The sequence below is a fragment of the Saccoglossus kowalevskii genome, chromosome 18, assembly GCF_978046115.1.
Source record: "Saccoglossus kowalevskii chromosome 18, keSacKowa6.1, whole genome shotgun sequence".
NCBI classification, from domain to species: Eukaryota; Metazoa; Hemichordata; class Enteropneusta; family Harrimaniidae; genus Saccoglossus; species Saccoglossus kowalevskii.
Window position 1 is genome coordinate 25917375 of NC_140658.1, and position 144179 is coordinate 26061553.

Here is a 144179-nt window from a genome sequence, read left to right on the forward strand (position 1 = left end):
TGTGGGATGTGCAAGCCAGGGTATGGGATATGTAAGCTGGGGTGTGGGATGTGTAAGCCGGGTTATGGGATGTGTAAGCCGGGGTACGGGATGTGTAAACCGGGTGTTGGATGTGTAAGCCGGGGTGTTGGACATGTAAGCCTGGGTGTGGAATGTGTAAGCCAGGTGTGGGATGTGTAAGCCGGGGTGTTGGATATGTAAGCCGGGTGTTGGATATGTAAGCCAGGGTATGGGATGTGTAAACCGGGTGTGGGATGTGTAAGCCGGGTGTGGGATGTGTAAGCCGAGGTATGGGATGTGTAAGCCGGGGTATAGGATGTGTAAGCCGGGGTGTGGGATATGTAAGCCGGGTGTGGGATGTGTAAGCCGGGGTGTTGGATATGTAAGCCGGGTGTTGGATATGTAAGCCGGGTGTGGGATGTGTAAGCCAGGGTGTGGGATGTGCAAGCCAGGGTATGGGATATGTAAGCCGGGGTGTGGGATGTATAAGCTGGGGTGTGGGATGTGTAAGCCAGGGTGTGGGATGTGTAAGCCAGGGTACGGGATGTGTAAACCGGGGTGTTAGATGTGTAAGCCGGGGTGTGGGATATGTAAGCCGGGGTGTGGGATCTACAAGAAGGGGTGTGAGATGTGTAAGCCGGGGTGTGGGATGTGTAAGCCGAGGTATGGGATGTGTAAGTCGGGGTGTGGGATGTGTAAGCCGGGGTACAGGATGTGTAAACTGGGTGTTGGATATGTAAGCCGGGTGTGGGATGTGTAAGCTGGGATGTTGGGTATGTAAGCCGGGTGTGGGATGTGTAAGCCATGGTGTGGGATATGTAAGCTGGGTGTGGGATGTGTAAGCCAGGGTGTGGGATGTGCAAGCCAGGGTATGGGATATGTAAGCCGGGGTGTGGGATGTATAAGCCAGGGTGTGTGATGTGTTAGCCAGGGTGTGGGATGTGTAAGCCGGGGTATGGGATGTGTAAACCGGGGTGTGGGATGTGTAAGCCAGGGTACAGGATATGTAAGCCTGGGTGTGGGATGTGTAAGCCGGGTTGTGGGATGTGTAAGCCGGGGTATGGGATGTGTAAGCCGGGGTGTAGGATGTGTAAGCCAGGGTGTGGGATGTGTAAGCCAGGGTGTGGGATGTGTAAGCCAGGGTGTGGGATGTGTAAACCGGGTTGTGGGATGTGTAAGCCGGGGTACAGGATATGTAAGCTGGGGTATGGGATGTGTAAGCCGGGGTGTAGGATGTGTAAGCCGGGGTGTAGGATGTGTAAACCAGGGTGTGGGATGTGTAAGCCAGGGTATGGGATGTGTAAACCAGGGTGTGGGACGTGTAAGCCGGGGTACAGGATATGTAAGCCTGGGTGTGGGATGTGTAAGCCGGGTTGTGGGATGTGTAAGCTGGGGTATGGGATATGTAAGCCTGGGTGTGGGATGTGTAAGCCGGGTTGTGGGATGTGTAAGCCGGGGTATGGGATGTGTAAGCCGGGGTGTAGGATGTGTAAGCCAGGGTATGGGATGTGTAAGCCCAACATCGCTAAAAGTGATGTGTCACCTCATAAAGTATCATCGATTTGGTAGGTGCGTAGGCAATAGGTAAGTAGAGAAATGCAAGTTCGCTGATTCCCTGAGCCCCGCCCATCACTCTAACTACTAAAACCAGGTTCTTCAAGTTGATTGTTACATGAATTTTTCACTAACTTCATTGTCGGATCCGCCAAAAAATATTTTACGCGGCACTGAAATCGAAGAAATTATTGTAATCTAGATGGGGCAATGGTAATACAGTCGTAATACAATACGACAGACGCTGGTGTAGCTACTCAAAGTCGTTGCGGCGACATAGACAAGCTTTACAGTGAGATGTAATGTTTCTGGTGTACGTATAATTGCATCTCTCTGATATCAAGTTGCTATTAGTATCAAATCATCGGCTTATCTAAACATTTCTCGAGGTTCTTTCCTGTGAAGACAATAGTATCATTGACTGGAACGTCCCAAACCACGTACCGTTCTGCAACCATAGATGAGATAATTAGTTTATCTTTGAACTGGGTTATTCAGTGTGTGGTGATGCGTTGAATGTGGAAGGAGGGTGAAAGCGCGCCTGTGTTGACGGAGTAACAGCGTGTGTATATGTGTGCTCAGTACGCGTGCCCCGACCACGATATGCACTACGGATGGCCTTTGTTTTGTACTGCACAGCCCGTACGTTTTTTTTTTTTAAATCCAGAACGATCCTTGGGGATCGCATCACTATTCTTAACGGGTCTGTCTGACGCCTGCATTCAAACCATCACCTGCAGTTTTCCGCAGGGAGCTTAGTTCCAAAATATCTATTGCCAAAATGTTACCTACTCCGCTCTATTGGGGGTGACCAAAAACAAAACAAAACAACGCTGACAGTTTCTCCCACCCATGCAGAGCCCCGACCCTCCGCAATACTGAGCAATGTAGAATAGAATAGAATATATGAGGTTGATGAAAATACAATAAAGTAATTAATTCAGAAAAAATAAAAGGTAATGAACAAAAAGAACCCAAATAAGAAACAAAAGTTAGTTTGTCTTTTCTAAAGTTGCAGGTTCAAGCATTTCACTTTTAATTGAATGCTCTCATGCATAAAAAAACAGTTATAAATGCTGTTTCGCCACGATATTGATGTTTTCATTTTAATAACACTTCATTGTTTTGTTGTCTTGAGTAATATTTTCTTAACAAACTTTCTCTTTCCTTAGCGTATAACAGCAACACGCGGCATGGCATGGTATAACAGCAAAAACGTTGCTCATTTTCACGAACTAAATATTTTCTATAAGATATTGGTACATTATTTCCCATTTCAATCTTATTTGTAAGCGACAGGCACTTATCATCAGTTTGGACATTGCAATGCCTTCTTATCAACACCACTCGTGCAGCTATTACCGACTATTACCATGGTAACATGTCAGTGTCACCTTGGTAACTTAGTAACAATACAGTATTCTAATTAATCCCCCCCCCCCCGAAATAAAGTTAAGTGCTAGAACGTGGTCACAGACTTTACCGACTTTATTGGGAACATAATGTTTGGTGCTTTCTCGTGGCCTTCATGGCTCGGTACAGCGGTTATCTAGACGTTCCCCAAAACCAAAACCCCGTGAAAGAGGCCAACGAACCAACTATAGCTGCTTCCAGACGGACATGTTCCGATATTTCTCATGAAAATGTCATTTTAGGGACCTCGAACTACATTTCTTTGATAGTGACGTTCCCTACGCAGGAAGTTTATGTTTATATGAAAGCTTTGAAGCAGAAAATTCAGTTTCCGCGTGTGAATACAATGTACGTGTCCAGCGATCGCTGATTTCCGCTGCGAAACGCACCCAAACGCTTTCACAGGCAGTATATTTCTTTTAAAAGAAAACCCTGTTCCACGTTATTGGTTTTTAGTATTACCCAACGGGAGTACGTAAAACCGTTATTCTACGACTGGGAGTGGCAGTCCCACGTTACCATAACTAACGGACTTCTTGGTTGTAAGGTTTCTCGGTTTTAATAGCAAGTTTTTGTTCACCGGTTGGCAGTCTTACATAGAAAACAAAAACTCATAAAGCACCTAGCCAAATTCCGTCCATGCTTGATGGAATTGGTTAAAAAATATATTGTACCGTGTTTGTTTTACGTCAGAATCACGTTTTATCTTGTCCCTTTGTCTGCCCAAGAGGTACTTCATCAACTACCTGTGAGTGAACATTTATGGCGTTTGGCAATCCTTTCACACGAACCGTTGTCCTTCAATAAATGAGGTGATCCGCGGGACAAGATCATACAAGGTGAACTTGCATCGAAACCCCACGAATAAGAAGTTCAAAACAGAAGAAGTTCATATCATTACCAGACTCCTAATGATTGTAAAAGCAGATACTACAATTCTGCGACGCGATGCCGTTGAAGTTTCAAGAATGCGAAGCATTTCAAACCCATGATCGATGTACAAACGGGCTCGCTTGAATGATCCCTTGGTTGGTTTCATTTTAGACATTCCGATTTTAAACAAGAGCATGGGGGTCATATCCCGCCCGTAAAGCATGTATTCGAAGGGGGAAATATCAAACACATAAACCGGACACTTCGGAGAATGCTCCGTTAAAATAAGTGCTGAAATAAGTGTCGTCCGTTCCACCCCATAACGTAAACGTACAAACGAGTTTGTTGTTCAGACATGTATACGTTGCTGGGTGGACAGAAAACTATAAACGCCAGTCTATTCTCCCCAAAGAGAGATCACACCTTGCCAAGAATTGAATTATCGTGTAGTTAAAATCACTGGAACATAAAACACTTTGAAGTGCTTTTAAGTACTATAACGGTAAACAAGACATTTTTGTCCCGTACAAAACATACACGGATACCGTCTCAGTCTGCACATGCATACTCCACTATTTGATGTTTTTTTTATCTCCATATAAAATTATACGATGACAAGTAAAGTTCTTTACTAGTAAACTATTAGCTTCTATCATCACTGGCTACTAGTAAATGTGTACTTTCTAACATGTCAAATACAAGTATTTTATAGTTGCGGTTTTTTATGTTCATTTAATATCAGATGTTAAATCGGATACGTCCCTTGCCACTGTGTTACGAACCAACAAGTTCCTGTTCGCATGTGTCTATCGTATGTGAGGAAATAAAACTCACATTCGACGCGCCACATCATGTTCAATACGGGCCACATGCCGCGCCTGTATAAAAATACATTGTTTGTTTACACGAAATTCGAACGAGCGCTTCGCGACTGTTGCGCAGTAAGACATGGCGGAATATAGAAGCTTATCGCCGCTAATATAACAGTGGATCGTGCTATATTATGTATGTGATGCACTCTTAATGGGCTGCTGAACATTCAAATACCATGTTCAGATACCGTTGTCACAATGGCATTTCCAACTTAAGGTATGTCGACAGGTGTCACACTGCTTGGCTGACGTAGAACATCGTTCGGCGACACCTGATCCACTCATCGACCGTACTTCCCCCCCCCCCCTACTAGATAGGCGGGAATAACCTTCACGAGATACCGAGATGGAATTTGTTTCTTTAATTATAGGGCGAAAAGAGTCGGAATAACTTAACAGTAAGTGATAAGTACAAGGGTCATTAAAAATGTGTACGCAAACTATGGTAATTTGCATGTACATCATGTAGTCATGAGTTGATTGCAGCTAAGATACGTTCTGATAGGATTGTTTTTTGTAGAAGGCACAATAAGACTGGCCGGGAGGGTAAGATTATGGGAGAAGCGAACATTTGAAAAATATAATTCACATTAGTTAGTCTAGCCCATACAAATTGAATCAGAACGCAGAGGCATGTTCCACGGGTCACACTCTACATCGCCGTCCCGTCAATGTGATATCACAGTTTCCCGGGCCCTGTCCGCTGTGGTGATATCGTCAGAGGGTCATCAAATTAGACCTCTAGCGCATCGTCTTCAACCCCTGGACGAACCTTGCATTTTAGTCAATCGAGTCGAATTTAGAAAAACTGTAAAGCAGTGTCATATATTTGGGGAGGAGCAGACGCTCCTCCCTTCTCCTCCTCAAATTGTGCGATCGGTTATTGAACTGAAAGTTCTTGGCGGTGCTATGCAAGTCTAAATGCCAGGATTTCACACCCACTCACAGTAACTTGAAGACAAATACCAGCGACGAACAGAGAGGTCAGTAGCCTTTCTGTCCGTAACTACCGATAGAGGGCATCTTTCCATTTCGGACCACAGAGAGGGAAGAAGTTGACATCTTCTTGTATCTTAGCAACCAACGTTATAGTGGGCGTCTCTGTTTTTTACCAGACATTGAATAATTTCGCTGAAAGCAGCATGTGTACTTCACTGACATCAATAATAATAATAATGATAATAATGATAATGATAATAATAATAATATTAATATTAATATTAATAATAATAATAATAATAATAATAATAATAATAATAATAATAATAATAATAATAATAATAATAATAATAATAATAATAATAATAATAATAATAATAATAATAATAATAATAATAATGAACAAGATGATGAACAACAACAACGTCGACGATAATAAAAATATTGTTCCAGCTGGATGCTGTTCACATGTTCACAGCCTTACCTCACATAGTTTCGTTTCCAATTCATTTCGTTTTCAGCTTTGATGAGTATTTGACTAAATATTAGTTACAAATGTAAAGCTTTCAATCTACAAAATAACATCTGATTCAACTATACAGTGAAGAGACGTGAGTTATTGTCATGAGTCATCGTTAATTTCGATTACACATATTAACTAAAGCTATGTCATCAGAGTGATTTTGTAGCTATATAAAGACGTATTTTATTACTGTAAACTCTGATTCCACGTTAACCGAGGTTGAATCCGAGTACAGACGCCGCGCCGCGTCGTGTTCGATGTCAGTCATACGCGCTGTTTTTAACGCGTGTTGTGCACACAAATTGAACGCTCTACGTGACGATTGTGATCGCGCTTTCACGTTGTTTTGCCTGTTGGAAACAACATTTTGAAGCCTTTGACATCATTTCAAGTATTATGAGTACTGTGATGAACGCAACGGCTGCGGTAATCACAAAATAACCGTATCAGAAGTTTCTTTTCTAATAGGCGAACAACACCGAGCAGTTCCGTGGTGCAGCGAATCATTCTCTATTCGACGATTGAAGATGGCATATTTTACACAATTAATATTCGCATTTTTCATTATCAGTCTAAAAGTTGAACTGTTTCCTAAATAACCAATAGGTTTCTAATTTATAGGGCTATTTTATTCATTGATTACATAGCGTACTACCTGCCAGTGGGTTAGTTGTGTAAAGCGCGCACCCAGAAGCAGAATTCAAACAACAATGCATGACAGGTTTATTCAAAGACATTAGAAAGAGATTGTCTTTGGTTTATTGTTTCAGCAACATATTGAGTGTCTGTCCGAAGCTACTTACAAGATTGTGCCTGATTGGCTACCTAACCCTAACACCCAACATTCACACCAATCAGAGAGCAGCTTATTTGTAAACAAGCTTTTTCAACGTACCGAATTCTGCCCTGTATGCTTTGACTTTAATTCAATATTCACGCATTTCGTCCTAAGGACTACGGTTTAAATAAATCTCTGAATCAACTCGTATATCATAACTAATCGTTTCTCTCGCATTGACTTAAAGAGAACTATCTTTATGCTCTTTTCCGCACCCGAATAAATATGCATACTAATAAAAACCGGACAATGGAGACTGACTGATAGGGAGAACATATTCCAAAACTACAAAAATGATAAGACAAACCATTTTTAAAAAGATAAATAAAATAAAATAAACTAAAATAAAATAACATAAAAAAGGAATAAAATACAGTAACAAACCTGGATGAGTCAAAATACAAACTCAATTACACATTTAATACCGCAATAATTCATGCGACTTTAAATTAAAAGAACACGATTATTTACGACAGTGTCGAAATGGGATCAGACTAGAACGAGCATAGAGACCCGTCCATTATACCACGGGATGGGGGCGGCTGGCCCTGCGACAAGAACAAATCGTATTAGAACGCGTCAGTTGTCGCCAAAAAACATCACCACATCTTATACATGTTTAAAACGTAGAATAATTTTGAATGGTACAGTTTTGACGTCATAGATCTGAAATGACGATCGACCAGTACGTAATATTCATTCAACTTTATAGTGCAATAATAAGTCATTCATTGCGCACTCGAGAGGGCGTAGCTTACAACGGATGAATGGCAATCAATCAAACTGAGCGACTAGACATACATCGTGCGTAGTGCTTGAATTATTAATCACTTTTATTTTTAACGCCATCGCTCTTTATTGTTATCAGTCACGAAAAATCTGTTTCTCGATATTTGTAGTAAAATAATCCACAGTTGTGTTGCTGAAGTCTGATTTTTCCTTGATCTTGCTGCTCGCCATGCGCTATACAGACCTGGTCAGTAAATTAATTGCATGATTACTGCGAATTTTACCTCTGGCTGACTTTACTCGCAAAAAACGTTGGGAATGTAAAATCCACCACCACATGCGGTTGTCTTAATCCCTGACTACTATAACTGCAGGGCACACCTCTAATCCACACTTCTTTTTATTTAGTATGAATCGCGAAAACGTAAATTTTCGTATGCCGTAGGATTAGAGCCGAGCACACGGTCCGTAAAGGCTTTTGTGATTCTACGCCAAATTGTATCACTAAAAATTGACAAAATGAAATGATATTATGCATCAATTACATCTGAAATGAGCAAGCACGATTAATATTCACGGAAAACGATGAAATGAAAATATTTTCTTATAGCGTTTGAAATGCACAACAAACTGTCGTGTTCGTACGCGCTTGAAATATCAATGAACCGCTTGTTGCAAACAGATGGCCCCGCTCCAGTCATGGACGGCGAGTGCATCAGTCAGCTTTACCCAAAAAACGTATTTCCAGTGACTATATATTTCTAGCGACGACTATAATTATTTTAAACAAAGATCAGTCTCCAATTTCCGCTCCCAATGGCCTACCCGATAATTGCCACCATTTTTCGAATCAAGCGTGCATTTATTTAGTTCTACACACATTGTACTCACTTGTACAGTTTCCGATGAATTCAAATAATTAATAGTAAGCCGCCCCCATATTTCCTAATTACAATCGATAACTATTAGGATCGTTGGTGTTCAAGTGCTACTGCATTTCCGCCTAACACGTGGTCGGGTATAATTAATTTCATTTTTAGCGGACGTATTGCTCTATTCTCCCGCCAATACTAAACCAATTACAGTATAATTACATTCTATATTCGCATTATTATACGTTCCAAATGCTTTCTCGTCACAGCTTTCCCCGGTGAGAGCATTGGACTGCCAGAGAGAGAGAGAGATATATTTAAAACGGTGAAAAACGCATGAAAATTCCTACAAATTCCAAATATATGATATGAATACTTGCCCTGGAAGAACCATTGTCAAATGATGGTATTTTTTGACAATAATTATCTTTCCATTATCTGAACATCGGGTGGTAAACTTGAAAGTAATTGCAATCTGATGAGGGCACGTGACTGAATAACTATAGCACCAATTCGTATGATGGCCTGTGCTAATCACGTGACCGTCACCGGTGTCACAAGTTTAATAAAACTTGTAGTAGTATTTTCCGCTGGTGAACGAGGCCGATTTCCGTTTTTCGAAATTTATATATTTCACTCTATCATTGAAACTTACGTCAAAATTAAAACAATTTTCTTTACTTTCAAACAAAGCGATACAATGCTTATGTTTCAAACTGTTTTTTTTTAAAGCACCACAGTAGTCGCACAGCGCGTGTTCTAATTTCATGTAAACAAACAATCTATTTTACACGCGTTGTATACGTCACTATGAGTCCCATATCGAACAGGACACAGTGCGACGACGTGATACTACAATAACCAAAGCTCAGATTTGCGATTGAGATTTAAGTGGAAACCAATTGCGAGCCTAACCATATAGAGTGAATACTCAGCGAGACCATCATCTCAAGTGCAGTTGATTAACTGCTGTAATTAAAGCGGGAGTCGTCACCTGCGCATGCGTTAGATGACCATAGCTTGTCATTGTTTACAAACATGCGTCTACCCAAGTGCCTTTGCGTTTTTAGTGTGTGTTGTTATCATCGCTTGGGACTCAATTCCCGCGCGTGCGCAGGTGACGACCCTCCCGCTTTAAGCTGTTCAAATTTAATCAAACTTTGATACAGAGTTGATCGTTCAATATAAACAAAAACTCCCTTTTAAGTGTTATACTATGAGATAATTGTAATATGAGACCTACTGAGAATTTCAACTTGAATCTGCCAGTGTGAACGCCATATTTAATAAGTCACGCCCTCTATTGACGAAGTGATTCTATGACGTCACAATGGTGATTTAGATGGAGTAAAAGCAAATACTAGTAGTGTAGTAAGTAGTGTTTCAAAATTGTACAGGGAATCTCTCAAAAACCTACCATTGGCAGTGCACTACAAAACAACATCGATGATGTGACGGCATCGAATTACTTGTCGTCAGAGGGCATGACTTGAACTGAAGAAAGACGTATACAGGGTATGTTTTTGGATGCAAACTCACAGCGATCAATTTGAATTAAAATTAATTTAAATAAGATGCCCTACTGATATGTCCAGTTTTTATGTTATGATTGGTCATCGCGTGATCACGTGAGATTAAATAGAATTATTCACGATATATGACATTTCGGGGTAGTTCGATTGGTTCGCCGTATATTCAGAATCATGATGTCACCAGGCTTCGAAGTGGACATACTCTGTTCAATTGAGTTGGCAATATGTAGAGGAAAGACGAAAGTATTGATATGTGCGTGTTTCTAGGCAATTTGCACCGTGTTTAATACTTGTAAAGCAGGGGGTAATGTTTGTGTTGGGCATACTGAGTTGCCTTGTTTGTGTTCCGCTGTTGTAAGTTCTGTTGAATTTTGGGAAAATTCGTTTTGGAATAGTAATAATATACTGAATTCAATTCATATCATATGTATCGTTATTTGATTTAAAGTTGTCATTCATATCATAAATACGAGATGGGTTAAACTACTGTTTCTATGTAGGAATAGAAATGAATTTGTATAGCTTCAATATCAACGTGGTCAAATTGAAGATTTATTCGATCTTGAATATAATGGACTGATTTACAGAAACCTTTTCAGACCCGATAGAATACGTTTGGATAAAGGTTTGGCCGATGGGGGCCATCATGTATCCCAAAGCATGCGCCTGGTGTCGCCCAGGCAACTAAGTAATTTTGATCTGGTAAACTGTGGGGATGATAGTAGATTTACCTGTGTTGCATGCAGATATTAGTCGCCAAAGGCCCGGATGTGAACGTCCAATATACAATCACCCCAGAGAGTTTCACTCTCAGCATACTCACACTATGGGTAAGGAAATTTCTGCTAAACACCTGGAATACTTCAAGCCTTCTACACCAGCATCAACCCAATATTCATCTAATACCACAACTGTCCTCGTCACTGGGTTTGAGTCAACAGTTTCAATGGCTTCCAGTTAATTATGTCTACTGAATAATCCATTTCTAAGTCTAAACTGTCCAACGACAAATGTTCACAAGAGTTAATTGAACATACCCACACTACCATCGAGAGTAGCACCATCTTCAAATATATAAGCACCAACAAGATCTCGCCAAATCAAGAAACGCACTGAAACTATTGATGTGCTATTTCTCTGGTCACAAGTATGTGATGCGGTGAATGGTCTTCAGATTGTTGATGGATGGATGGTTCTAACATTTGCTAACAATGACACTAGCAAATGCAAGCACTTTATATATAAGATGGCCACCATACCTCCATCTCTTACTTTGAAAGAAAGATGTATGCCAGTTGCCAGAGATGTTGTTATGGGTTTCATATTAAACGAAGAATTGTGAAAAGAATCAGCTGTATTGAATCTTATCAGTTTCGCAATGCATTGCGAGTAGATTTCCCATGCCCATTCCTTCCCACAGGGAAGTTCCCAATAAACATCAGCAATAATAATAATGGTCAAATAATACCTTTATAATAGGTGATTTTCCGTACAATTGCGAGATCTCGCGAGATGCATGAAAGACGCGCGTCGAACGTCTGCTGTAAAAATCGAACGATTTGATTTTTAACTCGAATTTCTTTATTTCGTAGCTCACATCGACCGGCCGATCTTCGACAGAGGAATATTGCTTCCGAATACCCTCACTTAATCGAAATTGTCTATCATCAAATGTGGACAGCACATTATAAAGCATGGAATGTCCCCCAAAATACTTTCGCGTTTGTCGAATCCCACGCGATGTTTGACGCCACTACGACGCTATGACCTTTGTTTGTCCTGTTTTTACGTTCGATTTCACGCATAACGCGTGATTCTCGCAGTGAACGGAAAATGGTCTATTGGGCTGACTGATCTGCATTTTGTGAGCAGCATTTATCCAAGGTCAACAACCCTTGGTTTACAAATCAAAAACTTTCTGGCAGGATCATGCATCCTAAGAAATGTTTGCCATGCTATGTGATCAGGAAAACCCTACAAAAAAAGGTGAAAGAACAAAGTCACCATGTAGGTGACACATGCCTTGTTCTAGCTCCAGCTTGATGTTTTATCAAAATGTTGCTCCTTTTTAATATTCCTTCTATCCATTTGACTTTTTTGTGGAGTCAATTTGCTGAATATTGCTTTTGATTTTTGCAGATTTTGTTTTCCTGCCAGGAGTGGTTGGCAAGACGGCCACTATTCGCTCGCTTGCTCATGTCTAAGATATTTTTTGCAGAGGGCGTATGTATAACAGGCACATTTGTTGTCGTTGAGTCGCTTTTGTGCCCAAAAGTCAATCCTTTTCATTCCTTCTGGTGAATCTTCAAAAAGCCGTATTGTGTGTGGGGTTCAAAAAATCCCCTTGGTTGCGAAAAGTATGTGTTGTAATCATTCAGATAACAGGTGTTTGGCATTCTTACTAATCGGCAAATCAATGGCTTTTTGCAACTACTTAGAGAGTATGTATACTATTTATATTTCTACTGGTGATTTGAAGTGTTTGTGTGCGGTTGAAATGGTCATATTCATAGAAACACTCCAAGTAGCAAATTATTCATGGTGGACAAAACGTTTACAATAGTTCCATCATTGATAACATCAGCACGGGACATCATATCGTATTGTTGATTGCACACAAATCACTGACCAATACATGCAAATACCGAGAATATTGGACAGTAAGAAAACTAACTTAAAGTTAGGTTTGAAAACTCTATCAGTCCAGTTGCATAATACTAACACATGCACATACCCGACAACTAAATCCGACTACTCCAATCTCTAACTCTTAACCTCTAACCGTAACACTATTTCAGTGTTCTCTGTTTAAGAGTCTCAGATTGAGAGGATTGATGTACCAATGCAGATGACAGAGATGTTGAGAGTAGGAATGAAGAATCTGATGCTTCACAAAGAAACATGGGAATTACTAATATCAAGAACCCATCGATACGGACGAGATAACCAACTTTTAACAATCTCTCTAATTTGGTCCATCAATATTTACTTAAGAAGTTTGAATATATGAAATTACATCCCAAACTTGAGAACTTTGTGATTTATTGTACGTTTAACTACTTATTATATTCGCTATCATAAGACAATGATCTAAAACTCTACGTTACCATCATCGTCATCGTCAACGTCATCATCATGATCATCATCACAATAATGAGTGATTTTTAGTGGTCTTACGTTGTGGAGGAACCACTCAGACCGCCGTCAATCGCATTCACTCCTGACTCGTGGGATGGGGTGGGTGGATTCGTGTTGTATTGTATGTTAGAGTCAATGGGATGTAGCAGACCCACACAAACAGATGTTTGTGAGCGAACGAAAGAGTGAAAGTTCTGAATCACCACAGTAGGTTCCGTAAATGTGTATTTTTAGTGTTTGCGTGATGTCACGTAAAAGAAAAAAAAAATCAAAAAAAAAGCTACCGTCGCGGAAAAAAAGCTGGATCGATTTGATGTAATAAAACATGAACAAGGCAAAAATTTACACAAATATTTCTTAAAATAGTATTTTTATGCAGTCTATCACGAACAGTACAGTATCGATGGACACAGATGCCAAGCAACGTGAGTTGACGACGATTATACGGCTTAGTTTCAATTGTAAGGATTTATAGTATGTGACATTTCAGCATATGTTACCTATGATTCATTTCAAAATAGTATTGAATTGTACATTTCGCCGCGAGAAAAAAAAACGACTTAGTGAGAGAACTCGTGTGTTTCTTTCGCATATTCTCGTGGATGGGAGATTATTACGAGTAGACCAGGGGACGCCCCCGGGACGCCATCACGTGCCTATATCATCGGGAAAATCAGTTACAATCAGGTTGACCATCGTAGATATTTATATCAGTATGTTTTTCATAGTAGTTTGTTTTTGTCATGATTATCGTAGGCGCTTCGGCCATGATATATGTCATACCGTGTCCTTGAGATCCGCAGACAGCTCATCAATCCCCAGGTACGTTTGCAGAAGCGATAGCATTACGCCTAGTCTGCCTGGTTTCGTTAAAAATTCTGAGCGCGTCCCGACGAAAGCTGCACACTGACGTTTAGTAAAAGCTTTCAGCATGACGACGACCCCGGGACGACGACTCTGTTGTGCAACCATTCTTTCGGTGTAATGATGCGACCGCGATGCGACTCATTTAAATTAGTCGATGCAAACATGTAGATGTACGACGCGCGATTTCGCTACGAATTATGTTTCACGATGATATTTACGGACGCGGCCCAGTATCGCCATCGTATCTTGTGCTATTCGTTGCTCAGACCACAGCAATTCCAAACCGATAAAATAATGATTAAATAAACACAATATTGCGTACAATCATGTTTGACAATCCGGGCAAACATTTGCCCTCCGTCATCGGTCGTGTGACACAACTGGAGACATTCCCACCGCGCACAATAATCGCGAATTCATCGTTTACTTTACCAATTATCTCTCCTTTGTGACGTAGAATCATCGGAACAAAAAGATAACCCAGAAATAGTGGAAAGCTCCCACACGATCCCAGCAAAGGTGAGACGACACCGGCTGTGACGGATGTCTTGATGATGTACCGATCGGGGGTCAGCGTGCGTGGTTCACAGCTGTGTCGGGGACATTGCAGCGACAGCGAACAGGACACTGAACAGGTGTGCTTTTCTGATATACGGTATCAGGTTCATTTTTGGCAGCTTTTTCCAGTTCGACTGTCTGGAGACTAGAGCGTTAATATTGCGTAATACACCAAGCGATGGCCACCTGCTTCAAATCCAATATAATCAAAAATTAATGATTAAAAATTACGCGTTGTGCTTGCGGGATACACGATTACAATAAGTCGCGCCCCCTAGAGACGAAGAGCGACTATGACGTGTGTGGGTGTAAGTGACGCCGTTCACATGGTGAATGTTGTTTTGATCTGTGGTAGTCCGTCAATAAAAAAAAATATACGGTGGAAAAAATCGATGCTACACAAAATGTATTCCACATCGACCCACACAGTGAATCACAGCACACGCGATGTTGCGGTTATGAACATCAATTCATGCCGTAGCTTTATTTTCAGAAATAAAATAAGTTTTTTGTGTGCTTGTTTGGCGTCTAAAACTGTGGATGGTACTTGTGAATATATTAATGCGCGTGCTGGTAGACATAGTCGAGCGTTGAGTCATTAAATATATTATACGTAATGAGGGGGATGTAACAACGGTGTCTGTCGTCTGACTGTTGGCATCGGGCCAACATATCGTTTTGGAATTATTGGTGCGATGATGTCATTTTTCTTTTGTTGGAAATGCAAATAACAATGAAAACTGAATGTCAAAATGATTTGACCGACGAATGGAGAGTTTTGGATGAATCAGACATGTTTAAAATAGGCACCAACACCGAGATATGTAACATTGTGCATACATAGTGTATTTTATTCACAGCAGCTGTTGGCCAATATCATAATTTCGAGGGGCGCCCGACTATCGCGCGAATCCTTTCATATGTTAATTGTTATTAGGAAGCGAAACCTTGATTTCAGCGACCCTGAACCAACATTATCAACTGTTCCAGCCGTCGCCTCATACATTTTTGGCACAAATCCAATAGTTTGTTGGGATATATTGAAATGAAATCAACATAATACATTTTTATATGCACGTATGTGAACAATTCGAAATCAATCTGTTATTATTATGCATTGTCATGACAACGTAGTAAACACAAAATGAACATGTAACACTAAACACTGAGATACCCTGTGCAGTTACTAAAAGGATTTCCCTCCCGCGTTCGTTCTTTACAACTGACAAAGAACACAATTACAATAGCGCCCTCGGCGGTAGAACACGTACTAGTATTACGTAATGGGGAGCAGCGTACGTAATGATGTCACCAGACAGCTCGCGTAATTGACAGATTGTCCTCTGTATTGACTTGAAATTAACTCAATGGGCGGGTCATTGCAAAAGAACAACCCGAGAACCTAAACACCTTTATCCAGGGAAGTTGTGAATTTTTACTATTTCTATTATATTTTTTTAAATTTTTAGTTCATACGAATAAAATGGACGACACTTGACAGGAGAGAAAAACATGGGGGGTGCAAATACTACACGAATGTAATTGTTATGCTTTTGACGTTTAATCCTATCACACTCTTGAACTCGGACGACTGTCATCCTTTTAAGTTCGTCCTCGCTTTACCATTTTCATTGATAATAAATCATGAAGCGATGCGGAGTAAACGACGCATCAATAATAACTATCGAGTATATGGAGACATTCTAACAATAATGACGAGCGTTTTTGTATCAACAACAGAAAACAACATTATAATTTCCTGGAATGATTTTTTTTGGTGTCGATTAAGAAATTTGAACAATCCAACGACCCCCGGCCGACAAGGCAGGTTACATCGTAAGTACCCGGCACTTGTGCTAACATGATGCCCCAAGATGGTAGCCCTTTCCCATTTGCCGCGATAGAGAATGTTAAATGCTCGCTCTAAGCGTCGAAATAATAATAATAATAATACGTGCTTAGAATATTCAAAGTTTAAAGACGTCGTAACATAAGATAACTGGCAGTCATTGTTAACGTTTTTGTTGCCAATGTATAGCGTCTAAGACATTATTAGTAGACGAGGTTAGATGCGCCCCCGTTCCCGGGAATTAATTTGTAACCGGTTCTTTGTGCACGGATCAAAAATTTGACAATAGCTCGTCTGACATTAAACGTCATTCAGACAGCCGGAAAATATATAGTTGTAATAAACCCCGCCAATGGAAGTGGGAGGCCAGCGTCGCTTTTGTATGAGTTGAACGGCGCACTGGGTATTGTAATTAGCTACGAAATAGACATCTACGTTGATGTGAATTGTAACAATGATCACGTTCAGCGCCAGTTTTATTGTAACATTGTTACAACTCATGCAATATTTCTTCTCCCCAATTGATTGAATTTAGGGACGTATTGTGCCGCAGAGACAGTATCGGATGAGTTCCTCCCATTTATGCATTCTACCAAAAAACAACAAAAAAAACTGCATCGTCATGTTAGCTAAATACACCCACGGGGGAAAAAGACTGTGAAGAGACAAACAACGGAAATCGGACGGTAATAGAAGGACTCACTAAAGGAATATATTTCAGATATAAGAACCCTGTTTTGTGAAATATTGACACTGTTTTGTTCGTTTGTTTGCACGTTTACCAGAGCCTTCTCACTTATGAACAAAGGTGAAATATTAAAGGGACGTTTAAAAGGATAAAAACACGTACGCAAATAGACATCGGCAACAAAGAAGGAAAAACGAATTTTGCGCTTTAAAAGCGCGGGAAATTATCCGAGCTTTTTATCAGTGTCTTTCCGACCTCCTGTAAAGCGATCAATATGTCCTCATTGTTAGAAATAAAATCATTAATCCCCAGTCCAGTACTGAATGGAAACATTCCAGGAAAGTGATTACGTCTGCTATATTATTAACGACATGTGATTGTGCCAAGAGGACATCACCTAACCATACGTACGCGTACTGATGAAGCGAGGAAAAGCTAGAATATACATATACTAGTCTTATCGATAAGCGCTCTCTTCTCATTTTGTATCCACACGACTACATGCAACGTGAAGGGTTCGACAGATTGTATATTTTATCATCGTACAGAAGACGACTCAAATGGGTTTGTTCATAATCTGTTCATAGCCGGGGATGTCGTGTTTTGTTGGCCCCTAACCGTGCTACGGTTATTTCCCAAAGACGCAATATAAATACATACAATGTTCTATTCCATCAACCGCAAAAACCAAGCCGCAAATTGAAAATCGAAACCACCACAGAAATAACATGTGTGTGTACATAGGCAGCATACGTCGCCGTCATCGTAAAAGTACACATCTGAGTTGCGATATGATAATAATATATTTTGATCGCTTGAAGGGGATGACTGTCAACTCAGCTGTCTGACGGTGGCTAAATGATGTCACCAAACGTGCTGTTATTGTTCCCTTATCAAAAGTGACGTAACCTAATACGACGTTTGCGCAGATTCTCAATCTGCGTATCAACCACTCGTTTGCGAAGAATTCCAATCGCAGCCCTGTTAACGACTCGAACAAATCTTTATTTAATTTGTGAGAAAACGCATTATATCAAGAATACAAGAATTCATAAAAGAACATCGAAAAATACCTTCGATATACATCAGTGGACCCCGATTATCCCTATTATCGGTTTCTGTACACAACATGCAAAATCCGTCGCTGAAGAAACGTACCACCATAGACCCTCCTGGAGTCTATGGTACCACACTGCTTTTGATTGGCGTCATGTATGTCGACCTGACACACCACTACACCCAATGCGACGAAAACATCGTATACTACGTAATTCACATGATAGCAAGCCAAGGGGTAGTGAGATATTACGACATTACGTCGACACATTTCTCTCTCGTATTGCCCTCAGCAAAACCGTGTAGCTGCGAAACCACAGATAAGCCGACAAGCCCAAAAAATGCGTCTTCAAACTGAAAAAAAAAACAGATCGAAACGTTCTTGGTTTATTATGCGGGTTGAACTGGAGTTTGAAACAATAATACATTAAACATAACTGTTTGTGAAAAACAGATAAAAAATAACAAAAAAACCCTAAAACCAAGTAAATATATTGACGCATTTGTTCATCACATATTATTATTACAATTATGAGTCACCGGTTACTCAATACATAACTGAATTTTAAGTTGGTTGTTGTTGTGGTGGGGTGGTTATCGGTTTGCCCGTGGCGCGGTACCGGTCAATGACCTTGTCAAGGTGAAGGTGAAGGACGCGACTTACTACTCCAGTGGTGAAACAAACGAGATCAATTTCCGTAGCTGACTGTCATCAACAAATAAATGAATTTTAAAACATCGTGACCCGTATCATTCTATAATTTCTTACTAAGCAGGATGTCGGAGAAATTGATATAAAAATAACACACTTACTGACGAATCGGTTGAAAAATGGTGGTAGAGAGTCTCGTAAATTGTACTACATGTACTATAAATATATCATACAGGTTGGACCGGGTCAGCGATTCACGGGCCAACACGTGTACCCAGTCATTGGCAAAGGCCAATCTATATTCAGCATTCAATCATGTTTCCGCGCAGGACAGGTGCCTGATCATGACAGTGGCGATCGTGACATTTATGCATACATCTCTGCGGATGCGGCTGAAGCTCGGGTGGTTGCATTCACTCAAAGAATAGAATCCTTAGAAATTTCAAGATGATGAGCATCCCAAATTCACTGTAAGTGGATACCATACTTGTCAGGTATGCTACACTGGTCATCCAGAACTGATGGAGAACGCCGCGTCGGTAAATAAGAATCTCTGACTAATGAACACATAACTAAGAAAAACAGACTATCATCCCACGCGATATGATAATCACCTAAATCAGAAAAATATCATGTAAACCATCTGGTTCGGGTGGGACCAAGGCGTGAAAGTCGGGTGACCGAGACTATCATGTCATGGTTTAATAGAGAAAGGTTGCGTTGTACCCCGTGCCAGATGTTGTTACGGCTCAATGCAACTTAGCTTCACTTTATATTTTGGTCAGTCGAGCGTCAACTCAGCAAGATGCGAATAAAGGTGGAAAATTGACTTCCAACCCGTCCACGCTGATCGTGACCAGGCGGCTATGGTCATCACTTCAGGATACCAAGATCATTGTTTTCGAATGTTCTTAAAAGTTCATTGGCCTCCGCCGCAGTTGTTTGTAAACATGAACGCGTGGCGTTTGTTTACATATATCCATCAGTGCTTCACCCGTTAAAACAATGCGTTTTGTACGACATTAGGGTATCGTAAGACGGGTGGCGTTGCTTCGTACTGATTGAATTTGTGGGGCTCATTTAAACTATCGAAGATTTTGACAAAGTTATTTTCTCACTTTTTCTTTCTCTTTCGAGAAGTTCATACCACCCTCGGCAGATGGCAAGTAGTTTAAATACCAAACCGGATATGGGGGTAATTGTTCCCGACTGAGTGGCTCGTCTATTGAATGACAAATATGCGATATAACGAGGGGGCTCGGCAACGGACAAAGACTTCTTACAGTTTACACGAAACCCGAAACAAACGTAGATGGGGGTGAATAAAGCGTTGTGGTTGCTTTGACAGCATCGGACAATAGAACGATTGTCCCGGACGGTGGGCACTCAATAGTAGTGTTTTGCATACAGGTGCGACCGTGTGTTCCTCGGCCCCAGTAATTGTCTTCGTATGCACTTACCGATGAAATCGACGTGTCTCTTACAATAAGCCACGCGACGGTCTCGCTGCACTGATCCAAGGAATTTAACGATTTTTTGAGGTTTTTAATCAGGCATACAATTAAAATTTTCTTTGCTTCACTGAGAAAATGTTACGAAAAAAGGTAAAATTATCATTTACATAGTTATGAAAGACATGCTCAGCCACGGGGTTAGGCACTTTTTTCCCGGTGTAAACAAAATCGGCAAATATTGAAAAAATGCCTAACTTCGCTAAACCTAAATGGTTACTTGCGACAGTGACTCGCGCTAACCGTTGGTGCGCCATCTACGTCGAAATACAAAACCAGTATACTCTTGTTTGTAACTGAAAACTGGCTGTACACACATTACTACTTCGAGTTGAAACTGTCATTCATTTAGCACGACTAATGATATGAAAACATACACACATTCAAACCTGGTTTATTTCAGACTATGAACCAGAAATTGTTAAAAGGTTACAAAGACTATGCACATGTACAAATCAACAAACAAATCTTCCCCTCAGATTTGGCTTACAATTCTGTTATATTTTTTTAAACATTTCTATCAAAATTTAGATTATCATATTCTGTATGTTACATAATAGATTAACCAGTGTTTTAGTTATGAACATTTGAAAAATTAAAAAAACAAAACAATTCTCAATCTTGCCACTTGGTGGCGCTAACACCAAACTGCATGCTTGTAAAAAAGACATTCTCTGCACTTCTTCAAAACACTTAATACAATTTTAAAATCTTGTTTTTTCACATGATTGCAGCAAGCATTGATAAGTGTTGAACATGCTGATATTTCTTAGCACTCTCATCAAAATACTATTTGACAAATTAGTTTATATGGGACAACTAAACGTGGATATATATATATATATATATACCATACTTGCTCCAATAGAAGCACACTGCATACTGGGTCAATAACTAGGACCTAATTTGGTCATAGGCATAATGGTGTTATTTAGGCAAGTGCTAATAATAGAGCAAATACAGTATATGTAACATCTAAAATGCACGACTGCTTTACATGTTAATACGGTGGTCACAGCATGCATTCAATGTGGGTCCCATACATTGCATAGCAAAACATATGCACTGTTTATTCTCATATAATTCTAATGTAATTTAAATAGACAAAGCCGCGACTACCATCGTTTGATAGATCACTATCGTTAGTCTCTTTGGATGGTCATCAGATTTTACATTGCCGAGATACTGATAGTTAATTCCACATTAGTTAATTTCTCCCCCAAAAAATGACATATCAACAGAAGTAAACCTTCCTTAGGATTGACGTCAAAAAGATCGATGTCGAATAAAAAACTTTTGCTTTAGTTTGGGGGTTGAGGGGTTTTGACCTCAAAAAGTCACCATCCTACAAAAACAATTTTATTTTTCAATGAAGTCCCAAAAATCTTGGAAGTATTTGTAGTTAATTTTTTTCTATCCAATCATGGACCAAAATAACAGAAAATGAAAAAACAACAAAACAATCTATCAAACTTTTGAATTGACATTTTTTGACAAAAGAAAAAATATATAATGTATTCAATGATTGGCGACAACAGTAAGGGAGGACTTAGGCCAAGCATGAACTCAGCAATTTTAAGCAATGCTACAAATTAGAATATCAAATTAAACAGATAAAGAAATATCAGCAAGAAACACTTTTAAGAAATAGCAGATAGGACGTCGCATCAGAACTCACATAGCCACAACTTCAAAATGGCAGCCTCCATAGCGATTGTATTTGCATATAAAATTTGTGGGAGACAAGACGTTTGGAAATACAAATACTTATATTGACATACAGATGTGACAATTTTGTAACATACAGAAAAATGTCTTCATGCATTGATTTACCTTTGGCACTAGTTGTTCGTGTAACGAAATTACACACACTGCACTATAAGAAGAAGTGCTACCATACTCATGTACACTGTATCTAGCAAAACTACATTTACAAATCAACCTGTATACAAAATTATTATCTCAAACTGCTACAGTAAGTTTAAAAATTTCAACAAAGTATGATACAAATTATTCAATATTTATATAAAAAAATAAGATATGAGAGGTATACCAACTAGATTTGTAATGCTGTCCCTGATTGGTTGAATTATTACCAGGAAGCAAGCAGCTAATCCCAATCAAAAGTATCATAAAGGAAGTGCACAATGCTAATGATACAACAGCCAATCAGTACTATTGGACATTACACATGGGCATATTGTCTTAGTCGATCAGATTACAGACATACTTGATCTTAGCCAATCAGACTACAGATACACATGGTCATAGCCAATCAGATTACAGAGACACATGGTCACAGCCAATCAGATTACAGAGACACATGGTCACAGCCAATCAGATTACGGGGACACATGGTCACTGCCAATCAGATTACAGGGACACATGGTCACTGCCAATCAGATTGCAAAGTAGCATGTTCACAGCAAATCAGATTACAGAGACACATGTTCACAGCCAATCAGATTACAGATACACATGATCATAGCCAATGAGATTACAGAGACATATGATCACAGCCAATCAGATTACAGAGACACATGATCATAGCCAATCAGATTACAGAGACACATGATCATAACCAATCAGATTACAAAGACGTAACTACTACTGATATCCAACAAATTCAACCAAAAAATATCAGAACAGAAATATCAATGTTGTATTAAAATAAAATGTACAGATCACATTCTGTCTTATATTTGGAAGCAAGAGTGTGAAGACTACTGAGGTAAACGCCTAACAACCCAAGATTATTTTGTGAACATCACGACCCCAAAAAATGACACCTCACTGCATCACTCATATTCCAACAAGAAATAATCCCCCTTAAAATTTATATCATGATTTTTAGATAATTCATAATATGACAATTACAGAATAGCTTCTAAAAGGTGAGAATTATCATTTATAGAAAGTTGAAGTTGAAAAGACTGGAAGATTAGAATAGGATTTCGCTGAGAGAATCTTCAAACCATCTTGTTACATATTTATAAACTTGATATTCGCAAACATTGAAATTCACATTACCCATTTATGAAAAACAAGCACATTGATTTTCAAATCTGTAAGTGTGATGACTGTGGGTCATTCTGAATATATATCAAAGCGTGTTTAGTATAACATTTTTGCTCAATTTTGCCACTCATGAATATTTTCCGAGAATCAAAAAATAGAACCATGTTTTGGTCATCAAAATATGGCCAAGAATAAAATGTTATATTTGTTAAGAAACACAATACCCTTTCATAACAAATGAAACCAAAAAAACACAGGTGTTAATTTTTGACAATTTTGAATAATTATACGGCTACACGTGTTCTAAGATCCGCTCAGAAACAATCTGAATGTAGAAGAACATGTTATGCAAGTTGTGCTGGGAATATTGATTTGAAAAGTGTTCAGATTAATTTGGTACAGCCCATGTATCAATTTAATATGAATAGGAACATTAAGTACATACATTATGTTCATGAGAAAAACTCAGTAATTGTTTTTTACACTAATTAATGAGCCACAAAAATTTGCTACATATTTGGAATAAAAAAAAAAATTGTACAAAAAAATGAAAATATTTGACAATTTGGCAACATTTCTCAACATTTTCACACAGATCCAGATATCCTTACCAAAGTGAATATCATTGTTATATGATTTGTACTTTATATTAAAGTGAAGTATTAAGTACTTGCCACGGAGAAACTGTTTAAAATATCAAATATCACTGATCATTAATTCCTATACAAGATTCTTGTTTGACAGTCATGTCTGAATATCACTCTTAACATTAATATAACATTTATGTTCACTTTTGACTCAATGCCTGCCATGATAGATTTGAGATTCATGCATGCAACTCTCAAGAGTCACCTCTGACCCAACGGCAGCCATGATGGATCTATTTTTTTTGGAGGATTTTCCAATCATTAAGTATTTGTTACTACACATTTCAGAAGTCTTAATATTTTTATTGGAATGTGGATTCACTTATTCTATAACAACACAGGCAGTCTTCAGTTCTGCTTCAATAAAACACGATACCACGACAGGCATGTCAAGTTAGTTTGTGAAGCAGTACCAGTTATAAAATCAAGAATGTTGACTAAAATGAGAGTTGAATAGTTTTTCAGAAACTGAAGAGTGATGAACTTGGCTTTTAGTGAAATAGAGTAAATTCCGCGACAAAAACAAACTAATGTATCATTGATTCCAATTTTGTGTTTGAATCTTGTCACTGTTTTGCCCTAATAAAAAATATATCTCATGCTAATAATACTAATGCATTCTGGGTGAATGCTTGATGTAATTCCTGTCTCAACTTAGTCTCAACCTATGATGTCATTTCCTGTCAACCAATTAATATTCTCTGATAGCACAGAAAAACAAGTTTGACACAAGACACAAAATAAAAACAATTAAATGGAGCAAGTTCACTTTGTTAATGTTAAAATATTAAAATAAAATAATTAACCATTATTAGTACTCAGTACCAGATTGGATAATTTGTCCATACAATATTTGCAACTTTATGTTGGTGTAACAAAACTTTCACATTCATGATCTTTTGAACAAAAAACAAGCATCGTTCAAACTATAAAATTGTTTTCAATATTTCCCTTTGAACTATGCTTGACATGTGTTCCAAGCATACCAAAATATATTAAAATAATTTGAGGAGAAAGTTTCCATGGAAACATGCAACACTGAAAAATTGTTTACGTCTATACGATGGTTACTTTTTACATTTAAAAAAACCTAAGCATGCAGGCACTCTAAATACATCTCATTACCATGACAACAACATTGCTGGCATGATGATAGAACTATTTGTTTAATTTATACATTCTCTGAGAAGGTAGTGTACAAAGTTTTAGTGAGAATGATTATATCACCATGGCTGCTACATCATATCACCATGGCAACAATCTCTATGATAACATGGCTTTGATATTTTTCGGCGTGCTGTCATCGTTGAAATGTTTTGATGTGTATCTGAGAGCATTGAGAAGACCTTCAACTTTGGTTGGGTGCTGCACTTTCAAAACCTTTATACAACCTTTTATCTACAAAACAAAAGAAAACTTGACAAATATCTTACACAAGAACATACAACTGCATGATGTCACCCTCATGTGGCAGTTTTGGAAAATACTTTCCTTTAAATTAAAGGCTAGATGGGGTTAAACATTTTTTCTTAATTAAAACAATATTTTGGATTGTCATTTTCTTATCACAATGCTCTTCTCTACAGATTTTGGTTGGCACATTTGGCAATTCTGGGCCACGAAAAATGTCATAACTATATACAAACATATATACCTGTTAGAACATGTAGCTAATCTTTTGTCAGCTCTATGTTCGAACAAATTGGCATATTTTGAATTTAACAATTCATACCAATTCAATCATGAAGTAGTACGCCCAAGTTACATATATAGAGTTAGGGTTTTTTTCAAGAAGAAGTCATTTAAAGGAAAAGACAACAATTATGGAAAATCACATATACATTGTACCAACAGCTCCACTCATCTTCAAATGACAACGGAGCTAATAAAAAGTAACAACTTGACAGATTCTCCCTGCCAAAATTATGATACTTACATCTATGGAGGACTTCTTATCAAATGCGCCTACTGGATGTACATGATCATAGAGTATAATCACCCCAACCATCACCCGTAGACAGAACAATACTGTATCTTCATTTTTGAATCGAGTGTAGTGAGCACTGAAACCAATCAAATTAAGAATGTTGAAATAATTCAATAATCACAAAATGTGTGCATCTGAGGAGGTTGTGATGATGTCTCTATGGACAATCTAATCCATTTTGTAAAACTCTGTCAAACTCAGTTATACAACAAATGTGCATTAGTTCTGAGCTAGCTTTTCATACTTGGCTGCATGTGTAAATTGTATCTAACTACATCCCATCTCATTGAATGTATGCTAATCATGATCAGACAGCAGGTCTCTGATGAAATTCATCAACCAATGAGATTACGTCTTACAGGAAAGGGGACTTGAGAAACTATCCCAAAATACACTATGATTTGGAATTGTGATATGGTCTATGGCTGCCACTCAGTCATCTTTGATTCTCTGAACTATGTTGCCTGTTTACAAAGTTTGAAATTAATATGAATATTTGAATGCTGCTCATCTATGACAAAAATAGAAGATTTTGGGCAAATAAAATGGTTGCCAGTCAATCATCTTGGATTGACTGTTGTTAATATAGTAGAACATAATTCTCTGTGAACCAATTTCGGCATAAGTGGACAGTTTGAATTTGAGATACATATAAGCAGAAATGAACAAAAAATTTTGTCAAACAAAATGGCTGACAGTTGCCCATTGGATTAAAACACAAATAAACATTTGTTGACATACTTGAAGACAATCGTCTGTAGACCAAGTTTGGACATAAATGGACAGCATGAATTTGAGATATAATAAGCAGAATTGTGCAAAGAAAAGACAAAATTGATGATTTTCATCAGACAAAATTGATGATTTTCATCAAACAAAATGGTTGCATCTTCAGGAAATAATATACTGCCAGGTTTGGGGTAAAGTGGATCATGAACTTCTAAGATAATGCAATGGATGAACAGATGGGCAAACGGAACCCAATCCATAAGCCCCCAGACTGTGTGCAGTTGGGGGCTAACAAATGGACAGTCTTCCAGTTACACATGTCACCCATCAGAATTATGAGTACCAAAGAGCCCAGTGTTTCTAGAATAGAAAGAATCATGACATATACTTACTCATGTTCTAGCATAGTTTTACAAACTGCTGCCATAGTACTTAATAAATCTGTTGTGTTTTCTATGGGAAGATTCTTATTCTGAAAATTGTAAATAAATTATAAACATTAATTTTGTTTTTCTATGCATATTTTATTTGGTCCATCAGAATCTAAACTTGAGTTTCTACTGACCTCTGAAACAAATCGCGTTGTAGCATCACTTAGCATTTTCAACATAGGTGTGGCTTGAGCATAAAATAAGGACATTCGATTGGCCATTTCATTATTTACATCACTACCATCATCACCATTCTGAAAGAAAATAATATAAATTGACTGAAATGTACAGACACTTTTAAAACTGGTTGGTCGTTATTGTTTACATAAAACGATTGCAGTGAGTTTGGTGGGTAACTTTATCTGATTGGCCATTACAGTAAGTTTGGTGGGTAACTTTATCTGATTGGCCATTACAGTGAGTGTGGTGGATAACTTTACCTGATTGGCCATTACAGTAAGTTTGGTGGTAACTTTACCTGATTGGTCATTGCAGTGAGTTTGGTGGGTAACTATATCTGATTGGCCATTACAGTAAGTTTGGTGGGTAACTTTATCTGATTGGCCATTACAGTGAGTGTGGTGGATAACTTTACCTGATTGGCCATTACAGTAAGTTTGGTGGTAACTTTACCTGATTGGTCATTGCAGTGAGTTTGGTGGGTAACTTTATCTGATTGGCCATTACAGTGAGTTTGGTAGGTAACTTTATCTGATTAGCCATTACAGTGAGTTTGGTGGGTAACTTTATCTGATTGGCCATTACAGTAAGTTTGGTGGTAACTTTATCTGATTGTTCATTACAGTGAGTTTGGTAGGTAACTTTATCTGATTGGCCATTACAGTAAGTTTGGTGGTAACTTTATCTGATTGTTCATTACAGTGAGTTTGGTAGGTAACTTTATCTGATTCGCCATTACAGTGAGTTTGGTCGGTAACTTTATCCGATTGGTCATTACAGTGAGTTTGGTTGGTAACTTTATCTGATTGTTCATTACAGTGAGTTTGGTAGGTAACTTTATCTGATTCGCCATTACAGTGAGTTTGGTCGGTAACTTTATCTGATTGGTCATTACATTGAGTTTGGTCGGTAACTTTATCTGATTGGCCATTACAGTGAGTTTGGTAGGTAACTTTATCTGATTGTCATTACAGTGAGTTTGGTGGGTAACTTTATCTGATTGGTCATTACAGTGAGTTTGGTAGGTAACTTCACCTGATTGGTCATTACAGTGAGATTGGTAGGTAACTTCACCTGATTCGCCATTACAGTGAGTTTGGTCGGTAACTTTATCTGATTGGTCATTACAGTGAGTTTGGTAGGTAACTTTATCTGATTGGCCATTACAGTGAGTTTGGTAGGTAACTTTATCTGATTTGCCATTACAGTGAGTTTGGTGGGTAAATTTATCTGATTAGCCATTACAGTGAGTTTGGTCAGTAATTTATCTGATTGGCCATTACAGTGAGTTTGGTAGGTAACTTTATCTGATTGGCCATTACAGTGAGTTTGGTAGGTAACTTTATCTGATTGGCCATTACAGTGAGTTTGGTAGGTAACTTTTCTGATTGGCCATTACAGTGAGTTTGGTGGGTAACTTTAACTGATTGGCCATTACAGTGAGTTTGGTAGGTAACTTTATCTGATTGGCCATTACAGTGAGTTTGGTAGGTAACTTTTCTGATTGGTCATTACAGTGAGTTTGGTAGGTAACTTTACCTGATTGGCCATTACAGTGAGTTTGGTAGGTAACTTTATCTGATTGGCCATTACAGCGAGTTTGGTAGGTAACTTTATCTGAATAGCCATTACAGTGAGTTTGGTCGGTAACTTTATCTGATTGGCCATTACAGTGAGTTTGGTAGGTAACTTTAATTGATTGGTCATTACAGTGAGTTTGGTAGGTAACTTTATCTGATTGGCCATTACAGCGAGTTTGGTAGGTAACTTTATCTGATTAGCCATTACAGTGAGTTTGGTCGGTAACTTTATCTGATTGGCCATTACAGTGAGTTTGGTAGGTAACTATATCTGATTGGCCATTACAGTGAGTTTGGTAGGTAACTTTATCTGATTGGCCATTACAGTGAGTTTGGTAGGTAACTTTATCTGATTAGCCATTACAGTGAGTTTGGTAGGTAACTTTATCTGATTAGCCATTACAGTGAGTTTGGTAGGTAACTTTATCTGATTGGTCATTACAGTGAGTTTGGTAGATAACTTTATCTGATTGGCCATTACAGTGAGTTTGGTAGGTAACTTTATCTGATTGGCCATTACAGTGAGTTTGGTCAGTAACTTTACCTGATTGGTCATTACAGTGAGTATGGTAGGTAACTTTATCTGATTAGCCATTACAGTGAGTTTGGTCGGCAACTTTACCTTATTGGCCATTACAGTGAGTTTGGTAGGTAACTTTACCTGATTGGTCATTACAGTGAGTTTGGTAGGTAACTTTATCTGATTGGCCATTACAGTGAGTTTGGTCGGTAACTTTACCTGATTGGTCATTACATTGAGTTTGGTCGGTAACTTTACCTGATTGGCCATTACAGTGAGTTTGGTAGGTAACTTTATCTGATTGGCCATTACAGCGAGTTTGGTAGGTAACTTTATCTGATTGGCCATTACAGTGAGTTTGGTCGGTAACTTTATCTGATTGGTCATTACAGTGAGTTTGGTAGGTAACTTTATCTGATTGGCCATTACAGTGAGTTTGGTAGGTAACTTTATCTGATTGGCCATTACAGTGAGTTTGGTAGGTAACTTTATCTGATTGGCCATTACAGTGAGTTTGGTAGGTAAATTTATCTGATTGGCCATTACAGTGAGTTTGGTAGGTAACTTCACCTGATTGGTCATTACAGTGAGTTTGGTAGGTAACTTTATCTGATTGGTCATTACAGTGAGTTTGGTAGGTAACTTTATCTGATTGGCCATTACAGTGAGTTTGGTAGGTAACTTTATCTGATTGGTCATTACAGTGAGTTTGGTGGGTAACTTTACCTGATTGGTCATTACAGTGAGTTTGGTGGGTAACTTTACCTGATTGGTCATTACAGTGAGTTTGGTAGGTAACTTCACCTGATTGGTCATTACAGTGAGTTTGGTAGGTAACTTTATCTGATTGGTCATTACAGTGAGTTTGGTAGGTAACTTTATCTGATTGGCCATTACAGTGAGTTTGGTAGGTAACTTTATCTGATTGGCCATTACAGTGAGTTTGGTAGGTAACTTTACCTTATTGGTCATTACATTGAGTTTGGTCGGTAACTTTACCTGATTGGCCATTACAGTGAGTTTGGTAGGTATCTTTATTATCTGATTGGCCATTACAGTGAGTTTGGTCGGTAACTTTACCTTATTGGTCATTACATTGAGTTTGGTAGGTATCTTTATTATCTGATTGGCCATTACAGTGAGTTTGGTAGGTAACTTTATCTGATTGGCCATTACAGTGAGTTTGGTAGGTAACTTTATCTGATTGGCCATTACAGTGAGTGTAGTGGGTATCTTTACCTGATTGGCCATTGCAGTGAGTGTAGTGGGTATCTTTACCTGATTGGCCATTACAGTGAGTTTGGTAGGTAACTTTATCTGATTGGCCATTACAGTGAGTTTGGTAGGTAACTTTATCTGATTGGCCATTACAATGAGTTTGGTCGGTAACTTTATCTGATTGGCCATTACAGCGAGTTTGGTAGGTATCTTTACCTGATTGGCCATTACAGTGAGTTTGGTAGGTAACTTTACCTGATTGGCCATTGCAGTGAGTGTAGTGGGTATCTTTACCTGATTGGCCATTACAGTGAGAGTAGTGGGTATCTTTACCTGATTGGCCATTACAGTGAGTGTAGTGGGTATCTTTACCTGATTGGCCATTGCAGTGAGTGTAGTGGGTTTCTTTACCTGATTGGCCATTACAGTTAGAGTAGTGGGTATCTTTACCTGATTGGCCAGTGCAGTGAGTGTAGTGGGTATCTTTACCTGATTGGCCAGTGCAGTGAGTGTAGTGGGTATCTTTACCTGATTGGCCATTGCAGTGAGTGTAGTGGGTATCTTTACCTGATTGGCCATTGCAGTGAGTGTAGTGGGTATCTTTACCTGATTGGCCATTACAGTGAGAGTAGTGGGTATCTTTACCTGATTGGCCAGTGCAGTGAGTGTAGTGGGTATCTTTACCTGATTGGCCAGTGCAGTGAGTGTAGTGGGTATCTTTACCTGATTGGCCAGTGCAGTGAGTGTAGTGGGTATCTTTACCTGATTGGCCATTGCAGTGAGTGTAGTGGGTATCTTTACCTGATTGGCTATTGCAGTGAGTGTAGTGGGTATCTTTACCTGATTGGCCATTACAGTGAGAGTAGTGGGTATCTTTACCTGATTGGCCAGTGCAGTGAGTGTAGTGGGTATCTTTACCTGATTGGTCATTTTCATCCGACTTAGCGTTCTTCTGTAATAACTGAAATCATTCTGTATCGCTGGATTGATCATCTGATAAGGGGATTAGAAAACAAGGTAAGTTGGCATGATCACTTAAAATCTGAGTTGTTAATATCAAACATTTTGTTTTTATTCCTTTATATATTTTATACATAATATATGTAATATAGTGGGGTATACACATTAGTTTGTCACCATAGCAATATCGCCATGGCAATACCATTAATTTTTGTCCAATGTAGGATAAGATTCTCACCTTTAACTCGTCAAATTTGAGTGTGAAGTGAATAATTTCTGCGAACTGTTTTGCTAGTGCTTGTTGAGTTTCCAAGTGTTGTGTTGGTGTCATAGGCGGACTACACAGCGTGTGAAGTAACTGTGGAACTACAGCTTCTGCAGAACAAAATAAATTCACATATGACTTATAATGATGACATTTAATTTGACTATATCTTTATTTGCATATTTTGGACCACGTCATCGGCTGAGATAGCTCCGCTGTTAGAAATGCACATTTCAATTAAAGAACTGAAGGCATCATCAGAAAATGAACAATATGTATAGTATCAAAGCAATCGGACTTACAGTTTTTAACAAGAAGTCGAAAATATAACTTTCTACCAAAAATGACTAAAATATTCACCAAAATTAGAGAATTGAAGATATCATCACAAAATGAACAAATCTGAGAAAGGTCTACATGTAGTATCTATATATGTAATATCAAAGCAATTGAACTTTTGGTTTTTAACAAGAAGTCGAAAATATCACTTTTTACCAAATATGACAAAAATATTCACCAAAATTATAGAATCCAAGATATCATCACGAAATGAACAAATCTGAGAAAGGTCTACATGTAGTATCTAAATATGTAATATCAAAGCAATTGAACTATTGGTTTTTAACAAGAAGTCGAAAATATCACTTTTTACCAAAAATTACAAAAATATTCACCAAAATTAGAGAATTAAAGATATCATTACAAAATGAACAAATCTGAGAGAGGTCCACATGTAGTACCTATATATGTAATATCAAAGCAATTGCACTTGCGGTTTTTAACAAGAAGTCGAAAATATCACTTTTTACCAAAAATGACAAAAATATTCACCAAAATTAGAGAATTAAAGATATCATTACAAAATGAACAAATCTGAGAGAGGTCCACATGTAGTACCTATATATGTAATATCAAAGCAATTGCACTTGCGGTTTTTAACAAGAAGTCGAAAATATCACTTTTTACCAAAAATGACAAAAATATTCACCAAAATTAGAGAATTGAAGATATCAACATGAAATGAACAAACCTAAGAGAGGTCTACCCAAGGTACATATACACCAAGTATCAAAGCATTCAGGCTTGTAGTTTTCAAGAAGAAGTCGAAAAAGTAAAACATTGACACGGACGACGGACAATCACTCATATGATAAGCTCTGCTCGACAAAGTCGACAGCGGAGCTAAAAATCATTTAAAATAAATATCTTTGAATGACAGCATCATATTATTACATAATGTTGTGTTTCAAAACATGAAAGTGAAATTTTGGTCAAAAAAACAAAGATGCACAAGAAAAAGTGACCAAATATGGTCAAGCCAATATATGGCCTGCAACATTATGCATGTTAAGTAACATGATGCATAAACTGGCAATGTTACATAAAAGTACCAGGATGTGTGACCTTTCAAAGTCATGCAAAACAATTTTTTTATAATACTTGTACTTACCTAAATTAAGAGAATAATCATAGTATCCTTTAAGTTTTGCTACCAATGGAACAACTGCATTCCAAGCTATCTGTTGTAACTGATCATGACTTGGATTTGATATAGCCTATGTAAAACAGTATAATATTAGTGAGAGGTGAACCAATTCAAAGCAGTAACCACTTTCATACTTGGGAGAAAAAAATCACAACTACTAACACTAGAGGGCGCTAGTCAACAAAGAAGCAAAATGCTTTATAGTAATGACTGGTTACAGTTTTCAATGGATGTCACAGAAAACACTTTGTTTACAATACAAATAATAAATAAAAAAAAATAAAAACAGTTTTCGTGTATCAGATTATTGAAGGGGTAAATGCATTGCAAGCTATTTTCCAAATCTTATCTTTTTTTTACAGTTCTACAGAAATAGTGTTCACCAGGACCAGGCAAGCATCTGCAGACCTAAACCAAGGTTCCTCAAAAGTTAAACATATATCAGTCGGTGGTGTTGACTTCCACACTGTCTGTGATATACATGTACCTACCCTGAGTAGTCAACATGTTTTTTGGCATTCAACCCCCAGTACATGTCAAACATGTGACCTTCTCATCAAGGGTTTGGTAGCAAAATCATTCATACCTGTCTTATTTCTTCACCAGCGCCTCTGTATTTCTGTAAATCTTCCAATACCCTATCGGAGTGTACTAGTACACTGTTGACAATCTGCCATACTTCAAATTCGGGATGAGTTGGCTGTGCATCTACAACACGGCAACACACAAACAAGTAAGAATAATGTAACCTATTTATTTTATGCCAGGCAACAACTGCTGATCTTAAATAGTCATGACTGTCTCTATCAAGATTCTGACTTTTGTGTGCACAATGGTAAAAGCACAAACTTTACAACACAATATTTGAGACTCATTTACATGAAAAGGGATGTGTGACACCACACTGACATATATACGCTATCATAGCTTCAAAGAGAGCCAATTAAAACACCAGAGAATATTAAAGCGAGATGGTCGTCACCTGCGCATGTGTGGGAATTGACTCTTAAGTGACCATAACACACACTAAAACGCAAAGGCTCATGGGTAGACGCTTTTTTGTAAATGACACGCTATGGCCATGTGATGTATGCGCAGGTGATGACTCCCCTGCTTTAACTAAGGTTCCCCCAAAGTTGCATCTACTTGTACATAGATCATACTCTTTTTTGCTCTTCAGCCTAAAATGATTTTGAACGCCTAATATAAAGCCTCATGCAATATATTGACCCCCTAAATTATATTAAACTCAAAGATTTGTTGACAGTGATTTGAAATGGTAAGATTTCATCTAAATTTGACCTGCAACCAAGTGAAATACTGTAGAATACTTTATTTTCGCTTGGAATTTTCGCCGTGAAAATAAAATCCAGCGAATATACTTTTGTTCCTATATTTCACATTAAACTCATCAAAAATCAGTGAAAATTAATTCCAGCGAAAATAAAGTATTCCACAGTATCTTTGTTTATCACAAAATGGTTTGTTTGGGTGGCCCACAAGCAAACTGTGCTGCTTACTTTTCACAAGTGTGCAATTTGCATGGTTTTACAAGCTCGATGCAAACATACCCCCCAACGAGCCTGCATGTGATTCTACCCGATACATGCATACAATATTTAGATCTGATTTGATGTACTGCTAAAACAATTGCCCAATCAGAGCTGAAATAGCCTATGAAAATTGGAAATAAAACAAAATGGCTGCAATGTCAAATTACCATAGAGAGCGCACTTTAAAACATCTTTATATAACAGGTTTTACCAAGTTATGGAGGCTAGGTAATGGCCAGATAAATGAACCTTGATTGGTGAGGATGACTTTCTAAAAATCATGTCATGTTGATTGTATGCAGGTAAGAGCATGAATAAATTTCATAACAAGGTAGTTGGTGGATTAAAAACACGTGAATGGATGCAGACAGCCAGCACAACGTACAGTTGGCGATATGCATATTTACTAAGAACAAAAACCAATTCTGCCTATATGACAAACTGTTAAAACTAATAATAATCACAGACACATGATTAACCCAACCCTGAGAGAAAACAAAATGTACCCAATATTCATGAACAATTTGACCTTTGACCCATCTGACATTGCTGAACAGCGATTATAGACTTCATTAACAAGAATATAACCAGCTCATTATTAACTGAGTGAGTGAAATGGACAACCAGTCCCGATGGAAATGTACACACAACTGAATAATCTCAGCCTGCTCAGTTTCAGTTTACCCTTATTATTAAGCAGCATTTCATTACTCCATTCAAACACCTTTAACTTTATAATAATACTTTTTTCCCAAATAAATGTATTTGCATCTGAACTTGACTTAGGAGGATGGTGTAATTAAAGTTTGGTTTGATGCTGAATACTTATACATACACAACAACAAAGTATAAAAGCCATAGCACTACAAACAATACTGGGTAGTTCATCAGGGTCTTTATGAAGCCAAGCCATGCACACAATTGTGAACATAAAAAAAAAAACTTACTGTGTTGGACAACCCGTACTTTGTTTTTTTGGTGTAATAGTGGAGACATATTTATCATTTTTTTGAAAACTTCTTGTATTCCTGTTGCTAATTTTGGAAACTGGTGGTTTCTGTGCCTTGTGTTATTGCCAATTTCAGGCCCTGATACTGTTTGATACAAATATCTTCTTCCAATGTATGATTGATGAACAATTTAGCAGTTTTTGACTATTTTAGTTTTTGCTTGCAAGTTTTTTGGATAAACAATGTTTAAATCAATCTAAATATACACAAATTTTTGACAGTCAGTTTTTTTTTTTAGGAAATAAACAAATAAAATGAATGTTTTTAATGACTGATTTTACTAGTAACCTCAAAATGACCTTTTAAAGACACATTTCTCATTATGCCTTAGAGGGCATAATTTTCTTGATTTAAAATGCAAATGAAAGGTTTGAAAACACTACGATTTTAACACAATTATGTTCTGTCTCGATGCGGAAGAAAAAAAAGCAGTATTATTTCAGTATTTTCATCATAACATTTACAGCATTATAAAAACTTTATCTGTGAATAGTTTCCTGCATACACTTTTATGGTGATATATTTCCTCGTAAAATTTGTCACTGTGGTTTGACCTCACTTGACACAAGCCACTAAGTAGCGTTTGTTTTCCATGTAGCTTTCTAATCAATCACACATACGTCAGCAGACTGTCACTAATCATAGTTAATACACCTTATAACAATGTTTTCAAAAAAAACTTCTTCTAATGACAATGTTATCAATGTATGGAACAGGAGGTGGGATGGAAGATATTTTTCATAAATTAATTAAAATGACAGTCCTTATTTAGAGTGTGTTAGAATTCCCTGCTTTCAATATATCCTCATACGGGATCTATATCGAACATAATACAGTGTAACAAGTGAGCTGCTTTTAATATTATCTTGTAATATTTTCGTGTCGTTCTCAGGGGTCAAAACAATTAAAATATAATACAAACAAAAACAAAACATTAGCATGAAGGGCCCTGGCATTACTTCATTTGAGAAATACCAAGCATCAGCGTAAACTATATTCTGCATTTGAAGAGTCAAAATCACAACCATTTTAAAACTTTATTTTAGGTTATTATAATCAAAGTATTCAAATCTATTGCCAAAAACATTCTACCGGTATATATCGCCCATTTTCATGAAAGTCAATCTTTGGTTGATGGCAAAGTAATTACTATAAACATTGACATTCCTTTTAACTTTTCAAACTTCAATAACCTTTGTATTTTGTTTTCCCAGTATTTTCAGGATAAAACAACATTTATATCTAATTAAACCAGTAGCCTTTAATCAAACAAATTAAGAAAGAAAAGTTCTTGGTTCAGATTGGTACATATTTTCTCAATTTTTCGACCTAATTTCTATGAAACATGATCTGTAAATATTACTTACTCTCAAAATCTAAAAAGATGTCAATTTTGGAAGCACTTTCATCCTTGGCTAAAATCTTCAACAGGTTGCCCATGGCAACAGATTGTCTGCAAGAGAGAACACAGATGAACACAATTAATTACAGATACATAAAGACGAATAAACGGATGGACAGATAAGGTTTGATATGGACACAGCAACTGAAATGAGCAGCCACAGATGTAGGCAGACAGATATACGGATGTGGAAATATTAACATACTTTGATGAAAATACAGCAATTGAATGTGCACAAGCCACAGAAGAGCAAAGAAGTTCAAAACAGGTTTATTTTACAAGTGTAAAAATCATGTCACGTCATGAGATTAAGTCAGTGATTTCCCAGTGTTATTAATAGGAATACCAACAGGAAAACGCCTTCTACATATAGCAGGTGTATCCAAGACAACACACGACTTTTTAGAGAAGTAAGTCCACTCATGTGTGATGGAGAAGATCACATGACCTTCTTGGTGAGTCATGACAATATAGGTGTTCACAGTGCAATTACACATACAACTTGTATCGAGGCACTTGGTTACACCCAGGAATTTCCTGACTTATTATTAAAAGGGATGTTATGTGCTTGTATTTTAATTGTTTTATTGACTATATGATATGATAAGATAAGATTTCCTATGAAGCCCACAAAAGTCCACCTTTTAAGTTCTATGACACATGGCAACTGTAGGGCGGTCTGGTACAATGTACACAATGGTTTTTTTTTCTACCAGTCAGGGATTCTGTTTCGTTTTATCATCTTCTTTTGAGTTGCTTAGATCACGCTGTGCATCAATCAGCGAGTGGGTTTTAAAACCAGGAAATGAATAGATCATAGCACATAGACTACATTTATTTAACAAAGCAGAAATTCATATTACTAATTTGGCAACCAGTAGTGAGAGTGATAAATTTATTCCTATTATGAGCAACAAAAATAAGTTACTTTCATAGCTCAGTTCACCAAACAGTAAGTGTGTTTATTTTATTTTATTTTGTTTTGTTATGTAAGGCCTTATTATATTAAGTGTTAATGAATCTTATTATACATCTGTCACCGTAACGCCACATGTTACTGCGTGCCGTAATTTTGCAGTATTTTAGGGGGTATTGTCATTCTGCCATATTAGGAAATGCGAATTCCAAATATGGAATGACTACATGAGTAAGCATCCTCTAATAATAAAAACAAACATGGCTACCACCAGGGTTGACCGGACTCCACACAAAGAAGTTTGCTGATTCTGTTCTAAACTTTTTGGATCTCGGCAATCCCATGATGTATCCTTGGAAGGAAAAGATGTATATTAATAAGGTTATTACGAGGATACCTCAAAGTATGCACTCAGATAGTACGCTGTCACATTGACCTCCGCTGTGTGTTGGTCAATACTCCCGCTGTACTGTCTTCGTGCATACTTTGAGGTATCCTTGTAATAACCTCATATTATTACTACATGTACCATCCTGCGTGTGTGGCAGTATGCCAGTCTGCACTCTTAGTCATGAGTTGTGGTAATTTTACCATGATTTTGACAGTCAGGTCTCGTTATAGAGGAAGGTCTGTGATGGGTTTCAGACATTGTCAGTTAATTCTCGACTGACTAAAATAAAATTTAAACCTCAAGAAGCCACATTAAAACATTTTGACAGGCCTGCATGTAAAAGAACGCTGTGCATTTAATTGTTTACATGTAGTTTCTAAGGGAAGTTTAGTGGTAGACGACAAAAGGTCATCCTTTATAATACGCATGTCAAAGATTGTAACCTTTCATCATCAAGTAGACCTGCTTGACATTATGTTAACATCAAAGAATTATTTAGAAACTAATTCTTGATACGAAATGATACGATGAAGAGAGAGAGAGAACATTCTATTTATACTCGTAACAACAGTACAGTGAATTTCACAAAAGCATGATTATTTTTTTTACAAAATTTATAAAATATTTAAATATTTACGGAAGACACTCATGTTCCTTTCAAATCCAAAAGAGACACTTCTATTGGTAATGTCCATTACCCATGAGTCTTTGTGGGTTTCCTTCAATTAGCAAATGATTTACTGCCAAGCATCCATTAAGCTGTTGTGATTGGTCAAGTTGTTTTCAACCGTCATTTGGAAACTATAAACATTTATAAATATTTTATATAAAAATTCATGCCTTCATGAAATTCACTGTATATGGAAACAGGTTATGGAAACAAGTTACATTTAACATTAGATTATATTCATAGAGGGTAGTATTAAAGTTAAGATGTTGGCTTATATTTGATAGGGCCGCCTTCGAAGGTAAGTTCGTGTTATCCTAGGGATAAGTTTCTACTCGCTGGGACAAGGATGCTGTGCACACTGAACCGACAATTTTACATCTCCTTCAGCTAAACAAAATTCTTCCAACTAACTATGTCATAAGCCTGACAAATATAGGTTATGTACTCTTGTTTTTACTGCTGAATGTGTAGCCGACCACGGGATTCAAACCTGCAATCTCCCGGCAGAAAATTTAGCCAAAGTACATCAATGCATAGAGAATGTAACACACTACGATTGGCATAGGCTACATGTATACAAACTTATTGAATTACTAATCCTCGGGGGTGGAGCTACGTCACAAGACGTTCCACGTTGCTAAGACGCGCACCACTGTACATGCATTTCTATGGGCTCTTTTCGCGCTGCTGTGGAACGCCGGTCGAGCCGGTGAAAATTCGAGAAAACAACACAAACTCAACTTTGAAGTAATCCTGAACAACCAAATTTATATATGTTACACACGTAGGGCTAATCTGGTTACACTGTTCAGGGGAGTCTCAACAACCATCCCGAAGTACCGTTTTCTGCGAGTCTTAGGCCTTTGTTTTCACCACCAGGGTTGCCAAGCAGTGAAAATGCCCGGATGTCCGCGCCCGAGGATAAAGCACAAGTTTGGATTCTCCATATTATTTATTATAATTTATTTATTACTATTAATTTATGTGAAGTTCAACATTAGATGCGTTATATTAAAATAATAATATAGATGTTAGCTAACCGATATCTGCCGCTACACTGCATTATTCCCATTCAGCCAGGGTCAATAAGCTTTTATTTGAGTCATCAAATAAGATTGTTCAATTTGGTATACGAGTCACGATTTAAATAATGGGATTTCATGAGAAAAAAAAATGCTTAGATAAATGACATCATGTTTAAAACTGTACTACCAAATCGTACTCTGCATTTCCACTGTACTTGTGTTGATAGCAGCAATGTGACAATTGCATTTGTGAAAGAATCATAACCAGCTAAAATCTGTTTATAAGCCAATTACCTCTCCTCTTACCTACTACAGTGTATTAAAGTGAGCCCTCTTTAGCAATTCAACATTCTGTTTTACGGCCACAAGGCAAACCAAATTTACTTTGGGTACTTCTAAACAGATCTCTGTACTTTACCACTGCTGAATACAGTCTCTCGGTAAAATTGCACACCATGCGAGAATACAAGATAGTGAAACTGCGATTCGGATGATGTCATACAACCACCATACTAGTATTTACATATCTCTCTGTCAAACTCGGGCGATAATTACTTATGAGGAAAACAACGATTACCTTTTTAAAAGCGCTCGACATACGTACATTTAATGAATACAACAAATAGATCTTATTTTAGACATGAATTAAAAGTCATGGTGGCAAAAAGAGATGCGAAAAATGTATGCGATGATAAAAAAAAGTGCTTTTGTTGTCACAAACAAATTGATCTACAATAAATAGGGGTTAACACACTCGCTGATTTTAATACCGAAATCATCTACGAATACACGCAGATGACGGCATTACAGCTGTCGATGTGTGACTAAATACAATATCACTAACATCCATACGTAGTGATAGGGTCTCAGTGTTTTGTTACGGCTTTCATTAAACACGAAATGACAAGTCACGACACAGAATTTACTTTTTGGAGCACCAATCAATATGTGTCACCTTCCACAAACCAAAACAGCACAATTGAAAAAATTCAAGGATTTGTTATCATCGAGATCTGTGAGAAATAGAAAACTAACGGTATGTTCAATTGGTCCAAAATTACAAACAATTATAGAGATATAATGTCACGTTTTTTTATGACTATCAACAATAGTGCCAAATAATAATTTGCATGCTGTGTGTCAATTCTGCTTGTTCATTTGCTCCAATTAGGTTTGTTTTTGATTTAAATTTCAGCCAATTTTTTGGAGCGACTGACAGATATTCACACATGAGCTTGCCAGAATAGTAAATTTGTTACCATAATTCATAGTTATCGACTATTTACAGTAGAATTTATATTCACTATTTTCATGTTTTTAGCATATTCACTGTGTTTTATTTTCATGAATTTGTCAAAGAAATACCGGGTAATTACAATGTTATTTTAATGTTATTTTACATGTTCACATAATTTTTTTTTAATTTAGTGGATTTTACGTATCAGCGAAAACAGCAAAATTATATCCCAGTGAATAATTAATGTATTTACAGTATAAAATTGGTAGTTGTGAACAACTTTAGAAATAGCCTGACAAGGTTGTGTGAGTTGCGCCCTCAACGGTGCTCCAAACCCAACACATGCCTGACAGAACAATGTAGTTTTTCACTTCCCCAAAGATTTTTTGTCGGTGCCAATCAAATTGCAGGAACATCAGATAGTGACAGCAATCAAAGAGTTTATTTGTTTGTTGACATAATGTGTGATAAGGTGCTGGCAAATTTCCGCCTAATCTTTATCATCTTGTTGAAAACAGTCTGTGATTTTTGCCATCAATGCAAAAACGGCTTTGATTGACTTTATTACCATGACTACCAAAATGAATATTTATTGAACTCATTGCAAGAAGGCGTGAACTCGCAGACGAGACATACATTATTCTGTCAGGTGTTAGTGAGATTTATGCCGTTCGGCCGGCGAGGGCCTACCGGTACTCTCGCCAACATGTCAGGCTAAATTAGGAAGTGTGTGTATAATGAAAAAAAATTTGGCAGTACGTGACGAAATATCATGCATTATGCTGTGAAGAAACGTAAAGTGTTTTTAACAAAAAAATTTGCCACCAATTTTACATTCAATGTTTGTTTTGTTGTTTTGGCAGTAGTAAGCGCATTTTAACATTACCCAATGTATGAACATTTTTGAAAAGTTGTTTGTATTCGAGATTCTGAACATTAGTGACTGATAAACCAAAATGAACAGATAATGACAATATTACTATCAACGATCAGTAGTGAGATGTAATAAAGAAAGACTTCATATACTCCACACAATATTTGCATAAGCCATACTTCCACATGGCATCAACAAATTAAAAAAAAAAAAAAAAAAATTCTCAATGTAATTTTTAAATTACTCATTCACTCCAGACACTAATGCATGCAGGCAACAAAACAACTCACTGAGTAGGCACAGTTTTGGAGAAGGAGTGAGAACTACCGGTAGTTGTTATGGCAACAGATGTAGATGAATCATCAGCATGGCAACGGCAACGACAACGACCAAAATATCCTGCAGAGCTGAAACATTGCCTTAAATTGGATAAAAGTAATTTAATTTTGTAAGAGGAGATTGAATTACCATTCATTCCCCGACAGAGATATATCAAGTAAGAGTAGTGAAATAATCTACATTTGAATGCAGAATCTCATTTTATCAGAAGTAAAGTTGTGTAATTCATTCATGTTTCAAATGGCAGTGATTCATAGTAATTTGAAACATAGATGAGATGTTGTGAATGTACATGTTTCTAAATTATGCATTAATACTCAATTCAAATACATAATTCAAACAAAAAATTAGGACAGCCAGAAATAATGGTCATCAATCAGACTTGCTAAAAATATACCTTTAGTACAAATTTCCTGTAAATAGAGCAAATTCAGACATATTTCACATATTTGTTTTATGATGACATCCCCTCGCACACAATACAGCTTCAGAATAAATCTTAGAGTGCATAACAGACATTGTGAGAAATAATGTTAGGGTGGGATTGGGAGTGTCTGCCAACTCATTTTATAGAGGCACCTCCAGTTATAAGCCTAATCACAGAGCAAATTAACTTTTTTGGTCAAAAAACACAAATTAACAGAGTAAAGAAAATAAATAATTGTGTCCATTGATTCCCCTATGAAATTGACAGGTTTCTATTCAGACCTAGTGTAATTGACGATGTAAACAAATATTTTAATATACTTAGATCCATGGCTGACATGTTTGAAAAGTTTGCAAACAAATTTAAAATCTCAACAACCAGAGAACCCTTTAATAGTAAATTGCTGGAAAAACCAGAAACCTAGGCAGCGTAAATAAATAAATTTCAACAATTTCGAGCAGTGCTGTAAAATACATAAACACAGCTATGTGTGTGCACACCTGTTCAGTTAATGAGAAAAGTTCATATGGCTGGGGGTTCTGAGCATTATTTTTCATAATCTGTTGCTCAGCAACCACAAAGGGTGGATTTAGGAGCAATGGACTTCCTTCTTTCAAAGTTTCACTTCGCTGCACTTTGAGAAGCCGTTCACACAAAACACAGCATGAAAATCAATGAAGACAACACGTCCTTTTATTTCTTAATTTCTTATTTCTCTATTTAATCAACTATTAAAAAATGATGAAGGTTTTTCTTTTATATTACCAGGGTTTGCGCTAGTGTCTCGGCAAGATGAGTCCCACTTACAAAATTTTAAGAAATTGAAATTTGACCCTGGATAACTTTATCAGAGATTGGACCCCAGCTTGCCTGAAAAACTGGGTCCCTCTTCAATAATTGGAGTCCGGGAAGCAAAATATGGGGTTAACGCAATCCCTGTAAATAATTACAGACATCATATTGGCCAACAATACATTTCTAACCGGTCTAACATTTCATTTTACCCGATGAGTGTACCACAAGGGTAGCTTTAGCTCGTGTGTGTAATGTACCAATTAAAAAAAAATGATGATGATGATGATGATGAAAAATAAAACTGATGGCCCTTTATAACATTTGCCTTCTGGATCTGTTTCATCCTACTTAAATTTCTGATTCGCATCAACTTAAACTAGCGTAAAAGATCCTCTCAAAATAAAGAATTAACATTAGCTTGTATGCAGAACAGATATACTGTAAAATATGTTGAAAAAGCGGGTCCTACTAATTGACGCGCGGACACGCGTAGGGCTAGGCTCCTATTACTTTCTTCTTTCTATTTACACGTTATACTTGCGCACATGAATGCAGCACCGGAAGCATGTGTGTGAATAGAAGTCATTGCCGTGGCGTTGTGCTGTGCTTTTATAGTAGCTCACACAGAATGTAGCGTAGGTCCATGCTCGGAGATTGTGGTCCGTGTTACGAGCCCTGGCCGCTACAAACTGGTTTGGGATTAATGTTATCAGCTTGTAAATAATCTACTGTATATCGCACAAACAAACTACGAGGGTTCCGTATATAGAAATACAAGGTGACGTATATCACGCCATTAATTTATTCAGGACCTTTTGTTATCTGCTACAGCTCCAAACAGAAACAATAAATGTATTGTCTATAGACGCAACTCGCCCTGGTTATGTAAATGTTTTCCTTTACCTTCAGGCTCAAGCCAGAACAAATGACAAAATTTTTTCCGAATTACTTAGTACACAAGTTTATCATATTTGGTATGTCAAGTTTATTTGAAAAAACGTGCCTTGCTTGGGTTGAATCACGGTTACTAAAAAATAGTGACCATGGTTGAACTGAGTTATGGACAGCGTATTTTCCTCCTTTGTCATATTTGTGTAATAGAGTGTCAATCACAGCTGAATATGTGTCGCGGAGTCAACACTTTGAAATATGTGGACGAAACGTAATATACCGTACGCTATATTGTGCACAAGATTGACCAAACTCTGTGCTTTCGACAAGAGGTATAAACCAAATTTACCTTAAACTGCGTGTACAATAAGAAATTACAGCATGCTGTATGAGTGGGGGAGGGGTAACTGGTACAGGATGCAGGAAATAAAAATGGCATTTTTACAGGAAGTAAAATGAAAGTACCATTTACAGTAAAAAAAAAAATATATTTGATATTTTGTGTTCAAGAATCAATATTGGAAGCTTAATGTGGAAAATGCTTTATACACTTACAAAATACATGATCTTTGTACAAATCATGGACGAATAAAAACGTTGATCACATTTTAAATCTTCCAAGGCTACGAATATACGTTTTTTATTCGTTTGAATTACATTGGATCACAGCCTACAAAATGTCCCCTCTGAACCGTACACGAGATTTACCATACTCTGTACCATACACGAGATTTACCGTATACAAACTTGCACTGCGACAGAAAACACAAAGACTTTATGATATTCTTAGGATACGGATTTCATTGCACGTGTGCGTAGCATTGTCACCCCCATGGATCGAATGGTATAGTCCTATTGTTAAACGCTAACCAACATTAGTGAACATCATGGCTGACTTGACTCGTGGGAATGCCCGAGCGTCGATCATAAAAAGTGTGGATATCTGCTCGAATTCGCCACTCTGTTTCAAATTTTGAGCATAAATGAATATTATATAGTACAAGGATTGCTGCCGCTGCCCCGCGCATTAGGTATTTCTCCCCGTTCGCCCCTGCACGTGCCAGGACAGTCCCACGCGTGTATGCACGTCAATTAGTAGGACCGGAAAAAGCGACATGCAATTTTAACGAATTGTGGTAAATGGCGTAATAGCGAAATGTTGATTAAGCAAATCTCTCTTGTGATTGTTGATTTCCTTTTTCACAATACTTGTCTGTCACGTGCCAAAACAAATGCGCAGTTATCACCTCGATAAAAACAAAGAAAAACTGTCAAGTGTAATTAGGAAGCGCCCCAGATTTTTATGTCCTGGATTACTGTATACAAATCCCTAAGCCTTGGCCATTTTCAAATCATAATAAAGTCATTAGCAACATCTTGAATTAGCGAATCTGTTCTCTCACTAAATTTGCTAAAAAGACATGCTTGTCAAAAAGACATGTTTAACAGTAAGTGAAACACCTGGAGAGGGCAGACAATTCAATTAAAGGTAGATTCTATGACTCACTGAGACAGCCCTGAAACAGTTGATCGAATTCCCAAGCGTCTCAGTGACAGGTCACATGACAAAGGGTCATCTTGAAGTCACCTGATATCATCACATTGTTATATTCGGTGTGATAAATTATATTTATAATTATTCATTGCTTAATATATCTTTATAAATCAAGCATCACATCTCTATTGTTATGTTCAGACAGCTGCTGTATAGATACAAAAATAAGTCTATAAATCTCCAGGATCTCTGCACATGCCTAATATTTTTAATCTTTCATGTTTGTAGAGGGACTACATTAATCAGGACCAGCATCAGGACCTACTTGCGACCCAATCGGCTTCAGCTGAAATCACGCCCTCATACATGTAAACGTTTTTTGTTCTTTGTTGAGCTGTCAACTTGGTACAAAATGTCATCATCCTTCCATTTACTAATAAGTGCTCTTTGACATCCAAACATATCTTTCTTGACATGTTAGCTGCACTACGCTCCATTGCTATACCATATGAATTATTTTCGCTATTTTTCGCTGAAGGGATGCTTCAGAGAAACTAGATTCCAGCGAATATACTTTTTTCCCCAATATTTCACATTCAACTCATCAAAAATCAGTAAAATAAATTCCATACAAAACACCCAAAAAGCCTTTTCAGCGAAAATTAATTCCACCTAAAATTAAGTATTTCACAGTAGTATGTTCTCCTAAGCTTTCTAGATACGTTTATATCAATATAGGAACTACCGTACGTCTAAACACAACGTACATATATGTTACTATGACTGGTCAACCACTGAAAGAAAGAAAACATATTTCAGCTTTCAAAATGTATGAGACATTATCATAGTCATAACCAGAATATTAATAAGTCATTAATAACTTAGCAGACAAATTATGATAATATACAATGAACAAACTGATTATAGATTAAATCAGTTTGCATAAATTATAATACCAAATGTATTGTGCATTTCACGTTCACAATACACATGCTGCGTATATGATGTGAAAACTATGGATACGAAAACTGTGTCACTTCAATAGAACACTTGGTTTTCACAAAACCACAAAATATATATTTTTTAAAAATAATTAAGTTTTAATGTTATAAACAAACAAAAAGAAATAGCAAGCCATAACCAATACTTCACTATATTTTGATTAATTGTGTTTCATTCTCCACGCGATTCAGATATTAAGTACTCACATTAATTTAAATATGTAATTTATAAATTCATATTCAATAGCAAGTACAAATTAAAATATAGCTGCATAGCAGCGATGACGGGTTTCGAGCCTGCGTGGCTCATGACAAATTGCACTTGCTCGATGTGATTATTTGACGAACGTTTCATGTCTAGAATGCAAGATAGCAGACAAACTACACAACATATGGATTTGATTTCACAGGAATATGATAAACTTAATGCAAGGACAAATAGTTCATGAGTTATAGAACTTTTTCTCTTTTACTAAATCCAAGATGGCTGCCAAAGGAAGCCATTTTTAAAAATCTACTTCAGTAACTTTGTAGAGCTATCAACAGAGATACTATAAGCTAAATTGCTTTTCAAACAAGCAAGCAGTTTTTAACAAGATATTTTTTTGAGGTTTTTTGAATTTTTGTGATAAATTCAACATGGCCGCCAAAACCACTTGAATCATGGGAAATATTTCCATGAACACATAATCATCTCATTGAGCGGATGTTGTATGCCAAGTTTTGTTTAAATCTGGCAAATTGTTCACAAGTTATAGCGTGCTTTCACTTTTTACTAAATCCAAGATGGCTGCCAAAGGAAGCCATTTTTCGAAAATCTGCTTCAGTAACTTTGTAGAGCTATCGACAGAGATACTATATGCTGAATTTCTTTTCAAACAAGGAAGCAGTTTTTAACAAGATAATTTTTTGAGGTTTTTTGAATTTTTGTGATAAATTCAACATGGCCGCCAAAACCACTTGAATCATGGGAAATATTTCCATGAACGCATAATCATCTCATTGAGCGGATGTTGTATGCCAAGTTTTGTTTAAATCTGGCAAATCGTTCATAAGTTATAGTGTACTTTCACTTTTTACTAAATCCAAGATGGCTGCCAAAAGAAGCCATTTTTCGAAAATCTGCTACAGTTACTTTGTAGAGCTATCAACAGAGATACTATATGCTAAATTGATTGTCAAACAAACAAGCAGTTTTTAAGAAGATAATTTTTTGAGGTTTTTTGCAATTTTTTGATAAATTCAATATGGCCGCCAAAACCATTTGAATCATGGGAAATATTTTTATGAACACATAATCATCTTATTGAAGGGATGTTGTATGCCAACTTTGGTTTAAATCTGGCAAATTGTTCATGAGTTATAGCGTACTTTCACTTTTTATTAAATCCAAGATGGCTGCCAAAGGAAGCCATTTTTCGAAAATCTGCTTCAGTCACTTTGTAGGGCTAAGCCCATAGGTGCTGCAAAGCAAATGTATAATCACATGAATGAGCCATTTTTGAGAAGAAGATTTTAAAATTTTTTTGTCAATTTTCGGAAAATCCAATATGGCGGCCAAGGTCACATGACCGCTAAAGATTTTATTGCTGATATTTGCTAGACATGAGCTAATGATGCCACACAAAAAAACCGGAAGTTCCTAGACCCTCAGAAAGTGGTGCAATTGAGCACTTCCGGTTTGTGTTCTACCCAAGATGGCGGCCAGGTCATGTGACCTACATGGCTGGTTTTGGGGTATGAACCACAACTCATGGCCCTTTATCAGCATGCAAAATAGCAAATCAATCGCAGCATTATTTTTCAAGTTACAGCGGTTACAAAAAACGGCGGAAAAATAATAATAATAAATATAGCTGCATAGCAGCGATGACGGGTTTCGAGCCTGCGTGGCTCATGGCAAATTGCACTTGCTCGATGTGATTATTTGACGAATGTTTCGTGTCTAGAATGAAAGATAGCAGACAAACTACACAACATATGGATTTGATTTCACAGGAATATGATAAACTTAATGCAAGGACAAATAGTTCATGAGTTATAGAACTTTTTCTCTTTTACTAAATCCAAGATGGCTGGCAAAGGAAGCCATTTTTCGATAATCTACTTTAGTAACTTTGTAGAGCTATCAACAGAGATACTATATGCTAAATTGCTTTTCAAACAAGGAAGCAGTTTTTAACAAGATAATTTTTTGAGGTTTTTTGAATTTTTGTGATAAATTCAACATGGCCGCCAAAACCACTTGAATCATGGGAAATATTTTCATGAACACATAATCATCTCATTGAGCGGATGTTGTATGCCAAGTTTTGTTTAAATCTGGCAAATCGTTCATAAGTTATAGCATACTTTCACTTTTTTACTAAATCCAAGATGGCTGCCAAAGCAAGCCATTTTTCGAAAATCGGCTTCAGTAACTTTGTAGAGCTATCAACAGAGATACTATATGCTAAATAGATTGTCAAACAAGCAAGCAGTTTTTAAGATAATAATTTCTTGAGGTTTTTGGCATTTTTGTGATAAATTCACGATGGCCGCCAAAACCACTTGAGTCATGGGAAATATTTTTATGAACACATAATCATCTTATTGAGTGGATGTTGTATGCCAAGTTTTGTCGAAATCTGGATAATTGTTCATAATTTATAGCGTAATTTCACTTTTCACTAAATCCAAGATGGCTGCCAAAGGAAGCCATTTTTCAAAAATCTGCTTCAGTACCTTTGTAGAGCTATCAACAGAGATACTATATGCTAAATTGATTGTCAACCAAGCAAGCAGTTTTTAAGAAGATAATTTTTTGAGGTTTTTTGCAATTTTTTGATAAATTCAATATGGCCGCCAATACCACTTGAATCATGGGAAATATTTTTATGAACACATAATCATCTTATCGAAGGGATGTTGTATGCCAAATTTGGTTTAAATCTGGCAAATTGTTCATGAGTTATAGCGTACTTTCACTTTTTACTAAATCCAAGATGGCTGCCAAAGGAAGCCATTTTTCAAAAATCTGCTTCAGTCACTTTGTAGAGCTATGGCCATAGGTGCTGCAAAGCAAATGTCTAATCACATGAACGAGCCATTTTTGAGAAGAAGATTTTAAAAAATTTTTGTCAATTTTCACAAAATCCAATATGGCGGCCAAGGTCACATGACCGCTAAAGATTTTATTGCTGATATTTGCTAGACATGAGCCAGTGATGCCACACAAAAAAACCGGAAGTTCCTAGACCCTCAGAAAGTGGTGCAATTGAGCACTTCCGGTTTGTGTTCTACCTAAGATGGCGGCCAGGTCATGTGACCTACATGGCTGGTTTTTGGGTATGCACCACAACTCATGGCCCTTCATCAGCATGCAAAATGCCTAATCAATCGCAGCATTATTTTTCAAGTTACAGTGATTTATAAAAACGGCGGAAAAATAATAATAATAATAATAAATATAGCTGCATAGCAGCGATGACGGGTTTCGAACCTGCGTGGCTCATGGCAAATTGCACTTGCTCGATGTGATTATTTGACGAATGTTTCATGTCTAGAATGAAAGATAGCAGACAAACTACACAACATATGGATTTGATTTCACAGGAATATGATAAACTTAATGCAAGGACAAATAGTTCATGAGTTATAGAACTTTTTCTCTTTTACTAAATCCAAGATGGCTGCCAAAGGAAGCCATTTTTCGATAATCTACTTTAGTAACTTTGTAGAGCTATCAACAGAGATACTATATGCTAAATTGCTTTTCAAACAAGGAAGCAGTTTTTAACAAGATAATTTTTTGAGGTTTTTTGAATTTTTGTGATAAATTCAACATGGCCGCCAAAACCACTTAAATCATGGGAAATATTTTCATGAACACATAATCATCTCATTGAGCGGTTGTTGTATGCCAAGTTTTGTTTAAATCTGGCAAATCGTTCATAAGTTATAGCGTACTTTCACTTTTTTACTAAATCCAAGATGGCTGCCAAAGGAAGCCATTTTTCGAAAATCGGCTTCAGTAACTTTGTAGAGCTATCAACAGAGATACTATATGCTAAATAGATTGTCAAACAAGCAAGCAGTTTTTAAGATAATAATTTCTTGAGGTTTTTGGCATTTTTGTGATAAATTCAAGATGGCCGCCAAAGCCACTTGAGTCATGGGAAATATTTTTATGAACACATAATCATCTTATTCAGTGGATGTTGTATGCCAAGTTTTGTCGAAATCTGGAAAATTGTTCATAATTTATAGCGTAATTTCACTTTTCACTAAATCCAAGATGGCTGCCAAAGGAAGCCATTTTTCTAAAATCTGCTTTAGTACCTTTGTAGAGCTATCAACAGAGATACTATATGCTAAATTGATTGTCAACCAAGCAAGCAGTTTTTAAGAAGATAATTTTTTGAGGTTTTTTGCATTTTTTGATAAATTCAATATGGCCGCCAAAACCACTTGAATCATGGGAAATATTTTTATGAACATATAATCATCTTATCGAAGGGATGTTGTATGCCAACTTTGGTTTAAATCTGGCAAATTGTTCATGAGTTATAGCGTACTTTCACTTTTTACTAAATCCAAGATGGCTGCCAAAGGAAGCCATTTTTCAAAAATCTGCTTCAGTCACTTTGTAGAGCTATGGCCATAGGTGCTGCAAAGCAAATGTCTAATCACATGAACGAGCCATTTTTGAGAAGAAGATTTTAAAATTTTTTTGTCAATTTTCACAAAATCCAATATGGCGGCCAAGGTCACATGACCGCTAAAGATTTTATTGCTGATATTTGCTAGACATGAGCCAATGATGCCACACAAAAAAACCGGAAGTTCCTAGACCCTCAGAAAGTGGTGCAATTGAGCACTTCCGGTTTGTGTTCTACCTAAGATGGCGGCCAGGTCATGTGACCTACATGGCTGATTTTGGGGTATGCACCACAACTCATGGCCCTTCATCAGCATGCAAAATGCCTAATCAATCGCAGCATTATTTTTCAAGTTACAGTGCTTTAAAAAACGGTGGAAAAATAATAAGAATAAATATAGCTGCATAGCAGCGATGACGGGTTTCGAGCCTGCGTGGCTCATGACAAATTGCACTTGCTCGATGTGATTATTTGACGAACGTTTCATGTCTAGAATGCAAGATAGCAGACAAACTACACAACATATGGATTTGATTTCACAGGAATATGATAAACTTAATGCAAGGACAAATAGTTCATGAGTTATAGAACTTTTTCTCTTTTACTAAATCCAAGATGGCTGCCAAAGGAAGCCATTTTTAAAAATCTACTTCAGTAACTTTGTAGAGCTATCAACAGAGATACTATAAGCTAAATTGCTTTTCAAACAAGCAAGCAGTTTTTAACAAGATATTTTTTTGAGGTTTTTTGAATTTTTGTGATAAATTCAACATGGCCGCCAAAACCACTTGAATCATGGGAAATATTTCCATGAACACATAATCAGCTCATTGAGCGGATGTTGTATGCCAAGTTTAGTTTAAATCTGGCAAATTGTTCATAAGTTATAGCGTGCTTTCACTTTTTACTAAATCCAAGATGGCTGCCAAAGGAAGCCATTTTTCGAAAATCTGCTTCAGTAACTTTGTAGAGCTATCGACAGAGATACTATATGCTGAATTGCTTTTCAAACAAGGAAGCAGTTTTTAACAAGATAATTTTTTGAGGTTTTTTGAATTTTTGTGATAAATTCAACATGGCCGCCAAAACCACTTGAATCATGGGAAATATTTCCATGAACACATAATCATCTCATTGAGCGGATGTTGTATGCCAAGTTTTGTTTAAATCTGGCAAATGGTTCATAAGTTATAGAGTACTTTCACTTTTTACTAAATCCAAGATGGCTGCCAAAAGAAGCCATTTTTCGAAAATCTTCTACAGTAACTTTGTAGAGCTATCAACAGAGATACTATATGCTAAATTGATTGTCAAACAAACAAGCAGTTTTTAAGAAGATAATTTTTTGAGGTTTTTTGCAATTTTTTGATAAATTCAATATGGCCGCCAAAACCACTTGAATCATGGGAAATATTTTTATGAACACATAATCATCTTATTGAACTGATGTTGTATGCCAAGTTTTGTTTAAATCTGGCAAATTGTTCATGAGTTATAGCGTACTTTCACTTTTTACTAAATCCAAGATGGCTGCCAAAGGAAGCCATTTTTCAAAAATCTGCTTCAGTCACTTTGTGAAGCTATCAACAGAGATACTATATGCCGAATTGTTTTTCAAACAAGCAAGAAGTTTTTAAGAAGATAATTTTTTGAGTTTTTTGGCATTTTTGTGATAAATTCAAAATGGCCGCCAAAACCACTTGAATCATGGGAAATATTTTCATGAACACATAATCATCTTATTGAACGGATGTTGTATGCCAAGTTTTGTTTAAATCTGGCAAATTGTTCATAAGTTATAGCGTAATTTCACTTTTCACTAAATCCAAGATGGCTGCCAAAGAAAGCCATTTTTCAAAAATCTGCTTCAGTCACTTTGTAGAGCTATGGCCATAGGTGCTGCAAAGCAAATGTATAATCACATGAATGAGCCATTTTTGAGAAGAAGATTTTAAAAGTTTTTTGTCAATTTTCGGAAAATCCAATATGGCGGCCAAGATCACATGACCGCTAAAGATTTTATTGCTGATATTTGCTAGACATGAGCCAATGATGCCACACAAAAAAACCGGAAGTTCCTAGACCCTCAGAAAGTGGTGCAATTGAGCACTTCCGGTTTGTGTTCTACCTAAGATGGCGGCCAGGTCATGTGATCTACATAGCTGGTTTTGGGATATGAACCACAACTCATTGCCCTTTATCAGCATGCAAAATAGCAAATCAATCGCAGCATTATTTTTCAAGTTACAGCGGTTACAAAAAACGGCGGAAAAATAATAATAATAATAAATATAGCTGCAGAGCAGCTATTAACGGCTTTCAAGAAAAAGGAGTCATAACACCATTAAATTTGGGGAAAAAAAGTTTGAAGATTTGATTTGTGCAATGTATATACGTGTAGGTTACACGACGTTCTGGCCCAATGCCTTCATTATAGTGCTATTTCCATGTCTCTAACTTCAATAGTGCTCGAGATATTATGTATATGATATCTAATGAGTTCTATGACCATGTATGGTCAACGGATATGTTGGCCAATTCTCTTTTCCATTGCCTTCAATGTAGCGATGGTACCCTGTCTGTACATGCAATACTGCTTGAAATATTAGAGACATGCATATTTAATGAGATCTATGACCATATATGGTCAACAGATATGTTGGCCAATTCTCTTTTCTATTTCCTTCAATATAGTGTTTGTTCCATGTTTGTACATGGAATAGCGCTTGAGATATTAGAGACATGCACATTAAATGAGTTATATGACCATATATGGTCAACGGATATGTTGGCCAATTTTCTTTCCCAGTGCCTTCAATATAGCATTGGTACCATGTTTATACATGCAATAGTGCTTGAGATATTGGAGACATGCATATTTAATGAGTTATATGACCATATCTGGTCATTGAAGATGTTGACGATTTCTCTTGTCCAAAGCCTTCAATATAGCAATTGTTCCATGTCTGTATGTGCAATAGTGCCTGAGATATTATAGGTATGCATATTTAATGAGGTATATGACCTTATATGGTCAACGAATATGTTGGCTCATTCTCTTGACCATTTCCTTCAATATAGTGTCAGTTTCACGTTTGTACATGCAATAGTGCTTGAGATATAAGAGACATGCATATTTAATGAGTTCTATGACCATATATGGTCAACGAATATTTTGGCCAATTCTCTTGTCCGTTGCCTTCAATATATCATTGGTACCATGTTTATACTTGCAATGGTGCTTGAGATATTGGAGACATGTATATTTAATGAGTTCTATGACCATATTTGGTCAACGAATATGTTGGTCAATTTTCTTGTCCATTGCCTTCGGTATACCATTAGTTCCATGTTTATACTTGCAATGGTGCTTGAGATATTGGAGACATGCATATTTAATGAGTTCTATGACCATATATGGTCAATGAATATGTTGGTCAATTTTCTTGTCCAAAGCCTTCAATATAGCAATTGTTCCATGTCTGTATGTGCAATAGTGCCTGAGATATTATAGGTATGCATATTTAATGAGGTATATGACCTTATATGGTCAACGAATATGTTGGCTCATTCTCTTGACCATTTCCTTCAATATAGTGTCAGTTTCACGTTTGTACATGCAATAGTGCTTGAGATATAAGAGACATGCATATTTAATGAGTTCTATGACCATATATGGTCAACGAATATTTTGGCCAATTCTCTTGTCCGTTGCCTTCAATATATCATTGGTACCATGTTTATACTTGCAATGGTGCTTGAGATATTGGAGACATGTATATTTAATGAGTTCTATGACCATATTTGGTCAACGAATATGTTGGTCAATTTTCTTGTCCATTGCCTTCGGTATACCGTTAGTTCCATGTTTGTACATGCAATAGTGCTTAAGATATTGGAGACATGCATATTTAATGAGTTATATGACCATATATGGTCATTGAAGATGTTGACGATTTCTCTTGTCCAAAGCCTTCAATATAGCAATGGTTCCATGTCTGTATGTGCAATAGTGCCTGAGATATTATAGGTATGCATATTTAATGAGGTATATGACCTTATATGGTCAACGAATATGTTGGCTCATTCTCTTGACCATTTCCTTCAATATAGCGTCAGTTTCACGTTTGTACATGCAATAGTGCTTGAGATATAAAGACATGCATATTTAATGAGTTCTATGACCATATATGGTCAACGAATATTTTGGCCAATTCTCTTGTCAGTTGCCTTCAATATACCGCTAGTTCCATGTTTGTACATGCAATAGTTTTTGAGATACAAGGGACATGCATATTTAATGAGTTCCAAGATGGCGGCCGAACCACGTGACTAATCGAAAATCTGTTTCAGTCACTTTTAATGGCATGACATGTAGAAGGTATATACAAATTTTCAGGCAAAACGGTCCAGCCGTTTCAGAGAAGAAGTCGTTTGAAGTTGGCGGAAGAATAATAATAATAATAATAATAATAAATATAGCTGCAGAGCAGCTATTAACGGCTTTCAAGCCTGAAGGGCCATAACACCATTACATTTGGAAAAAAAAGTTTGAAGATTTGATTTGTGCAATGTATATACGTGTAGGTTACACGACGTTCTGGCCCAATGTCTTCATTATAGCGCTATTTCCATGTCTCTAACTTCAATAGTGCTCGATATATTATATATATGCATATTTAATGAGTTCTATGACCATATATGGTCAACGGATATGTTGGCCACTTCTCTTTCCATTGCCTTTAATATAGCGTTGGTACCCTGTCTGTACATGCAATACTGCTTGAAATATTAGAGACATGCATATTTAATGAGTTCCATGACCATATATGGTCAACGGATATGTTGGCCAATTCTCTTTTCTATTGCCTTCAATATAGTATTTGTTCCATGTTTGTACATGGAATAGCGCTTGAGAAATTAGAGACATGCATATTAAATGAGTTCTATGACCATATATGGTCAACAGATATGTTGGCCAATTTTCTTGTCCATTGCCTTCAATATATCATTGGTACCATGTTTATACTTGCAATGGTGCTTGAGATATTGGAGACATGCATATTTAATGAGTTCTATGACCATATATGGTCAACGAATATGTTGGTCAATTTTCTTGTCCATTGCCTTCGGTATACCGTTAGTTCCATGTTTGTACATGCAATAGTGCTTGAGATATTGGAGACATGCATATTTAATGAATTATATGACCATATATGGTCATTGAAGATGTTGACAATTTCTCTTGTCCAAAGCCTTCAATATAGCAATGGTTCCATGTCTGTATGTGCAATAGTGCCTGAGATATTATAGGTATGCATATTTAATGAGGTATATGACCTTATATGGTCAACGAATATGTTGGCTCATTCTCTTGACCATTTCCTTCAATATAGCGTCAGTTTCACGTTTGTACATGCAATAGTGCTTGAGATATAAGAGAAATGCATATTTAATGAGTTCTATGACCATATATGGTCAACGAATATTTTGGCCAATTCTCTTTTCCGTTGCCTTCAATATACCGTTAGTTCCATGTTTGTACATGCAATAGTTTTTGAGATACAAGAGACATGCATATTTAATGAGTTCCAAGATGGCGGCCGAACCACGTGACTAATCGAAAATCTGTTTCAGTCACTTTTAATGGCATGACATGTAGAAGGTATATATAAATTTTCAGGCAAAACGGTCCAGCCGTTTCAGAGAAGAAGTCGTTTGAAGTTGGCGGAAGAATAATAATAATAATAATAATAAACATAACAAAAACAATAGGCTTTCAAGCCTGAAGGGACTTGAAAGCCTAATAATAATAAATATAGCTGCAGAGCAGCTATTAACGGCTTTCAAGAAAAAGGAGCCATAACACCATTAAATTTGGGGGGAAAAAGTTTGAAGATTTGATTTCTGCAATGTATATACGTGTAGGTTACACGACGTTTTGGCCCAATGCCTTCATTATAGCACTATTTCCATGTCTCTAACTTCAATAGTGCTTGAGGTATTATATATATATATGCATATTTAATGAGTTCTATGACCATATATGGTCAACGAATATGTTGACAATTTCTCTTGTCCAAAGCCTTCAGTATACTGTTAGTTCCATGTTTGTACATGCAATAGTACATGAGATATTGGAGACATGCATATTTAATTAGTTATATGACCATATATAGTCATTGAACATGTTGACAATTTCTCTTGTCCAAAGCCTTCAATATAGCAGTGGTTCCATGCCTGTATGTGCAATAGAGCCTGAGATATTATAGATATGCATATTTAATGAGGTATATGACCTTATATGGTCAACGAATAAGGTGCCTCATTCTCTTGACCATTACCTTCAATATAGCGTAAGTTTCACGTTTGTACATGCAATAGTGCTTGAGATATAAGAGACATGCATATTTAATAAGTTCTATGACCATATATGGTCAACGAATTTTTTGGCCAATTCTCTTGTCCGTTGCCTTTAATATACCGTTAGTTTCACGTTTGTACATGCAATAGTGCTTGAGATATAAGAGACATGCATATTTAATGAGTTCTATGACCAAATATGGACAACGAATATTTTGGCCAATTCTCTTGTCCGTTGCCTTTAATATACCGTTAGTTTCACGTTTGTACATGCAATAGTGATTGAGATATAAGAGACATGCATATTTAATGAGTTCTATGACCATATATGGTCAACGAATATTTTGGCCAATTCTCTTGTCCGTTGCCTTTAATATACCGTTAGTTTCATGTTTGTACATGCAATAGTTTTTGAGTTACAAGAGACATGCATATTTAATGAGTTCCAACATGGCGGCCGAACCACGTGACTAATCGAAAATCTGCTTCAGTCACTTTTAATGGCATGACATGTAGAAGGTATATACAAATTTTCAGGCAAAATGGTGCAGCCGTTTCAGAGAAGAAGTCGTTTGAAGTTGGCGGAAGAATAATAATAATAAATATAGCTGCAGAGCAGCTATTAACGGCTTTCAAGCCTGAAGGGCCATAACACCATTAAATTTGAAAAAAAAAGTTTGAAGATTTGATTTGTGCAATGTATATACATGTAGGTTACACGACGTCTGGCCCAATGCCTTCATTATAGTGCTATTTCCATGTCTCTAACTTCAATAGTGCTCGAGATATTATATATATGCCTATTTAATGAGTTCTATGACCATATATGGTCAACGGATATGTTGGCCAATTATCTTTTCCATTGCCTTCAATATAGCGTTGGTACCCTGTCTGTACATGCAATAGTGCTTGAGATATAAGAGACATGCATATTTAATGAGTTCTATGACCATATATGGTCAACGGATATGTTGGCCAATTCTCTTTTCCATTGCCTTCAATATAGCATCGGTACCCTGCCTGTACATGCAATACTGCTTGAAATATTAGATACATGCATATTTAATGAGTTCTATGACCATATATGGTCAACGGATATGTTGGCAAATTCTCTTTTCTATTGCCTTCAATATAGTGTTTGTTCAATGTTTGTACATGGAATAGCGCTTGAGATATTAAAGACATGCATATTAAATGAGTTCTATGACCATATATGGTCAACGAATATGTTGGTCAATTTTCTTGTCCATTGCCTTCAGTATACCATTATTTCCATGTTTGTACATGCAATAGTACTTGAGATATTGAAGACATGCATATTTAATGAGTTATATGACCATATATGGTCATTGAACATGTTGACAATTTCTCTTCTCCAAAACCTTCAATATAGCAATGTTTCCATGTCTGTATGTGCAATAGTGCCTGAGATAATATAGATATGCATATTTAATGAGGTATATGACCTTATATGGTCAACGAATATGTTGGCTCATTCTCTTGACCATTACCTTCAATATAGCGTCAGTTTCACGTTTGTACATGCAATAGTGCTTGAGATATAAGAGACATGCATATTTAATGAGTTCTATGACCATATATGGTCAACTAATATTTTGGCCAATTCTCTTGTCCGTTGCCTTTAATATACCGTTAGTTCCATGTTTGTACATGTAATAGTTTTTGAGGTACAAGAGACATGCATATTTAATGAGTTTCAAGATGGCTGCCGAACCACGTGACTAATCGAAAATCTGTTTCAGTCACTTTTAATGGCATGACATGTAGAAGGTATATAAAAATTTTCAGGCAAAACGGTCCAGCCGTTTCAGAGAAGAAGTCGTTTGAAGTTGGCGGAAGAATAATAATAATAATAATAATAAACATAACAAAAACAATAGGCTTTCAAGCCTGAAGGGACTTGAAAGCCTAAATATAGCTGCGTTGCAGCAATGTCGGGTTTCGAGCCCACTGACTTATTAGCAGCGTTCCAAAACCAGCATCATCGACAAGAATATATTAATGGATTTGCATGGCCTTCATACTAAACATGTTACATGTTCCTGTCTGTAACAGTGCTTAATGTTTTACAATCATACATATTTAATGATGTCACATGACCATATATGGACATCGGATGTGTCGGTCACTTCTGTTGTGCAATAACTTCAATATTGCACTGGTTGCATGTTCCTATCTGTATCAGTGCTTGACATATAACATTTATGCATATTTGATGAGGTCACATGACCATATATGGTCATCACATTAGTTAGTCACATCTATTGTTCCATAGATTCGATATTGCACAGGTTGCATGTTCCCGTCTGTAATAGTGCTTGAGTTATTACATTTATGCTTATTTGATGAGGTCACATGACCATATATGATCATCGGATATGTTAGTCACTTCTGTTGTGCAATAGCTTCAATATTGCACTGGTTGCATGTTCCTATCTGTAACAGTGATTGAGATATAACATTTATGCATATTTGATGAGGTCACATGACCATATATGGTCATCAGATGTGTTAGTCACTTCTGTTGTGCAATAGCTTCAATATTGCACTGGTTGCATGTTCCTATCTGTAACAGTGCTTGAGTTACTACATTTATGCATATTTGATGAAGTTACATGACCATATATGGTCATCACATTAGTTAGTCACATCTCTTGTCTCATAGCTTCGATATTGCATATGTTGCATGTCTCTATTTGTGATTCTGCTTGAGATATTACAATTATGCATATTTAATGACGTCACATGACCATATACGGTCATCTCTTTAGTTACTCACATCTCATGTCCCATAGCTTCGATTTTGCACAGGTTGCATGTTCATGTCTGTAACAGTGCTTGAGTTATTTCATGTATGCATATTTGATGAAATTACATGACCATATATGGTCATCACATTAGTTAGTCACATCTCTTGTCTCACAGCTTCGATATTGCACAGGTTGCATGTTTCTAACTGTAACAGTGCTTGAGATAATTCAATTATGCATATTTAATGAAGTCACATGACCATATATGGTCATCACATTAGTTAGTCACATCTCTTGACCCATACCTTCGATATTGCACAGGATGCATGTCCCTAACTCTTACAGTGCTTGATATATTACATTTAATCATATTCAATGAGGTCACATGACCATATATGGTCATCTTGTTTGTTAGTAAAATTTCATGTACCATCACTTCAATATTGCACTGGTTGCATGTTCCCGTCTGTAACTGTGCTTGAGATAATTCAATTATGCATATTTAATGAAGTCACATGACCATATATGGTCATCACATTAGTTAGTCACATCTCTTGACCCATACCTTCGATATTGCACAGGATGCATGTCCCTAACTCTTACAGTGCTTGATATATTACATTTATGCATATTTAATGAGATCACATGACCATATATGGTCATCTTGTTTGTTAGTAGAATTTCATGTACCATCACTTCAATATTGCACTGGTTGCATGTTCCTATCTGTAGCAGTGCTTGAGATATTGCAATTATGTCTATAAAATGAGGTCACGTGACCATATAAAAGAACAAAAAAAAATATGAAAAAACATTCTAAAATCTTCTTCTAAAAAACGGCTTATCGCCTGGACTTCATATTTTGGAATTAAATACTATGTCATATGATCTTTCAAAGTTATTCAGGGATAGTTGATTAGTCGAAAATTATGCAAATGAGATGCAAAAGAAAATTAAAAAAATTCTAGAAAAAAATTAGTCACGTGACCGCTAAAGTTTTTTTTGATGAAATTTGTAGCCCTTGTCGCACTGCTACTATCATAAAAAAATTGGAGCACTCAGACCCTCAGAAAGGTGCGCAATTCGGCATTGAAAATTTCGCCTTTAATCCAAGATGGCGGCCTGGTCATGTGACCTATGTGTCTGAACTTAGGATATGCACCAGATCTCATACAGCTTTACCATTGTGGCAAGTATGGAACTGATCGGTCCAACGGTGTTGACATAAAGCGTGACCAAAAATTTAGGCGGAAGAATAATAATAATAAATATAGCTGCGTTGCAGCAATGGCGGGTTTCGAGCCCACTGACTTATTAGCAGCATTCCAAAATCAGCATCATCGACAAGAATATATTAAAGGATTTGCATGGCCTTCATACTAAACATGTTACATGTTCCTGTCTGTGACAGTGCTTGAGATGTAACATTTATGCATATTTGATGAGGTCACATGACCATATGTGGTCATCACATTAGTTAGTCACATCTCTTGTTCCATAGATTCGATATTGCACAGGTTGCATGTTCCCGTCTGTAACAGTGCTTGAGTTATTACATTTATGCATATTTAATGAAATTACATGACCATATATGGTCATCATATTAGTTAGTCACATCTCTTGTCCCATAGCTTCGATATTGCATAGGTTGCATGTTCCCATCTGTAACAGTGCTTGAGTTATTACATTTATGCATATTTGATGAGGTCACATGACCATATATGGTCATCGCATTAGTTAGTCACTTCTGTTGTGCAATAGCTTCAATATTGCACTGGTTGCATGTTCCTATCTGTAACAGTGCTTGAGATATAACATTTATGCATATTTGATGAGGTTACATGACCATATATGGTCATCGGGTGTGTTAGTCACTTTTGTTGTGCAATAGCTTCAATATTGCACTGGATGCGTGTTTCTATCTGTTACTGTGTTTCGAATATAACATTTATGCATATTTGATGAGGTCACATGACCATATATGGTCATCACATTAGTTAGTCACATCTCTTGACCCATAGCTTCGATATTGCACAGGTTGCATGTCCCGAACTGTAACAGTGCTTGATATATTACATTTATGCTTATTTGATGAGGTCACATGACCATATATGGTCATCCGATATGTTAGTCACTTCTGTTGTGCAATAGCTTCAATATTGCACTGGTTGCATGTTCCTATCTGTAACACTGCTTGAGATATAACATTTATGCATATTTGATGAGGTCACATGACCATATATGGTCATCAGGTGTGTTAGTCACTTCTATTGTGCAATAGCTTCAATATTGCACTGGTTGCATGTTCCTATCTGTAACAGTGCTTGAGTTATTACATTTATGCATATTTGATGAAGTTACATGACCATATATGGTCATCACATTAGTTAGTCACATCTCTTGTCCCATAGCTTCGATATTGCATAGGTTGCATGTCTCTATCTGTGATTCTGCTTGAGATATTACAATTATGCATATGTAATAACGTCACATGACCATATACGGTCATCACATTAGTTACTCACATCTCATGTCCCATAGCTTCGATTTTGCACAGGTTGCATGTTCATGTCTGTAACAGTGCTTGAGTTATTACATGTATGCATATTTGATTAAGTTACATAACCATATATGGTCATCACATTAGTTAGTCACATCTCTTGTCTCATAGCTTCGATATTGCACAGATTGCATGTTTCTATCTGTAACAGTGCTTGAGATAATTCAATTATGCATATTTAATGAAGTCACATGACCATATATGGTCATCACATTAGTTAGTCACATCTCTTGACCCATACCTTCGATATTGCACAGGTTGCATGTCCCTAACTCTTGCAGTGATTGATATATTACATTTATGCATATTCAATGAGGTCACATGACCATATATGGTCATCTTGTTTGTTAGTAAAATTTCATGTACCATCACTTCAATATTGCACTGGTTGCATGTTCCCGTCTGTAACTGTGCTTGAGTTAATACATTTATGCATATTTGATGAAGTCACATGACCATATATGGTCATCACATTAGTTAGTAACATCTCGTGTCTTATAGCTTCGATATTGCACAGGTTGCATGTCCCTATCTGTAACAGTGCTTGATATATTACATTTATGCATATTTAATGAGATCACATGACCATATATGGTCATCTTGTTTGTTAGTAGAATTTCATGTACCATCACTTCAATATTGCACTGGTTGCATGTTCCTAACTGTAACAGTGCTTAAGATATTGCAATTATGTCTATAAAATGAGGTCACGTGACCATATAAAAGAACAAAAAAATATGAAAAAACATTCTAAAATCTTCTTATAAAAAACGGCTTTTCGCCTGGACTTCCATATTTTCGAATTAAATACTATGTCATATGATCTTTCAAAGTTATTCAGGGTTAGTTGATTTGTCGAAAATTATGCAAATGAGATGCAAAACAAAATTTAAAAAAATTCTAAAAAAAAAAGTCACGTGACCGCTAAAGTTTTTTTTGATGAAATGTGTAGCCCTTGTCGCACTGCTACTATCATAAAAAAATTGGAGCACTCAGACCCTCAGAAAGGTGCGCAATTCGGCATTGAAAATTTCGCCTTTAATCCAAGATGGCGGCCTGGTCATGTGACCTATGTGTCTGAACTTAGGATATGCACCAGATCTCATACAGCTTTACCATTGTGGCAAGTATGGAACTGATCGGTCCAACGGTGTTGACATAAAGCGTGACCAAAAATTTAGGCGGAAGAATAATAATAATAATAATAATAATAATAATAATAAACGGAACAATTACAATAGGGTTTCGACCAAATGGGCTCGAAACCCTAATAATAATAATAATAATAATAAACGGAACAATTACAATAGGGTTTCGACCAAATGGGCTCGAAACCCTAAATATAGCTGCAGAGCAGCTATTAACGGCTTTCAAGAAAAAAGGATTCATAACACTATTAAATTTGGAAAAAAAGGTTTGAAGATTTGACTTGTGTAATGTATATACATGTAGGTTACACGACGTTCTGGCCCAATGCCTGCATTATAGCGATATTTCCATGTCTCTAACTTCAATAGTGCTCGAGATATTATATATACGCATATCTAATGAGTTCTATGACCATATATGGTCAACGGATATGTTGGCCAATTCTCTTTTCCATTGCCTTCAATATAGCGTTGGTACCCTGTCTGTACATGCAATACTGCTAGAAATATTAGAGACATGTATATTTAATGAGATCTATGACCATATATGGTCAACGGACATGTTGGCCAATTGTCTTGTCCATTGCCTTTGGTATACCGTTAGTCCCATGTTTGTACATGCAATAGGGCTTGAGATATTGGAGACATGCATATTTAATGAGTTATATGACCTTATATGGTCAACAAATATGTTGGCCAATTCCCTTGTCCATTGTCTTCAATATAGCATTAGTTCCATGTTTGTACGTGCAATAGCGCTTGAGATATTAGAGAAATGCATACTTAATGAGTTCTATGACCATATATGGTCAACGAATATGTTGGCCAATTCTCTTGTCCATTGCCTTCAGTATACCGTTTGTTGCATGTTTGTACATGTAATAGTGCTTGAGATATTGGAGACATGCATATTTAATGAGTTATATGACCATATATGGGCATTGAACATGTTGACAGTTTCTCTTGTCCAAAGCCTTCAATATAGCAATGGTTCCATGTCTGTATGTGCAATAGTGCCTGAGATATTATAGGTATGCATATTTAATGAGGTATATGACCTTATATGGTCAACGAATATGTTGGCTCATTCTCTTGACCATTTCCTTCAATATTGCGTCAGTTTCACGTTTGTACATGCAATAGTGCTTGAGATATAAGAGACATGCATATTTAATGAGTTCTATGACCATATATGGTCAACGAATATTTTGGCCAATTCTCTTGTTCGTTGCCTTCAATATACCGTTAGTTCCATGTTTGTACATGCAATAGTTTTTGAGATACAAGAGACATGCATATTTAATGAGTTCCAAGATGGCGGCCGAACCACGTGACTAATCGAAAATCTGTTTCAGTCACTTTTAATGGCATGACATGTAGAAGGTATATACAAATTTTCAGGCAAAACGGTCCAGCCGTTTCAGAGAAGAAGTCGTTTGAAGTTGGCGGAAGAATAATAATAATAATAATAATAATAATAATAATAATAATAATAATAATAATAATAAACATAACAAAAACAATAGGCTTTCAAGCCTGAAGGGACTTGAAAGCCTAATAATAATAATAAATATAGCTGCAGAGCAGCTATTAACGGCTTTCAAGCCTGAAGGGCCATAACACCATTAAATTTGAAAAAAAAAGTTTGAAGATTTGATTTGTGCAATGTATATACGTATAGGTTACACGATGTTCTGGCCCAATGTCTTCATTATAATGCTATTTCCATGTCTCTAACTTCAATAGTGCTCGAGATATTATATATGCATATTTAATGAGTTCTATGACCATATATGGTCAACAGATATTTTGGCCAATTCTCTTTTCCATTGCCTTCAATATAGCGTTGGTACCCTGTCTGTACATGCAATACTGCTTGAAATACTAGAGACATGCATATTTAATGAGTTATATGACCATATATGGTCAACGGATGTGTTGGCCAATTCTCTTTTCTATTGCCTTCAATATAGTGTTTGTTCCATGTTTGTCAATGGAATAGCGCTTGAGATATTAGAGACATGCATATTAAATGAGTTCTATGACCATATATAGTCAACGGATATGTTGGCCAATTTTTTTGTCCATTGCCTTCAATATATCATTGGTACCATGTTTATACTTGCAATGGTGCTTGAGATATTGGAGACATGTATATTTAATGAGTTCTATGACCATATATGGTCAACGAATATGTTGGTCAATTTTCTTGTCCATTGCCTTCGGTATACCGTTAGTTCTATGTTTATACTTGCAATGGTGCATGAGATATTGGAGACATGCATATTTAATGACTTCTATGACCATATATGGTCAACGAATATGTTGGTCAATTTTCTTGTCCATTGCCTTCGGTATACCGTTAGTTCCATTTTTGTACATGCAATAGTGCTTGAGATATTGGAGACATGCATATTTAATGAGTTATATGACCATATATGGTCATTGAAGATGTTGACAATTTCTCTTGTCCAAAGCCTTCAATATAGCAATGGTTCCATGTCTGTATGTGCAATAGTGCCTGAGATATTATAGGTATGCATATTTAATGAGGTATATGACCTTATATGGTCAACACATATGTTGGCTCATTCTCTTGACCATTTCCTTCAATATAGCGTCAGTTTCACGTTTGTACATGCAATAGTGCTTGAGATATAAGAGACATGCATATTTAATGAGTTCTATGACCATATATGGTCAACGAATATTTTGGCCAATTCTCTTGTCCGTTGCCTTCAACATACCGTTAGTTCCATGTTTGTACATGCAATAGTTTTGGAGATACAAGAGACATGCATATTTAATGAGTTCCAAGATGGCGGCCGAACCACGTGACTAATCAAAAATCTGTTTCAGTCACTTTTAATGGCATGACATGTAGAAGGTATATACAAATTTTCAGGCAAAACGGTCCAGCCATTTCAGAGAAGAAGTCGTTTGAAGTTGGCGGAAGAATAATAATAATAATAATAATAATAATAATAATAATAATAATAAATATAGCTGCAGAGCAGCTATTAACGGCTTTCAAGAAAAAGGACCATAACACTATTAAATTTGGAAAAAAAAGTTTGAAGATTTGATTTGTGCAATGTATATACGTGTAGGTTACATGACGTTCTGGCCCAATGCCTTCATTATAGCGCTATTTCCATGTCTCTAACTTCAATAGTGCTCGAGATATTGTATATATGCATATTGAATGAGTTCTATGACCATATATGGTCAACGGATATGTTGGCCAATTCTCTTTCCATTGCCTTCAATATAGCGTTGGTACCCTGTCTGTACATGCAGTACTGCTTGAAATATTAGAGACATGCTTATTTAATGAGATCTATGACCATATATGGTCAACGGATATGTTTGCCAATTCTCTTTTCGATTTCCTTCAATATAGTGTTTGTTCCATGTTTGTACATGGAATAGCGCTTGAGATATTCGAGACATGCATATTTAATGAGTTCTATGACCATATATGGTCAACGGATATGTTGGCCAATTTTCTTGTCCATTGCCTTCAATATATCATTGGTACCATGTTTATACTTGCAATGGTGCTTGAGACACTGGAGACATGCATATTTAATGAGTTCTATGACCATATATGGTCAACGAATATGTTGGTCAATTTTCTTGTCCATTGCCTTCGGTATACTGTTAGTTCCATGTTTGTACATGCAATAGTGCTTGAGATATTGGAGACATGCATATTTAATGAGTTATATGACCATATATGGTCATGAAACACGTTGACAATTTCTCTTGTCCAAAGCCTTCAATATAGCAATGGTTCCATGTCTGTATGTGTAATAGTGCCTGAGATATTATAGGTATGCATATTTAATGAGGTATATGACCTTATATGGTCAACGAATATGTTGGCTCATTCTCTTGACCATTTCCTTCAATATAGCGTCAGTTTCACGTTTGTACATGCAATAGTGCTTGAGATATAAGAGACATGCATATTTAATGAGTTCTATGACCATATATGGTCAACGAATATTTTGGCCAATTCTCTTGTCCGTCGCCTTCAATATACCGTTAGTTCCATGTTTGTACATGCAATAGTTTTTGAGATACAAGAGACATGCATATTTAATGAGTTTCAAGATGGCGGCCGAACCACGTGACTAATCGAAAATCTGTTTCAGTCACTTTTAATGGCATGACATGTAGAAGGCATATACACATTTTCAGGCAAAACGGTCCAGCCGTTTCAGAGAAGAAGTCGTTTGAAGTTGGCGGAAGAATAATAATAATAATAATAATAATAATAATAATAATAATAATAATAAATATAGCTGCAGAGCAGCTATTAACGGCTTTCAAGAAAAAAGGGCCATAACACCATTAAATTTGGAAAAAAAAGTTTGAAGATTTGATTTGTGCAATGTATATAAGTGTAGGTTACTCGACGTTCTGGCCCAATGCCTTCATTATAGCGCTATTTCCATGTCTCTAACTTCAATACTGCTTGAAATATTAGAGACATGCATATTTAATGAGATCTATGACCATATATGGTCAACGGATATGTTGGCCAATTCTCTTTTCTATTTCCTTCAATATAATGTTTGTTCCATGTTTGTACATGGAATAGCGATTGAGATATTAGAGACATGCATATTAAATGAGTTCTATGACCATATATGGTCAACGGATATGTTGGCCAATTTTCTTTCCCAGTGCCTTCAAAATAGCATTGGTACCATGTTTATATATGCAATAGTGCTTGAGATATTGGAGACATGCATATTTAATGAGTTATATGACCATATATGGGCATTGAACATGTTGACAATTTCTCTTGTCCAAAGCCTTCAATATAGCAATGGTTCCATGTCTGTATGTGCAATAGTGCCTGATATATTATAGATATGCATATTTAATGAGTTCTATGACCATATATGGTCAACGGATATGTTGGCCAATTCTCTTTTCTATTGCCTTCAATATTGTGTTTGTTCCATGTTTGTACATGGAATAGCACTTGAGATATAGGAGACATCCATATTTAATGAGTTCTATGACCATATATGGTCAACGGATATGTTGGCCAATTTTCTTTCCCAGTGCCTTCAATATAGCATTTGTACCGTGTTTATACATGCAATAGTGCTTGAGATATTGGAGACATGCATATTTAATGAGTTATATGACCATATATGGTCTTTGAACATGTTGACAATTTCTCTTGTCCAAAGCCTTCAAAATAGCAATGGTTCCATTTCTGTATGTGCAATAGTGCCTGAGATATTATAGATATGCATATTTAATGAGGTATATGACCTTATATGGTCAACGAATATGTTGGATCATTCTCTTGACCATTACCTTCAATATAGCGTTAGTTTCATGTTTGTACATGTAATAGTGCTTGAGATATAAGAGACATGCATATTTAATGAGTTCTATGACCATATATAGTCAACGAATAATTTGGCCAATTCGCTTGTCCGTTGCCTTTAATATACCGTTAGTTCCATGTTTGTACATGCAATAGTTTTTGAGATACAAGGGACATGCATATTTAATGAGTTCCAAGATGGCGGCCGAACCACGTGACTAATCGAAAATCTGTTTCAGTCACTTTTAATGGCATGACATGTAGAAGGTATATACAAATTTTCAGGCAAAATGGTTCAGCCGTTTCAGAGAAGAAGTCGTTTGAAGTTGGCGGAAGAATAATAATAATAATAATAAACATAACAAAAACAATAGGCTTTCAAGCCTGAAGGGACTTGAAAGCCTAATAATAATAAACATAACAAAAACAATAGGCTTTCAAGCCTGAAGGGACTTGAAAGCCTAATAATAATAATAAACATAACAAAAACAATAGGCTTTCAAGCCTGAAGGGACTTGAAAGCCTAATAAACATAACAAAAACAATAGGCTTTCAAGCCTGAAGGGACTTGAAAGCCTAATAATCAAAGCAATTACAATAGGGTTTCGCCCCATAGGGCTCGAAACCCTAATAATAATAATAATAATAAACATAGCAATTACAAAAGGGTTTCCGACCCATAGGGCTCGAAACCCTAATTAAATTAAAAAAAAAGAATGTGCATCATTTTAGTGAATTTCACAATAGATGAGAGTTTAGTGACCCTAGAATGTTAACGGAAGGAATTAGTTTGGTATGGTGTGATGTGATGTCTTGACAGGAAATTACACAATTAGTTGAATATCAGAGATACAGCTAAGCATGGAATCACAAGGAGAACAAAATTTTTATGAAATGTATCACAGATTTAAGGATTTGTGTGAAAAGGAATTTTGTTTCACTAGAGTCTGAAAGAAATTTTTAACTCCACAATCATCATTAACCTTTTCAGCACCAGTCTTACTCAACTAAATTTTTCTTACAAATATTCTTCAATATTTCTGGAAATGAACCCTAATTTTGGAGCTAACAGACACAATTTGAGTAAATTTTCAATTTTTACTCAAAAAATTTGGCTATTTTTGTCCCTATCTTTTGAAGGAAAGTGCAGACTATAAATGGGACCATTTTGTGAATTTGTGATGAAAAGAGGACACTGGTGGCAAAAAGGTTAAATCAACAAATTGCTAGCAGCAAAGATTTGATGGTTAATTTAAATAATATGAAGTCACTAGTCTTTAAGAATTTTGCCCTCAGTATTTGTTGATGATATCAGAAAGCAAGCCTAAGACAGGCTGCACTATTAGACATGTAAATTTGCACTCGCCGGTAACCATATGGGAGGAATTTCCAGTGCCACAATAGACATAACTCTGATAATATCCTGACAATTTTCAAGTGCAATCAACAAAACTGATAATATCTGTTTGTTTTTAACTGCCACCATAGCAACACCAATTATAAGAATAGCATTAAACATTACTCGTTCCGGACTTTGATTGTTTTAACAAGTATACCATTTAGTTTATAATGGGAATTCCAGCAATTTGCACAATTACTGTATTTGCTCTATTAAGGTAGCGAGAAGGTTTTGTGACGTTTTTAAATAAAACATTCCCTGTCTGTTGTCTCATTCAGAACAGTAATTTAGGTTATATATATCAAAAGACTAAGTATAGAGGTGCAAGTTTGCACAAACTGGACAGACATTGTTTACATAATTATCACGTGACATCAAAAATGGCGAGCCTTGTAAAAATGACTAAGTCCGCGATTGCGAGAGCACACTGCGGAATTTCCTGGTGAAATTTACGTCATGCATTGTCCGTAATCAAGTCCATTGAAATGCGTCTCCGATAATCAAAAGACCTATTATTCCGATTTCTATGCAGGTTTGTTTTTTTGTCCCCAAATTATTTCATACTTGACACCTTTAACAGACTATTATTCTGTGACAAAGCATTTTCTTTTAAAACCCAGACATATTTCGCACCATTATTATCTTTTGAACGATAACTGCGATTTTGAATGTCCTAGTCCGAACGCACCTGATTTGGCGGCGGTCCCAATGAGTCGTACTCGATCAAAACTTCAACTCGAGAAAAATGCGAAAAACAGTTTTGGTTAATAAAACACTGTAGATTTGCTGCATTATTATAAATATACACTAAAAATGGCCAAACATATTAACCACTGATATCATAGAACTCATAAAGAGTGTCAGATAATGAATAATTTCAAGCTCGAGCGTGAAAAATGAAGAAAACTGCTGGCATTTGAGTCCGTACTCCAGGAACGTTCGGGTTTTCCATTGTTATGCAAACGAACAACGAGGGATAATCCTCTGACAAACATTACTGTCCCACTGTACAAGCTGACAGTTTACAAACAAGCTAATCCTTCAAGTGTCTCTGATAAGACATCTAATAAAACGGTTTTCATGGTGAAACAAAATGGCCGATGTTTGAAAAAAAATTGCTGTGTCAGAGTGCGACACTGAGTGGCAGATTTTTCTTTGCCTCGTCTGTCAACGCTTTCTTTCTTTTCTTCACCATTGTGTTAGAAAAAAATGTATTAGTAAAATAGAATATTGTCTTTGAAAATAAAACGATTTAAAAGAAAGTTGTGCAAAGTTACAGTACTCCTTTCGCACAACCTCCCGCCCGCTTCCGCTTTCCAATCACCTTTTTCTCTCGCTTTTGCGACCGGTTGTTGAATTCGACCGGACAATTTCCGCTTTATTTTCGACCACGCAAACCCCGAAATATCACCGCCCACCTGCTCGCTCACGCGCATTTAAAATTCGGACTAACAGAGTAATTTCCGAGGTTCACATTGTCTTATAATTGTTTTTATAGATGTTGAACAGCTGACAAAAGTTCAAATACTTTTTGTTTTAACTATATATAATTATATGCACGCAACCTGACCCTTTGACCTCGATTTGGCTTGGACTGAATATTTTATTTTAAACAATATTCTGACGTGAAATACAAAATGTATTGCAACACAAGTACGACATGGTTGTCTGGGGTTTCTTTCCTGATTGTTGAGTCTTCGCAATGTGTTTTGTATAATTATTGTTTTCCCCCGATGCTGAAGGACCCTAAAGCTGAGTGAAAGAAAATATTTCTAAGCCTAAAATAAAACCTAATATTACACCTCTTTGTGTATTTGTTAATTTTACATATGTTTGTCATGACAGTATGTTTGTAAATATCTAGAAAAATCTCGTCTTTCGTTGATAATTTTGATTGTTTGTTTGGAATGTCGATCCCCGTTGGTTTCTCCATACTGAGTTTCGGAAGGGAGTCGATCAACACCGTGACAATCAGCCGAGAGAAGACAAACATTGACCGTAATTCATGGAGATCATGTCCGTAATTTGTGGGCTGAAACCCCAAATAATTAATCAAGTATTATTATTTTAATATATATTTTATTTTACATCGTAAAACTAAGCCATGCCCAAAACAGAGCTAGAGTTGTTCGCGGTGAAACAACCGCATTGAAGACGATGCAACTTCAACTAGCCATTTCTTACCTTAAAATAAAAAAAATAAAAATTCGAAGAGCATCGGGGAAAATATTAATAATCATCCTTATCAATCGCTTGCTTTATTTTATTCGATTCCATGAAATTCACGATTTTTTTTTTTTACATTTGTTGGCAACTTCCGCGCTAAAAAAGATTGAAAATGTGGGTGTGGTTATTTTGCAAAGTCCTGTTGATAATACGGACAAATATGGTTCTGTGACCCAGGTCGTGCTCCGATCAGGTGACTCTCAGCCAATCAATGATGTTGTAACAAAGCATATTTGACGCTAATTGAAGGGTCGTCGTACAATCCAATCGCCGGTGTCGATTCACATAGTTTTTTGTGCTGTGACAGGCTTCAAAATTATTCGCTGAAAAACATATATTTTGACAAACTGATGGAATTTGACCTTAGTTCAAAAAGAAAATACTAGGCTAAGATACATTAGAGTTCACGCGAATCAGTTTTCTCTGCAAGTTGTGAAATAAAGTAAACCAGATAGGGTCGGTGATTTTCAGCCTTGAAGGACTTCCATGTGAATCCTGAGTTTCGAATTGTTCATCGACTGGCCACCAAATAGTTATGGCTATAATACTAAATTTGACACATTTTTCTTTTAAGCCCAATAAATTATTCATACATGTCAAGATCTGTTCGATTTTTTCAGGGCATGTGGCCGTTTTTAGTCGAAAATATTTTTTGTGGGAACACTTTTGCGGTACGTATACAGTATAGACCGAGCTCATTCAATGATCGAGACTTAATTTAAAAAATTTAATGTCAAATTTTACCAGACGAGGACCGATGTGGATTCGGTATCGTTATTTTTGGAATTAATCACTAACATTTCCTCGTTTCTCTGCTCTGTCAAAAGGAGTTACCTAGGCTTTTTTCACGTAACTGTCTCATTAAAATAAAAAAAAAATATTACATCTAGAACAAGCACCAAAAACACGTAACAAGAGGTCCCAGTTCAGTTGCTTTCACGATACAAGTGTAATACAATTATTAGATTTGAAGTGTCGTTCAGAATGTAATAATAGTTAATACTAGTTGTATGTTCACACTTTACTATCAAAACCACCATTTCGACCACCCATGTGCCAGTTTTCAGTGTTTGGGCGAGCGGTCAATGTTTTCAATGAGCGAGCAAGCGAAAAAAAAAACGATTAAAATGCGGTCGGTTTCCGGTCGGACAAGACCGCGTGGTCGGAAATTAAGCGATAAGCGGTTGATGTAAAAGCGGAAGGTTGGATGAAATGAGTACTGCATACTGTATGACCATGTTTCTCCGACGAAGTCTCGACTGACAATAATGCTGACAATGGACGTTAGATAAACACGCATTGTTTGCAACTGGAAGCTTATCACCCGTTATATCAGAATCGTCAACAACAGAGTATACAGATAAGATGTTATCATTTAAACACTTTCGAAGATAAACATTATGCAAATATCCACGAAACGCCAGTTGTAGTCTTTTCTGCTATTATTTTAAAACACTAATTTGAGCAACGTTATTTCGCAATTTCGATCTTTTGTAAACCTGGGATGATGTATCAAGGTCTAAAGTAACCGTTTTATCAATTTTTGAAAAATCAAGAAAAAAGTGAAAGTTTCCCTTCTCGCTACCTTAAAAATACATTTCTGACAGAAACACATATAAACCAAATTTAAACTTTATTGTAAATTAGACCACATTTGATGATAGACTATTATATACGTATATATATAAACATAAATAAAAGTTATTAACATTATCCAAAAAACAGTGCCACCTGGAGGTAAGAATGGCGCCAACTGCAGGTAAGAATAGCATCATTTAGGGGTGAGAACAGCGCCACCTGCAGGTAAGAATGGCGCCAACTGCAGGTAAGAATAGTACCATTCAGGGGTTAGAACAGCGCCACATACAGGTAAAAATGGCACCATTATGGGCAGGAACAGCAAAATCGGCACTCGGGATGAGAATAGCACCACCTGCAGCTAAGAACAGTGCCACCTATGAGTAAAAACAGTGCCATCTGCAGGTAAGAACAGTGCCATCTGCATGTGAGAACAGCGTCACCTGCAGGTGAGAACAGCACTATCTGCAGGTAAGAACAATGCCACCTGCAGGTAAAAACAGCATCCCCTACGAGTAGAAAGTGTCATCTGCAGGTTACAGGCACTGACTGTCTGCACGCTGCTTCATGCAGGTAGCAGCTGAAGTGATCAAATTTAACATAGTCTGTTTTCTAATTTGTCTTTATTTTAAAGCCAGGACGTCCATCATTAAAAGCGACACTGGTGACTTGAAATATTAGAGCAACTATCATCAAAGATATAACAATTACGGAGAGAAAAAAAAAAACCTGCCTGCAGCTATTCATCTATTAATAACTGTTTGAACTATCAATAAATGAAACCTTAATTGAAATGGAAATATAATTAGCTAGACATGCGTAGGCATCGTAAATCAAACTGTCAAATTAAGTCGAGCTGGCGGCTAGCCCTTGGCATTTGTCCTAGTTTACAACTTGGAGAAGATATGGAATAATTGATTAATCACAATTTTTTGAACAAATTCATGAAAAATAAGGAAAGCTAATTTGTTTCTCGTTTTATTTTCAACATGAAGTAGAGTTTCCCAATCTGGACACTAGAGGGCACTAGTTACAGAATGGAATTCTTCCCATATTTTATATGTGTGCTTTTAACAACCCTTTTACTGTACAATAAATGAATCATTATTAATGAGAAAATTATTTGTGTTTTTCCAGATGCAATTAATATAGACACCTTGCAACAAATCCTAAGGCTCCATTAAATGCACACCGTATTACAAATAGCGAACTTAATCTTATAACCAGGGTTGACTTCTGTGAATAGTAGATACTTCTTCGCAAAATGAGCGTATTGATTTCAACCCTGAAATACTGCTGGGACATAAAAGGATCATTTAAATGAAATCAAACACTCAATATGATGGAGAAAATGAAAAAGCAGCAGTAATCTGGGATTTTATTTAACGATATCTTCAGCAACGATAATATTATTATTAATTGTCAGATTAAGATCTTAGTAATGTAAATTATACAAGTTATTTGCATAACAATAGGCTTTTGTGATGGTTAATATGTGATGATCCCCTATAATGAGGAGGCTGGACATTTAATGAGAAACAAAATTACATTATAGTCAAAATAATGATCTTTTGACAAAGAGTAATTAAAATTCCATTGTGTTTGATGACAGCGGTTCAGCAGGCCTTGTTTCGTTTAATTTAAATTTAAATTATATTGAATTAATTTGGCAGAACTTGATTAATAATTGAGAGACTGAGAAACAGGAATATCGAAAGTAAACAATTACTATTTACTTAGAAAAATAGATAAATATGTGAAAAATGTAGCACCATAATAAATACGTTGAATATAGATGGAATATTATCAACAGCGCACATGACTGGGACATTGTATAATGTGAAGTTGTCAAGGAGATAAGGTTCACGGTACGATAATAGCGCTAATGGAGTGACGAACACATGCTTGCCGGAAATTCGCTTCATATGAAAGTAGCAATGTACTACACTGAAATTCAACTGCGACTGAAATTTGAGGTATAAATTCAACCCATAATTTCTACACACGAATACAACCAGCGTTGATCGAAGAGTGTTTATTGTATTCAAATATTGCAATGTCACTTGGCTTGGTTACAGTTAACCTGTTTTTAAGAGACGTAACAATGGTGCTCTCCATCACAGTGATGGCAAGATGAAATGGCCATGAATTATTAACGAGGGCATTCAAGCTGCTAATTACTACGGCAATTTTGGTAAATTCTGTTCAATAAATGAAATTACATTATGTCTAGCGCATCAAAGGTTGCAAATTGCACCGTAAATTAACCTACTCAAAGGAATAGTATCATTTTCACTGAACTTGACGACATCAATACCACCAGTACATGCACATACATCATTTTTAACCAGGTTTTGCAATACGTGAATAACTTCTTCCGTTTTTTTTTATATCTATTTGAGCAGTATAATTTTTCCAATTTTGCACATATTGTTATTGTAATTTTTTTTACATAATTTGACCAAAATATCTTATTGATTGAAGGGTTTGATCAACATTAAAAATAAATTATGATTAAATGTTTTTAAATCATATGAACAACATTTTATATTTGCAACATGTACTGAAAAAATATAGAAACAATTATGTGGATTTATTTTGTGAAACATGACAAAAGATAAATTTAGTGCTCAAAAAATAAATAAATTTAATATTTTTGTGCCAAATATTCATGTAAAATATATACAAAGTCATTTTTTGTCAACTTTCAGATTACATTACATTAAATTGTTACAGAAAAATTCATGAAATTAGTTGGAATATTAATGATGATCAAATAGTTAATTAGGGTTTGAACACAGACCTTAGAAATTTCACTCTTTTCATCAGTAGGGTAAAACTAACCTGTTTCACGACGGTCTAATCCTACCCACGTTAAATAACTGCATTTTTTTGGTCAACTTTTTCACAATTTTTTAAATCAGGTCATACAGAACCAAAATTTTAGCATGCAAATAGCTGAAAATTTTTGTTGGTAGGCTGAAAATTAATTTTTCAGCTGTCTAGGTACTGTATGCATATACAAAACATGAAATTTTCACATTCTTAATATCGTGTTCATTTAGTACAACAAACCACCCTTTGGCTCTGTATTAAATAATATGAAAAATCAATAAAAAATGCATTTAATTAAATTTTTGAAGATAAGTCTCTCGGTTTTTAGTAAATTTTAGTGTTTTAGATTGAAATGAATTTTGTTCTGGTTGAGGGATCTGATACTTAATAAAGGATCATTTACCATGGAATGTTTGGAATTTCTATTCTGCAATCTTAATCTGTCTTGTTCACCCTTTTTTGAGTGCCATCATTTATCCCCCACCATTTTTTAAAGTATTTTTCTATTTTTAAGATATTTTTGAAACAACCGGACATTAATATTTTCTTAGTTAAATGTCTTGGTCAAAATTGAGAAGAAATTATGAAACAAATTTATATAAATATAAATGTATTTTTTTAAGAGTGAGAAAATTAACAAAAGTGTTAATTATTCCATTAAAAAAATATTCACTGACTATAAGACTATGAGATTTCAGGTTTCACAGCAATATCATTTATCATTTCTGTTCCAAGTAATCAGAAATATTGGAACAAATTTTAATAACCACATAAAATTGATTTTTATAATAATTATTATTTTTACATGAACATCACAGACAAGTACAAGTCAGTACATGTATTTTGAAAATACACTGATTATTGAATATGGAAACCTTTCAGTTTGCTGTGTCATATTTGACCGAGCTGACATTAAGATCTAGGTTAGCTCAATAATGATTTTCCGACTGTCACTCATTTTTCCACCTGTGCCGACATGACTTCTGTTAAGCTTTGCTGAACACAGATTGATAACATTTATTTTGCAGTGAATGTCAGAGCATCAATATTAATTTGCATGTGGTTAATTATATAAGCCAATAAATTGGAATTTCAATGACTTCTAATGTTTGAATATTAAAAATACAATAGATTATTTGTTTGTAATTTCTCGCAAAAATAATTGTGCAAAGTTTTTTTCCCCCGTAGATTTCATTTTTTTTTTAGTAGTTTTTATTTTATTTTAGGCATTGTTTGAGGATATGAAATTTAGATCAAAGGTTTGAAGAACTTTATTGACTTGTAATTACCGGTAATAGCGAGAGTTCGAGAGATACAGGTCAAATTTGTTAGACATCACGTTTTATAATAGTAGTAGTGTTTTTATCAGGTCGTTTCCATGACAATGGTCGATCCAAATCAACACAAAATGTGAAGAAACGTTGTTGTTGCTGCTACTTAACTTTTTATGTTCTGCAGGTTCTGGACACATTCCAAATCATTTTTACATGTAGCAGCCACGCAGGCATGTTTTCAACAATTCTAAATTGAAACTAAAATGAAAATAAAGACTGTAAAGTCTAATGTGCAATTGTTGTCAAGCAGCACGTGTTTGAATTTAACGGTAGATGCATTGTGTACGATACATCACTAAGTGTCCCATATCGAACAGGATGCAGCCGATGACCAATGACCTTTGAAACAAAGTGGCAGTCATTGTTCTGCATCATGTTAAATGTGGGTCCCATGCGACAGAAATAACATGCATACATTGTTTTCATGAAATTTGAAAGATCAATATATGTTTGACTATGACTTTAAGGGTAAGGTCAATTACAAATAGTAACAAATTTTGCATGACTTAATATCTTGGAAAAACAGCTCTGCTGCTGTCACTGCACATTCCTGTACGTAAGAGAGTTCAAAGTGCAAGTGATAACATTTCACACTGAATGCCAAACCATAAGGTTTGGATACATGTATGAAAATTCTGGTAGTTTCAGTTTAAATTTCATGAAAAATTATTATGGGGCATTCCATTATTTCTGGGAAGGGTAAAGTAGAAAATCAGATTCATAAATTTTTTTTGTACAGGTAAAATTTTTTTCTTTTTAAAAATGGATTGTATGTAGATACTGTATCACCATCCTATGAAGTTTCTTTTTTAAATATTTTTTTCTGATTTTAGACTGACCACCCCAGCATGAATCATAATATTTAAAAGATTTCCCACTCGCTATTAATTTTTGACACATCTATTACTACATATGTACATCCTTGGACAGCATAATAAATTTAATAATTTATTAAATAAATATATAATATTCAGAATATTTTATCTGACAGAAAAATCATTTGTATCAACAGTCTGATTAAACATTACTTTCTAATAAAAAAATATTAACACAAAATAGGTCAGTATAAGGTTAAAAATGATTTATATTATGAAATAATTTATTAACTTTGTTAACCCACTAAAGACTGACACAACGTAATTCATATTATAAAAACTGACAAAAGCACTTTCGAATTACTACTTGCTATACTATTTTCTGGAAGCTGTTTAAATAATTCAACAAATTCAAAGAATCTCTATAAAAACAGAGACTGTAATTGTAATGATACACTGCCAGAAGCAGAAGTCTACGACAGACAGTAACATTACACCGTACTGTCAGCTTGACTAGTTGCCTGCGGTAACAGAGCAGTACTCGGGTTAATTTAGAGTGTTTCTATTATTCCTTGCCATGATAGACTGCAAATGCATCTGAGAATAATGACAAAAATTACCGATATTGCATCAACATACCAAAGCAAAAATTTGAGCCTCGTAGACCGTTAAATTTCTGTTGCTAGATACATGTATGTTCATAATATGGACATTTATGACGACACAATTATAACATGATGTTACATTCTGTCAAACTATGATACAATTTTACGTTTTTATCACGAAATTCACACATAATTATTAGGTTTACAGACTAATTAATAGTTTGAATCAACAGTTTATTAATTATCAATAACGTCAGTAACACATAATTTTAATTTATAAAGTACAAATATCATGGATGATGAAAAGACTTCTGTAAAGTAAGCATGAAATAATTACACTGATCGTAACCGATCGTAACACATATTGAATATTAATTCTATCCCAATGTGAAGTGTTTTAAGCAATTCGTGTCTGTGCATTTCTTTGCACTCAATGACGGGATTCTGTTTTCTCTACATGCTATATATGTCGATGCGTCTGATGTAAACAAAAGAAAGCCTACAAATGTGACGTAAATGTGATGCACATTTTTCAAATAAGGTCGAACGATGGTAATACATTCCAAAAAACATTTTCCAACACGTTGATACTGGTTTTTAAAGCGAAAGGGTCTCCTGAGAATTGAGTTCCAAGTGATAATAACAACACACTAAAAACGCAAAGGCTCATTGGTCATCGCTTGTTTGTAAACAATGACACGCTATGGTCATCTGACACATGCGCAGGTGACGACTCCATCGCTGTAACTACAGTTAAATACCATTGATTTGTATATACATGTACCTTCATATAAATTATGTATTTGTTAATATTACCATAATTTATTTATTATTGTATGAAATACAATATTCTATGTCAAAAAAAGCAACATAGTGAAAGAGACCGGATGCGAGCAGGACTGGGCATGACCAGACGAGTAAACACTTCAACTGAAAATCAAAGAAATTGTACTCCTGTCAACGCCTGACTTTAAATTACTTAGACTTCCTCTTTGATAAGAATGGCAAAATAGAAAAAAGCGCCAGTCATTGCAATTTCGTGTGAATAAATAATATTGTACATACATCCTATTGTATACTGCATGTTGTTGCATGGGACCCCTGTATTGAACATGCCGTGTTTGGATGACCGTGGTGCTTCAATGGAATATTTTATAAACTCAAAATTACAATTGGACAAATTAATGGACAAAGTGACAGACAAATGTGAATAATAATTTCAGTTTTTTCAAGATAAATTATAATTGTCTATTGATGACTTAACAATTATTTAAAATACAATAAACCACTATACTTTGTGAAAGAAAACCCCAAAATTTTTCCTCGTAAGTGTTTCGAAATTACAAAATAGTAAACATCTAGCAGCGACAATTTAACAGTGATTTGTCTACATATATCAAACTGAGTATTCTCGGAAGCGAACATCCAGGCATTTTCACCGCCTTGCAACTACAACCAGTGAAGACAACATTTGAAAACTCTCAAAAAATGTGCCTCTACATGTACATGTGCAAAATATATAAATTGGGTTGTTCTGGATTGTCACAAAGCTGAGTTGGTGATGTTTTCTCGACTTTAGCTGAACTCATAGAAATATGTGGTACAGTGGTTCCTGTGTTAAATAGCAGCATAGAGCGTTCTGTGACATAACTCCACCCCAAAGAATAAGAGTAAAATATGATGTTTGAAACAGCTAGAAAAAACTAAGAAACAGCTTGATGATTGGAACGTGACCTATATTTTTTTTGTAAGCCAATATATGTTTAATTGTGGATGAGTGGATGCACGCTTGTAAAAAACAAACAGCCATTCAATGCCTGCAAATACAGCGTGAAGGAAACCATGTACACCTGGGAGACATTAGCAGGGAAATATATCACCCAACATTACGTGCAGGCCAGTAAACACATGTATGATAGGAGAGTCCGCAGCAAACATCCATTAATACGACACTCCCTGGGGAGGCTACGCTCTACCTGATCAATTTCAAAATGCTAGCAGATATTTACATACGACCTCTGTATCAACTTTTCGCATCTCTTGTTTTCATTGTGAATAGTCTCCCATATGCGTTAATGATAGCATTGATGGTATTTCATTTTTTCAGTCCGCAGTATAGCTGTGTGTAGCACAGATAGCGATATAATGGACAGTACAAGGAATATGATTTATGTCATATGCACAGACAAGCTCTTTCAAAATATGATACCATAATAAATGATTTGATAATACATATACATTGTATTCCATATATGGATAATGTTTGGATCAGATATTTATATACATTCTATAAATGGATAATGTTTGGATCAAATATTTACATATATTCCATATATGGATAATAATATTTGGATTAGATATTTACATATATTCCATATATGAATAATAATATTTGGATTAGATATTTACATATATTCCATATATGAATAATAATATTTGGATTAGATATTTACATATATTCCATATATGGATAATGTTTGGATCAGATATTTACATATATTCCATTTATGAATAATAATATTTGGATCAGATATTTACATATATTTCATTTATGAATAATAATATTTGGATCAGATATTTACATATATTCCATATATGAATAATAATATTTGGATCAGATATTTACATATATTCCATATTCGAATAATATTTGGATTACATATTTACATATATTCCATATATGAATAATATTTGGATTAGATATTTACATATATTCCATATATTGATAATATTTGGATCATATATATTACATTTATTTCCTATATTATATTGACAAATTAAGCAAATAACATCCATAATGGCATTTATGCAAATACATGTAAACATAGGCACAATGACTTTATGCAAATAACATGTGCACAAAGACATTTATGCAAATAACACAATAAATAAATAAATTAAAATCCTGAGTTGTTAAGTACCTAATATTCAGAGAGTTATTTTACTCTCATTTTTAGAAAAGGGAACTTTATTACTGAAGTCTAAAATATATATAGCTTCTGTAATCATATATTGGAGTCCTTGTAGTGGAAATAAAAAGACAAGACAAATGTCTAAATAGATTTCATCTGTGAGTAGCTGTGGAATACACTGTATTTGTTCCATTAGTAACAAATATGCTTACATGAATGTCAAGTGTATCTATTGTCATAATAAATTATAATTCAATGATTCATTTTTTGGTTTTATGTGCTACTATTGGTGATGCCCACCTCTAATAGAGCAAATACACAGTCAGCTGGCACACACGTGATAATAAAAATATGCGATATTTACTACTGGTGTATATGGCCGCCAACTTGAATGCGGCATAAAACAAAATAAAGAGAAAACTTTAGATTCCGACAAATCGTGGAGGAAAAAAAAATTGTTCACGGCCAAACGGTCCGTTCGGGTAATATTAAGCCATTTGTTAACAAAATTCGGCTGAATTCGTCTTTTTTGTTAGGAAAAAATCCCTTTCATACGAACACCTAATTGCACGAAGAACATAGAGCACTTTCCTGGGGTATCTGAAACAAAACATGTCATTTAACTGTAAGCTGATTGGCTGCCGAGTCTGATTGACAATTTTATTATCACGTGTGCGCGAGCTGACTGTGAGCAAATACATAGCATGCTACATTAGTTCTCTGTCCGAAATTTAAACCAAAGAAAATGTTTGTTTGTTACTTGAATTTGACATACATTGGTTTCAAAATATATAATTTATGTATATATTTATGTATAATTATATGAGGTTATTACAAGGATGCACAAAGACAGTATAGTGTCGGTCGATGAGACGGCGTACTGTACTGAGTGTATACTTTGAGGTATCCTCGTAATAACCTCATTATTGTACACTTTTCCTTCCAAGGATACACTGTGGGAATGCTAAAATCTAAAAACAGAATCAGCGAACTTCTTTGGTCAAACCCTGGTGGTGGCCATGTTTGTTTTTATTATTAGAGGACGCTTACGCGCGTAATCATTCCATATTTGGAATTCGCATTTCCTAATACAGTAGGATGAAAATACCCCATAAAATACCGCAAAATTATGGTACGTTGTAATTTATGGCATTACGGTGTATAATAATGTAAAATTATTATCACAATATATCAACAGGAAGACTCTTCCCATTAAACCACAAGTCAAAACCACAAGTATCAAGTTTTCTAAGTAAATAACACACTCAAGGCAAGGTATTTTGTAAAAATAACACAATTTGCGCATATAAATAACCCACACAGCGGCCAAATAGTCATGTGATATGATAACAGTTAATAGAAAAGACATACTGAAAATAAAACCATTTAATCTGCTGTCAAATCCAATTTACAACAATGCATACAAATTGCAATTGCTGTATATTTATACGGCTATCCCTAAAGATGAGTTTTATCAATATTAGACAAGTAATCCTGGATTTATATTCAGATCCTTTCTGGGTTGAACCATTATTTATAGGGGATAGCAGGTTGAAAAATTGATGAGAGAATTGTTACCACCCTCTCATACAAATGGATTATGTTTAGCACCTCTGCAAAAAAAGCAGTTTTATAAGCAAATAAAGAAAGAAATTGTTTGCTTTCCACATGGCACCAAAAGAAAATAAAAATACCAGGACATTTTGTAAACATGATTATTTTTAAGTTGCACTCTGAGAACATTCTGTCTCTTTATTGAACTTTTGGGTCTTGGAACTACATTTAGTATTCACCTCCCACAATGGGATATTTTCTCATTCAGATTACTGTTGCGAGTCCAACAAACTTCTATGCTATCGGATCTCTTACTTTTTTGTTCTAAGTATGATTTACTATGATTTTCAGATTCCAAATGATATAACAAGCAGCCTGTTGGCTGAGATGGCTCCGCTGTTAGCAATGCACATTTCAATTAAAGAACAGAAGATATCATTAGAAAATGAACAATATGTATAGTACATTGTATCAAAGCAATCAAACTTGCTGTTTTCAACAAGAAGTCGTAAATATCAATTTTTACCAACAATTATAAAAATATTCATCAAAATTAGAGAATTGAAGATATCATCATGAAATCAAATCTAAGAGAGGTCCACATGTAGTACCTATATATGTAATATCAAAGCGATTGGACTTGAGGTTTTTAACAAGAAGTCGAAAATATCACTTTTTTAACAAAAATGACAAAAATATTCACCAAAATTAGAGAATTGAAGATATCTTCATGAAATGAACAAATCTAAGAGAGGTCTACCCAAGGTACATATACACCAAGTATCAAAGCATTCAGGCTTGTAGTTTTCAAGTAGAAGTCGAAAAAGTAAAACATTGACACCAACGATGACGGAGGACAATCACTCATATGATAAGCTCCGCTCGACAAAGTCAACAGCAGAGCTAAAAAGATGACTGACTCTGTCGCGCAGGATATTCATAACTGAGATGCAAATATCGAAGTAATAAAAGCTTGGTTCTCACCTGATTATTCACTAGTTCCGACAATGGCAAAATATAGCTTGTTAGAAAGAAAAGGTGAATTATACAGAGAGATTTCATGATCTAAACTTGCATGAATTGTAGAAAATATGTGCTTTAGTACAATCAATCAATTTTCACAGCATGTTAGACTTGCATATATATAATATAGTCTCTCGTTTGTTTCGTGGTAACCCGGCTTTTTCCATATATACACTCAAACAATATTTTATTTTAATGAAAAAAAACACAAAAAAACATAAGAAAATGTAAAAATTTTGGCGATCATTTTGGCTACCCATTCGAATTTCCTTTGCTAATGTTTTTTAATAAAGTGTCAACACACCTGGATCTGCAAAGAATCGCTGTTGACCCGAATTACTGTGGTGGAACATTAATACGAAACACTAGCAGTCCAGGCAAACAGAATGCTCAAAACAAAAAATATATCTGTATTTTCATGAGCTACAGCATAACATATCTGTTCATTTGTTTGGTAATTTAGAAATAATTGGTGGCCTCACTACTTGAGATTCTCATGGGAGAATATAACATGTATTCTCACTAATGAACTGTGATGATTACGATCTCCATCAGCGGGTACATTGCTTTAACCAAAAACTTGCAATTTCTCATCATAACAATGCAATGCAAAAAAACCCTCGGGCACAAATCACTGATACAGATACATGTATGCACTTAAAGAGATGCGATCGGGAGCCGTAAAACTCTTTTCTCTATCGAAAGAACAACTCGAAACATTCATATCCTCATATGACATAATCGTCAACATTATTTTTAAAGATGGGAAATGTTGAGCCTAAACTGATACGTTGGAGTGAGTGGATCACATTCGAAACTGGATTGGAGATGTGGAACCAAAACAACCCGGAGGAAGACATGTTGTTGTAGCCCATTGAGCACCGAAGTTAACTTTTGTCAACAAAAATTGCAAAACAAAATATTTCCCGTATTTTTTTTTGAAACACAATTGTTTGCGTATTTTTTTTTTTTTAAAATACCATCAATACCATGTAGGCAATGTAAAATTCTGTTCATTTAGATCAAAAGCCTCAAAGAATTTTTGAAAAATACATAAAAACATGCAACAAGTTACACCAAAATTTTGATGAAAAATAAAATGATGCAGTTTAAACGGTTAAATATCTCAAAACACTGAGCCATTTTTATGACAAATTAGATCCTATTTGTTCTTGTGTCACTGACTTCAATGTATGAGGTCCATTACAAAAATAGATGCGCATCTAATGAAGACAGTATAAATACAAGAATGTTTGCTTTCACCAAACCTACTCAGCGACTTATTAACCTATAAAATAGTGTGTATTTTAATTGGCGTAGAATGGGTATATAATAGCACTGCTTTATAGCACATATGCTTTTTTTTATAGCACATATGCTTCTTTTGAGAACATACATTTGTACATTTCCAATATAGCAAATACAGTTAAATAATGACCTGAATAACATCAGTGCATTAAATGGAAAATTGTTATATATTCTGAATTCAAATACTTGTCTCTCAGAATACCCAGCCACTCTCTGTACAGCAATGTGTGCATGTGGTCTACTCACAGCTTCACTGGACAAAAAAATCTCCATAGATATTACCCTTCTGTAAACCTGTTAAAAATGTGGATGCATACACAATGTAATACAAGAATATTATGGATATGTAGAAAATACCACAAAGTATGTACAATAGACAGTCCTGTCTGAGTGCATGCTTTGCGATATCATTGTAATAACTTTATTACATGTATTAATATTACTATACATCTTCCAATCCAAGTTGCATTGTGTAAAGCCCAAAACTGAGCAAGTTGGTGAAAATCAGTGGAACTTTTTTGCTATAAACATTCAAACATGGTACCAGCTAAAATTTGTTAAGACAGGGTACTGATACCCCATGCATATCCAAAATTATAGAATGCTGTAAATTATGGAGATATTGTGACATTTTATTTACTCTTACTTCGTAAATACTTTTACCGACAACATAAATCAAAATTCAAACCGCAAAAAAAATCATCTTTACTACTCCCATGGTGTTTATACCTGGAATACAGTCACTTTTAAATTAATAGTTATAGCATGAATGTTATAACTGCAGTGAAAAATAACTGGAAAATGTGACATGTGCAAGACAGATAGTGTTTTTTTGTACAGCATTACAGCATACACATAGATATATTACTGATCTGCAAAAGGATATCATGTTGATATGATACCAGTCATACCAAAACGTTATAACAGCAGTGAAAGATAACATATGAACATGTGCAAGACAGATACTGTACACTCATACATGTACATGTAGGTAAATTACTGAACTGCAAGAATCAACATGGGATATCATTTTGATATACCAGTTTTGATCCTATATCACATTACTGTACATGCACAAGAATTCTAGTCTTTATCAGTGATTATATTTGATATAAATTTTATTAATATAAATATTAATAAATTTAATGTGTTCACTGAAAATTTTTTGAGAAAAACTGTCAAAAAAAATACATTTAGACATCCACAAGTACCTTGTAGACAATAAACCATATTTATTCTATTAACACATATGCTTATATAGACGAAAAAGTGGTCACTAAATGCAATTTTTGGTTATGTGGGCTTTTAATAGAACAAACAGTGATCCTATCTGTCAAACAGCAAAATGTTTCTTTACTACAGTAGTATTGAAAAAAAAAATCACAAGACTTGGGAGTAAACAATTACGTTTCAGAGAAACTAGTCAAGTCTCCAAGATGACAGGGATTACTACAAATGATGAAATGTCAGTGTGACGTCGGTGTATTACAGAGAAAGTTGAAATACTACTGGGAATGAAAGAGATATGAACAGAAGGGATTACATCATCAGAAATGTAAAGCTTAGAGATAAAGATCACAGGGAGGAGATCTGAGACTCCATTTAGTGCACTGATTGAGCTGTAATAAAGTGTTAACAAACTACATGTACAATAAGCTGTCAATTTTTCACAACCAGAAAATTGTGCAAATATAATAATTTCTGAGTGATCATGTAAAATATGCTATTTTTGCTAAATGAAAGATTCAGTGAAAATAAAATCCAGCGAATATACCTTTATTCCTATATTTTACATTCAACTTGTCAAAAATCAGTGAAAAATATATTCCATACAAAACACCCAAAAAGTCTTTTCAGCGAGAATATTTTACAGTAAATGCCAAGATAGCAACTACGATTTTTTCCCCACATAAATGTACAATATTTACCAGTCTGATTACAAACATGATTTGTTGTTTTGACTTTTGAGTATAATTTTTCTCTCTTCTATCTTGCCTTTACTTCGACTATTGTTTTTGTCAATTTTTCAAATTGATCTGACCACCCTTCCATAGGAAGTCACATTCAAATCTCACAATTTTGAATAGCCAATCACAATGCATGTTTCAAACAACTAAGAATCATGCTGTATGATGCATATACATGTACATTCTGGTAGTAAACAATTGGTTGAGTTGATTTACGTGAACAAGTTCTTCTACACAAGTTGGTCAGATGACGGGTGACCGTCAAAAGTTGAGATGACACAAAACAAAGATCATAGAGCATATTTTCCAATATTTTGTACCAACAATGTACATTACAACCATTGTATGCCGATAAATAGATCACATGGAACCCACATCGAACATCGTGTGTCGCTTTACGTATGTACCCTTCATGTAAGGGAAGTGTTCTCAAACGCTGACACTTAAATTAAGCAACTATTAGAACTATTAAGGTAGCGGGACTATTATTTGCATACTTGTTTTCATCTTCTAATTGTGACTAAATGACTACAAATAAACCCAGGAAAGTATATATTTTTAGAATCGCCAGACTTCAAGCTTTTCACAAGTGTATTTTGCATGCCTGTATCTGCATTCTACGACGCGTTACTCAACCAAAGGTGAAAAATTACTTTTTCTGTAAAAAAAATAATTACGCATTTATGCTGGCGATAAGAAGTATTTTTTTCACTTTTCCTAGTTGTTCAATAGTGTGGTAAATTGAATGTGTCTGGTCAGTTTTATTCAAGCAACGCGTTTTAAAAAATAGTGTGCTGAATTTCAATTACTGTTTTAGTCGCATTGCCCCCAACTCAAACCATAACTCGTTGGTAAATAATCGATGAAATAGTTTGTCTGGACACACTCAAGTTCCTCTCACTGTCACCTTAAAGCTGTGAAAATTTGGTGTTAATCCGACGATAATAAGTATACGTTATTTTTTGTTAAAGACCTTGTATTTTGAAAAACATAAACTCCTAGAAAACGTCCATGAAGTAACAGCAAAGATTTTCAAGCTTGTTTATCGGCACAATCAATTAGTTTTCCCATCAAGGTCTGTTTTAACATGTGTAGGGACATCCAAATGCGTAAGGCTATTGGAAACCAAAAAAATAAAGGAATGGGATCGCTATAATTGGATAAAATTGGCAGATGAAAACACCAAAATCAATGATTTTTTTTCAGTGGCTGTGTGACCTTGTGTCTGACACATTCATATGCAAATAACTAATCTGTGAAACAAATAGGGGCGGAGACAAACCACTCAAATGTTTGGAAACACTAATTGTGTGTCAGATAGCTACTGATAACACATCCTAACATTGCTTTGTCTTGAGTTTATCTTTGAAACTTATAGGCACACAGATTATTAAACCTGTGTTGTTGATTTTGGAAAACACTACTGAAGCTGCCTTGCTTCCCTTCAGAAAATCTACATTTTAACCAACTTACATGACATTCTATGTTATGTTGACTTTATCAGATGAAAATTTATAGTGCATTTCATCAATTAATAAATAAATGTGAAAATCGTAATTTTCAACACAAATAATAGTCTCGCTACCTTAAACTAGCCACTAGAATAAGACACTATGGCACTGTGGAATACAGAACATAAAAAGGTAATATTGCAAAGCGCTTTTTGTGAGAGCAAAATGTTCATAAAATCTTCAGTTGGGAAAATTAGTAAGTATTAGCAGCAAAGATTACAGTATTTCTTCTTTTTTTATTTTCTCTTATATTTTCAAATTTTTTGTCTTTCAGCATTTTATTTTTTTATTCCTATTCATCGCTTCCAAGAGATGTTAATATAATTATAATTTAGTATCAATATTTGGACTGTGAGTAATGAATACAACAATAGTATATGTGACACATCACCCCAGGGGGGGGGGGTCAAAACTCAATGAATAATGGCACTGCAGCAGATGCAGCTAATCCGGGACATTCACGATACCATGCAGTGACCAACTATCAGGGTAACCATCCATGCAGTACCCAAAGCTATTTGTATAGTGACACATGCATTGGTACATGTATTGGTTCATTATTGCTTATACAAGTCAACACCAGATGGTATCACGGTATTATACTCACATTATTCACACTTGACCTGCGTTAAAATATCCAATACAAGCAAAATAATAATCAACATATTAACAAAAGTGTGATCATTTTTATAGTGCCCATGAGAGAACAGAGCATCTATTAATTGAAATAAATGTCTCAATTTATTGATTGTTTATCAATGCATGCGATGACTAGGTTGTTTGAAAATGACAACTGGCAGATTCCTTCTATAGATGAACAGTTTTGAGGCACTGTTTGAAATAAACAGTTTAAATATGCAATGGGCGTAGTCAGCAGAATCAGCTGGCGTACTCATTGAAAAAAAAAAAGTAATCGTTATGTTGAAAAGATCTCCAGCATATTCATATAACTGCATGTAGAATCTACACGACAAAATTAAATTAACTTACGCATAGTATAGACAAGCGAGGCCCCCAATACCCGCTATCTTACGATTATCCCAGGGGAAGGAGCAGCAGCTTATTACTTTAATGCAAATGTCACATTGGCAGATTTCCGTTGAGGCATCTCAATTTAAAGTGCACGAATGAAAGAAAAAAAAATATCGTCTCATAAAATATGTGTAGGATTTTTACTTTGTTTGGTGGGATGTAAGCACAGGTGGAACAACAGTATAGGAAGCATTTCTGCGCTGTTATAAAAGGCACTCACATTGTACTGACCTTGTTCATCGTTAAATACAACTGAAGGCTATTAACCTTTCCTGTATTTTGAATAAGCCGAAACATAATGGATTCGCCACTTCATCTTTCAACAGTTCAACTTTTATCTCATTTATCCCCCACTTTACCCCTCTCACATATGTAAAATTTCATTATCTTATTTCCTATTATATTTTTAACAGAGGTAAATCATCGTTGTTGTCATAAAAGTGGAATTTTTTTATTCTTTCTCTTCTTTTGATTAACATATAAAAAGAGAGGATCAGCAAATCTACCTAAGGAGATTCTCCATTGGTTGCTATGTCAACAGCATCACCTGAAGCATGTTGCGATACTAGGGTGACATTTCTGATCTCTGAAAGATCTCCTAGTAATCCTATAGTTGAAAAGAAGTGCATCTGTAATCATTTTTCTTCAGGTGATTTCCACTTGGGTTTTTTTTTGTCCCAAAGACATAAATTCTCATAAAAATTATTCTATTTCATTAACCATTGATGTTCAGTTTAAAGTGAGGAAGAGTGATAGCCTGGAGGTATCATGTATATGTGTTGGATGCTAAATTAAGGATTGTCAGTCATTAAATTTTCGATTCAATTTAATTGCAAAAATAGTTTTGTAATAGAAGTTAATTCTGGATACAAGTACCTGGTAGGGGCCGTGTGTTTGCTAAAAATCACTGATTTATATACACTCTGAGAACTTAATGGCAAACTGGTTCTGAAAGCGAAAGCGATATTTTAGCTGATCCTTTCTTTCCAGCATCTTTAAAAAATTGTTTTACAAAATATCGGAATTTAGGTTCTTTTTAATACATTGCATGCTTGGGCATATATGCTCCCCAATGTGTTTTCATTGATTAAGCGGAGAGATCAAAGGTCAAACAGATTACAATAACGAAAATTATTGTAGCACTCATCACCGCAGGTTACAGAGCTAGGCGTATAATAATAATAACAACAGTGTTTTGCTGAATTGTACTCAGAATAATCCATTGGTTGTGGAAATGTTTTGTTGTAGATACATTTAAATTTGTGTTGGAGACTGAAAGCTTAGTGAAACCCCAAGGATCCTCCACTCCTATCTTTGTCTTTCTCCCTGTCTCCCTCACTTGTCTGGTGATGGCTCCCATGAGATGAATGACAAAGACAATTCTCTTTGAAAATCAGTAAGCACACTTCCATTATTAAATATTTAGTATAGAATAAGAACTTTATTATTGAGAAATGCTTTATTAAAATTAAAATAGTCAAAAATTTAGCATGTGCACGCACATCACATTACATGCAAGAACAAAACGTGCAGGAGGACCATTTGTATCATGCTTAATGCATACCAAATAAACCACACAGATGACATAATAAAGACCCCTCGCATACCTATTTCAATGTATAATATACAGACATGCCCTTCAGAAAGCCAATTAGAGCTCCTATTATTTAGAATCCAGACATCTCATTTTCTAATTACTAAAGCCAGGAGGTATGCCAATGTGGGTAATTCACCTACATGTACATAGGATTCACAGTGATGCATAATGCATATACTGTAAAAACTGTCAAAATCCATACTGTATACTGCTTATTTTTTCACTGTTTATTTTCACTGCTACAAATGTTTGTGATTTCAGGATTACCGATATATAGCAAAAGTATATTCGTAAAAGTCGCTAACAATCCACGTCGTAGGACACCAGAAAAATGTCACTATTTGCATTTAAAGTACTGTAAAATCTGTATTAGAAGCCGCATCCCTAATAGAAGTCGCACCCATTCTTTGAGAACCAAAAATTCATCATTTCTCATATGTGTAGATGCTCTAATAGAAGCCGCATCCCCTCTGTTCCATTGTACCATTTTAATAGAAGCCGTGATTTCTAATACAGATTTTAAAGTAGTCCCCCTTTTGTTGTTTGGTTCAGACACATTTCAATGTAGTATATTCTATTTGATAACGCAAATGCCCGCAGAGACTTTCTCTGTCTCTTTGTTTTTTCTTTTTTTCAGCAATTTAACAGAAAACTTCAGTTGATCAACAACAGATATCTAGCATATAATTATACTGCCAGCAAGCCTTTATAAACGACATTCCCTGTCAATAATTTAAAGTCTTTGAAATCAATTATACAATCATTTGTCGTTTGTTTAAATTGAAATTAATAACTTCAAAATTAGCCAGAATTTGTTTTCTGTCAAAACAGCTACTTGATCCCACGTATCATCATATAGTGTACATCGCTCTGACTTTGTGAGCGACTAATGAACACCTTAGGTAAAAAATAAATTTTTCACTTCGTGCAGAAACGAAAGAAAACTGCAAATAATGTAAATGTGCTGTAAAATCACACCAATGGGGTTTATTATCGAAATGAGTGTGGAGCTAAATTGTCTGTTTTTGAAAACACAGGTTTCTGGTCAGTGGAGGAGAATGAACAATGACTGAACCATCCACAAGTTTTAAATTTTACCAACAATGATCTATTTAAAAGGAAAAAAAAAAAATAACATCAAATTTACAAAATCACGAAAATTAAAGTGGCTTACAATATTTCCATTTTTTGTCTTCTGGATTTTATTTTCAGTGATTTTACGATTCAATATAAAGTTGTTTAATAGGGAATAAGTAGCCCATTAGATAAGTGGTTTAAAAAGATAATAATAAACAGATATTAATAGTGGTACAGTAACATTACAGACCGATTAAATAAGCATATACCAAATAAGATCATTTATTTATAGCCCATTTCAAGTGGTGTGATAAAAAACAAAACATTAAGAGCAGTTTTACATACATATACTCCCTAGAAGTCGTACGATATTACGCCACAACCCGGAAATGGTTATTTTAAGATAAGTTCACACCCATAAATTACTTTCAATGATAAGAAACTAGTTTCACAATCCAAATATTGGCAAAGTGCCAACTGTTTTAACAACCCCACCCCTTAGCCAAGACTACACTTCCACCTTTCTTAATGGTTTTCCCACTTCCATATCTTCCAGATGAGGTCAATGCACTTTTCACCCTCTGAAAAATTAATGTTTGTTATTCAAATTCGTTCACAGAATGTGATGACAATAACTAATTAACAATGCTAGTATTTTGTTAAGCATTGACACTGAATAAAATTGGACAGGTTTTTATTTTCTTTGCGGCAGGCACCCTTGAGCATCGCTTTTTACCATGCACAATATTTAAAAAAAAAAATGCCAATTATTTTTATGGTAATGAAGGCTATTATTCCAAAATAATTTATTTTGTAAATCAGGTTGTATTGTTATGCAAATTAATCACTGCGCTAGCGAGATTTATAGTCAGAACACTGATACAAATGCCTTTCTTTTGTCAGAAATCAGAATTGAAGATGGTATGTCACTATCTCCATGCTACAAGAACACTTACTATACAATTTTTTCAGAGAACAATAGTCCAAAATGTGGTGCCAAACTTTACATTTTATACTGGTTTCTATGGTGAAATTATTTCTTCACATCTCATAATTTGCTTGGTTACATAGAATGAAAAAAGACATATAAAATTATTGATATGAATCTTAATATTGTTAAATTGACTGTTGTTTCAATGAGTTTTGAGTGTGACGTTTCTCCCATGATGCAAATTGTACTTATAATGTATGTGCAGTAACATGCTCAGTAGTGCAATTTTGAATTCTGCTTGAACTGCCTTAGTGTGAAATATCAATAATAATAAATTTATGAATATTATTTTAAGATTCACATCCAGAAACTGTGTCTGTTTTTTGTTTTTATTCTCCAGCACTTTCCAATGTCTCCGAAACTGTAACAAAAAAACACATTGTATTGACAGTAAATTAAATGCAATCACGTCCAATTATTTGATTGGTTAATTGAAAGAGCAGTCAACTTAAGCGTAATCAACCATCTACGGGGTTGTGTGAAGATGGGGAATGTGCTGCATTTAAAGTAGTCAATATTTAATTTTCACGGTTCATATTAAGTCCATGTTATTAAAAGTTTGGATACATTTGGATGGCTAATGATAATCATTGAGAGGTGTTAATTGCAGAGACCTTGTAATGTATGAAAAACTCCCAAACAAACAGGAGTAAAAAGCTCAAATATGACTGAAGTTAAACTAGTTTAAAGCGCAGTAGTCGACGCGCTGCGCATGTGCGAGATATATGGGTCTCATATAAACAAAGATGGCGACTTTGACTGTTGCGCAGATCAACGAGTACGAACTGAGACGTTTCCAAGCTTTAACTAAGTAATTTTCATGTTATTGGAAGGTATTGAAGGAGTCTAAGGCGGCATTCAGTGCAAATCGCGCCCAGGTCAAACCTCATACTTGTGATTTTCATTAGAAGAGTGCATTGATTTGTGGGAAAATCAATGTTTATCAACACAAATGTCGCACATGCGACGACTACCGCGCTTTAAATGAAAACTTGACTTCTATAATTGCATGTAAATACCATACAAATATTGTCATGACAGGTGCATGACGTTTTCACATATCATTAACTAGTATTGATTTCTTGAGTTGCAGAATGCCATGTTGACACTGTCACGCCTTAGACGAAAACATCCAGTCATTTATTTGATATAACACATCAATTTTGAATATAATAACTTTTAATTTGCAGGTTTTATCAAAACTCAGTTATTCAGTTTGGGTTGACAATGAGTGACTCAAAGAGAAAAACAAAATAATTATTTTCAATATGCAAGTACATGTAGTGATATTATATTCATTATTACAGCGTTCTTGTGTTAGTAGTTATTTTCTCAATGTACACAATTTCTTGGAAGCCTGGTGGGCTACCAGTATTAGGAGTTGCTAGTCTTGTGGTGATATATGGTACTCCATCAGGTTGAGTAGATACTTACAGCCAAGCAAAGAAGTGTGAACCTAAAAAAATAAATGTTGCTTTGCTCAAGGACACACAGAGGTTTGAACACAGAGTCGGTAATGTAAAAAATACAATCTAGGCCACTACATTTGAAAAATGGTGGCTTTGCGATAAAAATTGGTAGTCTGTATGCATTGGGGTACTATTAAATTTGAGTCTAGATGCATGTACATGTAATCTATAAGCATTGTGAGTACAACACAGTGAGTTCGTAGTTATACAGTTCAGCACCCCCATCCCCAACAAGTCGACTATCATCTAAGCAATTACTTGAACTCAAGCTTACTGTGCCATTCAGTGTTTTCAACAGCATCCAATTCACATCAGATATCAGGCATTAATTGAAGCATGACATGCATACCCTTGCATAGGAATGTAACTATCAGTCAGGGACAGGCCAGTCAAAACATTTGCTCTATTGAACCTACATTATATAGAGATAGACCGTAGTTATGATTTTCAAGGTCACCTAATGATCTTGTTTCAAAGAAAACCCAGTATATTAAACCAAGGAAACTAGAAAATGTCTAGTGTCTTGGATTAAACATGTTTAGGTCTAAGTTTAATGTCCAATTTTGTTGTCATTTGCTCACGGACATACTTTTTCAGGTTGTACCCACATGTGCAGTAACAGTTGGTAAGAGCCAGTCGTTTGCACATAAGTTTGCTACTGATGTTATTGAATATATACACTATGTATGGGACTGTGGTATCAACAAGTATATAGGTAATGATGTCATAAAAGATTTTGAGACAATTTTGTTTTGTGTCTGACATGTTAGACATTTGTACATACTGGTTGGCAAAAATTTAAAAAAACACAATCAAAGATAGATATTTATTAGACACAACACTGTCTCCAGAGAAATCAGCAGTATGATCACTAGAGTTATGTAAGAGCACAATAAGGGTAATATTTACAAAACAAAACAAAGAATAACATGTTACAAAATAACAAAAATGTAACTTGCTTTATTTATTTATATAGCGATTTGATGTAGAAAATGTAATAAATTTAGTTTTTCAGTAATTATATCATTTTCATTTATTATCAAAATAAATTTAGTTTTTGCATTATGATTCATAAAGCAAGGAATAAACTACGAAGATTCTGCATGTAGCAGTTGTATTTGCTGTTTATAAATGAGAACTAGAATGACCCTAAGTCGTCATTGGTTCATCCCTGTCACATACCACAGTTTGATAAATTCAAGGTTCTTGACACTGCTCTATCTTATCCTGGATGCCAATTGACTCTTTAACTCGCATAAGCTTATTTCACTTTTATCTCAACATGTGGATAATTCTTTGAGCACCATATTTGTTCTTGCCAAAATTTTAGAGGAATATTTTGGATCAAATAGGCTTAATTTTCTACCAACTAAAGATTTTGGAACAAATTTTGGGGAAAATTGGAAAAAAAATGTAGGTTTTCTTTTGTGAGAGGTGCCAAAAACTGCCTTTTGTGCTTAAAGGGTTACAAAAAAAACAACATCCAAACTTGTACTTCTTGTGTTTTTTCTTACATACTAGTATACTAGTAGTTGATGATTTCAGCTAATAGGGGATTTTCCGTACAATTGCGAGATCTCGCGAGATGCATGAAAGACGCGCGTCGAACGTCTGCCGCAAAAATAGAACGATTTGATTTTGAACTCGAATTTCCTTATTTCGTAGCTCACACCGACCAGCTGATCTTCGACAGAGGAATATTGCTTCCGAATACCCTTACTTAATCGAAATTGCCTATCATCAAATGTGTACAGCACACTATTAAGCATGGAAATGTCCCCGAAATACTTTCGCGTTTGTCGAATCCCACGCGATGTTTGACGCCACTAAGACGCTATGACCTTTGTTTGTCCTGTTTTTACGTTCGATTCCACGCATAACGCATGATTCTCGCAGTGTACGGAAAATGGTCTATTTGCATAACATTTGCATATATTAATCCCCTATAATGTATTTATTATTATAGTAGTCAGGAGCTATTGTTTATAGAGTGGGGGCTCCTACTCTATAATACTCTGTGAAGATTCACCCTCACATGAGAACATGGTCGGATAGCATAAGAAATAAAATTTGAACAAAAAATCAAATGGAAAGCGAATCGAAAAACTGTTAGAACACAATGAAAATCACCCAAATCTGAAAGTAAGGACATATTTCAAGCGATTTACAAGTGCATATTAAGGATAACCCTTCAAATTATAATACTCCCAAGACCCCTATAAACTTAACAGTATCACCCTAGAGTACAATTTGAAATGAAAGATGGCGGAATTTAACTTGTTTTCCCATTAGAATCGATCGGTCCAAAACGATACAGATGTTGTTTTAATATTACTGGACAAGACTATAAATCAGTGTAAAGCAATCTATGGTGATGAGTCTCTGAAAAAAACACATTTTCACGAATCTGTGAAAATCACAAAATTTTGTAGCAGCGAATATATTTTGACGGTCCTACAACATGTACTGTCATCAATTTTCGCAAAATTACGAATACCATAAAAACCTGAAATCGTGAATACTTCTAGCAGTGAAAATTAAATGTTTACATAACAGTAAACAAATCATGAAAATTAATAAAACAGCAATTTAATGATTACTTTGTTAACTCAGTCAGTGACTGTCGCATACTGAGGTGCACGCTTGCTTACAGGGTACTTTACCGTGGTTGCGAGTATGAATATACGTTTGTAATCTGCCAGTACTTATATTACAACTGATGAAAGTTTTGGACAAATTACATTACAATGATTTCCAAAAAATAACTGATCCATGAAATGCGCATAGAAAAGTAACAATGAATGAGTCATACAACCGACACAAAGGATGAACTTTTGATCTTGAAATTACTCCAACAAGGAAGAGGAAATAAAATAGATTTAATTGTGACAATGCAGAGACCCTTTGAAACAGGGCATTGATTGCATTAGCCACAAATTATGTTACCATGACACCTGATATTAGAGCGGGACTCCCATTGTTGTGTAAGAAAGCATACATTTTTTCTTATATAAATGCGCTGAATAAATTTTCAATTCTGCTGTAACTTTTTTCAACGGATCTCGAAATCAAAGATTTTTGTTGACAGCCATAGATACAGATGTAAACATACAAGCATAGTATACAGGAATCACAAACGCAACGAATCTGTCACAACAACTTACACTAAATTCCCATAATACAAAAAACATTGACAAATAGATATACCGGTAGGCTTGGATATAATTGCTCTAGTTGTCCGGAGTGTACTGTACATGTCATTTAGCTTTGTTAGAATCTAAACGGGGGAAATTCCCTACAAATGGAACTCATTTCATGAACAAATTTGTGGTTATCCAAGAACAAAAACTGCCTCGCATATCTTTTATATACCTGCACAGAAAAAGAACACATTATTACTGTATGCCCAAAATTAAAAAGAAACACATAAAGAATAAATAAATAAATAAAAAATGGTTATTAGTTTATCAACTAATATTATACAGATTAAACTAGTAATTTATTAAAACCATCTATGAATGATCAGATGGAATGTTTGCTACAACAAGCAACTATACATTATATTACTAACGCCTCCCCAAAAAACAGAATACAGAATCATTAACATCTATATAATTTTCGTAAACCTGCACATACTGGTACACAGTCAGCGTAATAATTAAATAAAGTAGGATTCTTTATTATTACTGGTAGATTTAATTCAAATTAGTCTGATATATAATGTAATATCACCAAGCTAGGAGTGGTAAGTTTTTAAATTCATGTCTGATAAAGTTAAACTCCTATTCTTATAATTATCTCATTACCATGGTTTTGTGTCGAAATTGTACACTTTTGATGGGATAATTTTATGTATTTATATATGTGGTTAACGTAAAAATAAAATAAAATAAAATATAAAAAAAAAGTTAAATTCCTATGAATTTACGAAAACACAATAAATGCGATATAAAAGGAGATGATTCAGATTGACGGTTTAAATCACAAAAAGAACGAGTTCATGGATTACGTTATGCAGGCACATGTAAAGACTAAATATGTCTGTAGCCAATCATGCGTGTTTTCATGCCGAGGCTCTTTTCCATCTTCATCACTGAAATGCTTTGTATCACAATATTTTGACTAATTATGATCATTAACAAATATTTTATTTACATAACCAATAAACTAAGAACTCCCACATGTATCATCGGGTTTTTTACTGGGTCGGCGCACATTATTCTAAATACCAATGTTATCCTGGGTTGGGGTGTTACATAATGATTTAGAAATTGTTGACCTGGAAATATACACGTACATGTTATTCCAATAGAATTTACATTAGCAGGAATGTACATCCTATCATGCGCACACAGTGAAAGTATTTATTTGAGGATCCTAATGGATTTCTAAATTTCGTAATAATTTTGCATGAATCTCAAAATTTGTGAAAATTAAAACGTGAAATTAAAAGAGTTTATGGTATTATTAACATTATTATCAGTCCAATGCTATAGATACATGTCTATTTCCATTTTCACACCTGAATTCCCATGTCACGTAAAATCTCACACAAATGTTCACTAATGCACTTATAGTTGTGACGTTACATTGGCGTTACTCACATCCTACCTAATGCTATTCTGTGCATTCAATGATGCAGAGCGATGACATCATAAAATGCCCAAATACGGTATAAAAAATATATTGAAAATGCTTCCTACAACTCTAGATAATAATACTATTTACAAACAACCAAAAAAAAGCTAAAAGGTACATTACGTTTATCAATTATAATGCTGAATGCTAAAATTGTCACGATACTGTCCCTAGTTGTACAAGAGCACTGAACCCTGCGTTTCATAAGGCAAACACCAATAACATGTGAGAATACACATGCAGGCATAGTCTCAAATTTCTTATACCGGTAGCTCCAGGCCCTGAATATATAATAACGGAATTGTTACCAAACAATGTATACATGTAAGTTGGTAATGTTGCTGACAATTGTTTACGTACTGTCATCAGCTTCATTTCACTCCAAAGCGTTTCATTCAGTTTACCAGCAAATTGTGGGAAATAAAGTTTATTCAATCAAAAAATGATAAAATTTAAATAAAGTGTCATCACATGTAATCCTTTATTTTGTATTCTGGCTAGAATTATTTTTTGTTGACAACACAATTTGTTCACAATCATGTATTTTATTTTCATACATTTGTATAATAAAGGCTTAGCTCATTTCTTAGATTAATTAACTAGGTATTGATGTCAATTTAATTGGGAAAACAAAAGACAATTCACAGTGCAGATAACACTGACTATAATGATTATTTCTTAATACCCACAACTCTTAAATGTGAACAGACTCAGTTTTATATCTTCTGTTCAGCATTATCAATATCATGATCGGTAAAAATCATCAAATCTTGAGATACTGTTACTTTATCACAGGTTCCGACTGACAGCAAACATAAGTAGTCTGTGTATACTGCCATCAGCAATTGACGACAAGAAAATAAAGTGATCAATTTCCTCCCTGTCATATGCGCGTCCCCCTCTATCGTGCATGTACACTGTTATGCAAACAATAGAATCCTATTCTTTTGCAGATACCTGTCAGACTACCTAACCCACTTAAGATTGATTTTTTTTTTTCACAAACAGGTTTACCCCGTAATGGATCAGATAGAAAATGAACACAAGGTGTTTTATTTATTTGATATATATATACCGGCAGCTGAGGACATTTCCTGATGTAAATATCAGCGAGTGTTACGAGAATTTTACAAGGCACGATTTGCCAATTATATTTTGAAAAGCATGACAAACAATGCATGTTCTGTTCTTAGTATGCACTGTAGAGCTGTCAAAGCATAAACGACTTCATGAAAAAAAAAAAGACTGAAAAATCAATATTCAGTGTGACATTATTATGTATTGATCCAGTCGTTTCATCTGTAGACACGGTCTTATTTTCAAAGGTAGAAATGCATGATTAAGTGGCACTGTAATATCTGTATTAAAAGCCACAGTTTTTATTAAAATGGTACAATGCAATAGAAGGGATGCGGCTTCTATTAGAGCATATACACGTATGAGAAATGGTGAATTTTTGGTTCTCAATTGTTGAAAAAGGATGGGTGCGACTTCTATTAGTGATGCAGCTTCTAAGAGACTTTATGGTACCAATAATTTTTGACAACATAACTCGCAAAATATTATATAATAAAGCTATGTAGACAGTAATGATATAACTATATTGCTCACAATGTGGCCATTGTTTCCTGTGGCAACATATAGTTATTTTGTTTGCAAAACAGTGTCTCATACAAAAATACCGTTCTAATCTTTATTGCAGTCACAGAGATCATAATGAACATTTTTATACTTTATAGAATCCATAGCGATGACTATTATTGTAAGAACGTTTTAGAGCTCTATCATAAATGGAACATACTTACAAATTGGTCACAATTGACAACCCACATTGTTATGACTTGCATATTTACATGTACGATAAATCACACAGTCAAGTATGAAATAATTTTAGAACATCTTTAGATGCTTGCCTATTATCTACAATTTACTGGTTGTCAAAACATTAGTCACAGAAGGTATCATGACCATTTAAATTATCAATGCAGTAACTCCCACCAAGCATTAAAATCAGACTCCTTCATTCTTTTCAAGATTGTAGACGTAATAAATATGAACATAACAGCGAATTTTGTTAAATTTACGCATTCTGAAGATTTGGCTACCTAAATGCAAAAAACAAAGAACATATTTTTAGACAAAAGTAGACATCAACCACTGTGAATGTTATGTTTCTCAGGTTTTTTATTTCTACACATTTGAATCTTCAATACAGGATTTGTTTACTTAGCAGTCACATGACCATAGGAGGTTTGCATGACGACGATTTTTAATGGATATGAATTATGAGCTTTCATTAAATACACAGTTTGATATTGCTTATCACAAAATATTTAGTGTGAATTTTACTTCCTTTAACTTCATTGCATTTCAATGAAATGCATATAGCATTAAGTGCAATTGTGATACAGGTATAAGACCAGCCAGAAAACATGTCAACAATACTAGATAGTAGAATGCACATGTGTGTTCTGCTTCAAGTATATGGGTTCCAAATGTCACAAATTTCATGGTATAAAATGGATTATATTCCGCCACAAGTCTGTTTGTCTAAAGACTAACTGTTCATTTCTGTGTTATATGTCCAGCACTGTACAATCATAAAGCATGTCTGTAGGCCTAATTGAGAAAATGTTTCTCTGTAACTGTCTTGAACTAAACAAAAAGACATACCGTGATTCGAGTGGGACACGTAAATGCACTGTAACAATCACACAGACAATGGAGAAACCTGCATCTATAGTGACACTCGGAGAAACAAGGTCATCAACTCGTTTTAAATACATCTGGAATTTGACCAGGAAGTGAACATATAATAAATGATAAGTACCGTTATTTCAGAAACAATTTTATTTTTAGAATTATTTATGCAGTTTTCGCTATTTAGAATACCCACTTTGATATACGACACAGTTAGATATAAAGAAACGAGGGAGTTCGCACTTCCTTTAAATTAAATTCATTTACGACTTTGTATTTAAGACGCTGTTTCGAAAGGAGCTAGACGACATGGACCTTGACGCGACATCGAAAAAGACGCCAACATTTTAAATATCAGTTATCGCATAACGACTCAGAGGAGTTTAACGAGATCTACGACCTTAACAAGTGTGAATAGTGCGAAACGCGAAGATATGGTTGGTGTACAGACGGGACTTGACGGTCGCCATTTTGGGCACGTGACAAAACATGAATAGGGTTGCCTTTCTGTGGTCGGGACAGAGGCTAAACCACAAACACTTAAAAACGTTTTGCCCACACACAGAACACATCGGATGCCAGGCGGCAGTCAATGAATTTGGCGATGAAGCACGACATGGAGACGCTAAGCGCTGCAATCATCCGCATTCCGTGTGGTTGTCTACGACACAGTAGCAAGTCAATTGACGTCAACAAGAATCAAGTTTGTAAAAAAAAACGTTACCCACCTAAAAACGAAGACAAAAGTGCCCCCTTAGCATCGATCTCCAGGCGAAGGAGACTGTACACGCGTGTAGTTCAAGCTCCACGGGATCTTGTATGTCCTAAATTAGTCCGTTTTACGTCTAATCCTTGAAGAGAGCAGATTTATAAGTGTATTTCCGGGTTGAATGCGGCGACTGTATAAGTTTCCTTTGCTATCTTTTCCACTGTACGCTCGACGTAGACCATAATAGTCGTGGCTAAAAATGGCAATGACAGCTAGTTCAAAAGCGCCACCAACGACAGGACTTTAATTCGTCCGTTTTCCCCATAATAATCACCAAAAATCCACATTTCGACTATGTGGTAACATTTTAATATAAATTTATTTATTCTAATATATCTATGAAGCCAGAGAATTTCGCGGATAATGAAACTCGTGCAATGTTTATTTGTTTTGACAGTAGTATTTTTTCATGACCACGCCTCACAACCTTTGAACTCTCAATTCTCGCGAACGACATAGAGGGCGGTTCGTCACAAATTGTCGTCTGCTTGTATACAGCTTCGTCACCGGCAGATACAAGTACGGTTTCCCAGTTTTGAGGACAAAATTACAGTTTCACACAAAACCAGAAGTAAGGTATTTATTATTTTTCTAGAAAAATTGGTTAGTAATTTTTTTCTCACAAAACATTAGTTATACATATAATATACGACGATAACATTTACTGGAAATTAAAAAATACTGTAGCATGCAAAACTAACACCATATTATCAAGTCGCTTAACAAAATGTCTGCTGTGCCTTTTCAAAAGCAAAACGAACCTATATCGTTTAACTTTGACTGTCAGAAAAGGATTCTAATCTCTAGAATGTTCAGGACCGGAAATATTTCACAAAGTTTTACTCGTATTTTATATAGAACTTTACCAAATGTCATTGGTTTGCACAGACACTAGAGAAAACAGTGCAGTTTACCAGGACAGTTTGACAGCTATGGGACAGTTCATTGGCATTTAGACTTTTCCTTTCTCTTGCAGAAGAAATAAATATTGTTTACTGTATTTGAACAATGTCAATAGAAGTTGACCAACAAGTCCCATTTGAAGATGTTGCCAATCAAAATACAGCAAATCAACCAGGTAAAAAATTGTCGCGTGTGAACGTTGTTGGGCATAGAAACATTGCGTTTGTGTAGAGAATTCCGAGAGGGTATATACTCCTAAAAATGTTAAATCTCACTATTATAAAGTAATCGAAAATGCCTTGTTACCACTTTATGAAATTTCCATTTTGGTTCCATTGAAGTTATAATTTTTATTGATGTAATTTGAAAATTCCCGCATTTCATAGGACACCTAGGGGCATCTTGGTAAATACCTCAGTAGCTTCCATGAAGTTTGAGCCATGCATGTACAGACACTTTACACCTATCAAAACTGTAACCCTAATTCCTGTCTCAGAACTACTAGTATAATCTAAAACTACACTCAAAGTCTGATAAGGCACAGTTATTCATACTTATAAAAAATGATAAACCCAACTGTTTTCATTTAAAATAAAGTCTCATTCAAATTCCTCAAAAATGAAAACATTTTTGGTCAGTTTGTTTTCTATAATTGACATGCATTGACAGCTTCTTATTTTTTCTGATATTGTCATTAAATTTGTGATTCTTCATGTAAAATGAAATTTCATTTTTTTTTCTAAAATTCAACCAAAAATCTGAAAAAAGCAGGGAAGAGCATGTTTTTAAATGACACACACTGTGACCAGGACAATCACATGAATATGTTTTTTTTGCTTCAAAATCAATCAACTAGTCATTAGCTTCAACTGTGATTAAATTTGTTGACTATTGTCCCCACCACAAGTGTTGTAGGTGAGGTATTATAGACCTTGAAAAGTATGTTTCTAAACTAACACATTACTGCCATAGAGGGTGTACTTACTTTGAATTGAAATGCAAGTATATGTACTGTAAACTTCTTTATTTTCGCTTGGAATTAATTTTCTCTATTTTCGCTGAAGGAATGATTCAGTGAAAATGAAATCCAGCAAATATACTTTTTTTCCTACATTTGACATTCAATTCGTCAGAAATTAGTGAAAATAAATTCCATACAAACCACCCAATAAATCTTTTCAGCGAAAATTAATCCCAGCTAAAATAAAGTATTTTACAGTACTGGTATTATGATTGGTGCACTATGATTTCGCCAACCATAAGAACACAATTTTTTCTTTTTTGTTGCAGTCCAAAGAACTTGTATATTCAATATTTAGAGTAGTAGTAACCTTTTACTTTGTTTTGCAGAATCTGGTTTCTATAATGATAACAATGGATGTGTATCCTCTGAAAAGGAACAACCAGGGTGTGCGAAACATGTGGGTGTTGAGTCAACCAAATGCAGCCAATCATCTCAAACAGACGATGGGTCTGAAGTGTCGTTTATCTTTCAGCCTCAGTCAGTGCTCTTCCCAGCAGTTCATGGAACACAAGAGGTTGCTGAGAATTGTAGTCAAAACAATGCTAGTGACTACCACTCAAAGGTGAAAAGAAATGCTACTTAGCATTATGATAAAAGTGTACCACCAGCACCTCTAGATACCCCACCCCACCCTTTTCCAGGCAGTCAAAATGTGAAAATGGATACCCCTTTTAGATTTCATTTTTGTAATTTGTTTTAAATGGTTCAACCATTTTCCCAATGAAGTAGCATTTCGTCAATGAATTTTTTGTTGGTTCTCCAATTTTTGATAAATGTACTTAAAGAGTGCTTTTTGTATATTTTCTGTGAAATGTTTTTACAGTAGGTGTAAATTCCTTTTAAGACTGAAAAGAATTCATTTGGCAGCACATTCATAAATACCTTTCCGATAGAAATGTAGAGCAAAATTTATGTAGCCAATGGAAAATTATATCCATTTAGTCCATAAATTAAGACTATGCAAAATATTTTAGTGAAGAAATGTATAGTATTTCAACAATTTTTTATTTTACTATATGTGTTGTACATCACTGGTATGCAAAATTGCCCAAAAAATGTGTCACAGGTTTCACATGATGATCGCTGAGAAGCAAAATCTGTTTTTTTTTGTGGCTTTATGATGAGTGGTTATAAAACTCACTTGCTATTTTTGAATACATAAGGTTATTGATGCATTATTCTCTTCATGATCTGAATACTAGCCATCTTGTATTTTTATAAATTCTACATTTTTTTAGAGTGATGATACAGTGCATACTATACATGGTGGTGTGAATTACAATGAGCAGCAGGTGGTTGAAAATCATAATGCAGTCAACAAAGAAGCTGGTTGCAAAACTCTAACAAAACTAGGTAAATAATGAAATCAATAATGCATTGTTCTGTTCTGAGAGGGTGAAATGTAAAAAACCTTCATAATTGGGTAGATTAATCACTTACCATTCTATATATCAAGTCAGACCACAAAAAATATGTGGCTGGGGGGGGGGTGTTGTCTGAGAATTTTTGTGTCATATCAGACACTGGTAAGATACAAACACACATTAGGGTAGGCGTTTGCTTGATGTTGTTCAGTATGAAGTACATCAGAATCATATGTTTTCACTTATTTACATGTTTCCTCTTTTTTGGGAGTGGAGGGGGGTTGGGGGGTTGGCCTTAATATATTTTTAGCTTACAAATGTATAAGTGCTTATACTCAAGAATACTCATAAAACCAGAAAATGTGATCACAAATAATAGTTTTTTTTTCCTCATAGAAAATTCTGTTGAAGAAGTTGAGGGTTTGGACAAATCTAACAATTTGCCAACAATGGGAGTGGAGAATAATTCAGTATTTGACATCATACATCACTCACATGATGGTATGTGTATATATATATACCGGTATATGTATATCTTTATGTTCTAACAATCTAATGCTTGTAGTATATAATTCTAAATTTTTCAGGCCTACAATACAAATATTGTACAATATTGTAATTTTAGTCAAAGCATGGATGATAATGAATAGTCTTCTTGTGTAAGTTTTAAGTACATTTTGCTTAACAGCTTCTTACAAGATTGTGTAAGGTGAGCAAACATGCAAATTTTGCATAGCCACAGTCTATAAATATTACAAAGAGTTTACAAAGGTGACTGAAAAAAATAATTGCAATAGGGGAGATGATTTTTTTAATTAAAGTGATGTAAAATGTTGCCTTTTTTTGTGTTTCAGGGTTTATTCAACACAGTGTTCCTAAGCTTAGTGAATTGGTTCAAAGATTAACTGAGAATTTAGACAAGCCTACTGAATTACCCAAAGAATCAAAGACTCAACTGAAAGTTAACCATGATGATAAAGCACCTGAATGGGTAGAAACTGGTGATGACAACCCTCAACTGAAAAGCTGTCTGAAGAAATACAGTGATTACACAGTTGCGACTACTAGAAATGTACTGGAAGACTCCCCTCATGTCCATTTTGGATGTCCATTGACACACACTACAGAGTTTGAGGACAGTGTAAGTTCAGAAGAGACAGAGGAACTTCTTAGTGAAGAGTTAAATGGTTACCTAGGTGATTGCAGTATGTATGATGTGGAGGAGGAAGACTGTTTCAACGATATACATAGAATGGGGCAGCAAAGAATGAATATTGCTTGCAATCTGGAGCAAGATATTAATTTTGCTGGAGGAAGACTGCCATATCTAATTCATGTTCCTCAAACAGATGACCTAGATTCAGATATGCAAACTATTGATGATGTGAAACAAAATTCATCACTGTTAAAAGTCTGCGAATTCACTCAAAGTAGTCATGCTGACTTTAAACAGAAGCCACATGCTGAGTTTTCTGTGGGGGCTGATAATCAACACATGGTAGTTTTATCTGTGATGAATAAACTACTAACAGATGTTGAAAGCCTTGTCTCTAATGAGATCACTGAAGTTAAATTTATTCATCATTATGAGCCGCAAATATATGAATATGAACAACTTAAAGGTAAAGACGAAACCAGAGCAATGGCCATGAAACCCAAAGAGAGTATACCTGTGCAGGAAACCAGAGTTACTGATCAAGAAGGCTCTCATACATCCAGTACAATGAACGTGAACAAGAACAGACAGTTCAGTATGGAGAAATTATTTTTTGCCATGCTAAATGAAACAAATAAGATACCTAATTCATGCATTGACACTACAAATCATTGTCATGATACTGATCAAATAGTGCAAATATCTCCTGACATTCTAGAAGCAACAAAAGAGTTACTGTTGTGTCTCTTTGATGAAGTTGCAAATGCATTCATGATGGAAACTGACCAAAGCCTAGCTGAGGAGTTAGAAACAAACATCCCCTCAAAAAATAAAGACAGCCACAATTCTGTTAGTGAGCTAAGGTCAAATAATTTTATTGATGATAATATTCCTGGACTTAATAGTATCAAGGCTGGAGCCAGTATGGATAATTACAGCCCAGAAAGAAGTGACCAGACTAATTTTTCAGAACAGAGTAACATCTTACAGAGTAATGGTTTTTCCAGCTTTGAGGACTACCCTGACTATATAACTGATAAAGCAATAAATGAAAATAAAGTCACTTCTGCTGAATTGGGAAATACTGCGATATTTGGAACTGAGGACACCCATAGTGGTGTCACAAATGAATCTAGCATTGCTGATCCTCCTGTCATGTTGAACAAGATCACTGATAACAACTCAGAAAGTGTAATGATGAAAAGAGGTATTACATCTCAAAATGATGTAATTATGAACAATAAGCAGCGTGTGGTTTTACAAGATGCTGTAGTCAAGAAAACATATCTTGAACATGACCATATCAGTACAACAGGGGATGAGAAAGATATGATAAAAGAAAGTGATCATGATGATATACCATTAGGTGTAAAACTATCAAAATCACTTGAGACGGATGATGAAGATAAGGATGATGATGACGATGATGATGATGATGATGACGATGATATTATACCTAAAAAACGAGTTAAATATGATATTAATGCTACCAAATCAGAGATTGTAAACAGTGAGCTTGAAGATACACGTTTGCATTTAACAGTGATACCATCGAAGACAAGCAACAGTGTAAATTCTATGGATGATCAGAAAGTTCCTGATTTTGATGACACAGCAAAAGAGAAAATAGAAACTCTGTTCCCAGAAGTGACAGGTAAATAATTTTACATTGGTTATTTATATTATGTACACTTAAAAATTGGTAACACAACATAGAATTTCAAGAAAATATCATAAAAATTATACTCTGAGGTTATTACACATATACCACAAAGTATGCACTAAAACAGTACAGCATAAGATTTGAGGTATGTGTCCATGTGCCTAACTTTGCTGATTCACATGCTATAATAACCTTATTATTATACATTTTTGGGGAACTAACTGAGCAAGGATTTAGAACTGAGTCAGTGGTGATAATTAGCGGAACTTTCATGCTATAAATTTTGTTTTTTTCTCCAGTTTGGAAATATTATTTCATAGTTTCATATTAGGAATTCACATTTCCTAATAAGTTGGATGCAAGTACCCTATGCAAAATCACAAAATTATGGAATGCTGTAATGAAGATATGAAAAATATATAATAGTATTTAATAAATTCATTAGTTGATAGTTATTCTTCATTTTATGAATTAACTATCTTCAAGTATAGCTCCAATTCATTGTTTCTCAGAGAAAGGTCAAGAAAATGTTGACCATCAGCAGCAATCTAATGAACAAATATTGAAGTCATCTGAAATATCTCATTCAAGAGAAATGGAAGAAGAGGAAGAAGGTATAGTATAACTGATTTGTTGTTTGACTCATAATTACTACATGAATTTCCACAAGAACCTGTCTTGTACCACTATTTAGATTTAACACACAAAATATTATTCTTATTTGCTGAAACCCCATGTATATAATAGTATTCTAGCAAGAAAAACACCCCCAGCTCAAAATAAAACAAAATCAATGTGAACAAAACACACAAATTTGTTTGGACTATAAATTAGTGGTATGATACCAGGCAGGTGGAAAGGCAGTGAGCCCTCTAGTGGTAGGGTGTTTCTAATCTTTTGTTTTTCAAATAGTCCTTTGAAAAATAAAATGTGTAATGTTGTAATACTACTAAAGTAAAAACATAAAAAATATATTAATTTTTATGCAACAGCAAGTCAAATCAACATCTATTCTTTTATTTTTGACACCTATTTCCCCCAAAAATTGTAATTGTGAAACTTGAAAAATATGCTAATAATAGCATTTGTGGCCTTGTGTCACTGGGAAGTCATTACCAAGTTATTTACATTTTTTGTAAAGTATGCAAAAGAGCAGTTACTATCTATTCATATGCAAATGTTCAATGTGTGTGTGCTCACAGTGTTTGCCACATTGTTAGCAATAAAAATGCTGACAGTAAAATGGAAAACATGGCAATGTACACAAACATTTTTTATGGGCTTTAACTGTACCTACCTAATTTAATTTCAAAGACCTGGCATCCAGAGTGATTTGTTTCTCAAGTGATTTGAGTATCAGTTATTATAAACTACTCTCATTTGCATAACGTCAGTGAAAATTCCTGTTAGACAGTCAGGCACAGCATAAATATCACAGACTTATAATTTCACAGTTCTAGAACCAATTTTTTGCCGATTTCCCAATGTTCTGTAATATGTGTTGCTTTTCTTAAAACATTAATGAAACATAATGAAACAGTGGAGTGTTGACAGTGCAACTGTTGCTGAAATTATACTAAATACAAACATATCATTGCATGCTCCTTGTATGCTAATTTTGTTGATGCCATGGTGTTCTGTTTCATGTGAACGCCTTGTATACGCTGTATTGCAATTCTGCTCGTTTGTGATATTTCAAAAAATGTTTGAAGGAACTGAATAATAATGCCAAAAATATACATGTGATCTTGCCAAAATGAACCATTGTCCATAGTTATCGAGCCTTACATAACCCTGGAAGCTCCATACAATGAAAAAAGTTTGGCAGTATGTTATGTAATACTGTGGTGATTTAGGTTTTTGATTTGCCCTGTCTTATGTTACACTGTGATGATATGTACGTAAATATATGTATGATAAATATACATAAATGATACATGCTGTAATTATTTTCAGTTCACAATTATAATCTCCTCTCTTCTCTTCTCTGTTTAGATCCACCAGATGAAAAAAATAATAATTTTCCCGCAAGTGTGTTTCCATGGCGAACAGGAGAATCTAATTTATGGCAAAATATGATTCAGTCTTCACTACCTATAAACCCTTTCCTTTTAGGTAAAATATTTCTACTAAACATGACAGTACATTGCATCCAACATACAGCTCATGTATTTCATATTAATTAAAATGCAACAGATTTGTGGATCTGGAAAAATTAATGTTGGAATCCTACATAGAGAGGATATATAAATGAATGGTTTCATCTTAATTGTATAAAATTTGATTTAATAACTTTACAGTTTCAAGTAACAAATTAAAAATATGAATCAATTGTATTCCAATTTTTATTATGTTTCTTAAAAAAAACCTGCATAATTTATTTAAAAAATGTGATCAGGACATTATAGACAATAGCATACTTTGTTAGTTTGATCAAAAATTAACCAAAAAATTTAGAAAAATCGTTGAGTGGTAAATTAACGACCTCCCAAAAAACTCTTTCTCTTTCCCTTATTTTATCTTTTGGTGGACTGAAATGATCAAAACCCTAAAATATTGTGTAAAATCAAAGCAAAGAATGAATTCTAGCTTTGTTGCGCTAACCAGCTTTTAAAAATAGCATTTAAAGTTGATCAATATAGTTTTAGAATGTTTGTATATTTTGTGAATAAATTGCTATTTGCTATGCAAGGTTATATGTGAAAAAAAATGAGGTCACTGACCTAATATTTGAGGTAAACATGATATTACTATATGCTGATTACAGAGTTAATACATCAGATTCTATGGGGGAAAAGTAGAAAATTTCTTTGCGATTTTTTGAATCCTGTGATAATAAAACATTTTATTGATGTTCTATATTCATAAGAACAAAGAGTGGGGTATGAACCTATTTGTAAAAGTTTTTCCTTATACTTTTACGCATCCACTTCAGACCCACCCACATTCATGAAACTATTCTGATCAACGTTATCAAGAACTCAAGTATCAAAACAACAATTTTACATCACAAAATTTTCAAGTGTTTTTGATTTTGTATAAAATTATAAACATTTGAATATTCAATGGTTTTATGGTAAATTTTGCTCTACTTGTGCTATAACCTGATTGTTTTTGTCTTTTTCCAATTACAGGACCAACCAATCCATTACCAAGAGTTGAACCTTTACCAAACAGGGGAGTACAAAGAAGAGTTGGTCTTTCTAGGAAACAAAGATTACATCCACTACATCCATATTATAAAATAAAAAAGTGATATGTATGATAATTACAGCTGAAAATACAATCTCAAATACAATACATGAAACATAATGAAAATGTTCTATATTTGAAACATTTGTATTGAAAATTAGACATTCATTGTAAATATGGTGATCTTAGATTTAAAATGCATCTCTATGACTTCATTATTATTTTTAAAGTTTAAAAACATTTTAATCTACAGAAAAAATCCATTGCAAGCCATTATTTTATCTACCCTGGGTGTGTGTGCCACAGACTTAATTTGAAGACCAATTCTACTGACCGAGATTCATTCACTAACAAATGCGACCTTGGTTAAGGTCTACAGGTGCTTGTGTTTGACCAGGTCACACAACCCTGTCAGGTAGTTCCAAACATGAATATGGCTTCTGTGGTAAATATGCACTATGTGTCAGCACTATCACATCAAATTTGCACATAAAAAAAGAAAAAGAAAAAAAGTCAAGAGAGACTAACAGTGACTATCGCCTGATACAAAAACATTTAAATAAAAAAACAAAAACAAAAAAACAGATTTTAAGATAACAGTATAATTTAAATAAATTAATATATAAATATGTCAATATATTTAAAAATAATCTGATTTTTAATTTATAAAAGTTTATTAAGTTACTGGTAGTATAAACAAGTTAAAATAATTTACTTCCTGTAATCATACAATTTGAGAAATCGGAATACCCAGTACTGTATTTCTTGTTGGTGGTTTCAACTGTTTTTTAAGTATTTATGTTTTTAAAATGACTTCCTATGAATGCCTTAGAATTGATGGATAATTGGTGATTTTCCATTCACTCAAAGGTCTTGCATATTGCATGAAAATTCTGGACTGAATTTTTGTTTTTATAGTTCAATGTCTAAATGCCAATCTTTCACACAATAATATGGCATAGAGATATCTTCACTTCATCAAATGTGTATAACAAATAATTTCATGTTTGTCAAATTTCATGTGATCTTTTTACGCCACTACAATGCATAATGCAGGATCTTGCAGTGAACGGGAAATGGTCCTATTGATGCTGATAAATTCAAACATTGACCCTAGTGAGTTCATCTTCCTTAGATGTACACTACTGGTAGTATATTATATAAATACGGTCAAAATGCACTACATGTATTTCTTTTATTTTTATTTATTAATTAATTAATCTATTTTTTTTAATTATTCAGGCATTTATTTATTTACTCAAATGCTAAAGATAGCAATTTGGTCAGACTAAGATGAAAATTTGTATCATCTTCAATTTTCTTTATATCTCATTTGTGTTCCTTTTCACCTAAAAATTTCAGTGAGCAATGTTTTGTGTAATCATAAGTTGTTGCGATGCAGAAAACAATTCATCACAAGTTTGTTGAAGCTAATATTGGTTTGTCAACATGTCAACGTAAGTTTGCTGGAATATCCTTACTTAGAAAATTTATAGATTGACATTGTCTTTTGTTTTTTGAATCGATCAAAAACAATATTTCATCTACTTCTTTGAATGCTCTTCATTTTTTTTATATTTAGATGTGTTCAGAATAAAATGTTCACTGTCAGATAATGTTACCAAATGTCAGAATTTTTGTCACAGTTGCATGTAATAACATGTAAATTAAAGAGTGGTGGTGCGCTGCATATGTGCAACATTTGTGTTGATAAGCATCAATTTTCCCACAATCCAATGTGTTCTTCTAATGGAATCACAAGTATGAGGTTTGACCTGTGTGCGACTTGCACTAATCACCACCGGTGACTTCTTCGATACCTTCCAATCATCTAAAAAAATACCTAATCAATGCTTGGTAATGCCTCAGTTTGTACTTGTTGAATTGCGCAACAGTCAAAGTCGTCATCTTTGTTTATACGAGACACATATATCTCAAGCATGCGTGGCGTGACGACTACTGCCCTTTAAACAGTCTTGTACATCATCTGTTTATACCTCCATGATTATACCAACTCTGTATACAGTTCATTTCATGTGAATGAATTATCTTTACCAACCAAGGTTTATTCAGCCATGTATGTTTACTATGAGCGTCTGACAATGTAAATGATCAGATAAGACAGCAGAGCATTCTCAATCATTGGTTGCTTGCAACATTTAAGTTTTAAGTGAGAGTGCGCCCTCTATGGCAAATAAGACAGTTGTGAAATTTCTCCCATCAAAATCAGTAAATAACAACAGCTGTTGAACTCATGTCATAATGAAGCCAACAAATACCATGCAAAGTATTTAAGTACAGTGGCAGTGGCTTCTGCAGGGATATACTTAAAAAGGGACAGGTGGTAGAAAAATGAATGAACAGGGTAACAACCTGGATGTGCTGTGTTTGTTATGTCATTGTTAAGTTAGTAGATAATAAACTTATTTGCTCAACACTGTCAGGAGGGCGTGTCCATTGGAAAGACTGATATTTATGTGCCACCAAATGTCCTTTTTGAGCCGAAGTGTCTGGGATGTGGGCTACAAATTCATAATTCATTATTGAAGTTATGAATATAACCCCCTCCCAATCACTGAACCGCTTTTTTTCAATCCATAAATAATGTTAATTCTGAGTGGGTGGGGTGTTAAGCATAGTTTACTAGTAACATGTTTATTATTTTGAATAATTGTATATACATTCGTTTAATAGAGTACGAGAATTCCACACCTTGAAGTTTCTGGAGGTCATGCTTAACAAATTATTTCTTATATGCGACGAAAGTGACTTCTTGACTTTAAAGCGAGCACATATACGCGTCATTTAGTCACAAAGCGTGCTCTTATCTTTGTTCTGCAGACGTAGTTTACTGTATGGCTAGTGTATTGGTATTACTTTCTCCAAATCTTCGCTGCTCAAGCGAAATACGAAAATGGTTACTACTAATTTGGTCTCCTTTATTGCAGTATCCCGGGCACTACAGAATAATAAAGGTCATATAGTGCGACATTTTACCGCTCCGGGACATTCGTCTAAGGATACACACCTTTCTTAGTGTAGGATATCTGTTTACGCAGCTCAATACTTCGTGTAGTGTATGTCAGCAGCACACCAATTGATCATTTAGAATCATGGGGTACCCACGAAAGTCTCACGGGAACAGTTTTTCCTGAAAAATAAATCTAGTCACATTAGACTCACATATTGAAAGTTGGATGAAATGAAAACTAACGCCAGAAAAGTGAAAACAAACACTCCACTCATCTTCCAACCCCATCCCAGGATTGTAAATGGTTAACCCTTACATTGAACAACGTGTTGCTTGTGCTATAATGGTCATATGACCAACATGCATTGAATTGTCTGTACGCAGTGTATTCAGCTCCAGACTAGTATTGAAACACTAATAATTTCCGCTATCACAATACATGTTTCGTCCATGCTTTTATCCAGTATTCTAACAAGCAAACATATTATATACACTGATTGTTTTGATATCAAAAATAGACAGATATGTACATACGTGCATTATTATAGTATTGCATGTCTTTGATCGGGAGGTCACAAAATGGAACTGACACAGTGTTAAAGCGGGAGGGTTGCCAACTCCGCACGCGCGGGAAATGAATCCCAGGCTACGATAACAACACACACTAAAAACGCAAAGGGCTTAAGGCTCATGGCTAGACGCTTGTTTGTAAACAAGACATTGTTACAATTGATAACAGATCTATCCATCCATCCATTCATAATCTACACAGCCACAGCCATTTAGTAAGGATTATTAGTATTAAAACTACTCATAAATACATTTTTTTGTGAAATGTAACGTTACAAAGATGAAGAAATTGACATAAATATTGGGTCGTGCATTGTACATTTTATCGAACAAATCTCATATTTTTCCAAATATCGTGTTTGTTTAACAATAAATTGTATTATTGAACATGCACATAATATTCCAAATAAGCCAATTTGCCTCTTTATTATATACAGAGGTCAAAAAATGACAAACTCGCTAGATACGACTTCTTTCTCATCACCAGATCTCCCTATCATGAACACACAGGGAATAACATTGGCAATAGAGAACAACGCTTGGGATTTAGCTACTGTGTGACTTCCAAGAAAGGTGTTGAACAGCAATGATTTTTTTGATTTTCAAGACAAAGCTGAGTTAAATCATTTACATTTGCACGCATTCCATTTTTATCGATGGTACACACGTCAATTACTATATATGTCTATATGTATATATTTGTCATGAATTTGTTTTCGCATATCTGTTGACCGACTTAATTAGCTGATTATTAGCGAATTGCTGTGTTATGTCTGTCATCGTTCAGGCCTATTTGAAGTTTTGGACGGAACTTGGCTCAGTGATTTGGAACTAATTACCAGATAATCGTCGCGATTCTGACAGTTGGTATCCATAGTTATTAATGTAGTGAACGATTAATCAAAAGATATGACGTATTCAGTGCTTAGTGTGATTGGCTTTATGATTGAAGGTTACGCCCTAGAGTCTTTTTACTGTTTTGTAATTGGTTAGAGTTTTGAAAATGAATAAAGAGAGTTTGAGTTGGTCTTGGCGAATACTCCACGACAGACGCAGTCGAGAGTCCAGTCCTGGAGAGCCTTGGGGCGAGTATTGACGCAGTCTAAGAGAGTCTTGGAGATTTTTCCCCAGGGCGCTGTGTCTTATAGAGTGCTCGACTGATCGACTAAGACGAGAGTTGAAACATATTTCGTTGTGTGTGTCTTATTTGACTGTAAAGTATAAGTGACTTTCCCGATCCCGCACCTCAAGGGGACGAGATATAGAGACGAGACGAGATTCCCCCATGACACGTGTAGAGAACCCCGAGAGTAAAAGATATTCCCCATGATATATTTACCGTACTAGTCCCAATGAAGATGTGCGATATTACTAATATTCTAGTAAGAACCCCCCCCCCCGTTCTTCGGATTTTATTACCACGAATATTTGGCCAAAAATGTAGGTTTCCGACTGATTCAAACCACGGTATATTACAAACGTTAAAAACAAACTTGCCCGATTCTACAAGTTTCACCTGAATTGGGATACAAAGAGATGTATAGCTATACAATACATTCTTCGGCTGACGCGTACCGTCACCCGATCCTCAGTACACGTACAACAATGTTCTGTATCAGATGTATGACTAAGTATTAACTCGATGAATTGAAATCATATTTCTAGACTTAATGTTGCATTTATAGGTTCACATTTCCAACTCAAGTTAATCAAAGGCGTGAACATCTGTTATCGCACATTTCCATGTCTTCTCTGTCAGAAGACTATGTTTATCACACCCTGAAACTGAGGAGCGAAATATTGCAAAGCCTGTTCTGTTAAAATCATTTCAACTTTTATAGGACGACGACCTCGAAGTTTGGAACATAGGTTATATAATAAGAACACAGTCCGCATTTGAGGTCGTTTTTGTTAAAATATGACAATGCAATTTTGAAGTATGTAAAGAGGTAACTGAATTATTTTAAGTAATGTTGTTGATCGACTTCCTGGATTATGATATTTTAAACGCTGTTTACACACACAATATTATTCTTTTGCTGAAATGAACTCCACTAAAGCGCTTGTTCCATGCATTAATGGTGCGTGCCACTAATGCAAAGCGCATGTGCAGTCGTGCAGTTCATTAAACCAATAGTAATTTCTGAGGTATAGAAAATATATCGCACGATGGCATCAAGTTAAATATAAACACTGGCATATATATTTATGTATCTTGGCAAATAGATTATTATACTGTAAAACATAACAAAACTCCTTTTATTTCGTGATTACAAGCCATAAAACACTGAACAGTAAAGTTGTACAATATTTATTTTTGTTTTTTGGAACAATTAAATCAAATATAACAAAATGACACTACTCTGTAGCATGTGTATGGCGGGAAACTGACTCGGAAGAATAACACCACTAATATAACATTTCCATAGTAATAAGGGCTCATTCACAAATCACCCGGGTAACGCGCAAATGAAATGAAACATTTTTCTGACAAGGTCCGATGCCATCATCATCCGATAAAAAAAACACCGCTTACACAAAATTCAATAGATGAAAAGAACTCCGTGGCAACTATTTGACATGTCTCGATCATTCCTCTCGGCATCTGTATCATTGTTTGTGAATTTCTTTGTATTCCATTGTCCAAGCTTGCTTGCTACGGGCACACCATATTTGCCGGCGTGGTTATCAAAACACGCATAGTCATAGTAATGAGTAATAGTATGTACAGGTAAACACATAGACGGATGAAGATCTACTGCCATTACAAACAGTTTGTAACTTACTACTTAAAGCGCGGCAGTCGTCACCTGCGCATGCGTCAGATGGCCATGACGTATCATTGTTTACAAACAAGCGTCTACCCATCAGTCTTTGCGTTTTTTTAAGTGTGTGCTGTTATAGTCGTTCGACCCTCCCGTTTTAAATGCGAAGGGCGATGATCGTCGCGCAGTGCGTGTTCGAATTTCATGTAAACAAACAATGTATTTTACACGCATTGTGTACGCCGCCATGAGTCCCATATCGAACAGGACGCGGCGCGACGACCACCGCCCTTTAACAACAATGACCCCATTTAACAAAAACAAAAAAAACTATTTATGACTCTTTAATGTAGAATGGAATACAATGTTATCTATCAGTATCATATAATTGTATGTTATTTTTATTATGATTGTTTATATTAACTATATTTAAATATTTTATGTTTAATTCATTATACCATGACAGTCTTGAATCACAGCAATAAGAAATGTTAAATGTTTGTTTTTCAGCTTCTAATCGGCGCATACATTCAAAGCTACACCATAACGGTTGCACCAAGGCGACGCCGTACAGCGAATATAGAATGCATCTACAAATTACGTCATTCCGACCTATGCACTTAACCAGAAACCCTCATTATTACCATTGTATTATCACCATTGTGAGTAAAAATAACGTACATAAAACGGTACACATAAATCTAATGCTCACGTCATAGCCTATAGAACCCCCTTTTATGTCGGCAAACAGCCTTAAATCTAGGCCGCCGCTATCGCTTCCACACTTAACCTATGTGCTCATGAGTCTATACAAAAAAATCTCGTTGGATTCGCTTAATCCAAATTAAAGTCGACAACACATAACAGAAGTGAGCTAAACTTAATCACGCTTGTAAAATAATTACGCCAGTACACAACAGAAGTCATGGTTTAAGCCTCCTTAATTTGGCGTCACTGTGGCGACACATGTCTAGCCTGAGGTATTCTAGTTACCGTTCTCAGATTGGTGGTCAAGTAGAGGAGAGGCGAGTTAATCGTACACGTCGTTCAGCAATAACGAGCGTGGAAATACTCCAATATGAATGTTCTACTGTAAACAGTGCGTACTTCCACGTAGTCGGTTGTAATGGTTTGCTATAAAATTTACAGATGCTATTCCATATGTTATAATGAACTCTCTACCTTAAAGGGCGGCAGTCGTCGTGCCGCGTCCTGTTCGATATGGGACTCATAGCGACGTATACAACGCGCGTAAAATACATTGTTTATTTACATGAAATTCGAACACACGCTGCTCGACGACCACCGCGCTTTAATTTCATTTTAATAGCCGTTCCTAATTTTTTGTTCGCGATTGATTAAGACTCAGTCACCGGTTAGAACAAATAGACTATGCTTCAGGCAAATCTTTAATTTCGTAAAATGGAGATAATATTATCCCATTGTACAAATATCTAAATACAGCTACAGTCCACGCTTGCGAGGATACATATTAAGGAAATCATTTACAAAAAAAAAATAACATATAAAACAAATATTCTTTACACATTTGGTAGATGACCGAGGGGGTTACACCACTCCGGAAAGAATTGTTTCACTTTTTCCTCATCAAGAGTTTCTAATGATCGCCCATAGGTAACATGCTAATGGACACATGCGACATAATGTATACTCGCGTTTGTCTCTCAAACACGAATTTACTAGAGGGAAATACTAGTACACCTTTCCTACAATCGCGCCCTCAAGCTATGAATCACTTTTGTGGCGTCAGATTGACTTAAATTATTATAAACAATTTCGTTCAAACTGCCAAATATATTTAGTTGTATATTCGTTCGTAATCTAGAACATGAATCTCTGAGAAACATTTTTTATTGGTGGACGGGCACAAATCTCATCAATATCTTTTTCATTTACGTCAAACGAGCGATTCGTCTATAGAGGGCGCGACTTCTATGCGGTATAAACTCCGTAACGCTGCGTCAGGAAAAATCAAATCCATCAGCGTAAAAACCATAACATAACATGATGTTTAAAGAGGCAACGATAGTAGATTCGACGTGTTGAGAGAGAATTATGCTAAATATCTTTACTGAAACAGCTTTACTGGTTTCACTTTTCTCGACTTGTCGTTTTCCGAGTGCGTCAGTTCCCCGAGAAGAGGGCAACACCCGAAATCATTTGCATAATTGTAAAAACAACTACTTCGCCCAATGTTTGACATGTCATTACGGGCAGTAAATACATCACGATCAGGCGCGACCACGTTAGCGGAGAACCTCGGTGATAAATTGTAGAGCGTGTCGGGGCATTGTAATTGGTAGAAGATTGAGTCTTTTAAACAACGTCTCGGTATGTTGAAGTGCAATAGCTGACATTGAGTAGGTGAGAACAAGCAGATGAATAGGGAGCCTGTTATCGTCCCCATAGCAACGCCGATGTCTTGATTTCTTTCATAGCATTACGCATCTATAATTGCGGCCATTTTAAAATGAGTAAATGTTACTTGCATTGATTGAACTACAGAGAACAAGCTGCTTAAACTATCAACAACGTTTTGATAATCGAAAATGTACGTAGTTACATCTAGTTACAATATTATTCCATTGTACAAATAACTAAACGACAGCTAAATTCCACATTCACGAGAATACAGATACTCGCAATGAATAAAGATACTCGCAATGTACGTAGTCCAGTCTAGAAGGAAGTTTCGCCATTTTATGTTATCTTAGCGTTGAATATGAAAGGGGAAGTCAGATGTCCACCATCAGACAAAGTTGTCAAGAATACCTTATTCGGGAACGTTAGCCGATCCCCCGAGTCCAATCTTACGTCACCCATTTGACTGTGGTAATATGAACTTCTGGTATCACTGTCAGAAGATAGCCATTTCATTACGTAACGCCGTTTTGTGCTAGGCAATGGAGAGTGGATGTTTGGTAGCTGAAGTAACTGCAATTTTCTGTTGGTCAGCCTTGCTGTTCTGCTCACGGCGTCACCAGTGGATTTAGAATGTTGGCGGTAATGTGTGTGAATGTCCCGGTTTGTGGTTGCAGGAGATCCTTCAATCTTACACATCGGAAGGCAGTCTTTGGTCCATTTTGAAAAGAACCTACATTGGTTTGAACTCAGCCCAGGTGATATTCTTGACAACACCTTCTCATTTTTCTCACTTCTTGATGTCGGGCAGCTGGTGACGCTCCGTGGCGTCTTCTCTGACGACCTCGATAACTTTTTAGTCTGTCGGTAAATAACAGGCACCGATGTCACCTGCGATCGACCGAATACGTCGCCTTCTCTTGGCGGACAAAACCTCGTTTTGAAGTTTCCGTATTTGGTAGCTGGTCTGTCGGTGAATGTCGGAAGGACTTGAATCTCGGGGAGTAAATTCTGTCGGTCATTAAACAGAGTATTGGACCGACCAGAATTTGTTAAGTGTCCAGTCCTCGGTTTGTGGGTGACGGAGATCATGGCAACACAAGTTTCTCACCTACTGTTCAACTTGCTCAGGCACTGTTGAACTATCTAAGTACGTTCCAATCGAACCACCGCGATATGTAGAGATCTAGTAAACAATAGCAAAGCCAGCCTTTACGGGCGTGCACGCAACTCTGAAGTGAAGTACCTTGGAGTTCTTCCACAAGTAGTTCAACCCAAGGCGTATTGAACAATACCTTACACGATTGATTATATACAAGTACGCGGTTGATATGGCGAAGTCCAGTACAGCCAGTTATTGCGCCTCCCAGCTGTTTGACACCAGTAACCCGGAGAGTTAGCAAACAGCTCGAATAATGCGACACGTCATACACATAAAATAGTAGTTAAACACAAAATAAATTAATTCGGAACAGTCCAGTCTCGCCACAGTGCATAGTAATTATTAAACCATTTAAAATAGGTCAGTGTCAAATAAAGCAATACACCATTGTGAAGTCTTACATTCCGACTCATCAGACGTTGTACATGGAGGTATGTTCAGTAGATTCTTGTCATGGAGGGCGGATAACAAATATGTTATTATTGGCTGCAACTATCCAGTCTACACCTGTTGTTTGTTCTGAGATCGCACCATTCCGTCGTAAGCAGTATAAAATATACGACCACAGTACAAACACCGTCCCCACAATTGCGTTGGCGAGCTTCACTTTATGATGTCCTGCGCGATTTCTTCAATAAATGTTTAAACAGAAAGATTGATTTCCACGGTTTGCTGAGAAACACGATGCTCACTCGTCAATCCAGATTATTTTCCCAAAGCTTCGTGGCAACAGTGTGCTTGTCCGAGTAAAATCACCGCAACGACCACCACCACGAAATAGAATTGCATTGAATCACAGATAAAGGAACTGTGATTGAATGTATGAGTTGCCGGGGAAAGGTCTCGCAATGACTAAAATCACGTACGAATGTAAACAATGATCACCGAACCCACTGTTACGGTAGAACGATTCTCACTGATGTAGACGTTATAAATGACCGCCATCTATTAAAACAAACGTGCCAAACTTCAGGTGTTGTCGTACCGGCACTAGAACAGCGAAACTGTCACGTGCCCATTCCCTTTGATATGCCGACGGTTTACGTAGCGCGAGGCATCATGCTTAATATATTAAAAATATTCAAAACACAATTGCATTCACTGTGTAGGTTTCGCGGGTGAAATCACGACGAGTTTAATCAGATTAGGCGCCAGAAGTAACTGGAATTCTAACGATCCAAATAGACGTGTCCACGTGAGTGACATCTCCATATCTCTGTGAAAAACAAATTTACGAAGACTGAAAGGCTCGGATTCCAATTCCGTATATCTTGTCATCGACTGACAATAAAGTACTATTGATATGTAAATCGGAAACTCATCCTCAGGTCTAATCTGTAATCCTTCAGGCTAGGTGCGTCAACAATGGGTTTTATTACTGGTATTTTGCCAGGCTCGTTCGAGCGTGCGTTTCTATCCTTGGTTACCATTGTTGACCAAATAATCGGCGGCCTGTCCTTGCACTAATGTTTTGACATTTGCCCGAAGTTGTAGCATTTCCTAGGGGTCGCTGTTTCGGACGGCGTTGCGCTAATTTTGATGTAGTTGTGAATATGAATGGGAATAGTGTTGAGTTTTCAGTTCGTCAGGTGTATATAATTAAGTATCTTGCTGATTCTATGACACTCGCCACCCCAAGACCCCGATTTATTATGGCGATGATCGGATTCTACTAAATTAGCTGAATTCTCACTGCCATTCTCAACCAAATATAAACACAACATGATTTATTGCTATCAATATACATTCGGTATGAAACGAATGAGAACACGTCCCAAACCCCATGACAACAGTGGCTATAGACTACAAAGCGGCATTCGAACCACGATTTCGAGCGAATTATATGTACAAGTCTTTCAAATACATTGACATGGATATTTCATTGTACATCATGGATTTTACTCCGGGTATTCAAACGAAACAATCCGATACTGGATTGTTCTACCCGAGAACTCATCATCTTCAGGTACGTGACCAGCTGCGGTTGACATATCAACTTCCTGCTGAGAACTGTCACATTTTAAGGTATGCGACAAGCTGCCGATGATATATCAACTTCCTGCTGAGAACTGTCACCATCTTAAGGTACGCGACCAGCAGCCGATGACATAACTTCCTTCTGAGAACTGTCACTATCTTAAGGTATGTGCCAAACTGCCAATGACATATAAACTTCCTCCTGAGTACTGTCACCATCTTCAGGTACGCGACAAACTGTCAATGACATATCAACTTTCTCCTGAGTACTGTCACCATCTTAAGGTATGCGACAAACTGCCGATGACATATCAACTTCCTCCTGAGTACTGTCACCATCTTCAGGTACGCGACAAACTGCTGATGACATATCAACTCCCTCCTGAGTACTGTCACCATCTTCAGGTACGCGACAAACTGTCAATGACATATCAACTCCCTCCTGAGTACTGTCATCATCTTCAAGTACGCAACAAACTGCCAATAACATATCAACTTCTTCCTGAGTACTGTCACCATGTTCAGGTATGCAACAAACTGCCGATGAAATATTAACTTCCTCCTGAGAACTGTCACCATCTTCAGGTATGCGACCATCTGCCAATGACATCACCTTCCTCCTGAAAACTGTCATCATCTGGAGGTACGTATCCAGCTGCCGATGGCATATCAACTTCCTCCTGAGAACTGTCACCATCTTAAGGTACGTATCCATCTGCCGATAACATATCAATTTGCTCCTGAAAACTGTCATCATCTCAAGGTATGCGACCAGCTGCCGATGTCATATCAACTTCTTCCTGAGTACTGTCACCATCTTCAGGTACGCGACAAACTGCCGATGACATATCAACTTCCTCCTGAGTACTTTCACCATCTTCAGGTACGCGACAAACTCTCAATGATATATCAATTTCCTCCTGAGAACTGTCACCATCTTCAAGTACGCGACAAACTGTCAATGACATATCAACTTCCTCCTGAGTACTTTCACCATCTTCAGGTACGCGACAAACTGCCGACGACATATAAACTTTCTCCTGAGTACTGTCACCATCTTCAGGTACGCGACAAACTGTCAATGACATATCAACTTCTTCCTGAGTACTGTCACCATCTTCAGGTACGCGACAAATTGCCGATGACATATAAACTTCCTCCTGAAAACTGTCACCATCTTCAGGTACGCGACAAACTGCCGATGACATGTCAACTTCCTCCTGAGTACTGTCACCATCTTCAGGTACGCGACAAACTGTCAATGACATATCAACTTCTTCCTGAGTACTGTCACCATCTTCAGGTACGCGACAAACTGCCGATGACATATAAACTTCCTCCTTAGAACTGTCACCATCTTTAGGTACATATCCATCTGCTGATGACATATAAACTTCCTCCTGAAATCTGTCACCATCTTAAGGTACGTATCCAGCTGCTGATGACATATCAATTTTGATGTCGATGCTTTTATTGTGTTCGGGCCAATCTGATTTCTTTCTCGATATCGCTATTATCCAATTATCGAACGTTATATTATGTGATGGACCACATTTATCTGACCCCAAAAACGCCTAAAATGATTTTGAATTTCTTTTACATTGTAGCGTGAACAAGCTTTCTACCTGGACACCTAAACGAAGAATGTTTAATATTGCGGGCTGCTGAATAGAGCATTGACATTAAATTATTCAAATCCCCTGCGCGGCTCGTGTAGGTCGATCGTATAGTGGTGGGTCGGTTGTAGGAAAAATGGTAAATACTTAGATGACACGAAGTATACAGTTTGACTGTTCACTAAGAACTCTACTTTATTCACAATTAAAACTCGTACATCGATACACAACAAAGAAATACAAGGTAAATATTAATTAGTGACTGGCAAGCTGTAAGGATTAAGGTGTGCGGCCAAGGATTAAGATTACCTGAGCTTAGAATTAATTTAAACTCTGACATAAACATCGATTAACTAAGCCATGTTAGATAAACAATGTAAAATGTAAGAATGAATTCCCGACATCTTTATCAACATTATTACATTGAAACCGTTACTCTGGAAAGAACTGTAAACACCGTGACCCTCGCCAACGTGTTCACGCCACTTGTATTTGTACAACATTAATGGCTTATTTATTTATTTATTTATTTATTTATTTATTTATTTATTTATTTATTTATTTTTTATTTATTTATTTATTTATTTATTTATTTATTTATTTATTTATTTATTTTTTTTGTTTTGTTTATTGATTTATTTTTTTATTTATTGATTTATTGATTTATATTTTTATTTATATTTATTTTTTTTACTTTTATATTTTTTTTTATTTATTTTTTTTTATTTTATTTCCATTTCTCTAAAGAAATATACCCCACTAACATGGGGGAGCAGGTTACAATGCATATACAAAAAGTTACAAGCGTGACTTTAATCGCCTCAATAAAATAAAGTATTATATATATATATATCATCTATTGGAGAACTCACACTAACAAATTATATCTAATCTGAAAAGCTGTGTGTACAAATCTTGCAAGAATTTGGATGATTTCATGGTTATCCTGAGAACAAATATATGTAAGTTTACTGATAGGCGACAGGAGTTCAAATTGTGGCTCAGTGCAGTTAATTCGATCAAAAAGTGGTTTTAGAATATGGTTATATGCTGGACAAACTACCAGAAAATGAGTCTCATCTTCAACAGCATCTGTACATATTTGGCAGGTTCCATTTTCCACCGGAGTTCCATAATATCTACCGGTCTCAATGTGTAACTTATGATTAGAGCACCGGAGTTTAGTTAGAGCTTGTCTGTGTAGGGGAACACGAACGATATCCAAATAATTCTCATAATTTTTTTTTTAAATTGGCGAAACGTTCGTAACTTATTTCTACTGTTTGGGGATCTACGAACATCGTCAAATATAGCATCTTTCCAACTTTTGAAATAACAATCTCTCTCTTTCTTTCCAATTAACAACGTTGTTTCATCAGTAATTTGGGAGATAAACATATTCTCCCAAATAGTATGCATATTGTGATTAATTAATAATTTCTTATTGGTGTTTACATACAACTGAAGTAATAGCGGCTGGTGGTCTGAATCATATCCATTGTACATCGTCAATCATCAATTATGGTAAACACGCCAGCAGCTGAAATCAATTAATGTTTTGCACCATATTTAAAGAAATTGAAAATTCAATTAAATAAAATCAACACAGATGGCTTACGTATTTAATTTGTTTTGCTATGGAAAATATTTTTACCGACTAACAACTGAGCCATTTAAAAAATAAATAAATAAATCAAGCCTGAATGTAAACTGGCCATAGAATACCAGACTGATACATTTCGAGAGATTTTGATTGCTTGTTTTATTTATTCATTAAAACGAGCAGCCATTTCAAACCCAACACTGGTTTTGTGCGTTGTTAACATTGTTAAATATTCATTTTAGAAAGCAAAGAGTTTTTTATGAATAAAATTGTTCAGCCATATTTATTAGACTAGAAATCTACATGATATGATATGATATGATATGATATGATATGATATGATATGATATGATATGATATGATATGATATGATGGTTTATTACCCATATTAGTCGTGAAAATTACAATTCTGAAATAGGAAAAAAATAAATATATTTAAAGGTAAAAGGAATTTGAAATAGGATTAGGAAGCTAATCTTGCCAAATTCGTTTAAACATAAATAAATATACAATAATTTAAATATTTGGCGCTAAACTGAATAAGTAAATCGAAAACAAAAACAAAAACATAACGGGTGAATGCACAGAACCCAACTAGACTAAACATGCACAATTGTGATAACACCACACTCGAAACCATCTGAGTTATCATAAACCACACATTAAACCATATACAGTCTGTGACTCCATCAAACCGCACTATACACACGTTCCGTGCCTCTAAGAGAACTTTTATAAAAACCCCATGTAAAACCCAGTATTTAAATTCAGGTGAGCCATTTCATTTTATAAAATCGTGTGGTAAATTTTTAAAACAGCACCACACACACGAATTGTACGTTTTGAGCGAAGGTGTAATTACAGAAACTTGTTTTTCTCTCTCGTTCCTGAACTCTTCTTTGAAGCCCCGGTGATGTTCCGTGTAGTATTAGTTATCCATGAGTGACTATGAAGGTCTCATGCCACTAATTAACCAATGGTTGCTCGTAGCCCTCAATTTAAATGCCCAACAAGAACCAATGAAATTTTTTAAATATTATTTTTCTCAGGTGCTCCCTGTTTGAGGGCGTAATCACCTGGGTCAGAGGTGAGACCAACATGTGGTCTTTTGTTTACTACTTAGCGGCTGTGTACCTGTGGGTTTATTCTGTGTGTTAATGGATGTTCTAATCTTGGTGTTTTTCCAGTGATTTCTCTTGGTGCAATCCAAATACAGTAGGTGTGTCTTGTTTACCTGAGATTTGCAAGAGTTTGAGCTGGCCAACATGTTAGTTTTTTTCATATGGTTGATTACTGGCATGTTGATTTCCCATTTTTGAGCCATATTTTCAACTTTCTTCGTCATTTTCATATAGCAATCTCGTCATATGTTAACATTGTCGTCTATGGAAATTCAATTAGTGGTATGAGCCCTGAAGTAACAGTTTGCCTAGGACCACCTGAGGTTGTTGTTTTAACCATAATTATGGCTCTATTCACTGGAATTTAGTCATTTTTGGCAGATCTCATCTTACATAACCAAAGTTTACTTTGACCTAATTATTATAATTTTTGACCTCTCCTGACCTTGCATAGATCTGATAATTATGAGGTTGTGTGTTCAAGCACACATTTCATGAGATCAGCTCCATTGATTTGGCAGGTATAGTGCAAAGTAACTGGGAATCTTTTTTATTTTTATTTTACCACTTTTCTTGCTTTGTATTCAACTATTTAGACACAATGGAGTAATTTTTTATCCAGAAATGTTATATTTTGCTATGCGTTTCACCCATTTCTGTCAATCTCTTATATCTTGGTTGAAGATTTTGAAAATTTGTAATTCGGTATATTTTTTGCCCTAATCTTATTAATTGGCTGTGGTTGGGCTGTGGTCTGTAAATATAAATGTTTTTATTAAACTGGTCCAAAAATGTTATTCATTCATCAATGAATTATTCATGTCACCACTAATTTCAATGGCTCTAGGAATTCTGAGAAAAATGCTTAACCCCATTTTATGGGTTTTTTGTCTTATTTTCACATTATGGCAGACAAACTTAACAATTTGTAGTGCGGTCATTTCTAATGTACCGTATTCAAAGTTTAATGAGGTCAAAATCCCAAATATTTAAATAAATTCTCAAAATTGTGTTGTGTATCTTGTCACTGACAAGAGATTTGCATACTGTCAGTATATTAGCCAAGTAGTACAACTCTTTCAATTTCACAATTATTGCTCTTTTCTCAGAATTTTTGTGAATAGTTAGCTAATTAATCCCATCTTGAGTTTATTATTGAACAGTGCATGTACCCCCCCCCCCCAATTAATCAGAAATCCTGTTGATTTGAATTTAATTTGATCAGGGATGTGTAATACAAGTATTTTATATTTAGATCCTTTTCTTGTTTGTATATTTTTATTTTTATTTCTTTTTAAATCATAAAATTGTTTCGTTGAACTACTTTTTTTCACATAAGATTTGATTAAGTATTTTATGTTGAGCAAATTCTATGTGTGGCCATGGTAAATCAAACCACTGTTGTGTTTTGGTATATCCAAGGTTGCCCGTCACAGGTCTCCGGCCTAAATGCAGATACCGTGGAATTGTTTTTTTGTTTTTAATTAATTGGAGAAATAATGAGCTGATGAATTGAGACTTTTGATTCAGTAGAATTTTTTTTTTTTTTTAAATTACAGTGATAAACTACTTTTAATTGTCATTATTCTATGTATTATTTCTAGAAATTAATTAAAATTACTAATCATGCCAAACGTTGGTCTGTACTTGTTTGTGGTGAATGAGAACATTATATTTTACAGTACTGCATCTAATAATCAGGCTTATATTCATTGCCTACCATCTATTTTGGTGTTATGCTGAGTGTGTATGTTGCCACTTTCTACAACTAATTGTCTGGGTATAGGGCGCCACCAAGTGGTAGATTTTGATAAATAACTCCCAGGGTTTAAATTTTGGGGATTTTTTTTGCATGGGAAATTACTCGTCTAATGATATTCCATCATATATAAGATCAACAAGAACTTTATTAAACCTTCCTATTTCTCTGAAGGTCTCATGCCACTAATTAACCAATGGTTGCTCGTAGCCCTCAATTTAAATGCCCAACAAGAACCAATGAAATTTTTTAAATATTATTTTTCTCAGGTGCTCCCTGTTTGAGGGCGTAATCACCTGGGTCAGAGGTGAGACCAACATGTGGTCTTTTGTTTACTACTTAGCGGCTGTGTACCTGTGGGTTTATTCTGTGTGTTAATGGATGTTCTAATCTTGGTGTTTTTCCAGTGATTTCTCTTGGTGCAATCCAAATACAGTAGGTGTGTCTTGTTTACCTGAGATTTGCAAGAGTTTGAGCTGGCCAACATGTTAGTTTTTTTCATATGGTTGATTACTGGCATGTTGATTTCCCATTTTTGAGCCATATTTTCAACTTTCTTCGTCATTTTCATATAGCAATCTCGTCATATGTTAACATTGTCGTCTATGGAAATTCAATTAGTGGTATGAGCCCTGAAGTAACAGTTTGCCTAGGACCACCTGAGGTTGTTGTTTTAACCATAATTATGGCTCTATTCACTGGAATTTAGTCATTTTTGGCAGATCTCATCTTACATAACCAAAGTTTACTTTGACCTAATTATTATAATTTTTGACCTCTCCTGACCTTGCATAGATCTGATAATTATGAGGTTGTGTGTTCAAGCACACATTTCATGAGATCAGCTCCATTGATTTGGCAGGTATAGTGCAAAGTAACTGGGAATCTTTTTTATTTTTATTTTACCACTTTTCTTGCTTTGTATTCAACTATTTAGACACAATGGAGTAATTTTTTATCCAGAAATGTTATATTTTGCTATGCGTTTCACCCATTTCTGTCAATCTCTTATATCTTGGTTGAAGATTTTGAAAATTTGTAATTCGGTATATTTTTTGCCCTAATCTTATTAATTGGCTGTGGTTGGGCTGTGGTCTGTAAATATAAATGTTTTTATTAAACTGGTCCAAAAATGTTATTCATTCATCAATGAATTATTCATGTCACCACTAATTTCAATGGCTCTAGGAATTCTGAGAAAAATGCTTAACCCCATTTTATGGGTTTTTTGTCTTATTTTCACATTATGGCAGACAAACTTAACAATTTGTAGTGCGGTCATTTCTAATGTACCGTATTCAAAGTTTAATGAGGTCAAAATCCCAAATATTTAAATAAATTCTCAAAATTGTGTTGTGTATCTTGTCACTGACAAGAGATTTGCATACTGTCAGTATATTAGCCAAGTAGTACAACTCTTTCAATTTCACAATTATTGCTCTTTTCTCAGAATTTTTGTGAATAGTTAGCTAATTAATCCCATCTTGAGTTTATTATTGAACAGTGCATGTACCCCCCCCCCCCCAATTAATCAGAAATCCTGTTGATTTGAATTTAATTTGATCAGGGATGTGTAATACAAGTATTTTATATTTAGATCCTTTTCTTGTTTGTATATTTTTATTTTTATTTCTTTTTAAATCATAAAATTGTTTCGTTGAACTACTTTTTTTCACATAAGATTTGATTAAGTATTTTATGTTGAGCAAATTCTATGTGTGGCCATGGTAAATCAAACCACTGTTGTGTTTTGGTATATCCAAGGTTGCCCGTCACAGGTCTCCGGCCTAAATGCAGATACCGTGGAATTGTTTTTTTGTTTTTAATTAATTGGAGAAATAATGAGCTGATGAATTGAGACTTTTGATTCAGTAGAATTTTTTTTTTTTTTTAAATTACAGTGATAAACTACTTTTAATTGTCATTATTCTATGTATTATTTCTAGAAATTAATTAAAATTACTAATCATGCCAAACGTTGGTCTGTACTTGTTTGTGGTGAATGAGAACATTATATTTTACAGTACTGCATCTAATAATCAGGCTTATATTCATTGCCTACCATCTATTTTGGTGTTATGCTGAGTGTGTATGTTGCCACTTTCTACAACTAATTGTCTGGGTATAGGGCGCCACCAAGTGGTAGATTTTGATAAATAACTCCCAGGGTTTAAATTTTGGGGATTTTTTTTGCATGGGAAATTACTCGTCTAATGATATTCCATCATATATAAGATCAACAAGAACTTTATTAAACCTTCCTATTTCTCTGAAGGTCTCATGCCACTAATTAACCAATGGTTGCTCGTAGCCCTCAATTTAAATGCCCAACAAGAACCAATGAAATTTTTTAAATATTATTTTTCTCAGGTGCTCCCTGTTTGAGGGCGTAATCACCTGGGTCAGAGGTGAGACCAACATGTGGTCTTTTGTTTACTACTTAGCGGCTGTGTACCTGTGGGTTTATTCTGTGTGTTAATGGATGTTCTAATCTTGGTGTTTTTCCAGTGATTTCTCTTGGTGCAATCCAAATACAGTAGGTGTGTCTTGTTTACCTGAGATTTGCAAGAGTTTGAGCTGGCCAACATGTTAGTTTTTTTCATATGGTTGATTACTGGCATGTTGATTTCCCATTTTTGAGCCATATTTTCAACTTTCTTCGTCATTTTCATATAGCAATCTCGTCATATGTTAACATTGTCGTCTATGGAAATTCAATTAGTGGTATGAGCCCTGAAGTAACAGTTTGCCTAGGACCACCTGAGGTTGTTGTTTTAACCATAATTATGGCTCTATTCACTGGAATTTAGTCATTTTTGGCAGATCTCATCTTACATAACCAAAGTTTACTTTGACCTAATTATTATAATTTTTGACCTCTCCTGACCTTGCATAGATCTGATAATTATGAGGTTGTGTGTTCAAGCACACATTTCATGAGATCAGCTCCATTGATTTGGCAGGTATAGTGCAAAGTAACTGGGAATCTTTTTTATTTTTATTTTACCACTTTTCTTGCTTTGTATTCAACTATTTAGACACAATGGAGTAATTTTTTATCCAGAAATGTTATATTTTGCTATGCGTTTCACCCATTTCTGTCAATCTCTTATATCTTGGTTGAAGATTTTGAAAATTTGTAATTCGGTATATTTTTTGCCCTAATCTTATTAATTGGCTGTGGTTGGGCTGTGGTCTGTAAATATAAATGTTTTTATTAAACTGGTCCAAAAATGTTATTCATTCATCAATGAATTATTCATGTCACCACTAATTTCAATGGCTCTAGGAATTCTGAGAAAAATGCTTAACCCCATTTTATGGGTTTTTTGTCTTATTTTCACATTATGGCAGACAAACTTAACAATTTGTAGTGCGGTCATTTCTAATGTACCGTATTCAAAGTTTAATGAGGTCAAAATCCCAAATATTTAAATAAATTCTCAAAATTGTGTTGTGTATCTTGTCACTGACAAGAGATTTGCATACTGTCAGTATATTAGCCAAGTAGTACAACTCTTTCAATTTCACAATTATTGCTCTTTTCTCAGAATTTTTGTGAATAGTTAGCTAATTAATCCCATCTTGAGTTTATTATTGAACAGTGCATGTACCCCCCCCCCCCCAATTAATCAGAAATCCTGTTGATTTGAATTTAATTTGATCAGGGATGTGTAATACAAGTATTTTATATTTAGATCCTTTTCTTGTTTGTATATTTTTATTTTTATTTCTTTTTAAATCATAAAATTGTTTCGTTGAACTACTTTTTTTCACATAAGATTTGATTAAGTATTTTATGTTGAGCAAATTCTATGTGTGGCCATGGTAAATCAAACCACTGTTGTGTTTTGGTATATCCAAGGTTGCCCGTCACAGGTCTCCGGCCTAAATGCAGATACCGTGGAATTGTTTTTTTGTTTTTAATTAATTGGAGAAATAATGAGCTGATGAATTGAGACTTTTGATTCAGTAGAATTTTTTTTTTTTTTTAAATTACAGTGATAAACTACTTTTAATTGTCATTATTCTATGTATTATTTCTAGAAATTAATTAAAATTACTAATCATGCCAAACGTTGGTCTGTACTTGTTTGTGGTGAATGAGAACATTATATTTTACAGTACTGCATCTAATAATCAGGCTTATATTCATTGCCTACCATCTATTTTGGTGTTATGCTGAGTGTGTATGTTGCCACTTTCTACAACTAATTGTCTGGGTATAGGGCGCCACCAAGTGGTAGATTTTGATAAATAACTCCCAGGGTTTAAATTTTGGGGATTTTTTTTGCATGGGAAATTACTCGTCTAATGATATTCCATCATATATAAGATCAACAAGAACTTTATTAAACCTTCCTATTTCTCTGAAGGTCTCATGCCACTAATTAACCAATGGTTGCTCGTAGCCCTCAATTTAAATGCCCAACAAGAACCAATGAAATTTTTTAAATATTATTTTTCTCAGGTGCTCCCTGTTTGAGGGCGTAATCACCTGGGTCAGAGGTGAGACCAACATGTGGTCTTTTGTTTACTACTTAGCGGCTGTGTACCTGTGGGTTTATTCTGTGTGTTAATGGATGTTCTAATCTTGGTGTTTTTCCAGTGATTTCTCTTGGTGCAATCCAAATACAGTAGGTGTGTCTTGTTTACCTGAGATTTGCAAGAGTTTGAGCTGGCCAACATGTTAGTTTTTTTCATATGGTTGATTACTGGCATGTTGATTTCCCATTTTTGAGCCATATTTTCAACTTTCTTCGTCATTTTCATATAGCAATCTCGTCATATGTTAACATTGTCGTCTATGGAAATTCAATTAGTGGTATGAGCCCTGAAGTAACAGTTTGCCTAGGACCACCTGAGGTTGTTGTTTTAACCATAATTATGGCTCTATTCACTGGAATTTAGTCATTTTTGGCAGATCTCATCTTACATAACCAAAGTTTACTTTGACCTAATTATTATAATTTTTGACCTCTCCTGACCTTGCATAGATCTGATAATTATGAGGTTGTGTGTTCAAGCACACATTTCATGAGATCAGCTCCATTGATTTGGCAGGTATAGTGCAAAGTAACTGGGAATCTTTTTTATTTTTATTTTACCACTTTTCTTGCTTTGTATTCAACTATTTAGACACAATGGAGTAATTTTTTATCCAGAAATGTTATATTTTGCTATGCGTTTCACCCATTTCTGTCAATCTCTTATATCTTGGTTGAAGATTTTGAAAATTTGTAATTCGGTATATTTTTTGCCCTAATCTTATTAATTGGCTGTGGTTGGGCTGTGGTCTGTAAATATAAATGTTTTTATTAAACTGGTCCAAAAATGTTATTCATTCATCAATGAATTATTCATGTCACCACTAATTTCAATGGCTCTAGGAATTCTGAGAAAAATGCTTAACCCCATTTTATGGGTTTTTTGTCTTATTTTCACATTATGGCAGACAAACTTAACAATTTGTAGTGCGGTCATTTCTAATGTACCGTATTCAAAGTTTAATGAGGTCAAAATCCCAAATATTTAAATAAATTCTCAAAATTGTGTTGTGTATCTTGTCACTGACAAGAGATTTGCATACTGTCAGTATATTAGCCAAGTAGTACAACTCTTTCAATTTCACAATTATTGCTCTTTTCTCAGAATTTTTGTGAATAGTTAGCTAATTAATCCCATCTTGAGTTTATTATTGAACAGTGCATGTACCCCCCCCCCCCAATTAATCAGAAATCCTGTTGATTTGAATTTAATTTGATCAGGGATGTGTAATACAAGTATTTTATATTTAGATCCTTTTCTTGTTTGTATATTTTTATTTTTATTTCTTTTTAAATCATAAAATTGTTTCGTTGAACTACTTTTTTTCACATAAGATTTGATTAAGTATTTTATGTTGAGCAAATTCTATGTGTGGCCATGGTAAATCAAACCACTGTTGTGTTTTGGTATATCCAAGGTTGCCCGTCACAGGTCTCCGGCCTAAATGCAGATACCGTGGAATTGTTTTTTTGTTTTTAATTAATTGGAGAAATAATGAGCTGATGAATTGAGACTTTTGATTCAGTAGAATTTTTTTTTTTTTTTAAATTACAGTGATAAACTACTTTTAATTGTCATTATTCTATGTATTATTTCTAGAAATTAATTAAAATTACTAATCATGCCAAACGTTGGTCTGTACTTGTTTGTGGTGAATGAGAACATTATATTTTACAGTACTGCATCTAATAATCAGGCTTATATTCATTGCCTACCATCTATTTTGGTGTTATGCTGAGTGTGTATGTTGCCACTTTCTACAACTAATTGTCTGGGTATAGGGCGCCACCAAGTGGTAGATTTTGATAAATAACTCCCAGGGTTTAAATTTTGGGGATTTTTTTTGCATGGGAAATTACTCGTCTAATGATATTCCATCATATATAAGATCAACAAGAACTTTATTAAACCTTCCTATTTCTCTGAAGGTCTCATGCCACTAATTAACCAATGGTTGCTCGTAGCCCTCAATTTAAATGCCCAACAAGAACCAATGAAATTTTTTAAATATTATTTTTCTCAGGTGCTCCCTGTTTGAGGGCGTAATCACCTGGGTCAGAGGTGAGACCAACATGTGGTCTTTTGTTTACTACTTAGCGGCTGTGTACCTGTGGGTTTATTCTGTGTGTTAATGGATGTTCTAATCTTGGTGTTTTTCCAGTGATTTCTCTTGGTGCAATCCAAATACAGTAGGTGTGTCTTGTTTACCTGAGATTTGCAAGAGTTTGAGCTGGCCAACATGTTAGTTTTTTTCATATGGTTGATTACTGGCATGTTGATTTCCCATTTTTGAGCCATATTTTCAACTTTCTTCGTCATTTTCATATAGCAATCTCGTCATATGTTAACATTGTCGTCTATGGAAATTCAATTAGTGGTATGAGCCCTGAAGTAACAGTTTGCCTAGGACCACCTGAGGTTGTTGTTTTAACCATAATTATGGCTCTATTCACTGGAATTTAGTCATTTTTGGCAGATCTCATCTTACATAACCAAAGTTTACTTTGACCTAATTATTATAATTTTTGACCTCTCCTGACCTTGCATAGATCTGATAATTATGAGGTTGTGTGTTCAAGCACACATTTCATGAGATCAGCTCCATTGATTTGGCAGGTATAGTGCAAAGTAACTGGGAATCTTTTTTATTTTTATTTTACCACTTTTCTTGCTTTGTATTCAACTATTTAGACACAATGGAGTAATTTTTTATCCAGAAATGTTATATTTTGCTATGCGTTTCACCCATTTCTGTCAATCTCTTATATCTTGGTTGAAGATTTTGAAAATTTGTAATTCGGTATATTTTTTGCCCTAATCTTATTAATTGGCTGTGGTTGGGCTGTGGTCTGTAAATATAAATGTTTTTATTAAACTGGTCCAAAAATGTTATTCATTCATCAATGAATTATTCATGTCACCACTAATTTCAATGGCTCTAGGAATTCTGAGAAAAATGCTTAACCCCATTTTATGGGTTTTTTGTCTTATTTTCACATTATGGCAGACAAACTTAACAATTTGTAGTGCGGTCATTTCTAATGTACCGTATTCAAAGTTTAATGAGGTCAAAATCCCAAATATTTAAATAAATTCTCAAAATTGTGTTGTGTATCTTGTCACTGACAAGAGATTTGCATACTGTCAGTATATTAGCCAAGTAGTACAACTCTTTCAATTTCACAATTATTGCTCTTTTCTCAGAATTTTTGTGAATAGTTAGCTAATTAATCCCATCTTGAGTTTATTATTGAACAGTGCATGTACCCCCCCCCCCCCAATTAATCAGAAATCCTGTTGATTTGAATTTAATTTGATCAGGGATGTGTAATACAAGTATTTTATATTTAGATCCTTTTCTTGTTTGTATATTTTTATTTTTATTTCTTTTTAAATCATAAAATTGTTTCGTTGAACTACTTTTTTTCACATAAGATTTGATTAAGTATTTTATGTTGAGCAAATTCTATGTGTGGCCATGGTAAATCAAACCACTGTTGTGTTTTGGTATATCCAAGGTTGCCCGTCACAGGTCTCCGGCCTAAATGCAGATACCGTGGAATTGTTTTTTTGTTTTTAATTAATTGGAGAAATAATGAGCTGATGAATTGAGACTTTTGATTCAGTAGAATTTTTTTTTTTTTTTAAATTACAGTGATAAACTACTTTTAATTGTCATTATTCTATGTATTATTTCTAGAAATTAATTAAAATTACTAATCATGCCAAACGTTGGTCTGTACTTGTTTGTGGTGAATGAGAACATTATATTTTACAGTACTGCATCTAATAATCAGGCTTATATTCATTGCCTACCATCTATTTTGGTGTTATGCTGAGTGTGTATGTTGCCACTTTCTACAACTAATTGTCTGGGTATAGGGCGCCACCAAGTGGTAGATTTTGATAAATAACTCCCAGGGTTTAAATTTTGGGGATTTTTTTTGCATGGGAAATTACTCGTCTAATGATATTCCATCATATATAAGATCAACAAGAACTTTATTAAACCTTCCTATTTCTCTGAAGGTCTCATGCCACTAATTAACCAATGGTTGCTCGTAGCCCTCAATTTAAATGCCCAACAAGAACCAATGAAATTTTTTAAATATTATTTTTCTCAGGTGCTCCCTGTTTGAGGGCGTAATCACCTGGGTCAGAGGTGAGACCAACATGTGGTCTTTTGTTTACTACTTAGCGGCTGTGTACCTGTGGGTTTATTCTGTGTGTTAATGGATGTTCTAATCTTGGTGTTTTTCCAGTGATTTCTCTTGGTGCAATCCAAATACAGTAGGTGTGTCTTGTTTACCTGAGATTTGCAAGAGTTTGAGCTGGCCAACATGTTAGTTTTTTTCATATGGTTGATTACTGGCATGTTGATTTCCCATTTTTGAGCCATATTTTCAACTTTCTTCGTCATTTTCATATAGCAATCTCGTCATATGTTAACATTGTCGTCTATGGAAATTCAATTAGTGGTATGAGCCCTGAAGTAACAGTTTGCCTAGGACCACCTGAGGTTGTTGTTTTAACCATAATTATGGCTCTATTCACTGGAATTTAGTCATTTTTGGCAGATCTCATCTTACATAACCAAAGTTTACTTTGACCTAATTATTATAATTTTTGACCTCTCCTGACCTTGCATAGATCTGATAATTATGAGGTTGTGTGTTCAAGCACACATTTCATGAGATCAGCTCCATTGATTTGGCAGGTATAGTGCAAAGTAACTGGGAATCTTTTTTATTTTTATTTTACCACTTTTCTTGCTTTGTATTCAACTATTTAGACACAATGGAGTAATTTTTTATCCAGAAATGTTATATTTTGCTATGCGTTTCACCCATTTCTGTCAATCTCTTATATCTTGGTTGAAGATTTTGAAAATTTGTAATTCGGTATATTTTTTGCCCTAATCTTATTAATTGGCTGTGGTTGGGCTGTGGTCTGTAAATATAAATGTTTTTATTAAACTGGTCCAAAAATGTTATTCATTCATCAATGAATTATTCATGTCACCACTAATTTCAATGGCTCTAGGAATTCTGAGAAAAATGCTTAACCCCATTTTATGGGTTTTTTGTCTTATTTTCACATTATGGCAGACAAACTTAACAATTTGTAGTGCGGTCATTTCTAATGTACCGTATTCAAAGTTTAATGAGGTCAAAATCCCAAATATTTAAATAAATTCTCAAAATTGTGTTGTGTATCTTGTCACTGACAAGAGATTTGCATACTGTCAGTATATTAGCCAAGTAGTACAACTCTTTCAATTTCACAATTATTGCTCTTTTCTCAGAATTTTTGTGAATAGTTAGCTAATTAATCCCATCTTGAGTTTATTATTGAACAGTGCATGTACCCCCCCCCCCCCAATTAATCAGAAATCCTGTTGATTTGAATTTAATTTGATCAGGGATGTGTAATACAAGTATTTTATATTTAGATCCTTTTCTTGTTTGTATATTTTTATTTTTATTTCTTTTTAAATCATAAAATTGTTTCGTTGAACTACTTTTTTTCACATAAGATTTGATTAAGTATTTTATGTTGAGCAAATTCTATGTGTGGCCATGGTAAATCAAACCACTGTTGTGTTTTGGTATATCCAAGGTTGCCCGTCACAGGTCTCCGGCCTAAATGCAGATACCGTGGAATTGTTTTTTTGTTTTTAATTAATTGGAGAAATAATGAGCTGATGAATTGAGACTTTTGATTCAGTAGAATTTTTTTTTTTTTTTAAATTACAGTGATAAACTACTTTTAATTGTCATTATTCTATGTATTATTTCTAGAAATTAATTAAAATTACTAATCATGCCAAACGTTGGTCTGTACTTGTTTGTGGTGAATGAGAACATTATATTTTACAGTACTGCATCTAATAATCAGGCTTATATTCATTGCCTACCATCTATTTTGGTGTTATGCTGAGTGTGTATGTTGCCACTTTCTACAACTAATTGTCTGGGTATAGGGCGCCACCAAGTGGTAGATTTTGATAAATAACTCCCAGGGTTTAAATTTTGGGGATTTTTTTTGCATGGGAAATTACTCGTCTAATGATATTCCATCATATATAAGATCAACAAGAACTTTATTAAACCTTCCTATTTCTCTGAAGGTCTCATGCCACTAATTAACCAATGGTTGCTCGTAGCCCTCAATTTAAATGCCCAACAAGAACCAATGAAATTTTTTAAATATTATTTTTCTCAGGTGCTCCCTGTTTGAGGGCGTAATCACCTGGGTCAGAGGTGAGACCAACATGTGGTCTTTTGTTTACTACTTAGCGGCTGTGTACCTGTGGGTTTATTCTGTGTGTTAATGGATGTTCTAATCTTGGTGTTTTTCCAGTGATTTCTCTTGGTGCAATCCAAATACAGTAGGTGTGTCTTGTTTACCTGAGATTTGCAAGAGTTTGAGCTGGCCAACATGTTAGTTTTTTTCATATGGTTGATTACTGGCATGTTGATTTCCCATTTTTGAGCCATATTTTCAACTTTCTTCGTCATTTTCATATAGCAATCTCGTCATATGTTAACATTGTCGTCTATGGAAATTCAATTAGTGGTATGAGCCCTGAAGTAACAGTTTGCCTAGGACCACCTGAGGTTGTTGTTTTAACCATAATTATGGCTCTATTCACTGGAATTTAGTCATTTTTGGCAGATCTCATCTTACATAACCAAAGTTTACTTTGACCTA

At 35.4% G+C, this 144179-nt stretch overlaps 1 protein-coding gene and 1 long non-coding RNA gene across 2 annotated transcripts; both read right to left on the bottom strand.

Annotated features, from left to right (window-relative positions):
• Nucleotides 1–18229: 18229 nt before the first annotated feature.
• On the bottom strand, nucleotides 18230–19378 carry LOC146731983 (uncharacterized). Its single transcript, XR_014927046.1, has 2 exons — nucleotides 19115–19378; nucleotides 18230–18655 (listed from the first exon to the last, which is right to left on the bottom strand). It is a non-coding gene; the product is annotated as an uncharacterized LOC146731983 (long non-coding RNA).
• A 1464-nt stretch (nucleotides 19379–20842) lies between these two features.
• On the bottom strand, nucleotides 20843–105893 carry LOC100377384 (CYFIP-related Rac1 interactor B-like). Its single transcript, XM_085493116.1, has 10 exons — nucleotides 105649–105893; nucleotides 37416–37501; nucleotides 34072–34193; nucleotides 33450–33555; nucleotides 31973–32109; nucleotides 31693–31767; nucleotides 27411–27530; nucleotides 27238–27317; nucleotides 26066–26192; nucleotides 20843–25527 (listed from the first exon to the last, which is right to left on the bottom strand). Exons 2-10 carry the CDS (start codon nucleotides 37486–37488, stop codon nucleotides 25393–25395), a joined length of 975 nt encoding a protein of 324 aa, XP_085349242.1. The 5' UTR covers nucleotides 37489–37501; nucleotides 105649–105893; the 3' UTR covers nucleotides 20843–25392.
• Nucleotides 105894–144179: the final 38286 nt, after the last annotated feature.

What these genes read in the sequence shown, in the direction of transcription:
- LOC100377384 (XM_085493116.1), bottom strand. Translation starts at nt 37,488, where the DNA reads ATGGGCAACCTGTTGAAGATTTTAGCCAAGGATGAAAGTGCTTCCAAA. An exon ending in GGATGAAAATGACCAATCAG is followed by an intron (nt 27,531 to 31,692) that starts GTAAAGATACCC and finishes ATTTTCTTTCAG; the next exon opens with AATGGTGATGATGGTAGTGA. An exon ending in ATAAGAAGTCCTCCATAGAT is followed by an intron (nt 25,528 to 26,065) that starts GTAAGTATCATA and finishes TTTGTTTTGTAG; the next exon opens with ATAAAAGGTTGTATAAAGGT.